Source organism: Coenobita brevimanus, chromosome 65 (assembly GCF_032717465.1).
Source record: "Coenobita brevimanus isolate Jiangsu-jjx chromosome 65, ASM3271746v2, whole genome shotgun sequence".
In the NCBI taxonomy this organism is placed as follows: domain Eukaryota; kingdom Metazoa; phylum Arthropoda; class Malacostraca; order Decapoda; family Coenobitidae; genus Coenobita; species Coenobita brevimanus.
The window spans coordinates 35618426-35762604 of record NC_137018.1 but is presented as its reverse complement, the minus strand read 5'-3'; the positions used below and the strand labels follow the sequence as shown (position 1 = coordinate 35762604).

Genomic DNA, 144179 nt, shown 5'->3' with positions numbered 1-144179 from the left:
ATATATATATATATGCAATTAAATCACTAACATGTGATCCATAGATATGCTGATATAACATACTGAAGATGTGAATACACGAAAGTGCTCGATATATATATATATATATATATATATATATATATATATATATATATATATATATATATATATATAGTACAACAAAATTAGTAGTATTTTACAAGTATCAACAGGAATGTCTACAACCTAGGGTTTCATAATCTTTGTACTACATGTCAACCTGTTGTCCAGTACTGAAAGAAATGACAGCATGGTACTCTGCGATAAAATATTTTTTGTATAATATATTGTTAAAAAGAAATAAAAAACATTCAATGTATAAATATCTCAAGGATCGTAAAAATCCTGGGTTTTACCGGGGTTTTTGAAATAAAACCCGGGCGGGTTGGGTTGATTTTTTTTTTTTTTGGCCAACCCTGGTTTAAGTTGGAACACAGCACTAGAGTTGTCCTGATCATGTAACTGTTCATGGTGACGGTATTAAACCTTCAGGCTCCTATGCTCACTCTACGCTGAATAAAATAGTTTGTTGTTAGCTGGAATCGAGTACCGTACAAGAACTAACGCGACTAGCTAGGGATAACGAAAATTGGACAGGACAGTTCGGCAGGCTCTGAGTTGGTACTTGAGTTCAGTTTAATATTTTAGGGCAGCATCAGCTAACTATTTCAGTTAATCCTTACATACTATAGTCTATCTCTACATCTATAGCCCACAGCACAAATATGAATCGTGATGAAAAGAAAATATTTTGATTAAGAACTGGAGAAATGTTGAACAGCCATGCTGTTTATTGCCGGACATTTGGGAACTCCTGGTTTGAAAAGAATCAAACAGAGACAAGACACTCATAGTCATTTTGTGAATCTGATCATATCACAGAATAATCTTCAGATATACTGTATATAAAAATTCTCAACCGAAGAATCTTTGTGAATATGTACCATTCCCCAGGGAAAAATCGCCTAGTATCGAGTGAGACAGAAAAGATTGCTGAAGTTGCCCGGCAGGCTCCAGTCTGGACCGCTTCTCTCCTGGGTACGACCAGGAGAGAAGTGGGCCACCTAGGTACAAGACTCTCCTGATTACAGCGAATGACTCGACTAATTCCATCACTAGCAGGAGCCGGTAAAAACAAAAGAAATAAGAACGTTAATGGTACGTACTAAACGAACACCACAGCTACACCATTCAAAGCATTACCAAATTTTTAGTCAACCCTTTTTTCTCAAGCCCACTGTGGTTCAAAAACACTGAACATCTCTGACAATATTTACTGTTTTTAGTTTTTTGACGAATGTTACAGTTCCTATTTGCACTGCTTGTTGGCGCAGTTTGTGTAGTGTTTTCCCTCCCTCCCCCCCCTCTCTCTCTCTCTCACACACACACACACACATCATCCTTCCCTTCACCTCTTTTATTTATAAATTCCTCTCAAACCCCCTCTTTCCATTCTTCTTTTTCTTTTTCTTTACATCTACTTCTCTTTCTTCTTTCTGTTTTACACATTCTGTCTGCTGACCACATTTATGAGTTATTCCTCTGATCGCGTGTGTTCTCCCTTTAATGAATAAAACTATCCAGGATCAAACAAAATACAGTATATGAGTTGGATGATCATGAAAACAGGTTAAGCAATAGATTTCGACACTTTGAAACGGGACGATGAATGGGTGGGGGGGAGGAGAGGAGGTTATCACCTACGGTAATGGTGGACCTTTACCCGGTGGGAAGGAAGGAGGGATGGAGAAGGTCACCTACGGTAATGGTGGCCCTTTACCCGGTGGGAAGGGAGGAGGGATGGAGAAGGAGGTCAATGGAACGAGCCTTTACAGGAAAATTATTTGAAATTTAACTAATTTGAGGACCTGGGCAGTATATAACGGATTTTAAAATACGGGGTGACCCAGCGTGAATGCAACCCATAACACGAGGAAGACGTAGGGGCATCACTCGTGGGAAGCAATGGTTCCAGCAGGATGGGGCTACCCCACGCACTTCAAACCAAACGTTGATGTGGCCGCGGCAACGATTTGGCCGGATGCTCAAAACTGGTCATATCTCAGTCCCGCCGTCGGTGGTCGCTCTAGTCCCGTCATAAGTTATTCCCGCCTTATGACTGACCACCTCCACCAATGTTCAAACGAGAAGCGGTCAGTCGTAGGGCAGGTTTAAGTGCTAGTCCCATCATGCGGCAGAGGGCAGGCAGTTCGCCACCTGATCTGATAGCAACCAATGAGAATCAATGTAACAAAAAAAGGCAGCCAATGAGATTAAAGGAGGTTGTTTCTAAACAGACAACACGTGCATGCTGATAACAACAAATATCACTGTCAGAGATATTCGCCACATTTTTTTTTTTTTTTTTTGAAAGATTCCCTACACATATAGTGCAGGCCGGGCCATACATTAGCCCGGTCAGTGGTGTATGGGCTGATTAAAAAACAGTAAGTGGGGAGGACAGGACCTGGGGAATGCCCAGCACACACGTCCTGTCTCCTGACTTTGTGGTGTGTGTGTATTCGCCACACGCCTCTCTGTCTACTAATACTAGCCTACTGCACACTGGAAGGTGAACCTAAAGCCAAGAGACCTCGGCGCCCAAACTTCACTGATGCAAAGCTGCTGGCTGTGGCAACAAGTGTTGCAGAGAAGCAAGACATTATATTGGGAAAATATTCATTTGACAGTGCCGCAACATAAGTCAGGATGAAGATGGCAGCTTGGCAGTATGTTACTGATCCTGTCAATGCTGTCAGTAGAATTCAACGTAATGTTTCAGACGTAAAAACAAAATTCAAGCATTCAGTTTAGTCAATAAACTGGAATTTTTTTTCCTTAAGACCTGTTTTGCAATGTTCTTCTTTTCTAATTTATAATCTTTGACAGATCTTATACTTTTTAATAACCATTAGGCCTATCTAACAATGTTTTAGTCCCAATCTAACCTAATCTACCTAAATTAACTAACCTAACCTAAACCCCAAACCTGCTTGGAGGTTGTCAAGCCAAGGCATCATGATTACGGTGATAAGTTGTTTTTAGGTCAGTGGGGTGCAGTTGAGTAATGTTAGGTTAGGCTTCTGATTAGACTAGGGTAGGTTAGGTTAGGTTTTAAGCTAAGTGCAAAGTGGTGGTGGGTTTTTGTTAATATCTCAAAGACTATTATTTTGCCATGGATTAGTTAGAATAATTTGACGCAGACATCAAATTCATTACCATAAGGCAGGTGGACTTGTAACCATTTACCCTATCCTTACCTAAAGACCCTAACCTACCACTTCACAGACCATACTGGTCATAATAAAATTGTGAGCTAATGAAAGGTCCCTAAAGGAAAAAAAGAAAGTAAATTAACAGTTTAGGACACATCTGGAATTCAAAAATCATACTCTAGAGAATGGAGGTTAAAATGTGAAATTCCAGTAGTCCTAAACTGTAATATACAGGAAAAAATACCAATTCTGCCCACATCTAACTTAGAACGAGGGTTTGTAGAAGCAAAAAAGCTCACATGCCATACCTAATGAAAATATATGAGTAGCCTACATTTTACAGCAAATATGTGGCATCATAGGGAGGCTTTCACAGTCTTATGAGATAAAATTATGTTGCACATCTACAATTCATAAGAGGCCTCAATAGCTAGTCACTTAAAACTCGATAACCAAGCTCAAATCATGCATGAGAGAGTTCCCTGTGATCCTTGCCGTAATAAAATACCGCTATATGCTTGTATGTATTGCCAACACTTGCCTTAACTAATGTTTTGAGGGGCAGATAACGCTGATGAGAGGCTCAAAGCTTCCTTACGACCGTGCGAATGGGCTTTAGGACTGCTCGGTACCAGTCGTAAATTTTGATGGAGTTGCGACCAGAGATAGTCCCGCTGACGTCACAACATGGCGCCCAAACTGTTTTGAACATCGCAGACGGCAGCCATTGTGAACATAGCTGATGACTTAGTCCCGCGCTGGCGAGCAACGACCGGGACTAAAGTTTTGAGCATCCGCACCCAGTGCCAAAGAAACACTTACCAACCAGGAACAATATTAGTGACTCCACAAATACAGAAAACCCGGACTTCCTATAATTAATAATACTCTGCCTCAAGAGCTGTTCACTGTGATCCGAGCAGTATCCTGCACGATACTGATAACCCATATCTAGACGTAAGAGTTGTAATTGTCCGGTGTATCTATCAGTGACATCTACTCGTTCCCCTGTCCAACTTAGTAACATACGTGTAAGGTTGTTGCCTTGGGTTTTTGTGTCCTACCTCTCTCCTATTTGTCTACGCTCCGGTCTAGAGAGCCCCGCTACACACTATAAGGCGTTTACGGGACGGGAAGCCGGACCCTAAAACACCTAGCATTACAGTTAGTTGATGGTTCGTTGTCATAACAATAGGCATCTTATCGCGAGATTACAAGTTTGGCTAGCAAACGATTTGCAAGTGTTAAAGCTTGGAGCCGAGTTGTTTGTATAGTTTTTATTATGATGACGTGATAAACTCTCTCACCACAAGCAGACTAATGAGGCAGAGACAAGAGACAATACATGAAATTTTATAAAAGTTCAAATCTAGTTTCTCCATTTTTATCTTTAACTTACCGTAATTCATACCAAATAGTAGCAGGTCTCTCACTGAGTGATTCCTTTGCATACAAAAGTTTTCTCCACTGTTCTTGCAGATTGTCTAGATTCTCACTTTTTCAGTGTTGGGAAGTGCACTGTTAATTTAGCAGTGGATTTTATACTTGTCTGACTTGAAAGTGTTTCTTTAGGCTCCTAGATTCGCAGCACTGACGGCAGAGTACTAAATTCATCAAGAGTAAACCTTTTTTATTTGCACACACTGCCACCAAGCAACTTAAACAGTCACTGCGACTTCTTCTTCTTCTTCTGTTAGGTGTTGTGTTACAAGAAAGCCTTCACACCTGCCACCAAGGCTGAGTTCACTTAGATTTTTGCGCAGTTTTCGATCTCATGGATCAGTGGTATCTAGACACAGAGAACGAATATTATCTTTTATGAACATGCCATTGATACCCCGATATTCATCTGCGATAGCAGATTAGAGTACTGAGCCTAAAATGCTGTAACTGAAATGCAACATTCATTTTTGTCTACTGCCTACATAGTTCAAAAAGAGTAACGTGGTTTGTTCCTCGTGTCCTCATAGCCTTCTTAATAGTGGCTGCTCCGTCCACTTTAGTACTGTTGTTCTTACTTCTTGAAAAAAAGAAAAAAATCCAAGGCATTCCACTACTCTAAAAACTTAGATAATAGGCCTACCATTCCCTTGACAGTCAACGAGTTGGAAAGTTGCAGCATCTTGTCCTTGGGTGAACTAATTTACTACCTCGTGAATTATCTGAAACTGGTGTTGCCGTTTAGTGCTCCCATGAAAAAAGAAAAAAAAATCGTTTATGTATGATTCAAGCCATGATAGATCAGCGCTGGCCCAGCCAATACCTCATACCAATTTATCTGGCGAGGCATGTATGGCAACACTGTTCCTGCCGAAATTCTGATTGGCTGGAGGCGTTTGTTCGATTTCGTTGTTGCTAAAACTGATACTCTTTTTATTATCAGATGTAATACTGAGTTTGTCGACAATACTATCGTCAAAAGCAATAAGAAATCCGTCATATACTTATCAACAATGAAGTTTTCGTAGGAAGGTAGAGATATTGAGTCAACAAAGCATTTAAACAGTCCAAGTCAAGGTCAGCATTAGAACAATTCCTTTAAATGTCCAACAGAAAATTATGGAAACCTGCTTAATCTAAGCGTTGGTATAACACATTTAAATTTTAAGATCAGTCCGCATCCATAAATCGTGCCACAACTCTGAATAATTAAAAACTCTAATGAAAAGACGAGTTCTGCGGGGAGGGAGGTTTGAAAAAATCACGAGAAATCAAAGTAGGCTAAAGGAAAACTGTTGCATTATTTATCCTCTATTATCACAGTACAAACTGATCTTAAAATTTAAATGTGTTATATCAACGCTTAGAGTAAGCAGAGTTCCTTAATTTTCTGTTATATTATGGAGTGTCAGGGATTTAAAGGAATTGTTCGAATGCTGACCTTGACTTGGACTGTTATAATACTTTATAGACTCATATCTCTCTCTTCCTACAAAAACTTCATTGTTGTTCAGCATATAACGGATTTCTTATTGCTTTTGACGATTGTACAGTATTGTCGACAAGCTCAGTATCCATCTGATAATAGAGTATCAGTTTTAGCAACAACGAAATCGAACAAACACCTCCAGCCAATCAGAATCTCGGCAGGAACAGTGTTGCCATACATGCTTGGCCAGATTAATTGGTATGAGGTATAGTGCCAGTGAACGACAAACACACCCTAACACAAGCACGTGCAGGGCATCCTTCTTAAGATGAACCTGAAAACCGTCTCTACCGGCCCTTAGTAAAATGCATTATAATATCACTGAGGGCAACCCAACACCCCCACAAGAAGTCCACCGAGGAGCATACAATATACAGCGTGCCTGGACTCCGGGCGTCAAGGACATAAGTCAGCCCAGGCTGTGCGCCCCCATAACCCGGAGCTTGCCCACCGCCACCATAGTAGGAATACAAGACTACCTTCTGGGCGAGCTGACCACCAACAACCAGGGGGTGGAGCTGTTACTCCAGCTCCAGTCAGCACCCCTGAGATGGTCAGTAGCCGCTCAACCCTCCTACAGGAGACAGCCTGCAGCCGCTCTGGAGGTAAACAGGAGACAGCCAGTAGCCGCTCCCGCCTTTGTCAGGAGATGGCCAGAAGCTACTCTGAAGGTGCCCTTAACGAGACGGCCTGTAGCCGCTCCACCCTCCTACTGTAGTCTTTACCACACGCCTCTACAAGCAAATACAAAGTCGCTGCTTTATGATACAAAGTCTTTATGACATTTGGTAGCAGCGAACGTATACGAACCTCGTCTACGAATCAACATTAAATTCCTACAAAATATCAAGATTGAAAACAACCAACAACATCAGCTCCTGACAGTATTCTCTCCATCCTGCCCCCTCCGTCTCCCAGATCATTACGCTGATGCAGAGGTCAAGAGATCACTCGACGCCTTGCAAGTAGCTTAACGACAAACCAGCAAATCTGCGGACATCGTCTCCAAATTAAAAGCAAATTTCTACAAAAGCAACCGAGACTACAAGATTAGCTTCAGTTCTTCATTGAATCCTACAAAATACAGCCTACAGTGCAAATAGTCTACAAAGTCTACAGCCATCTACAATCAACTACAGCCATCTACAATCAACTACAATTAACAACTCTACGTCGTCTGTATAATCTTCTACACGCACCTACAAGAAGCGGCAGTCTTCATCCTACAACGAGTAAATCACAAGAAAAAAAGGACCAAGAATACATCAAGAAAGAAAACAAACAAACAAACAAACAAACAAACGGAGAGTGAGAGACGACTCACAACTCATAACCACCAGACCTCACCCTCCTCTCTCTGCTACATCCACCCAACCCCCAACGCTTACGCAGGTGTGAAGAGGTCAGGACGACGAAGCAAACACCAAGTCCATATTCACAACTCATCTTACTCACTCGTCTTCACTCAAGTTACTCATCGCTACTCATTCACTCACCACAGCTACCAGTGTGGAAAGTTGAGGTCATCATGCGTGCTTGCTGAACAGACGCCACGTCAGTCAACACACCACCTGCACCACCACTCACACCATTCCCACCACGGTATAATTAGTGAGTTACATAGTTACTTCATTTATACAATACACAGTGATAGACAATAAGCTTCTGCACAAACATATAAAACGTGCTGTATAGTTACTGCTTAAATACACATACTTACTTCAGTTATCTGCATAAATCACTAAATAATCACCAACAATAAATATTCTACACTGTATATATTCATTCATTTATTATAACATTTATTTACTGTCAACGAGTGTTACCATTTATACCTACATAAAATACGTGTTTCATATATACAACTATACATATTATATCTACAAAGTAATAAAGAAAATATACAATCACAGTTTCTCAGTGAGCAATTAAAAGAACTGTATTTAACATTTATTAATTAAAGCTACCTAGTGGAAACAGACAAATTAAGTTACAAGGTAAACTAGAGAAAAAAAAAAATGGCCAACACAAATGCCGTTAGCAAGAGTGAACATCTTCAACACAATCGTGAAGACAATGATTTCCACACAGTGCTGACACACATATTACTCACGATAGGTACAGGTGAACAACAAGTCAGTGTGTATAGTTAATACCGTATATAGTGTATATATATATATATTTTATATAAAATAACAAAATATGGGACTATATAATTTCATTTTCAGTAGTATCTGTGCAATATAAACTAAACTTTAAAAAAGTATCCCAAGGAAATTAGCCAGTAATTATGCAACCATGAACAAAATGGAAAAAAGCGTACACAAGCAAAGAGAAACAAACTATAGAAAATCAATACATAAAAAAAAAAAAAAAAAAAAAAAAAGAAAGAAAGAAAGAAAAGTAAGAACGAAAAAAGAGAAATAAAGTAAGATCACATAACAAACAAATGAAAATAAGTGTAAATGTTACTACATATGCCAAAATACCACATAAACTACAAACAAAAAAGCAAATTGTGTCTCCACAAACAAGTGGCATGACACATCATCACTATCATCGACCGCAGCATATGTTAGGACTGCAGTTATTACAATTATGTTACTCCATATTATAATTATGTAACAGTTGCATTAACAAGATGTAACTTTTATGTAACTTTAACTACAATTTTGTAACTACAAACGATATGTAACAATTATGTAACGACAAACGATTGCATTATGTTACACTAACTACAATTATGTACCTACAAACGATATTAACAATTATGTAACGACAAAACAGTTGCATTAACAAGATGTAACTTTTATGTAACTTTAACTACAATTTTGTAACTACAAACGATATGTAACAATTATGTAACGACAAACGATTGCATTGTTACACTAACTACAATTATGTACCTACAAACGATATGTAACAATTATGTAACGACAAACGATTGCTTTATGTTACACTTTGCCAATTATGTAACAGTTGCATTAACAAGATGTAACTTTTATGTAACTTTACCTACAATTATAAGGCCAAGACACTTATGTAAGAGTTGCATTAACAAAATGTAACTACAATTATAAGGCCAACACAATTATGCGTTAACACAATATAAGTCATACAATTATAACACAATTCTGTATTACCAGTATAATCATACAAGTTAGGTGAATCACTATTTACTATATTATATGTATACAATATTCATACAATTTACTTTTACAATATTATGTATTTCACTTCATTAGCTTATAAGTTCATTATAATGTGTATGTAGTATGTATTAATATGTTATGACTATTGAATGTCGATGGTACGCCATTTTCGCGCGACCGAGCAGTGTGGTAAAGACTACATATTGTATAGATAGATAGATAAATAGATAGATAGAGAGACAGATAGAAGCAGGAAGTCAAATGATGAGAAGGTGTTGTGTCTGCGAGAATCGAGCAGTGCTAACATGCTTACACACTCTTAACACTGAGGAAAGCTGACGACAGCGGCCAGTAAGGAGATGATGCAGTTAGCTGTCAGCAGTCCTCTCGTGAACAAAGATCCACGAGGAACACACGTGACACACCCCTGCTACACCAGAATTTAGGAAAGAGAGCTCAGACGGAGATTAGCCACCGAACAGGCTAGATAGAAGGAGACAAGCGACCCTAGAGAGAGGTCGAGACGGAGATTAGCCTTAGAACAGAAAGAGAGAGAGATAGCGAGACAGGGAGGTAGCTACCCGGGACTTATACTCTTATACCTGTTTAATATTTCCAAGACAAATAAAAATAGTCCCATACTATTCTTTACCTCTCCCGTCACTACATGACATCTGGTGGGGAAACTACTACAAGATATAAAAGCCGCTCGACCACAAGTCTAAAATATACTTCTCTACAAGTAACTACAAAGTCTTTATGACACTACAGGAGACGGCCTGCAGCCACTCCAGAGGTAACCAGGAGACAGCCGGTAGCCACCCTGAAGGTGCCCCTCGAAAGACGACCTGTAGCCACTCCACCCTCCTACAGGAGACGGCCTGCAGCCGCTCTGGATATAACCAGGAGACGGCCGGCAGCCGTTCCGAAGGTGCCCCTCAAGAGACAGCCTGTAGCCGCTCGACCCTCCTACAAAAGACGGCCTGCAGCTGCTTCGGAGGTAATCAGCAGATGGCCGGTAGCTGCTCCCACCTTCATCAGGAGCCGCTCTGACGGTGCCCCTGAGTCGGCCTGTAGCTGCTCCCTCCCCATACCATGGCCAGTAGCCGGTCCTAGGTGATGGCCAGTAGCCGTGCCCCTAGAAGGCCATGGCCAGTAGCCGCTCCTCCATCAGGTGCTGACTCTTGCCTACCAACCTATGACCCAGAGGGAGCCCCTAGCCTGGAGGAGTACTGGAGAGGCCCCGTGACTACCACTGGGCTCTTCTCCCTGCAGCCACATCCTGAGAGGACTCGCCTGACGGACCCCGACATAGGCCGATGCCGCAGCCCCATCCTGACGGCGTCCCTGATTGCTGGGGACCGCAGCCCTTGGGACCTCGAGACCGTCCCCAGGACGCCTGGACAGGACCTCCATACACCCAGACCCTGGAGATCTTCATCCTCCATCAGATGCCTGAGTGAGAAGTTCAGGTAGCTATTCGGCCCCAGCTTTGAGGGCCAGACTCCCGCCTGAAGCCTCGAAAACGTGGGACCCTTCGCCACCAGCAGCCCCAGACGAGAGAGGACGCCCCTACGCGTGATCCCGTGGCCCCTGAACAAAGAGGCCCATGGCGGAACCCAGCCCCGTCAGTAGTGAGGCTGAGTCACCTCCGCCGCCCTTGTATACCTGACCGCCATGACGCCCAGACCTGAAAGAAGCGACAGTGAATGCACAGTGCCTGTGACATTGTGAAGTAAAGGCAGAACAGTGAGTTAACAGTATAAAGGAAGTCAGTGAGAAAAGCATCAGCGACAATATAAAAGAGTGGTGGAATAAGCAAGGCAACAGTGAAACAGTGAACATGGCAAGGCAGTGAAACACGGGTCTATCACAGTGAACACGCTAAACGCCGCACCACACTAAGATCATACGCAGGCCCCAGTGTTAAAGTAATAATTACCCACAGTGAAATAGTGCCACCAATTCCACCAATATATAGAACCTAGACTTCCTGCAATAATAGTACATAACCCCTCTGCCGTAAGTGCTGTTCACCGTACCCGACCTTGTCCCATGTAGTACCCTGCGCGATACTAACACCCCATGTCTAGGCCTAATTAAATTATAATTTCCAGTATACCTGTATTTGTGACATCTACCTGTTCCGGTGTACAGTTTAGCAATACACACTTAAGGTTGTTGCCTTGAGTTTTTGTGTCCTGCCTCTCTTCTATTTGTCTAAGCTCTGGTCTAGAGAGAGAACCCAGCTACACACTAGGCGTTAGAGGGAAGGGAAGCCGACCCTAAAACACCTAGTATTACACTTAGCATGGATTTAAAAAAAAAAAAAAAACACTTGCGAAATCAGTTATGCCTCTCATCGTTATCTTTTTAGCTTCAAGGATCCTTTAATTGCCTCTTACAGTCCTTCAGAACTTGCATCTTCCACTTCCACTGAATCTAGGAGCGTATGTTACCTTCAATTTACTTTCATTATAAAATCTCACCATTAGCTCTACATCAGTGACAGAAGTATCCGTGCTTTCACCATTAATTAGTGAGAAGGTTACTTTCTTTACGGATTTTGGCAGTCATTTCACTCTCCTCGCAAGCAATTCCTTTTTTGATAACATAAAAGGGATTATTCCCCCTAAGCTAGACCTAGTTAGATCATGCAGCCCTGCTTGGGTTACAGGAAAGCGCTACCCCTCCCAGCAAAGGAACCAATCTGGGCGCTGCGCGAACTCTCGACCCCCCTTCTCAAGTCACATGCTCATCATTGAGCCACCCCGCTTCTCTAGTTAAATAAAAGGCTTTAAGTCATACCTTGTACAAAGCTGCTATCTGGGAAAACTTTCTTCATTAGTTCTATCAAGTGATCTGCTTGTGAAAAGGGTGTCGCATGTTCAGCCATAAAACTGGACGGTAAAAGTTTGTTCAAGCAACTTTGCCAGGGGGCTCCGGCTCGCTTTTTCTCTTGAGATGCTTGATGTTAACGATATTTTTCTTAGCCCTGACATTCTTTAAGTGCTTTGAAGAAGTTTTATGGTTTATGAGTGGAGATTTATTAGTTTTTCAGTTTGCAGTCACACACACTACAGACAGCTTCATACTTATCTGCGGGGTATTGTTTTATCCGCGTTTTCAGTTCGAGGTCACCCAAACACTCTGTGTTATGCCTGTTGGTACTATATTTTCGCCTTCTCTTGAGGGAAAGTACTAGGACCTGGGTCATTCATTATTGCCAGAAGGAGGAAAGTAGACAATATCCTCGAAAGTCAACAATAGTCTACATCCCACTGACCAGGTCAGGCAAGGAGTGGATATCCCGGCTCGCCTGGAGCCGCGCAGGCAGTGGTGTCAGTACTCACGAATCACTCCTGACGGAGTTGTTGTTGTTGTTGGAATATTTTCCCCACAGCTCCGGTGGGGAATGGGCAAACAAGGCAGCCCGTCAGGGGGTACGGCCTGTAGCTGTCCTTCGTCTACACGTCACCCCTTATACGGGACTTCGGTGATGGCCGGTAGCTGCACCTGTGGGCAGGCGACGGCCGGCAGCTGCACTTCATCTACGGTCCTGTCAGGGAGTCGGGCCCTGGTGACGGCCAGTTGCCACACCGACGGGAAAGGGATGGCCTGTAACCGCCCTCCTCCCGTTGCCCAAGGGACCTCGGCGATGGCCGGTAGCCGCACCAGGGAGGGGCGCCTTAAAATCCCATCACCCCCTTTGACTTCACAACCTGAGGGAGACCCCTGTTTGAGCCGCCCCTCTGGTGGCAGAGCAAGTCCCGCCCTCAGCTTCCCTGGTCGAGGCAGCCCCCAGGAGGAGCACCTTTCCATGCAGGACTGGTGGAGAGGACCCATCTTGACTCCGGGGTTACACTTCATCCAGCCCGTGCCAGAAGGAGACCAACACCTGCCGAACTCCTGCCGCCCGCAATGCCGCAGCCCCACACTGATGGTGAAGTAGCAGGAGTGAGACCACAGCCAACGGACCCTCCACACTGCCCCTAGCACCCCAGGGCGTGACCTCTCCAGTCCGGAGGAGGAGCGACGCCCTTCCCAGACCAGACGCCTGCAGGAGCACCTTCAGAGAATCTTCAGCCCCAGTCCCGAGGGCCAGACCCCAGTATCAAGCCCCTCCAGTGTGGGGCCCTTCACACCTGACCACAGCCCATCCCAGGGGACGATGTCCCCACAGATAGTCCCGTGGCCCCTCGACGAGAGGACACCTGAGGGGATGCAGCCGACACTGGGCATGCCACCTGTGAGCTGCTGGTCCCCCCCCCTTGGTTGGCCTGCTCCCCTGCACCATATCCCCATAGTGACTGTGATTTCTCTGCCCGCGAGTGAAAGTGAAAGTGACTGCACGAGTGTAAGGTGCAGTGACAGTGTCTGAGCAGCCGAACTCTAGTGAAAGTGATAAGAGACACGACCAGTGTATAACGTGGAACAGATATAGAAATACTATAAAGAACAAGCAGTCCTAGAACAAATTGAGTCACATCTTCCTGTTATGCTAGGCATTTTTAGGTCATCTTCCCACCCTAAGAATGCCAAGGGTATAGCTAGGTTCCCATTCTAGACCGGAGCTTAGACACAGTATGAGACGAACAGGGCGTAAAAACACAGGGCAACAACCTTACACGTATATTAGCAAATTCTCTGCTACAGAACGGGAAGACAATTCACACAATATACTATACAAAGTTAATACACAGGCCGGGAGGTATCATGCAGGATACAGGATAGACAATGGGCTCAGTCTGGGTAAATAGATAATACACAGTTTCACAGTCCTTTTATGTATAGCTCGTCTCACAGTGAGAGGGTGAAATGTGGGTTTTACTGTGCACGGGATAGTTCAAGAGTCCTTATTCTGACACTGACTCCGTTTCTGTGAATATAGAGTATATATATTGTCACTGGATTTTGCCTCTCTGTTTGCACAAGGTGAATATGCATTGTCACAAGAGTCTTTATCATTAGCACTGAAATTCACTGCACTGCACAGTCTCTGTCCTTGAATCTCACTTTCTGTCTGTGGGGACTATGTATCACAATCACTGGTTGGGGCAAGGGGAAGGGGGATGGCCTGGGGACTCAGTTGTCGGCCTGGCGTAGGTGGAGTCCCTTCAAGAGTCCCTTCATCCCGTGGCCACAGGACAACTTGCAGGGGCGTTGTCTTTCGCTGAGGGCCATGGTTGGGCGTGGTGAAGGGCCCCTAACTGTCTGAGCTGGGGACTGGGGTCTAGCCCTCAGGGCTAGGGTCAAACAGGTTCTGCAGGCGCTCCTGCAGGCGTCTGGTGGGGGAAGGGCGTCGCCTTCATCGTGGAGGGGAGGTCTCACCCTGGGATCCTGGGGGTGCCCTCGAGGATCCGTTGGCTGCGGTCTCCTTCCTGCTGTGCCACTGTCAGGGTGGGGCTGCGGTGTCACTCCCAGCAGGAGTCCATCAGGCCGGGGTCCTCCTCGGGGGCTGACTGGATGGAGAACAACCCTGGGGATAGCACCGGGCCTCTCCACCACTCCAAGTTGGAAATTCTGCTCCTGGAGGTTGCCTCAGTCCTGGTGGACAGAGATGCAACCTGCGCCCCCACTGGCAGGCAGGGCTGATTGCAGGTCGCCCTCATGTTGTGAAGTCACAGGGGGTGAGGGACTTTGGTGGTGTCCCTCCTTGGCATGGCTATTGGCCGTCGCTGAGGTCCCTTGGGCAACAGATGGAGGGTGGCTACAGGCCGTCCCTTTCCTGTTGGTGCAGCTACCGGCCAGCACTGGGGCCCGACTTCCTAACGGGACCGTAGACGAAGTGTGGCTACAGGCCGTCGCTTGCCTACGGGCGTGGCTACAGGCCCTGAAGTCCCGTATAGTAGGGCGACATGTAGGCAAGGAGCGGCTACAGGCCGTCTCCTGCCTACTGGCGCGGCTACAGGCCATCGCTGGTGCCATGCCCTCCGAGGCAACTGCAGAAAGAGAGGGGGCATACCATTCTTTCCCCACGTGTGGCTTCAGGCTGTCACGGGTTCTGCATGGTGGTTCAGTAGCACCTGGAGTAGTTACAGGCTGTCTACTTTTTTGGGGAACGGCTACAGGGCGTTACCTTTTTAGTGTGCAGCTACCGGCTATCACAAGGGCGCGGCTACAGACCGTCGCCTTATTATTGGAGCGGCTACAGGCCATCTCCCTATTATCAGAGCAGCTACAGGCTGTCTCTTATTTTGCGCAGCTACAGGCCGTCGCTGGGATGCTGCTTGGAGCTGTATTTTCAGCTCGACCTCGATCCTGGTGAGGGCTAGCTCGGCCGAAAGGTAGTGCACTCGGACTGGGGTGGTTGCGCCAGAATCACTCCGAGGAATAGCGGCACGCAGCCCAGTGGGACTTATGTCCTTATTGTATGGACGTTGCGCACGTGCCATATACCGCTCCGTAGTCTCCTCCTGGGGGTGTAGTGGTGCCCTCAGTTGCCACAGCCGGTATTTCACTTCCCTTAAGTGCAGTGTCTGTCTGTCCGTCGGTATCCTGCGAGATACCTGTAACTTATATACACCTGTCAATTCCAGTTTCTTGCCTTTGGATAGAGTCTACAGTAGCTTCCTGAATCCAGAATTTGGTAATATATGTTTAAGGTTGTTGCCCTGTGTTTTTATGCCCTGTTTCTCTCACACTTTGTCTAAGCTCCGGTCTAGAAAGGGAACCCAGCTATACCTTAGGTGTTATTAGGACGGGAAGCCGACCTAAAGACGCCTAGCATAACGTTTTACACACGAGAACAGAGCATACCTGGTATAGAGATATATGTGTATTACTGTGTGGGAATTGTCCTGTATAAGTTGACATATTACTGTGTGTTGGTCAAACTCTCTCCGAACTAGGTGGAGATATTTAGTGTAGAATATAGTCTTCTGTGCCATATTATTAATTTGTATCATTTAGACTTGGTCACGGATTGTAGTGTGTAATTAGTTATTGTTAATATATACGTGTGCCTTTGACCAGTCGTGTTTGGACTTCTATTCCTTGTCTGTGACTGACCCGGTCAAGAACAAAGAACCCCAGGCTGCACTGTACCTGAACCCGAGAAATCGGGGCTCAGACTACGCTGCATAACACCTCCACTGAGGACAATCATGTTCACAAATTAATAAAACTGATATCACAGCGCTACAGTATCTTTAGGGTATATCACATTAAGAAATTTACCACAGAGGGAGCTACTGGCACTAAAGTAAGAAAACAGCTGGCTAGGTTTCTTGTACAGTACTTACAAACCAGTAAGAATGTTTATCTATATGAATATGTGTAAGCAGTGCTGGTAATAACTAATAAATAATGACATTTTTTTTATTGTATATAATGTGCTTATATACTTTATGGTGGTGGAATACATTATTTTCGTATGTTCTCTTTCTGAAATACCGGCCGTGGCAACTCAGGTTGCCACCACATCCCTAGGAGGAGCCTACAGAAGGGTAGATGGTGCGCACGGCATGTCCGATCAATACAGACATAAGTTCACCTGGGCCGCGAGCCCCTGTTCCCCGCAGTGCGCCCGACGAGACCACCCATGTCAGAGTGCACTAACTTTCGGGCGAGCTAGCTCTCGCCAGGATCGGGGTGGAGCTGACCCTTCAGCTCCAGGTAGCACCCCAGCGACGGCCAGAAGCCGTGCAAACCAAGAGATGACCCATAGCCGCTCAACTAATAAGGAGACGGTCCATAGCTGCTCTGACCAAAGGGCCTATAGTCGTTCCCAGTGACGGCCAAAAGCCGCACACAAAAAAGGCCACAGCCTATAGCCGGGCCGCCAAAGAGGAGACAGTCCATAGCCGTTCCATCAGGTGCTGCCTACGCCCCCTGCAGAACCCGTGATGGCCCAAAGCCACACGAGGGGAGAGACAGGTATGCCCCTTCTCCTTCTGCAGTTGCCTCGGAGGGCATGGCACAGGTGACGGCCCGTAACCATGCCCATAGGCAGATGACCCATAGCCGCTCCTCGTCTGCACATCGCCTTCCATATGGGACTTTGGTGACGGCCTACTGCCATGCTGACGGGCAAGTGACAACCTATGGCCACGCTTCGTCTGCATTCCCATCAGAGTCGGGCCTCGGTGATGGCCCAAAGCCGTACCGACAGCGAAGGGACGGCCCATAGCCGCCCTCTGTCTGTTGCCCAAGGGAACCCAGCAACAGCCCATAGCCGTGCCGGGGAGGGACACCAAAGTTCCTCATCCCTTGTGACTCCACAGCGCGAGGGCGACCTGCGGTCAGCCCTGCCCACCAGCAGAAGAGCATGCCACCCCTCTGTTCACCCAGACTGAGGCAACCTCCAGGAGGAGGACTTCTGCCCCGGTGTTATCTCCGGGGCTCTACTCCACCCAATCGGCCCCCAAGGAGGACCTCCACCTGACAGACTCCAGTCGGGAATGACGACACAGCCCCAACCTGACGGTGACGCAACGGGAAGGAGACCGCAGCCAACGGGCCTCTGAGGGCACCCCCAGGGCGAGACCTCACCCCTCCCCAACGAACGCAATGTTTCCAGGATCTGTTTGGCCTGAGTCCTAAGGGCCAAACCCCAGTCCCCAGCCCCTACCGACAGTGAGGGGCCCTTTACCACGCCCAGCCCAAACCCTTGACGAGAGACGATGCCCCTGCGAGTGGTCCTGTGGCCGCGGGACGAAGGGACTCTTGAAGGGACTCTGCCTACCCCAGGCCGACGACTGTGAGTCCCCAGGCCTCCCGCCTTCCCCTTTGCCTGATCAGTGACATAACCTAACTGACTGTGATACAAGCCCCTTACAGACTGACAATGAGAGGCCAGGACTGCGAGGTATAAGTGAATAGAGGGATTCAGTGAAGTGAGGAAGAACACTTGAAACAATGCATATCTATTCTGTGCAAGGCGAGAGGCAAAAACTCAGTATCACTATTACAACTCTGTGTCAGTGTACATCCACCCTGTGTAAATCAAAAAACAGAAATCAGTGACATCATGCATATAACCATCATGAAACAGAAACCAGAGTCAGTGTCAGGGTAAATTCCCTGTTATGCTGCGTATTCTGAGTCCCAACTTCTTGGGCTCTGGTACGGTGCGACCTTGGGTTCTTTGTTCTCAACCGGGTCAGTCACAGGCAAGGAAGGAAAATGCAAACACAACTGGTCAAAGACACACTTATATATTAACAATAAACTACACACACAATCTGTGATCAAAACTACGTGACACAAAATAACGAGACAATCTCAGAACCTATTCAGCAAGTCTGAACAATACACAGTACTCTACCTTTTCTCATATAGGGCAATCCCCACACTGTGGTACACATTTGGCCCACATAATATGCCAGGTGTGCTCTGTCCTCAGGTGTATGACAAATACAGTCACATGTATCTCAGTATACCCAAATGCATGACATAGACGGCAGTATATATTCAGGTCCTTATATATATATACTCGCGTAACATGAACAGCCTCCTATGCCAGTATATGTATCCGCGTGACGCAGACGATACCCTATAAGCTACCCTTATGCTACGTGCGCGTGACATAAGATGGGAGCATATAACACTTATTGTCTATTCGCATGACAGGGGGGCCGGAAGGAGGGGAGGAGAATGCTATGGTGGCATAGATTTCCTTACGGGGCTGATTACTGGGAGTATACTGTACCTTATATACCTCCTTCGGCTTACATTGACATGGACATGTCCGAGAGGTAGGGGGAGCGAGAGGGGCGCGACACTGGTGCTGTCGGGGGGGGGGGGGGGGAAGCGAGACTGCTGTGTATAACACTGGGGGGGGGGGTAGTTCACACTTGAGGGCAACCCCGGGCCTGGCGCCACACACTCCGCACGTGAGTTTCTATGTGGGGAGTTCACTGTTCAACACAAGGGGGGGGGGGAGAGGGGAACACTGGGAGCACTGGGGAAGAAGGGGGGGGCTGGTACATTGAGTCACTAGGGAACAAACAACCTCAGAGTCTTTTACTCATGGGGTAGGCGGAGAGAGGCGCTCAGGTATGCCGGGCAGGAGGCCCTCATGCCAGGAACCGCAGGTGGCGTCTGGGAGTGGGGGGCGGGCCGTTCGGAGTGTAGTCCAGGGGTAGGTCACCTGTGAGGTCACCACGGGTCCTGCAGGAGTTGGTGGGTGGCATGGTGGGTGGCCCTCTTTCTATGGAGGTCCTGGGCGAGGCAGGGCCCTCTGGGATAGGGCCGAATAGGGCCAGGAGGGGCACAGCACGGCGCTGGCCCTTAGTCATAGTCGGGGTCCTGGGGGCACACCCGGGGAGGCCCGAGTCGAGCGTTGACTGTGGAGAGGGCGGCGCCCTGGCTGGACTGTGGTCTCGTCCGGCAGGGGCGGCCGTCAGGAGGGGACTGTGGCCACCTGTGCCGGGGGAGGTCCGACGGCTGCAACAGGCAACAGGTGTCCCGCTGGCTCCAAGAGCTGTGACCATGCCTGTGGGAGAAGGCCATCAGGGGTGGATTGCAGCCTCTCACTCCGGGGGTGGCCGGCAGCACCTGAGGGCTGTTAAGGAGGAGCTGCAGCGACAGGACACCTAGCCTTGGGGACGTCTTGCCCAGACTGTCTCTGGCGGGGTACCTGTGGGGGAGCAGGTCCCACCCTCTCAAGAAAAGAGGCAGCGAGAGGGACGCCTTGCTCTGCCACAGGAGGGGCAGGCTGAGCAAGAGGCAATACCCTTGGTAGGAGCTCCGGGACTCATGGAGGGGGAGCGACCAGAGGCCTTCTCCCCAGCTTGGGGGGCCTGATGAACCCTGCCAAAACTCCGGTCCGGGGCGCGAGAGGGAGGCCCGAGGGACACTGCTTCAGCCAGGCAGCTCCGTTGGGCACTGTCCGAGCTCCTACTTGGGACAGGGGCAGAGGAGGAGTCTGAGGGGACTCTTCCAGGTGCTGCAGAACCTGGCAACAGCAGGAAGAAGAGGCCCATTGGGCTCTCTTGGTGAAAGCCGCAGCTCCGGTGGAGTCTGCTCTTCTGCCGTCGGGACTGGAGCGTCTGTCCCGGGGACGACGGGAGAGGGAGGCCTGGTGGGCACTCCTGGGTTAAGCCGCAGCTCCAGTGGAGTCTGTCCTCTGTTCGTCGTGGTTGAGGCAGCCTTTGGGGACGACTGGCGGCCTGTCCCGAGTGGTATCTCTGGCGGAGTCTACCCCTGGTCCCGCCTCCCTCCTGGGGGGTTCCAGTGAAAGTTGTCCGTAGGACATGCCGATGTGCCAGCTCCCGAAGGTGGGCGGCAGAGGATGGAGAACCGACTTCACCCACAGTAGACCCAGTGGACGCTACTGTGCTGCTGCTCCCCTGGGATGTAGCAAGTCTAGAGGCTCCTCCTGAGTCCTTTCCTTTTATGGAGGCCGATCCAGTGGATACGGCGTCCGAGGGCTTGCTTGGGACTTTTCGTATGCAAGTCCCAACTTGATTCTGGCGAGTGCTTCCTCCATCGAAGTGTAGTGCGCTCAGACTGCGTACTGCCTTGTGGTCTGGCTGTGAGGAAGAGGGGCGTCGAGTCACAGGGGAGATGTGTTGTTTATGCTTGGAAGGCTCAGCAGGTGAAAAAAGCCTCCCCGTCATCTTGTGGGTTGGGAGTCACCTCCCTGTACCCTCCTTCTAGGATGGTGGTGTCTGGCTCGCTCCGCCAAGCAGGTATTTCATTCCTCTGAACTAGTAAAACCTATATTTTGCCTTCCCACTGGAAACAAGCCTCTCGTGCAGGAACTGTAAAAGTTGTGTATTGTCCCCACCTCCTGACCCAGACTCACTCCTGTCTACCTAGTATCCTGTGCGATACTCCAAACCCACTTACCAGTCTGTGTATTAGTTTTGATTAGCATATTGTGTAAACTGTATTCCTGTTCCATAGCAAAGAATATGTCAATACACGTGTAAGGTTGTTGCCCTGTGTTTTTATGCCCTGTTTCTCTCATACCGTGTCTAAGCTCCAGTCTAGAAAAGGAACCCAGCTACACTCTAAGCGTTCTTCGGATGGGAAGCCGACCCTACTGCATATGTTTTTGTATTATGATAAATATGTATACATCGAAGCAACCGCGAAACAGACAGCATGCTAAGAGCATTACCATGGTGGAGGCGACGAGAAAGGGAAATATTCCCCCAAGCTAGACCATATTAGATCATATAACCCTGCTAGGCGACAAGAGGGCACTACCCCTCCTGGCATGGCAGTTACCGTGCGTGGCTCGAACTCACAACCCCCAGGTCCTGAGTTCAACACTCAACCACTGTGCCACCCTGCCCCCAAGAGGTGACAAGAGCAGGAATTTCAATATGGCGGCCAAAGTCACACGCTCCCCGCGGAGATGGCCCCTCTATATTATAGCTCAGTGGCACATCCACATAGTTGCTGTTTCCTGAAGGTTTAGTGAAATTCGTCCACAATTTTTCGAGATATCTTGGGCACACACACACCTTCCAGAGTATGAACACTGTGGAGGCATTACTAAAAAATGCAATAAACTCATGGAAAAAGAGGAATTTTAAAAAGTATGGATAAAACAGTGTCTAACTCAAGAGGAACTGGGAATACTAAATGAGAAGAGGGAGGAGACAAAAACAAAGAACAAGGGAAGATCAGAAGAGAACTTTTTTTTTACAAAGTAATTGGACTGCAGGTAAGAAAGTGGTATATAACCAACAGGGAACAGAAAGAAGGAAGGCAGTAGACTTAAGTCATGGCAAGTATGTAAACAAGATGGTTAGGTTGATGTACTCAAATGTTGATGGAATGGTGTCTAAATTATTAGAGATAGAAGACTATATCAAAGAAAAGGAACAACACATTATCTGCCTAACTGAAACAAAATTAACCCCAAATATAATATCAAAGGATACCCTAAAATTAGAGAAATACAATATATGGAGAAGAGACAGAAATTTAAGAAAAGGATGAGGAACTATAATCTGCAAGTCAAAGAAATAAAACTAGATATACCCCCACAAGTAGAACTGATTGCATTGGAAATTAAAACATATGAAGGAAACTTAATTGTGGCAAATTTATACATGCCATCTATAACAAACACCTTGGAAAGTGCAAATATGAAGACCTGGCAGAAAGTACAATTCAGAGTTTAAGAACATTATTACATAGAATGGAAGAGAAATCTGAAAGAATTGTATTACTGGAGACTTCAGTTCAAACATAAAGTGGAATACTCCAGATGTAAAAAGCCATGAAAGTAGTTGGGATCAAAAGCTCCTAGATCTTGTGCAGTTCTTCCTAACACGGCATGTACAGGAAAACAGCAGAAAAAAAAGACTTGATGATCCATCCGTACTAGATCTTATATTTACCAAGCAAGAAAATGAAATTGACAATATAATATATCACCCTCCCATTCGGCAAAAGCAACCATGTAGTATTTAATTGTGCCTTCTGGATTGCATATGATGCTACCAGCAATGAGAGTTACAAAATGAGTCTAAATTACAAAAAGGGCAATTATCATGACCTGAAGAAGTGCTTCTTGGAAACAGATTGGGAAAAAGAATTTAGAGGACAAGATTTAAATATTATGTATAGAAAATTCTGTGATCTTTGTGAAACAAGAGTCCAAAATTACATCCCACAGCACAGAGCAACAGAAATGAAAACAAAGAAATGGTTTAATACAGAGTGTAAAAAAGCAAAAGAAACAAAGAGATTTGCTGTGGAATAAATACAGAGGACACAATAGTGAGAGGGCATATAACAACTATAAACAGGCAAGAAATGATTATACAAAGATAAGGAGGGAGGCTCAGATACAGTTTGAGGAGGGCATTGTAAATAAAAGTAGTAATCAACCCAAGCTTTTTTACAGCTACATCCAAAGTAAAACCAAAGTTAAATATAAAATACAGTCCATTACGGATGAGGGGACCATCTATACAAATGAAAAAGATATTTGTGAAGTACTGTACTAAATAAAAACATTCAATCAGTTTTTACAAAAGAAAGAAATTTTGAGAGAGCTGATATGGATTATGCATGCCCACATGTATTACCAGATATTCAAATATCAGAAAAAGAAGTACAGGAAGAGTTACATAAATTGGACAAAGGAAAAGCAAATGGTCCTGACGGAATTTCATGTTAGGTGTTATATGAATGTGCAGAAGAGCTAAGCAGATCATTGTATTTAATATTTAAGGAATCCTTAGGTCAAGGTAAACTACCTGATATTTGGAAGAAAGCAAACATTGTTCCCCAATTCAAGAAAGGTAATAGACAGGATCCACTCAACTACCCACCAGTATCCCTGACCAGTGTTGTAAGATACTATTAAAGCTGGTAAGGGAAGTTTGGGTAAAACATCTAGAAGAACAAGGTATGATAACAAAGAGGCAGTTCGGTATTAGGAAGGGAAAATCATGTGTTACTAATCTTTTAAGCTAATATGACAGAGTTACAGAAACATTACAGAAAAGAGAAGGATAGGTGGACAGTATCTATTTAGATTTTAAGAAAGCATTTGACAGAGTACCACACCAAAGACTTTTATGGAAACTGAACCATCAAGGAGGCATCCAAGGCAATCTCTACTGTTGGATGCAGGATTTTCTCAGAAAAAGGGAAATGAGAACAAAATTAAGAGGAAATTACTCATCATGGAGGGAAGTGCCCAGCGGAGTGCCACAGGGCTCAGTGCTGGGACCAATTATGTTTTTAGTACAATATACATAAATGACATAGACGGAAACATTGGAAATGGAAGCTATCTAAATATGTTTGTGGTGATGCAAAAATTCAAAGGAAAATTTCTAACATAGATTCTTGCAAAGAGCTGCAAGAGGAACTGAACAAGCTTCATGAATGGAGCATTAAATGACGAATGGAATTTTAATGTGGATAAGTGTCATGTAATTAAATTTGGCAAAAGTGAGAAAAGACCAGATTGGGATTACAAGTTAGGAAGATCAACCCTACACATATCAGAGAAGGAGAAGGACCTAGGAGTAATTACCAATAACAGACTATCTCCAGATGATCACATCAGTGAGATGGTACGAAACATATACACATTACTTGCTAATATGAGCATTCACATATATAAATGAAGATATGCTGAGGAAGATAATAACATCATTCATCAGACCGACCCATGAGTATGCATCAGTAGTCTGGAATCCTTATCTCAAAAAACACATAGATAAGATTGAAAAAGTACAAAGGGCCACTACAAGATGGGTACCAAGTATAAGGGATCTAAGGTTTAAGGGATCTAAGCTATGGAGTAAGACTGGAATGATTGAATCTACCAACGCTGCAGGAGAGAAGGAGAAGGGGAGACATGATTATGCTATACAAGTGCATCTCAGGGAAAGAGAAAATAGAAATAAATGATTATATATCATTTGGTGAAGCATCAGCAAGAGAACTAAAAAACTGCAAAAAAAGAGGTAATAAAGATGTAAGGAAATTCAGTTTCCCAAATAGGGCAACTGATCAGTGGAATGCACTACCGAATGAAGTAGTGTGTGCCAAAACTATCCATAAATTCAAGGATATGTATCATAAAAATAGTTTAATATACGGGACGGTACAAGCTTGACTCATTCCTGTAAATATACAATTAGGTAAGAACACACACACACACACACACAGACCAGACCAAAGTAGTAACACTGAAGAGAATATAACACAGGCAAATGAAATGGTGAGAAATTACAAAGATGAGGTACACATTACGTATGCTGAAAAGGTGAGAGTAAAGAATTATTTAGATACAAAGGCAGAAGTTGAAAGTGTAAGAAAGGAAGTGAAAGAAATTTAAAAAAAAATAATAATAAATAACCCAAAACTAGTCAGGGAAGCTGTAGAGATTAACAAATCTATAGTAATAAGTGGCATACATGAAGAAGAATTAAAAAACAGAATCTTAAGGAACAAAAAGGAGACGGAAAATATAATGAATATACTGCAGCAAGTATCAGAGGATGTTACATTCGAGAATACATTTCCTTCAATTTGTTAACATACTTTTTACTGAGATCCAGCTACTTTTACATGATTTTATTCAGCTTTGGAGAGAATGTTCAAACAGGAAGGGTTATAAACAGCCTTCATTAAACCCTTCAACTACAGGATGCTCTTTCTAGGGTGAATAAAATCATCTGGAGGTTGCAGGAACAAACTAAAATCATGTCACCTGCTTCAAGTGTAAACATTTGGCTTTTGTATCTACCTATCTGATCTACTATGTTTAATCCCTCCTGTTTGATAATTTTATGGACAGTATGTAACACTTACTACAGGTAAACCATACATAACAGAGTTAAAGGGAAAAGAAAATTATACAGATATTCCATTCACTGTAATATTCCCTGAGGCTGTGTTGGAATAAGTGGAACAACAAAATGTTATGAACAGTGAACTGTACACAGTATTAGACACTGAAATATGAAGGCAGACATGCATGAAAAAATGCACAGGATATAAATTTTTCCTTTTCCCCTATACAATATTTTAATGCTGAAATCTCATTATGGCATACTGGCATCTGTCTCTCTTCACTTCTGAGTGTGTAATATGCATAGTACTGTGAATTTTGTAGGTGGTAGGTGGGGGTGCTCATCATCCACTCAATGTAGTGCTCCTTTGGGTGTTTGCCTTTTCCTCTCTTCCTTCCTTCCTCTTCTGTCTTTCCTTCATTCTTTCCCCTTCCTTCTGCTTATTGGTGACACTACACTGACTGACAAGCCAAATGGTTTCCTGTACACCAGGAAGCCATTAACTACGCTGGGTGGTAACCAGATTATGATGCCTGGTGGTTCAGTGGGTAATTAAGGTGCTCCAATCGGATTAAGCCTGTGTAGTTTTATATCCAAAGGGTGGCTAGGGTTTACTGCTCATGTAATGCCACTCAGGGATAAGTGAGGCTGGTCACTCCCACCTTACATGTCAGGACCAATTTGCCCAGCTCCAGGCTCCTGTGCTCCTCGTGGGGCAATGTAGGATATATTATAGAAGGATTTGGTCATCATAACAAGCAAACACATTAACTCAGATGTACATATGAAAGACAGAGAACACTTGTATATACTGAATACCAGTGTCAAGAATTTGCATTCTCAACATGCCTAATAAACTGTGTTTCACAAGATATTACACATTCAAAACAGGGTGGCTGTAATGTCTGAACTATGGCATACTTGTTTTTTGTGTGTCTAACCTATCCCACTGATGTACAGTAAGCATAACACAGGAAACAATTTATAGGCCTCGTTGATCACACCAACACTGAACTAAATATACCGTACACTAACAAGAAAGTGCCACTTGATCATGCCATCTCTCTAAAACTTTCTTTAATGTTCACAAAACAATAAAAAAATTGTAATGACAAGAAAATAAGACTGATGGAATTCAAAAAGTCAGGAAGTTACATTTACAAAGAAACCAGTCAATACAAAACAGGCAGTCCTCAAAGAATAGGATATGTACAGGCAATTAAAATGCTACTCTGTGAGATAGTTTTAAGTGAGATGTGCATCTGGTTCATGACTGAGGGAATTAAGAGCTCAAAAGACATTTCTGACTTCAGAGCAACTTCATAATGATTCACAAACAAGTTTAATTGAACAAATGACATTAATTCATCAGCAACTTAATAATGAAACAACTCTGAGTGAAACAACTTTAAACAAAGACTATCTGTGCTCTATCAGGCTCCAAACTCTCGCCTAAATCCTAGCCTGTGATGAAAATATCCACAATTGCTGCCCTTGGTCCCAACGTACTGTGCTGAATGAACACTATAGAACGTACATCAGTTAATATATCAGCAACAGAGTAAACAAATGATTTGCTACAAAACACGTTGATAAAAAATAAATGCTTTGATTTGACATGGTTTACAATACAAACTCTGAGGAGGGCAGCTCCATGTACAGGGTAAGTGTGCATGTAGGAGCTTCATATACAGGAAGAATGTTCATAGAGCAGTTCCATATGCAGAGCAAATGTTCATCATGCAGCTCCATGTACAGGAAAATGTTCATTGGGCAGCTCCATGTACACATTTGGGGGGTCTAGGGAGCAAAATATGGAGTAGTTTAAATATACGCGATTTCGCACCTAACACGGCACGGTAGGAACGAAACCCACGTGTTCCGTGCGAGTTTCCTGTATACGTGTATATATATATATATATATATATATACAGTAATCCCTGTACTTTCCAGACGCCCACTTTCCGGACACCCCACTTACCGGACATCGTGGGCCTGGACCTTCGGAACCCAAAAATGGCCAAAAAAGAAAAAAATCCCCCCAAAATCTGAATTTTTTCCCACCTGTACTTTGAAATTGTCGCATGGCACCAAACAGCTGTTACACCATGGACCCTTCACCCCTTCCATCCTCCCCCCTTCCCTGTCAGGGTTGCCACTTGGTATTTTTCATTACCAAATGTGGGCCAATTTAGTAATGAAAAATTCATTTGGTAATGAATCAGAATAATGCAATACCAAATGGATTTTTCACATGTGTGAGGATACACAGGATGGAGATGGTGGATTGTTTGCTCTCTCTGATTAATCTGCTAGCCTATATAGCATGAAAATAATCAACATGCTGTTAATCATAGGAACAGTGATTACATGAATTTCCACTTGTATATATAATTAGTGAAGAATAAATGCTAGCTTTACGAATCTGATAATGAAACGTTAAATTTAGTAATGAAAATTGAGGAGTTTGGTAATGTGGCCATTGCGATCCGGCAACTCTGTTACCCCATCATCAACAGTCACAGCCTAACTCCGATCGAGAGCAGAAGCTTATCGTAATGGAAGCCACATGTGCTCGTTTTTTGTGAATAAACAGTGAATAAACTGCAATACCTCGCCACTAGACCACACGGGAATTTACAGTGTTGTGCAGTGTTAAGAAATTAGAATTTAGAGTGCAAAGGATTAACCGTGGAGTGCACAATGGTGGTTGAAACTGGTGTGGTGCAATTAACAATGTGCAGTGTTAAACAATTATAACTCACAGTGCAAAGAATTACTGTAAGTGCAGCACAACACTGGATTACTGTATGTGCTTCAAGAGCATATTCACCACTGCCAAAGCCAGAGAAGGCAGCCACAGACGAGCTGTAGGTACCCTGGCTGAGGTACTGCCACTTCTAATTCCTTATTATTTGGTTCCTTTTCATTAATTTCATGCTTTATGTCCATTACTGGTGTGAATAGGGTCCTAAATAGGTTTAAATATGTGCTATGCATGTCCGGTAGGGAGTTATTTAGGTGGCTTTCAATGTTAGGCTGGGTTAGGGTCCTTAAGTACCAGTCCAGGAGCCAGGGACTTGTTGTTAAGTACCCAGAATGTTTAATATTGTATAAACTCACCTCTAAAACCTCATTCTCTGGTTCTTTTGCATTTATTTCAGTCTTTTATGTCCCTTATTGGTGTGATCTGGGTCTTGAACAGGGAGTTGTATAGGTGTTTTTCTGAGTCAGGGTAGGTTAGGGTCCATAAGTACAAGTCCAGGAGGCTGAGGCCCACTTTCCGGATGGGACCACTTTCCGGACATGCTTTTGGCTCTATTACATTGGAAAGTGGAGGGATTACTGTACACACACACACACACACATATATATATATATATATATATATATATATATATATATATATATATATATACATATATAAATATATATATATATATATATATATATATATATATATATAAATATTATATATATATATAAATATTATATATATATATATATATCTATATATATAGTGCAATCCCTGCTATCCATTATCCAGACAAACGGAATACTCAGAAAAACAGGAAAATTCAAGGGCTGGTAAAAATGTCAGTAAATTATAACTGTGCGCCAATTTGAATGGACCGCCAAACTGCCATTTTATTGTGTCACGTGAGGCTGGGTGAAGTCGGACAAAGCAAGGTGAAGGCATTTCCGGCTAATGTAAATCCCTAGTAAATCCTCTTAACCACCCTTCCTCTCCCTCTCTTTCCCCTGCTTGAATTCAGTCATCCTCCACACCCTCCACAAATCACCAGTCTTCTTTTACCACCAGACAGTAAACAAGCTTTCTTGCTGTTGTGTTGCTCTGATAGACGGTAATTTCTACACTCCAAAATGCCTAAAGTGCAAACTAAACGTAAGCATGTCGTGCTTACCTTGAAACAGAAGTTGGACATATGCAATAGACTTGAAAAAGGCGAACATTATAAAACACCGATGACTGAATATAATGTTGGAAATTCAATGATTTATGATATCAAGGCCCAAGCATCCAAGGTCAATGAATTTTTCATGAAAAGCGAGACAAGTCCATTGAAAAAGAGTCATACTCTTCATCATACGAGTGGTTTTGCTTAGAAAGATCTAAGGGAGCACCTATTTCTGGTCCTCGTATACAAGAAACAGTGAGAGTTTCACAGTAAAATGAATACAGAAGTCGAGTGTGATTTAAGTATTGGATGGTTAAATCGTGAAAACAGGCATGGAATTCGTAAACCAGACAGGTCGGGAGAGAGCAAATCCAAACAGCAAACGCTGGTGCGCTGTTCTTCCTATGGACTGACTCGCACCACATAAAATCATCTTAGAACGCATATGCACTGGCAGGAAAAAAAAAAAAAAAAAATGTTAATAGGAATGAAGGTTTACTTTGTTGGAAGAAAAAAAAAAAAAATAATAATAATATGCTTCCACTTCATATGTACATCATTTATTTTGTGCAAAACAGCTGATTGGTGGGTGAGGGGTGGAATGGTGGTGATTATTTGGGGCCGGGACTGTAAACAAAGCTCACGTGGGGGCACAGGTGTCGTGATAATTCTACAGTGCAGTCTTAACATAACATCAGTTCATCAATAAATATTCACGCTTTTATTTCTTTATTTTTCCACTTTTATGAGTACAGTACATACAACGAATAATTCGGTAGTTAATAAATGGTGCAAAACAGCTGACTGACAGGTGAAGGGTGGAATGATGGTGATCAGTCGGGTGGAATGGTGGCGAACAGTTGGGGCCGGGACCGTAAACAAAGCTCACGTGGGGGCACAGACGTCATAATCTACAGTGCAATCTTAACATCAGTTCACCTATAAATGTTAAAGATTTTATTTCTTTATTTTTCCATATTTATGAGTAGAGTACATACAACGAATTACAGTAATCCCTCTAATATCCGAACGCCCAATATCCGAACATCCCCACTAACCGGACATAATCCTCCTGGGATCCAATATTCCCAAAATGGGCCAAAAACTGCAAAAAATTCGAAAAAAATCTGACTTTTTTTCCCTCCCATAATTTGAAATTCCCGCCTGGCGCCAAACAGCTGTTACACCATGGTCCCTTCACCCCTTCCTTCCATCCCCCTCCCCCCTCCCCTGTCAGGTTGCCATTTGGTATTTTTCATTACCAAGTGTGGGCCAATTTGGTAATGAAAAATTCGTTTGGTAATGCATTAGAATAATGCATTACCAAATGGATTTTTCACATGTATGAGGATACACAGGATGGAGATGGTGGATTGTTTGCTCTCTCTGATTAATCTGCTACCCTACATAGTGTGAAAATAATCAACATGGTGTTAGTTATAAGGAGAGTGATTACATGTATTTCCACTTGTATATATAATTAGTGAAGAATATATGCTAGCTTTACGAATTTGGTAATGAAAAGTTATATTTGACAATGAAAGTTGAGGAGATTGGTAATGTGGCTGTTGCGATCTGGCAACTCTGTTACCCCACCAACATCAACAGTCACAGCTTAACTCCGATGGAGAGCAGATACTCATAACAGTGCAAGCCACAGGTGCTTGTTTTTTGTGAATAAACAGTGAATAAACTGCAATACCTTGCCACTAGAACACACAGGAATTTACAGTGTTGTGCAGTGTTAAGAAATTAGAATTTAGAGTGCAGAGGATTAACTGTGGACTGCAAACTGGCGGTTCAAACCAGTGCAAGACCAAGGGACTTGTAAGTACCCAGAATGTTTAATATTGTATAAACTCACCTCTAAAACCTCATTTTATGGTTCTTTTGCATTTATTTCAGTCTTTTATGTCCCTTATTGGTGTGATTTGGGTCTTAAATAGGTGCTATGCATGTCCAGAGGGAGATGTATAGGTGTTTTTCAGAGTTAGGGTCCGTAAGTACTAGTCCATAAGCTGGGGCCCAATATCCGGACAGGACCACTATCCGGACCTGCCTATGGCTCTATTGATCCGGATATTGGAGGGGTTACTGTATTCGGTAGTTAACACATGGACTTGTGCATTTTGCAGTACTGCTAGACATTCCATGCACATGCATTATGACCATGGTGTATGTTTACAAGGCAATTTTTCAGGTTGAATCTCTTAGTGTGGCCCCTGATTTGTGTGGTGAGTACCTGAATTATATTTACTGCTGTAATAATTACAGCCTTTGTACGGATTTCATCTGAATGTCCGAACTAAGGAAAACATCTGTAACCGGGAAGGTAAATTCCCCAAGCCTCCCGGTTAGCTGGGATTGTACTGTATATATATATATATATATATATATATATATATATATATATATATGGCGGCACGGTGGTAGTGAGCCTGACTCGAGACTGAAGAGTTGTGAGTTCATGCCATGCCCGGGCAGGCTGCCTTGTCGAAAGAGGTAGTGCTCTCCTGTTACCTGGCAGGTTGTAGTAGCCTTGGTTTAGTGGGTTAGACTGCCCTGACCGAAGAGTCGGAGGTTCGAGTCCACCCAAGTGTCATTGGTAGACATTAGGAAGGACATTTGGTCATGAAGTGCTACATGCTCCAAAACCAAAGTCCTCTACCCAGGGGCAATGCTTTAGCCCTTATAAAAAAAAGAAGGGACATGGCATAATCACTCTCATCTTAAATGTCACGACTAAGTTGCCTAGCCCCGGGCTCCTACGCTCCTCATGAGGCAACATAAGATTGGATGCTGGATGGATGAAAAAATATATATATATACATGGAGCCTCCGTGGTACAGTGGTAGAGTGTGCGTTTTCATACACGGGTGAACCAGGGCTCGTGCCCCGCCAGGGTAATAAACTTTGGGAGTGTTCACCCTGCCAAGTACTGCACTGGCGGACACAAGGGATGCTGTGGTTGAACCAGTGTTGCTTACTATAAAGAATGCTTGCACCCAGTCGGCTTGCACAGGCCAATTACACTTGATTCACAGACTACACACACATCCAAAGCCACTCCAACACTACAATTACACTTACAAGCACTTCTCACCCTACATACAATCTCTACCAGACAGCCTAAGCCACTTGGTAGAAATACATTGGCTGTATCGTCCCGACTTTGATGGGGATAGGCCGGTCCTGCAGTGGATACTCAAACAGCTGATGATATATATATATATATATAGTAAGTATATATATATATATATATATATATATATATATATATATATATATATATATATATATATATATATATATATATATATATATATATATAGAAAGTAAATATATATATATATATATATATATGTATAGTAGAACCCCAGAATTCGTACACCTATCTACTTGTACAACTTGGTTTTCGTACAGCTTTTTCACCCCAAAATCGCTCCAGTTTTCGTACAGTGACCTGTTATTCGCACTAAGAGATGCGGCGTCGTAGGTGCCACATGGTCGCCAGTCTGGCTTTGTCTTCCGCCAGCTGTGCATCAGTCATACAGGCTCTATTAAACTTTGTGATGAATTACGTATTTTTGATAGAAAATTGTACATAATCATGGGCCCTAAGTAGATCAGTGAGTCAGCTGGAACTAAAAGTAAAGCAGTGAGAACAACAATTGAGCTGAAAAAAGAACTCATTGCAAAGTTTCAAAGTGGAACCCGTGTCTCTGATCTTGCCATTCATTATACTGTAGTATGGCAAAATCTACCGTTTCATCCATACTAAAGAAAGGATTAATGTAAATTACATTGATACTTATATAAAAAAAGATACAGTTTTTGAACAATTCACAACTTGTACAGCCTCCAGGAACGAACTGTGTACAAATTCCAGGGTTCTACTGTACTGCATATATATATATATATATACACAGTGCTGGGCAGGTGCACAAACACTTGCGCAAAGCGCAATTGCGCACCCTTGCGCTCCGGTGATATCGTTCGCGCATTGCGCACCGCACGAAACCATGCACAATTTTGCGCTTGCGCACATGAAAAGGCAGGTGTGCAAGCGCAAACTTAGTTGTGCTTGCACAACTAAATTTGCGTGTGCGCACCTGCCTTGCGCATCTGCCCTGTGGATTGCGCACTGCGGAATCCAAGGGACACGTGGTGGGAGCTTCCCACATGGCTGGACAAGGGATGGGGGAGGCTGGGCCGGGTCGCGAGGGTGGGTTGGTGCTTGGTGGGGGGAGGCGGGAGGGACGGGGGTAGTAGCATTATGCTTCAACAGATAATGTATTTTTAATATTTTTAAATTATTATTATTAGTAAATGATAATAAATATACATTAATTGTTAAGATTAGCATACGCAATTCCTTACAAAAACCATTAAAACATATTATTTAAATAAAATATCCACAGCCTAATAATTTATTAGGCTGTGGATATTTGATTTAAATACTCTGTTTTCATGATTCTTTATTTTTTGTAACGAATTACATATGCTATTGTATATCTATATTGAATTATTAAATCAATTGTCTTGACAAGACAAGAGAGAGAGAGATAAAGAGCATTATTCTGAGAGAGAGAGAGAGAGAGAGAGAGAGAGAGAGTGAATAAATACCAAGAGAGAGAGATAAAGAGCATTATTCTGAGAGAGAGAGAGAGAGAGAGAGAGAGAGAGAGAGAGAGAGAATAAATGTGTTTCAAGATTTTTTATTTTTGTAACGAATTACATATGCTATTGTTTATCTATATTGAATTATTAAATAAATTGTCTTGACAAGACAAGAGAGAGAGAGAATAAATACGCGGGAATGGCAAAGGAGCGCCCCTTTGAGTGAGGAGATAAGGCATAAACTTCGTCCCTCTTCTCTCTCTTATTCTCCATTCCTTCCCTCCTCTCTCTCTTATTCTCCATTCCCTCCCTCCTCTGTCGGAGAGAGAGACAGAGAGTTGATGATACAGTAATCACGTGATCTTTGCCAATGCCTTGGTAAATAAAGGCTGTTTTTCCCAGACAATGACCTACTGTACCTCAGTCACTACGGGTGGTGGGCAGGTAGCTACTTTAGTACGTTATTTAATTATAGCAATATATATTTTACAGTAATTCCCACAAATATATGCAAATGATTTGCGCTGGCGCTTTGCGACATTGCACAAGCTATATATTAGATTGCGCACTTGTGCAAATTACAAATAATAGAAGTGGGGTTGGTGGAGGATTAGTGCCCCTCCCTGTAAAACAATTAACTCTAAGCCCTTGGCCACCCCGTTTGGGATACATGGCATCTGGCAATGAATGAATGAATGATGAATAATAAAAAATAAATGGAAGTAAGTAAGTATGCTGTTTTATTTAAATATCTCAATATTTTTCGGTAATTCCCAAAAATATATGCAAATCGTTTGCGCTTGTGGTTTGCAGCATTGCGCATGCTAAATATTTGTCAGATTGCACATTTGCGCTTGCGCAAGGTAGTGAACTGTGGATTGCGCTTTGCGTTTGCGCAAGGTCCTTCTTTGTTTGCGCTGCCCACCACTGTATATATATATATATATACATATACTGTATATATATATATATATATATATATATATATAATGTGGTTGGTGGGGGCGCTCACTATCCATTCAGTCAATGTAGCGCTTCTTTAGGTTCCTGCCATTTCCTCTCTTCCTACTTTTCATCCTTCCTCTTCCTTCTGTCTATGGGTGGCTCTCAACTGAGTGACAAGCCATATGGTTTCCTGTACACCAGAAAACCATTTACTATGCTGGGTGGTAACCATATAGCCGAATTTTGGCACATGGTAGTTTGATGGGCAATTATGGCACACCAATTAGATTGAGCTGGTGCAGGTTATAATCCAAGGGGATGGTTGGGGTTTACTGCTTATGTAATGCCACTCAGGGACACGTGATGCTGGTCACTCTCACTTTAAATGTCGTATATATATATATATATATATATATATATATATATATCCATCATCCAGTCCTACATTGCCCCATGAGGAGCGTAGGAGCCCGGGGCTTGACAGTTGGTCCCAACATTTAAGATGAGAGTGACCAGCCTCACTCATCCCTGAGTGGCATTATGTGAGCAATAAACCCCAACCACTCCTTGGATATAAATCTTCACTGGCTCAATCCGAATGGAGTGCCGTAATTACCTACTACACCACCAGGCGCCATAATTTGGTTATATGGTTACCACCCAGCATAGTAAATGGCTTCCTGGTGTACAGGAAACCATTTGGCTTGTCACTTAATGTTGAGTCACCCACAGGCAGAAGGAAGAGGAAACAATGAAGGACAGAAAGACAAAGGAGGAAGTGTAAAGTCACTGTAGGCAGAAGGACATGGAAAGAATGAAGTAAAGAAAGGCAAAAGAGGAAGGAAGGAATGGAGGGAGGAGAGGAAAGGGCAGACACCCGAGAGCAGCACTACATCCAGTGAGTGGATGGTGAGCGACCCCACCTAGCATATACACACACACACACATATGCAGTATACATATATATATATATATATATATATATATATACATACAATATTATGTATGAATCTATATATATATATATATATATATATATATACATACAATATTATGTATGAATCTATATCTATATATATAAAAAGAGTGAGAAGGTGCAATTGTATGATACCAATTTCTTCAGCCTTCTTAAATATGATAAAAATGACTAAATTCTTTTACAGTAATGCCCTACAATATATAATGACTCAATTCCCAGGACAATAAATAATGCCTTAAAACATTTCCTAAAGCAAGGCAGCAACTGCAAGTCAAAATCCACAAAAGGAATATGTCACAGTTCAGTAATGAAAATGGGGATCATTCCTTTGCAGATTACCATCAACAAAACTAAAGTCATGGTTCAGTATCACACTGGAGATTATTTACAGGTAGACTAATGGCAATGGTATACTGTTATAATATTGCAAACCACCTAGGATTATTACACAGAGTTAACACTTGTAAAGATATAAAAACTTTTCACATAATTTACAAGCAAAAGGAATGCTGTCATTGCTCTACAAAATGGTGGTGTTCTGTACCACGGCATGTTGTAACACTGGATAACACCAGTAATTTACAGCAGGTTACCATTGGCAAAAATGTTGTCTGGGTCGAAATATTGTTTGACGGCTCTGAGCACACCCAGGCTTGTTTCAGAGACAGTTTGGGACATCCACTGGCGACGTATCTTTCCCACCCCATGATGATGTGAGATGCTGCCACCACAACCCAGGATCTCATTGCGGGCATTGCTCTGGAAAGTGAGTTAAGTCATCAGCATCATTTGGTAATTTTATCTTGTCTCACTTCTGAGTGGCTGCTCTTGCAGACACCATACCAATCAGCTTACAAAGATTTACAAATACTTTACTGTGTTAATCAAAATCAAAATAATACTAGTGCTTCTGCTGCAGTATCTTACAATATTCCAAAACAGAAAACAATGATTCTGACAATTCCTCGAGTATTAAGTACAAGTACATACACTCTCTGCTTAGACAGTATGGTCATGTGGTGAGAAAATGTATGAATAGAGTGGTGACAAGGATATATCTAAGAGAGTCTGAAGGCGGAAAGAGGCATGGCAGGCCAAAATGAAGGCGGATAGATATGGTATGTATGTGAGTGTGTGTGTGAGAGCAAGGTATGGAGAATGATGAGTTTAAGGAGCTGACTGTATATCAAGTTGGTTAGAATAATTTTGTATGGAGCAGTGTATGACAAGGGTCTGCCAACCCTGTTCTTTCCCAGTGACATGATTATTGTTGGACTTACTTCAGCTAACAGATGGCATAAAGTAAGTGTGGATAAATATGTCTGTGGAGATGAGTCAGGATTCTGAGGGCTTGAATGGTGAATGAATGAATCAGAAAGTGGCCCTTTCATATGAGCAGACTTTTGCTGGTTTCTATTTTTCCTCCCTGGACCCTACCTCATCTCATTCAAAAGTTGTACAAGAGGTATGGGAGATAATGATGATGATGAATTAAGTACAATCATACATTTCTGAGACAGTATGCCTGCTACATCATAATATCTAACTACACACAAAACTTGGCTGTTTGGTGCATGCTCATGGTGGAGAACCCAACAATTTCATGACTAAATGTTTTGACAAACATGAACAAGGCTGTTTCACTTACCTCAATCTCTTCATAGACATGGACAGGGTCAGAGAGGCCACGGTAGTTAAAGGCAAAGTAAAAGTAAACACAGGCACCAGCATCGTATGTTTGTGTCACACGGCATGTCACAAAACGGTGCTTGATGTCACGCTCTGATGGCATGAGAAAATAGGATGGGATTAGGAGGTAAAATTACCAATACACTTTCATATAAAAACAATTAGATAAAACACAAATAAATATTCAGTATCCTTTCATTAGCAAACCTCAACACTCGCTGCAGCCATTAGCACATATAATATTCAGTATACAACACAATACACTACTGTACTGTACTGAGTACTAGATTTCATAAGGATTGCAGTTCCTTCATAGAAAATGAAATACCAAGTTTAACATGACAAGAGGTAATCTACACTAAATTAAAAGTACATAACCAATATCCTTTCCCAACACTTTCCACCCACTACTGGGCAATAATTAGCTGGCTTTGGCACTTAATTAACCTTCGACCCTATAAAACACCTACAGCTCTACTATGGCCAGCCCCAGTCTGGCAATTCCTTAAGCCTTTCAGTACAGTACAATGATGTACTGTATTAATAAGCCAATTCTTTTTACAAAGCCTTTATTTTTTTTTTTTTCTTTTATAAGGGGAAGATGTCCTGCAATGTAGGTCTTCATGGAGGCTATATTTACCAGTAATTCCTCCAACTCGCAAAATCCCTCCTTGAGGAAAAATTATCTGAAAGTAACAAAGATTAATCTAATACGTCACTGGATGCATGGAGTTAACAGAAAGTATTGTGTACTTTCAATTTTATCTGATCTGAAGAAGTGTGGCATATTTTTTACTTGATAAGATTTGGAGAGTAATCCAAGGTTCTGGCCACTCATCTCTTAATGCCATCAATCTGGATGATATTACTATTGTTCAGTACTGTACTTATTTTATTCCTGCTACATCCACACGAATTTATTAGACTAGAAGAGCCATTCAGTAGTGAAATACAGTAGACTCTTGCTTTACCATACTCTGCTAGACCAGACACTGTTTCTTACGTACACTTTGACAGCCGCCAGACAAACCACTGTACACAATGGATACCATCTAATAAACTTAAAAAATCACACACACCTACCGGACAAGTCTGGGCCCACTGGACACTTTTTTTTTTCTTTTATATTTTTTTTTTTATGTTTCTGTTTTTATTTTTAATTTAACGTATGCTATCCTTTACGTGGAGCATACCATGCAGGCTCACCTGATCATTTCCTCCATGCTGTATGAGTCAGAACACAGTTACCAACGCTTGGGGTGTTTTTTTCCACCCACCTGGGCTAGATTGGGGAGGAAAGTGAGGGATGTAGTGGTGCATCGGGCAATTTCTGAGCTATTTCCAGTAGGCTTGGGTGGGCTGGAGGCTGTGGACACACTGTACTGCACATTGTTGGCACCAGTCTTGCTGCGTGTTTCCTTGTGTTAACACCTCCGCCTCTGTTTCTCGTGTCTTTCGAGTATGAAGTGTTACCCCACAGTGAGTGAAAAATGGCTCCTTGTCAGGAATCGCCTTCCCTTCCTCCAATATGAATGCAAAGAGGAAGATTTTAAGCCTTGTGAAGGTGGAAGTGGTTGAAGCACACAAGAAAGGCACCAACAGGGGAAACCTCAGTCGCAAGTCTGGGATTAAAAGGTCAACCCTGCATGACATCCTGAAGGTCAAGGACAAAACAAAGGAAGTTTTGAAAAAAAAAATGGAAGGTGTGAGGAAGTCTAAGGATGTGCTCAGGAGCAGGAGTCTGCCCAACAAGAAATTAGACAAAGCAGTGTATAAGTGATACACACAGGAGTGAGATGAAGGTGCTCCTCTGCACGGCATGGATATCCAACATGCATCACAATGGCTTGCCATTCACCTATGAGTTAGAAATTTCAAATGTAGTGATGGCTTGCTGTGGAGGTTTAGGAGTTGCCATGGCACTGTTAAAAATGCCATAACTGGGAAGATGCTCTGTGCCAATGGCCACGCTGTGGAGCCGTTCATCTAGAATCTTTGGAAGCTGATGAAGGACAAGGGCCTGCACAAGATTCAAATTTACAATGCAGACAAGACTGGGCTCTTCTGGTGTGCACCTCCTCAAAATATCCTGACTTGGATAATATACTGGCAGCACTCTAGGGTACAAATCAATGAAGGAGCATCTCTCCACTCTGGCCTGTGTCAATGCTGATGGCTCTCACTGCCTACAGCCAGTCACAGTAGGTATGAGTAGGCATTCTACGTCATTCAAAGACATCATGGCCAGGCTCCCTGTGCAGTACCATGGGAACAAAGCTGCCTGGTTTACCAAGGATGTCATTTATGACTGGCTCCACCTCTGCTCTGACCCTTCTGTGAGGCAGCATCAAAAAAGGCATGGCATCAGTCTTGACAACATGAAGGCAGTGCTGCTGTTGGACAATGCATCAGCCCATCCATTCTTCACCACACTCTGCAGCAAGGATAACTGATTCATGGTTTTGTTTCTGCCCTCTGACACCACTGTCCTTATCCTGACTATGGCCCAAGAAGTTACTGAGAGTGCAAAGACAAGGCACTACAGAAATCTTTACCTGCACAATGCATCACTGTGACTGAGGAGGGGATGGACCAGGAGGGCTTTGAGGACACCAGAGGCAAGAACACCCTGCATAACTTCAGAAAGTACACCATTAAGGATGCCACTTTCAACTGGGCAGAAGCATGGAAGAAAGTGTTTCTTGCCACACTGAAGAATGAGTGGTGCAAATTCCTCAGAACACACACAGCTCCAATACCACTGCATGATTCTTATGGGTTTGAGTCACTGAGGATGGCAAAAATCTTGGCAGCTGTAGGGCAGAACTTTGCTGAGGAACAGCTGCAAGAGTGGCTGGTTGAGGATGCTGGAGTGCCTGGGTATCATCACCAGATGGAAAAGGAAATAGCTGCTGATCTGCAACAAGACAAGTCACTGGCCATGTAGAAAATGACGAGGAAGAGGAGGCAGAGGCACCCAGACAATCTCTGGCCGCAGGTATTGATGCTGCAGACAATTCTCACCATCAAATACAAAGTTGGTGGGCCTAAGGGCCTACTGACAACCACTATAAGGTCATGTACTCATGTGGCACATAAGGCTGGAGCTAATGCAGCTGCAACAGCCAGGGCAGATCCAGGCTAAGATCTCCCAGTTTTTCAAGCATATACCCTCTCCTGCTGCAAAGAGGATCCACACAAAGTCAGAGGCCTTCAAAGTGTCTGTAGCATCAACATCCTCAGTCAGCCTCCACATGGCTTCAAGATCTAGCAGTACAGCTTCCAGGACCCCGACCCTCAAGACTACCGCAGGTGACACCAAAGCCATCAGAAACCATCTCTAACAACAGTGACGATGAATGACAGTTAGCTCAGTCTACAACACCTGGGGATAATGGGAGTGGGAGCAGTCTCCATACCTCTATACAGGTACAGTATAAAACATATGAGTTTTCTACCCTTTCTTCCCTGGCCCTTCTCCTCATCATGACTGCTGAACTGTTTCACAAGGCAATAGAAATACTGTGCTAGTCATGAAGAAGTGCTATGAGAAGGGTGTGATCTTATGGGCCAGGCTAGTGTAAAATGGGTACAGTTTTCATGTTTAGTAATCTCTCAATTATCTGGTGTAATTCAGCCATCCTCCATGCTAGACACTGCAAAATGAAATCGGCTATCCATCTGGCACTGAGCTGGATATTGTCACTACCCTAAACTATCCATCTCGACCCTCTGTCTGAAAAGCTTTTCAGCATTATTACTTCCATCCATCCATCCATCATCCAATCCTACGTTGCCCCATGAGGAGCGTAGGAGACCGGGGCTAGGCAGATGGCCCTGACATTTAAGATGAAAGTGACCAACCTCACTCATCCCTGAGTGGCATTACGTGAGCAATAAACCCCAACCATCCCTTGGATATAAACCTTCACCGGCTCAATCCGACTGGAGCACAATAATTACCCACTAAACCACCAGGTGCCAAAATTTGGTTATATGGTTACCACCCAGCGTAGTAAATGGTTTCCTGGTGTACAGGAAACCATTTGGCTTGTCATTAAGTGTAGTGTCACCCACAGGCAGAAGGAAGAGGAAAGAATGAAGGAATGAAAGACTGAAGAGGGAGTGTAAAGTCACCCGTACGCAGAAGGATGAGGAAAGAATGAAGGAAAGATAGAAGAAGATGGAAGGAAAGAAGGATGGAGGAGAGGACAGGGCAGACACCCGAGAGCAGCACTACATTGAGTGAGTGGATGGTGAGCGCCCCCATCCTGAAATCCTATATAAAATACAACAGTACTGATACAGTGCATATAGTACAATAATACAGTACAGCACATAATACGCTATAATGATAATCATACTGTACTTACCAAGTGTTGGCATCAAATGGAGGGTATGGTAGTACACTACACAGTACAATGAACTCAATCCCATGTGGTCCAGTGGCGAATGACTCCCACAAAGATTACTCAAGCTTTGTCACAGCACTGGGGGGTAGCCGCTGCGTGCGTCACAAATACACAAGCACAGATATGTCCTCCCTATACGGCATTCACAGGAGAAAATGAGAGACCAACAGTAGGCTTGATGTGTCGGGTGGGCTTCTCCCACAACACACTGTAATTGGCTGGCATGTTGTGGGGGATGCCTGTGCACCGACTGGGTCCTTTGTCTGAGCACGATGATACACATCACCGCTGAAAATTGCACAGGACAGCCAATTGCTTCTCGTTTCTGAGCTGGATAAAGTTACCTCTCCATTTACACGAGTGTATATTACACGTTTTTGAAATAACACGATGTAAAAAATCATTTTGTTTACAATACGTTTTTCTTAAAATAACACGATTTATGAAAAAACGAAACTCACACCACGGGGCATTTCATTCTGCGGACACCAGAGGTCTCACATTGTCTTCCCATGCTGGAGGGTGAAGAACGTTGCCAAATATGCATTCACTGTTGTACCAGCTTTGTGTCAACATCTGTGCAGCCTCACCAGTGCTTTACACCATTTTTTCATACCCTAACTTACCTTTGTCTGAGTCATTATGGCCTCCAAGCACCCTTCCACCTCAGGAGATGATGGAAGTGAGGTGAAGGGAAGCAGGAAGTCTTTGAACCTGCTGCAGAAGACTGATGTGCTTCATTGCTATGATAGGGGTCAGAAGACTTATTGGAAACAGGAAAAGAACATATGGCAGAGCAAGAGCCAGTAACATCATCCCAAGAACCAGAATTCCAATGTTTGTTGACTGCAAAAGTGCTTGCTGATGCATTAAAAAATATAAGATCAGGACTTGCTCTGCTGGAGGAGAATGACTCCACTATGCAGAGAAGTTCCACAGTTTCCTGTACAGTGCTGGCAGAGCTGCAATGCTACAAGGAGATGTTGAGGGAAAACAAGAAAACCACTCAGACTACCATGCTAAACTTCTTTAAGAGGAGGAAGCCAGAGCCAGCCACTGGATGCAAGTCAGAATAGGAGATGGATTCAGACGAGTTTTGTGATGTGAGCTGCCTGTGCCTCTCCTCTCTATCTGTACAGTGTGTACATAATTCATGTGTAACTGAAGGCATGGAATTATAGAATATCTATCTATCTATCTATTGCCAGACACTAAAATCCCGTAAAGGGTGGCCATTTGACACTGAGTTAGTTGTTTTATAGGGAGGGGCACCAACCCTCCACCAACCCACTTGTTGACACGTAGGGAGCACGTATGTTTTGGTTATATGGTTACCACCCAGCGTTGTAAATGGTTTCTTGGCTTACAGGAAACCATTTGGCTTGTCACTCAATGTAAAGCCACCTGTAAAGGAAAGAAAAGGAATAAGAAGTGACAGGAAAGATAGGAGAAATAGGAAGAGAGGAGGGCAGGCACAGAAAAAGAATGATAAAAGCTAAGGAAGTAGGCAGCACTACATCAAGTGAGTGGATGATGGTCGCCACCACCTACCACAATTAGAATAACTGTATTTTATTTGCCAGACAGTACTCAAGAAAGTTCACAGAACTTAACTCCTAGACTTAACATGTATTCTTATGGAAAAATTATATTTAAATTACACGAAATTCAAATAACCTGACTTCTGGAACACAATACTTGCATAAATCGAGAGGTGCCTGTATATTTTGTCAGATACTGTTTTAATAGAGCAAAGCAAAAAGCCCCGGATATTGTGCTACACTGGATAACTGAGAAATAACTGCACCAGAATGCTATTTTACTCAGTTATTTTCAATTATGTGCTTGAAATCTTACTTCAGGGGAGGACCATCTGACTTACCGGATTATCAGCTTTGTCAGATCGAGCTTTCCCCTATCTCATCCAGTATAAAGGGTCTATTGTAAACAGAAGCAAACTCCATTCACTCCCTGGGCTGCTAGAAGTCTTCCATGAGATGACCATAAATCATCTAGTAAAACCAATATTGCAGCAAAAGAAATACTTTACAGATATTATATTCCATGCGATGGTTGGTGGAGGTGACCATCATCCACTCACTTGATGCAGTGCTGCTTACTTCTTCCTTCATCTTTATCTTTCTTTTTCTGAGTCTGCCCTCTTCTTTTCCTATTTCCCATCATCATCCACTTACTTGATGTAGTGCTGCCTACTTTTTCCTTTGGCTTTATCATTCTTTTTCTGTGTCTGCCCTCCTCTCCTCTTATTTCTTCCATCTTTCCTGTTACTTTTTATTACTCTTCTTTCCTTTTCAAGTGGCTTTACATTGAATGATATGCCTAATAGCTTCCTGTAAGCCAAGAAACCATTCACAATGCTAGGTAGTAACCACATAACCAACCCATACGTGTTCCCTATGTGACAAACAAGTGGGTTAGCAGAGGGTTACTGCCCCTCCCCATACAACAACTAACTCACAAGAGAAACGGCCACCTCTTACGACAGGGCTACTCAGTACTTTAGAAGCAGAGCCGAATTATGAAACTCAAATTGATACAAGGGCCATACATTTATTTTGGCTCCATTTTTTCCTCTATCAAAACACTTATACATACATTGAATCAAAAAATTCATACACTGTATACAGTAAAACCTCTAAAGTCGACCCTGCAGAAGGCAGAATTTCCATTAAGTCGAACTCCGACACAGATGTGACAGTGTTTATTCAAAGGTTTACATTCCAGTTTCTTATATTCCACATGCTACATTTTAATTTATTATATTCCAAGTGTTACATTTTAGTCTGAGTGTAACGTGAGGTAAATAAGAGCAGAACTTTACATAATTAAGTGATTGTTAAACCTCTCCACCTATGCAATTTTCCTATCCTAGCCAAGCCTATGAATGCACCGATTTTTTTTTTTTTTTTTTTTTAATGCTTCTTTAGATTAGTGTTAACAAAGAAGTAATCACATAAAATTTGCAACTACTGGGAGGGGGGGGGGTAATATATATACTGTATTTTTTCAATTATTTCCGATTAGTCGGAAAACTTGGTAAGTCGAACTACCCTAGAGCCCCATATAGTTAGACTTTTTACATTTTCCACTTAGCACTTACCCCTTAAACAGTACACCTGGGTCTGTGAGACCCAGCCACTTTTTGCCACTTACTGGTTCAGCAACTACTATATGCCAGGGACCCCAGTCCTTCACAATAGCTTCCTAAGTTTGGATGCCCATGCTAAAAGTGGCTGTGTGGTTTTCCAGGTCTCCTTCTGTTTTGGTGTATAACACACTAAAATCGTGGTCAGGTCTGTGAGACCCAGGTGTCCTTGATAAGGGGGGCTGAAATTTACTGTTGTGTGATGCAAATTTTTTCACCCTGTGAATTGCCCTCTCCACACCACGAAGACCCTTCATGCCACTAGCTTTGACAGCAGTGTGAGCAGCATTGTGTCGTTTCTTTTCTTATGGGGTCCATGTAAACAGAAGCGGTACGGTTTTTTTCAAAAATTTGCCAAAAATGCTTTAAATATGTTAATTTTAATTGTATATTCATTATTGCACAGTAAATTGGACCAAAAAGGTTGTAGATTGGTCAAAGATTCAGTAAATAAAACACAAGTATTTTTTTTTATTTTTTCTATTTGGTGGGTCTGTGAGACCCAGGTGTCCTAATGGTGTATAGGCGCAACTAGGTGTCCTGTTTCAGGGTTAAATAAAAAGAAAGATGCAAAATTTTTTGTTCTATGCTTATTTGTTTACAGTGAGACTCCTACTTACAAAGGATCGACTTGCAAAAAATCTGTAGATACCGGTATGAAAAAAATAATAATAATTTTCCTGGGAAAACAATAATAAAATGAAAAATAATTAAAAAACAAAAAGTAATATACCAATCCAACCCGCACATTAAGTACAAGTCTGCGGTCCGCAACAGATGGCAACAACGTACTCCCACCTTCCCCCTGCTTGGAAGCTCACAACATTGTTGTTATCAACACAAGTAACAGCAGCTGTGATTTTCGTCACTTAGACTTGATTATTTCACCCAACATGTCTCAGAAACAGAAAAGTAGTGAGAGTGGTGGTGGTAGCAGCAGAAAACAGCATGCAATTACAATGGAAACAAAAGCGGACATAATTAAGAGAGTGGAGAGAGGGGAGAAGCTGAGTGATGTGGCACACGTGTTTACACTGAATCCCTTGACTGTAGGAACAATTTTAAAGGACAAGGAACGTATTCTTGAACACGTAAAGTAAGCTGTACTAGTGCATTCAACAGTACAGTACAGTTGCGATTTAAGAAAAATGAAGCAACGCTCTTATAGCAAAACGAACATTTAATTTTTCCCAGTACTATATAATGACACTATTATCGCTTAATGATGTGAGACTCAAAATGGGTACATTTAGTATCCATTTTGTATATATGTAGTGAGACCTGGGCAGTGAAGGAGGAAGATATTCGCCAGCTCAGACGTACAGAAATGACAATGATTAGGTGGATGTGCAGTGCATCCCTGTGGCCAAGGCCTGGAGGGGATGGGTTTACGATGGAAGAGTTGAGAGGTAGGATGGGACTGGAGTGTATTGGTGTTGTGATGAGGAGAGGTAGATTGAGATGGTTTGGACATGTGGAGAGGATGGAGGATGATAATTGGGTGAGGAAGGTGACAAGTGTTAATATTGGGGGTGGGGTTATGAGAGGTAGACCAAGAAAGACATGGGACGAGGTCATTAAGTGTGACCTCAGGGTTATGGGACTGAACAGGGAGGCTGCTATGGATCATGCAGCGTGGACAGCTGCCATTAGGTGTCCAGGGCCGACGCAAGCAAGCATGTTGAAGCCTTTAAAAACGAAACGAAAACGAAACGTGGCTGCATTTGTTTATATATGTGTTGTGCTTTTGTCCCTCACCGCCATGGGTCTTTATAGTGTTGTCAGATGTGTGCGTTCTTGCCAGACTGGGCGACGTGTGTGTGTGGGGGGGGAAGGGGGGGTCAGTCATAGCAAAGAAGGATGGGGTAAGGTGTTGACACTGACAAGGAGGAAAGGTGATAATTGCTGTTCGGGGAAGGGAAGAGGATAAGTGGAGACAATCATGGGCTTTAATATGGAAGGAAGGAAGAAAGAAAGAATGAGAGAGAGAGAGAGACAGACAGACAGACAGACAGACAGAGAAGCAGGTATGGAGTAAAAAGGCGATGGGGTAGAAGGATGTAAATTTGTGTTAAAACTAATTATGGGATTAGGGTTGGGTTGGGCAGGTACGTGTGTTAAAGTGTTAGAGGGCTTCAGACAAAGAGATATAAGCGGGGGAGGTACAGGGTGGTTATTATAACTGGTGCAAATTGTGTGATGAGGGAACAGGAAAATTCAAGAGATTTTTCCTACAGCTAACATCAGTGCAGTAGTTGTGAACAGGTTTTGTGACTGCCATTGTGATTTGCTGAAAACTTGGGATCAGAAAAATTCGGCTCCTACACTATGCGATGGGTTTACATGTTGATGTTAATCTGGTGGTTAAGCCCATATAAATTAAGTGTTCATACAAATTATACTGCTTGGTTTTACTTCTTATTTAAAGCCACTAATAAATATGATGCTAATGCTCACAGTTCACTGTTTGTGGACATCTCCTGAAGAATTTCATATGTTTGGGTTAAAATATGTGGTCTCCAGAACCTAACCCCCTATTTTACATGTAAATATACGTCACCATTTAACACAAGGTTCCACATAACCTATCGGGTGTTATACACAGACTCCACTGTATACTTAAATATATCACAGTCTTTGAATTCATGCTTGTTTATATTAACCATACATGCATGAAGATAAGGGCTACTAAGACTGATAGAAGTTTAAGGGGAGGAATTCATCTTGGTGAATGATATACAGTGTCTGCAAGAGAAAAGATGGACTTAAGAAAGGCCATCAGGAACCAATTATTTTCGTAAGTTGGAGACGCCTGTATTTGCATTCTTCTGAGTCTGTCAAAAGGCCAATGAAAAACGACTCACGACCAGATTTGGCCCACGGGGCGCAAGATGAATATCCTTGCCTTACGGGATTATGGCATCTGGCTATAGATAGACAGATAGAGTACAAGGGTTAAACCTACTGAGACAAGGCCTCTAAGTCTTACCCTGACACTGAGAATGTATGCGATGTTTAACATTGTGGCAGAGTGTGGCCACACGGTCCCATGGTACAGATGTCTCAAATGATTCTGCAACAATGCCGTAGTCGAAACCCAGGTCCTGGGGACAGTGGTGATTACTTCATTCATATGATTTTGCACTTATTCATTTATTTATGCACTTACCACCTCTGATGGCCTGCCTCTCTGGGGAACCTTGAGAAGGGATGCTCAACAGAATTGTCTGCCAGCTACTTTATCTTCACATAACTCACTCTCTGTTATGCTTCTTCCCCATCCTTTTCTCTTACAAATGTACTGTTCCATTCTTTTCATTCATGAGATATACTGTCTTCCATCTATCCATCCATCATCCAATCCCACCTTGCTCCATGAGGAGCATAGGAGCCCAGGGCTAGGCAAGTTGGTCCTGACATTCACGATGAGAGAGACCAGCCTCACTCATCCCTGAGTGGCATTACGTGAGCAATAACCCCAACCACCTCTTGGATATAAACCTTCACTGGCTCAATCCAATTGGAACACCATATATACCCACTAAACCACCAGGCACCATAATTTGGTTATATGGTTACCACCCAGCATAGTAAATGGTTTTCCTGATGTACAGGAAACCATTCAGCTTGTCACTCAATGTAGAGTCACCCATAGGCAGAAGAAAGAGGAAAGAATGAAGGAAAGAAAGACAAGAGAGGGAGTGTAAAGTCATCCACAGACAGAAGGACGAGGAATGAATGAAGTAAAGAAAGACAGAAGAGACAGGAAAGAATGGACAGAGGAGAGGAAAAGGCACACACCTGAGAGCAACACTACATCGAGTTAGTGGATGGTGAGTGCCCCCACCTACCTTCTTCTTCCAAAATAACTCTCATTCTCACTTTTCGAGTTTCTTTGGCATTGTATCTGCATGACTTCTCTGAATGTGTTCATATCGTCTAGCAGCAGCAATGCTCTTCACTGTTATACCACCATGAGTATTTCTTCCTTAGTAATCGTAATCAAACATTCCCTCTATGTGTTTCACTGATCTCTGAATTCATTCTTTATCAATTAACTGATGCTGATTAATCTATTACCTTTTGTTCATAGCCATATATCTCTGATCTGTTTCTCAGTTTTTCCGTTTACATTTTTCCAATCTGAATTTTACTGCATTTATTTTCTTCCAGGCTCCTCTTAATTTTACCTTGCTTACTCTAATCATATGATCAGACAAACCTCTACGCAATCACTCCAAACTCATGTTACTAACATTCCCCGGAATCCTTCTTTTTTACAAGCAAATAATAAAGTAGATTTTATCAATCATCCTCTCCAGTCTCTCTATACTATGCATTTGTTTGAAATATGAATACTGCAGCTTGAACACAACTTTATTTCATGATAAAGGTTCTTCAGTCACTGCTCATTTTTTTCCTGACACATTAAAATGACCCATCATATCATTCACAGGATTGGTACTAATGCCTCCATCTAGATCCCCTACCACAACACTCTACAACTTGGCATATGTTCCATCAAAATACCCAGATGGTCCTCAAACCTTCATCCTCTCCTCCACGTCTGCTTTGGAAACATATTTTAGGATGTGAACTACCAAAAGAAAAAGGCAAAAACTGGTCTAAAAGATCACAATCTTAATATGTTCAAACAGAAGAAATACCATTTAAACAGTTCTTCCACCTACACTTAGCAGAGATATTTGTCCTTTTGCTGCTTATTTCTAACAGCTTCATGGAAGAATAAGATAATACTATGGCTCTAAATCCTTTCCATAACATCTTTTTAAAACTGGCAACATGTTTTAGCAGTAATCTCTTGCAAAATCTTAGCATTCATCATGGAGAGATGGTAATTTTAGTCCAAACTAAAATGGACTGAGTATAAGAGAATTCAACATTATCAACATGTGGGAGACAGCTGACCCTGATATAAGCGATGACAAAGGTGAGCATGTATCCTCGCTCTCCGTTGGCCTCCCCAGCAGGCACTCCACCAGCCTCCAGGGCAAGGGTGTTGATGCGCCGCTCCTGTGCAGCCACCTCCTGCTCAGACCCTACAAACCCAACAGATGACAATGTAGTTCATGGAAACATAAAACAGACATGAAATATAAAAATGGGAATGTATTTTCTATAAAAAACTGTGAAACAAAGATATTGATTACACAACTTTTTTACGGTTAAGTTCCTTATTTGCGTTGTATACTGCAGTAACTTTTCTGCCTTCTTTACTTCAGTACAAACAATCAGTGTTCATAAAAAATATGACACACACACACACACACACACACACACACACACACACACACACACACACACACACACTCTCTCTCTCTTTCTTTCTGGAAAAATAAGTGCCAAAGGAAATGGGAGAGAGAAATGGTAAAAGGATTGGTTCAATGAAAGGTGTATGGCAGCAAAGAGAGAAAGGGATGTGGCTTGGAACAAATGGAGAGGAGAGGCAACAGTAGAACAAAGGAAGAAAACAAAAGAACTAAAGATGAATATACAAGCATCTGCAGAGAGGAAGAAAGAAACTTTGATAGCGGTATAACTGACAAATGTAAGGAGGAACCTAAAGTGTTTTATGAGTTTTGTCAATGGCAAACTGAAACACAATGAAGGAACAAATAAGCTGAATGTAGAAGGAAAGGTCTATAAAATGCAGTAATGCAAGCTGAAATAATGAACAAAAGTTTCCCACTGGTTTTCACTAAGGAAAGTGATTTTGTGGATAAGGAGGGAGAGACTAGAAATGTAGTGTTACGGTAAGATATAAAAGTGGAAGCACTGAAGTGTATAAATTGCCAGTACTGCAAACTCAAGATGTAAGGAAAACCCCAGGGCTTAACGGGATCTCAAACTGGATTTTAAAGGAACGCACAGAACAACTGGCAGATAAGACTCACGGTTTAACTGTGTTCACTGGAAGAGGGGAAAGTGCCTCAGGAATGGAAGAGGGCCAATGTGGTACCAATTTATAAAGAAAGAAAAAAAGAAGAATCCCTGAATTACAGACCAGTGTCCTTGACCTGCATGGTTGCAAAACTGTGCAAGAGAATCTTGAAAGACAGATGGATAAAATATCTGGAGGAGATAAATATTTTGGCAGACAGTAGGTTTGGATTCAGAAATGGATGGTCATGTTTCTAATCTGTTGAGCTTCTACTCAAGGGCGACTGACCTACTACTGGAGAGAGATAGCTGGGTGGACTGAGTGTACTTATACCTGGAGAAAGCCTTTGACAAGGTACCTCATAAGTGACTAATGTGGAAATTGGAGCACATAGGAAGACTGAAGGGGAACCTCTTGGAGTGGATGAGAGACTTCATGAGACAAACAGATGAAGACAGTAATAAAGGACAAGATGTAAGGGTGGAGGGAAGTACCAAGTGGGGTCCCGCAGGGCTCAGTGATGACACCCGTAATGTTCCTGATTTACGTAAACGATATGGTGGATGGAATGAACAGTTAGGCAAGTCTGTTTGCAGACGATGCAAAGATCATGAGGAGAACAGAAGTTGAAGAGGATTGTAAAATGCTGCAGGACGATCTGGACAGGATTTATGAGTGCAGCCGGGTATGGGAAATGATATTCAATGCAAAAAAAAGGCAAAATATTGGAAATGGGTAAAAGTACAAAGAGGCCATCACTGAATTACCTGATGGGAAAGGAACCAATAAAAAAAGTGAGAGAACAGAATGACCTGGGAGTGTTGGTCTGGGATAATTTGCCACCTGAAAAACAATACTGTAACAAGATTTCAGACACAGACATACGCTCTTGACAAACATGAGTGTGGCATTTCAATACATGGATGAGGAGAAGACGAAAAAATTGATTGTGGCTATGATCTGCCCCAGGTTGGAATATGTGGCAGTAGTGTGGTCCCCACATTGAAAGATAAAAACAAGATCGAGGGAATACAAAGAGCAGCAATCAAGATGGTCCCCAGCCTGATAGATCTATCATACAAGGAAAGACTAGAAAAGCTGGGTCTGCCTTCCTTAGTAGAAAAGAGAGGGGGAACATGATTGCAGTGTTCAGGGCAATGATGAGAGTAGACAAAACTGACAAAGAAGATCTGTTTTTATGGGATGGGGGAGCAACATGAGGACATGGAAAGAAATTGAAAAAGACAAGTTGCTGAGGGATATCAAGAAATACAGTTTCCCATATAAATGTACTGACCTGTGGAACAGCCAACACAATAAGATTGTCCAGTCCAAAAACTTATATGAGTTTAAAGCAAAGTTTGACTGGCTGAGACAGAGAGATGAGACCCCATGAGCATAGCTCATTTCCTATATATCACAACTGGGTAAATAAATACCACACACACACACACACACACACACACACACACACATGCAGGACATTGTCAGCAGCGAAGCTCCATGCGGATCACGGGAAAATAACACTAAATCAGTGGCTAAATGGAAGCTTGCCTATTGTGAATATGCGAACTGAATGTGTGAGTGGTGGTCCCGTCTCAATAGCGTGAAAATAAACCTGAGGAGTCAGTCAAATACTGTATGAGTAAAACACAGTGACGGTTTTAAATTTTGTAAGACTGCACCATGTCAGTGGGTACTAGTCTATTTTTTCTATCCATATATCTATCTATCTATAGCCAGACGCCCTAATCCCGCAAAGGGTGGCCGCAGACAAAACACCTCCAAGTCGCTCTGTCACCCACCATTTGACTACCCTCCCCCGAACTCACCCCCCCCTCCCTCATATACCTCTCAACTCCATCCCTCCACCTCATCCTCGGTCTACCTCTCCCTCTCCAGTGAATTAGTTCGCAGGGCTCTCCAATGAAGACCAAAACAATGAAAGCATTAAACAGAACCAAATAAGGGTGGCAATTGTGGAGAAAATGACTGAGAAGAATGCCCAGGAATTAAAACAGGTATGAGCAATAATTAGCGAATGGTAAACCTCGATATAACGAACCCTTTCATAGCAAACTCTGGATATAACAACCCACCATTTTCAGAGCGAACTTCCGTCAGATATAGCGGCCGATGGTCGGTGTATGCCGCGGAAGTTAGCGAACCACAATTCCCAGAGCAAACTTCCGCTGGAAATAGCAACCTTTGGTCAGTGTATGAGGCGGAAGTTCACGACCCAATGATCCCTGAGTGAACTTCCGCCAAATATAGCAACCTTTGGTCAATGTATGCGGCGGAAGTTTGCATGCACCAGGCTCCCGTGACTCACCATTGAAGGAGCACCCTCGCGACGAGTCACGTAGGCTAGCTAGCCCATGCGCCTCAACCCTTTCTGTGCTGGGTCTTTCTCAGTCTGTGCATTGTACTCGCTCCGTCTGATTCTCTCCCGCCTTACCTCTCTCCTATGTGCGACCTCTCGTACCACGTGTGACCTACCAACACTTCCGACCAACGGCAAGAATGGCATCTAAATCAACGAGCCCTGCTTCCTCAGGAAAGGGGAAGAGAAAGATTCTCTCCCTGACTGAAAATTTTCAAAATATTAAGGAGTTTGAGGAAGGGGCTACACGAAGTCAACTGCTGAATAAGTATGGCCTTAAGAAAACAACAGTCCATGACCTCATCAAGGGGAAGGAGAAAGTGAAGGCGGCCATGAAAGCAATGGAGGCCGGCAAGAAGGGGAAGGAATTGTACCACAAGTGACAACTTCACACAAAAATCTCGACGAGGCAGTGTACAAGTGGTACACGCAGAAGAGGGCAGAGTTACAGTTCATGGCATTGATATTCAACATGCAGCACAGAGGCTTGCTGGTCACCCAGGCCATGACAATGTCAAGTTTAGCAATGGCTGGCTGTTGCGCTTTAGGCGGCATCATGGCATTGTAAATAAGGCCATAACAGGCAAGCTTCTCAGCGCCGACGTGATGCAGTGGACCCCTTCATAAACCACTTTTGCAAGGAGGAGGAGGAGGGCCTCCACTACTTCCAAATCTAAAACGCTGATGAAACTGGCCTTTTTTGGAAATCACTCCCCCCAAATATGCAGGCATCCAAGACAATCAGCAGCACTCTGGGGAGGAAGAGTGCGAAGGACCGCATATTGGTGGTGGCATGTGCAAACGCTGACGGGTCCCACCACCTGAAACCAGTCACTGTGGGCAAGAGTAGGAAGCCAAGGGCTCTGAAAGACATTTTGAAGAATCTTCCTACTAAGTACCACGGCAGTCCTTTTCCCTGGTTTACCCAAGAAATAATCATGACCTGGTTCCATCACAGTTTTAACCCCTCTGTTCAGTAGCACCAGGCCTTGTTTGGCATCAGTAAGGATGATGTCAAGGCTGTGCTCCTCCTAGACAATGCCCCAGCCCACCCTTCCACTGCAAAACTGTGTTCAAAGGATGGGAAAATAAGGGCAATATTTTCACCTCCCAACACTACTGCCCTACTTCAGCCCATGGACCACGGAATGATAGAATGTGCCAAAAGGCATTATCAGAATATTTACCTGGACCAGTGCTTAGTCATGACAGAGGATGGGATGAAGGAGGAGGAGTACGCAGACACCAGGGGGAAGAAGACCCTAGACAATTTTAAGAAGTATAATACCAAGGATGCAATTTTGAACTGGGCAGAGGCTTGGAGGAAAGTGCCAGACCATTCTCTGCAATGCGTGGTGTAATCCCCTGAAAACCCCCTAGATTCCAATCCAGAAGCCAGATTTCAAGAGATCTCTGCCACCAAAGGCAGCCGAAATGTTGGCTGCAGCTGGCCAAGGCTCCATGCCTACAGAAGAGGTGGAAGAGTGGCTGGATGAGGATGGTGGTCTGACTGGATACCACCACTAGACAAAGGAGGAAATAGTTCAGGAACTGACCACGCCTGAACCACCTGCGAGGAGGAAGAGGAGAGGCCATGTGGGCCATCACTCTCTGCTGCCATCAATGCCGCAGATACACTCTCGGCCGTCACAGAGGACATTAGTGGCTTTCTGGGGGAGAATTATGAACTCCTCAGACTTACTAGGCTGGACCTTATGAGGAAACCAGGCCAGGCAAGTCCAGCAGAAAATATGAGATTTCTCTAAGCCTGTCACCTCGCCTTCAGAAAAAAAGGAATGTGCTGTGTCAGAGACCTCGAGTGTGTCTGTTGCGTCGACGTCCCCTGTGAGCCTCCCCAGTTTGGCTTCTGGCACCAGCACATCTTCCTCCCTGACACAAGTGACACCAGAGCCACTAGAAATGTTTTTCACAGAATCTGATGATGAATGAGTGAATAAAGTGTCATGTAAAGTGTCTATATGGTGTATATAGTACTGAACTGAAGTATAAATATTCTGAAGTGTTCAGTTTGTATTATTAAGTCTAAAATTAAGTACAGTGCCCTACTGATACAGTAAAAAAAATTTCTGGTGTGTACAGTGTTTTGTGCTTTGGTGTACAAGTGTACTGTGTGGTGCCAGCATCTAACCTCTTCAGAAATCCCCCCCGTCTCCCTCCTATTCCTGTGGTGAATACAACATCACTTCTTGGCACTTCCTGGCATGGTAAGTATACTGTAACAGTACTACATTACATTACAGGCATTGTATTTACATGTACAACTTCATACAGGATGGTATTTACTGTACATGTACCGAAAAACTACATAAACCATTGAATTTTCCATGCGAAACTCCATAGAGTAGGTTGTGGTTGTACACGCAGGACCGAATGACTCCACAGATATAGCAACCTTGGGTCGGTAATCCCTCGGTTAATAATGACAAATGGATATAGCGAACTTTCGGATATAACGAGCTACCCCTCCCCCCACTTGGGTCGTTACATCTAAGGTTTACTGCACAAGAACGAACCTCAGAACAGCAGAGGGAGATAAAGGAGTTGAAAAATAAGTTAGAGAGCATCTGCTCACACAATGCTGACCAGGAGAGAAAGGTGTGTGAATTAAAAGCGAGTAATGAATCAGCCACGAGTGAATAAAACAGCTTAAACAGGAAAATAAGAGGCTGGAGGAGGAAATGGACAATACGAAATGTAAACATGACGAGCATGAATCTAAAACAAAGATGTACGAGGAACATACCAAGGAAATCCAAGAACACCACAAGGGGTGGATGAAAACTCAACAGGAAGATAAAACAAGTCTTAAGGAGATTTAAGAACAACAGAAAGGAAAATCAGAAAAAGGTGGAGAAAGAAGTGGTGGTAATAAAAAGTAATGACTCACTTGTCAGATATACAGCAGACAAGAAAAAAATGCATGATTGTCTCAGGTTTGAAAGGAAAACTGATGTCAGTTACATCTGAAAGAGAAAGGAAAGAAATGAGATGGGCGACGGAAATAGTGTCAATAGTTATGGACGGAAATAACAAAGCCCAAAAGGAGATCAAAGAAGTGTTTAGGCTGGGAAAATATGTGGAGGGAGGGGCAAGGCCACTAAAGGTAAAATTTCAATCTCAGGTAACGGTAAATGAAATAATCAACAAGACATGGAAATTAGCAGATAAGTAGGAATTCAAAGATATCTGGATAAGGAGATATGCAATAAGGAAGAGAGAGCTAAAATAAAGGAACTTGTTAAGGAAGCTAAGGAAAAAAACGACCAGAGAACGGAGGAAGAGAAGACAGTTCTATTGGAGAGTTAGGGATCAAAAATTGAGAAGGTGATACCGAAAGGGAGAGGGAGAGACAAGGACAGAATAAATAACACTGCAAAAAGACTGAAAGTGGCACATCCTAATATGTATATATATATATATATATATATATATACACACACACATATATACGAGGTGTGTTCAAAAAGTATCTGACCTTAATTTTTCGTGCGTAAACAAATGAAGCTAGGGAGGCGTGGTTTGGTGCACGTATGTAGGCGATCCTAATGCGCATGCATGAATTTTTTCCCACCAGCAGAAGCTGTCATTTGATGGCAGACCGCCGATAAATGAGGAAGTGTAAGTGAGTGCTGTCAGATTTTCTTTTTAGACAAAATGATGGAAAAACTTGAATAACGCTACTGCATCAAATTTTGTGTAAAGCTTGGCGATTCCCAAGTGGAAACAATTCGCAAGATTCAACAGGTCTTCGGAGACGAAGCAATGGGCAACGCACAGATAAAGGAGTGGTACAAATGCTTCAAAGATGGCCGCACATCAGTGGAGAGTGAAGCACGTTCTGGTAGGCCCTCAACATCCCGAAATGAGATCGTCATTGACCAATTGAGGACCCTGGTGATGCAGGATCGTCGAATCACGATCAGAGAACTTGCAGACGAGGTAGGCATCAGCATTGAATCTGTTCATTCCATTATGAAGGAGGAGTTGGGCTTCAGGAGAATCTCAGCGAAGTTCGTACCAAAGTTGCTAACAATTGAGCAGAAGCAACTCCGTTTGGAGATCGCACAGGACATGCTGGAGACTGTGAACAGCGATCCCAACTTCCTCAACACAGTGATCACTGGCGATGAGTCCTGGGTTTATGGGTAAGACCCAGAAACCAAGTTGCAGTCATCACAATGGAAGCATCCAACATCCCCGAGGCCAAAAAAAGCAAGGCAGGTCCGCAGCAATGTCAAAGTCATGCTGACCGTCTTCTTCGACTCCAGAGGCGTGGTTCATCATGAGTACGCACCACACAGCACAAGCATCACCAAGGAGTATTACCAAGAGGTTCTGTGTCGCCTTCGTGACGCTGTGCGACGCAAACAGCCGGACCTGTGGGCAGCAGGCAATTGGCAGCTCCATCAAGATAACGCACCCGCCTATTCTTCACATTTGATACAGAGTTTCCTGGCCAAACACAACACACCTGTGCTTCGTCAGGCTCCCTACTCTACCGACATGGCTCCGTGTGACATCTGGCTTTTCCCCAAGCTGAAAATGCCCCTCAAAGGGACCAGATTTCAGTCCAGAGAAGACATCATGCGGAATGCAACGGACCAGCTGTGTGCCATCCCAAAAGAGGCGTTCCACTGCTGCTTCCGACAGTGGCAGAACCGTTGGGAGAAGTGTGTGGCAGCCCAAGGGGACTACTTTGAAGGAGATTAGAGTAAGTTTGTTGTATCTGGATACAAGTATTTTTTATGAACAAAGGTCGGATACTTTTTTAACACACCTCGTATATACTGCATCTATATATATATATATATATATATATATATATATATATATATATATATATAAATATACACATATATATATATATATATACACATATATATATATATATATATATATATACATATACATATATATATATATATATATATATATATATACAGTGCTCGTCAGAAGTATCAAGCACCCTGCGTCCCTCCTATGAAACAAACCTTTCAACATTGAAAAAACATATAAATAATGCATTTTATTTACCTTTAGTGCTTCGTAGGGTATCCTTTAAGCTTCTTCACGGACCTGAGACATCTTGGAAGTGAAAGGGCGAGGCTCCTGAGGTGCTGGAGGGGTATTTTGCCCCAGGAGTCACAAATGGCGGCTTCCAGTTTAGGCAGAGAGCTCACGTCCTTCCCTTGGAGACTCTTCTTTACAAGGTACCAGAGGTTTTCAATCTGGTTGAGGTCTGGGCTATTTCCTGGCCAGTCTTTCATGAATGATACCTCGCAGTCACGAAGCCAATTGGTGACCGATCTGACCTTGTGAGCAGGTGCACCGTCCTGCTGAAACACTCGTGCACCTGTTAGCTTGAAGGAGTCTGGTAAATGATCACACAGAAGCTCCAGGTAAACATCCTGATTCACTCTAAGGTTCTTGGGAAGTACAACAAGCTTCCCCAAACCTTTCCCTGAGAAACAACCCCATACCATGAGTGAATCAGGATGTTTAACTGAGCTTTCTACATACCATGGGTCAAGTGGGTCACTACCTTTGCGTCCGTACACACGTGCTCCTCTGTTACAGGTGACACTAAATGTTGCCTCATCAGACCACAACACTGACAACCATTGCTCCTCACCCCAGTTAAGATATTTGTTAGCAAAGGCAAACCTACGAAGTCGCTGGTTTTTTGTGAGAAGAGGCTTCTTCACAGGCCTGTGACTTGTGTAACCAAGTTCATGGACCCTACAAGACACTGTTCTCACAGACACCTCACCAAACACTTCCGGGCTGCTCTCCTTTATTTTCCTTGCACTCACACGAGGATTATATTCCACTGCACGTTTTAAAACATTAACAGACCTTGGGGAAGTTTTCCTAGGCCTACCAGACCGCAGTTTCTTTGTGGGAACTTCGCCACTGTTTTCCACTCGAAACCACGCCCACCACCGACGCACTGTCGATCGAGCCACACCAACCAATTCACTAATTTCCTTTGTCTGGTGGCCTGCCTCCTTTAGAGCAACGATCTGGGATATGATTTCACTTGATAGTTCACGGGTAGGTGCCATAACAAAGTGGCAAAAGCGAAAACACTGCAGGACACTCAGTAAAAAAGGGCGCAAAAAGAGAGGGAGATGCGGCGGAGTTCCTCTCTCTCAGGCAGCCCATGGGCAACTGAGGTGGGAACCAACCAGCGCGTCGGAAGGCCTCAGGCTACCATGACGTCGTGCTAGCGCCGCAAACTTGTGGGTCAATTTTTACCACCAAAAAAGGGTGATTCTTTTTTGGCCATAAGTATTGTGCGCCCAGGGGTAGGCGCTCGATAATTTTGACGAGCACTGTATATATATATACCTAGGTTGCTTCCCCCAAGGAAAGGGAGGTAGCCGAAACAGGACGACACACTCCCAATTTACTCATCCACTCAAACACATTCATTCGCATCTTAGCCCCAAAGTGGAGAAGGGACAGATCCTCAACGCACCACACCGCACGAGGGTCAACTGCGCAGTGTAATCAGTGTCATCCGCAGCAGGGCCCAACAGCAGAGCTAGTTTACCCCTGCCACATCATAACAGACCCATCCCCTTACCTGCATCTAATCTGATCAGCTGATCAGACAAAATGCGGGAGAATATCCTCAGGGCTGCATCATTATTCATTCACAATTTCTCTCCATTCATTTCGATCGTGCACAGCCACTCCTCCTTGCTCACCAGACATCCCCCTCGCATCCAATGCTCTCTGCACATTGTACATCCATCCTATTCATGGCCTTCCTCTCAGCCTTACACCTCTCACATCAGATCTAGTTATCTTTTTCACCAATCGCTCATTATCCATTCTCTCCGTATGCCCAAATCATTGCAACACCCTCTGCTCATCTCCCAAACCACTCCAGTTCTCTTTCGTACTTCATCATTTCTCACTCAATCCATACGCGTCACTACACACATACTGTACTCCTCAGACATCTCATCTCCATTACATTCAAATTACACCCATATTCAATGTTTCAGCCCCATATAATGCAGTTGGTACCACAACACCCTCATACAGCCTTCTCTTTACATCCATTCTAAACCAACGACATCTAAACACTTTTTTCATTCCTCCCAGCACCTTTCCTACTTCATTCATTCTAAACTTCACTTCTGCATCTATTCTTCCATCCACAGCAACCAGTGACCCTAAATACTTAAAACACTCTACCTCCTCAAGCAACTCACCATTCAAAACTATATTCATCTTCCTACCATCTACCAACCACATACATTTCATCACTTTACTTTGATTCTCATTTACTTTCAATATCCTCCTTTCACACAACCTTCCAAACTCCTCTACCAACTGTCTCAATCTCTCCTCTGAATCAGCCACCAGTGCAGTATCATCTGCAAACAGCAGCTGCTTCAGATTCCACTCTCTACCATCAACATTCACCAGACTCAGACCTCCACCTAACACTCTTGCAATCACCTCCCTTAAAACACCATCCATATAAATATTAAACAACCAAGGCAACATCACACATCCCTGCCGCAGCCCCACCCTCATAGGAAACCAATCACTCACAGTATTTCCCACTCTTACATACGCTCAACTATTTACACAAAAACTTTTCACTCCTATTAGTAACCTACCATCAAGTCCATACAATCTTAAAACAGTCCACAAAGCCTCCCTATCAGTTCTATCATACGCTTTCTCTAAATCCATGAATGCCCAAAACACATCTTTACCTTTCGCTAAATACTTTTCACACACCTGTCTCACACCAAACACCTGATCCACGCATCCCCTCCTCCTCCTAAAGCCACACTGCTCATCACCAATCACTCCCTCTGTACCCTCTCTAACTCTCTTAATTAACACTCTACCAAAAACCTTCCCTACAACACTCAACAGACTTATACCCCTAAAGCTAGTACAATCATATTTTTCACCCTTACCTTTATACAATGGGACCACACAAGCACCTGCCCAGTCAACTGGCACCATACCATGCACAAAGCACACATTCAACAATCTTACTAACCAGTCGATAATAGTTGCTCCACCACCTTTCAGACATTCCACAGCACATCCATCCATACCTGCAGCTTTCCCTGTTTTCATCTCCTTTACTGCCTCCTGCACTTCCTCCTTCATGATCTTCTTTAAAGAATCATTCAACTCTCCCAACACATTTATTCCTTGCACCCTTCCATCCTCCACAATCTCAGCCTCCCTTTCCTCCTCTTCATTTAACAATCTTTCAAAATACTCCGCCCATCTCTTCCTTACTGCATCCATCTCAATTAACATCCTTCCATCCTCAGCTTCGTTCTTCCTTCCCAGACTCTCCCCTTCGCACCATTTTCACCTCCTTCCAAAACATTTTCTTATCCTGTTCAAATTTCTCAGTCAACCACCTACCCCACCTCTCATCTGCTGCCACTTTAGCATCACGCACAGCCCTTCTCGATCTATTCCTCTTTTCCTTATACCTCTCATATGACACCTCATCCTTCCTCTGCAGCCACACTTCATATGCACATCTCTTCTCAGCAACTGCCATGCTTACTTCTTTGCACCATCATTCACTTCCTTTTCTTACACCCACACCCACTCATCTCACACCACACACCTCTTCCACATGCCCCACCACAGCACTCTTAAAAAACTGCCATTCCTCCTCCACACTGCCATTTTCCTGATCTTTCACTGCATTCCACTCATCTTTCAATTTCTCCTGATACTCTATCATTTTCTCTATTTTATCCAACTCACTCACTTTCAAAACCTCCCTGCCACACCTAACTCTCCTAGCTCCAGGGTTGGCATCAAAGTGGGTAACCTGGTTTTACCCACCCGGGTTTTTTCAGTAAAACCCACTTGAAAAAAAAACAGTATTTTTCCCACTTTACTGTGTTTTTTAAAAATAATGTATTTAATAAATTCAGTTTTATTTGATTAAATGGTTATATTTTTGCACACAATATCAGAAGTAAATAATAGCTAATCAATCATATTCTATTTCACTGGTGAAAAAAACACATTGCCAAGTATTTACAGTATCTTGGAAGCATAAACTTAGTGATTAAAGAAAAGCTTATTACAATTCTCATCATCAACATGAAAAAAAATGGGAGAAATGGAGTTCCCCTGAGCTAAGCCCTGTATTGGACTATATAGCCCCCCTAGGGTTACAGGAGCGAGCTACCACTTCCGGCACAGCAGCCCGGGCGAGGCTCAAACTCGCAATCCCCCGATTACGAGTCCGGCGCGCTACCACTGTGCTACCGCGCCCCCCATCATCAACATGAGTAAAACATTCTTTTTGCAAATATGAATGTTGACGTTTGATTTTTTCAAAACTATTCATAATACTTCTATTTTTCTAATAGCTTTTATAACCAATATTCTTTTCATTTGAAATGATAATATTTTTGTGTCACAGTAAATTATGGATCTTGCCAAGTTACCCGACCAATATAACATTTTTTTTTTTTTTCCAAATATGAATGCAATCTTTTGCCTCAATGATAAAATAAAAATGACACTTCACTTCCAAATGTCTTATTGACATGAAATAATAATATTTCCTGAAAAATACTAACATTATCCCTTACTGCAATTTCAGAAAATCAAGCCAAAGTTTTCTTCATCTTAAGAATATTTTTACATTGCTTTCCTTCTCAGCAGATTCAGTTTTTATACGTTCACATGTAATGTGGTGAATACAAACTTTACAGCCAACACATCCTGTCTCTAATTTTGACAGTTTTAAAATTACGAGTAAAATTGTTTTTCACAGATATGGTTTTTGGTTTTATTAAGGAGTGGGGTAAGCTTGAAGTGGGGTAAACTTGTTATATAACAGCAATCATTACTGAAGTTAACTTATACATTATGTTGTCTCATACCATTACCAAATATCAATAATTCTATAGCAATATATTATAAACATTGTTTTGTGTTTAAAACAGATGTATTTTATGGGCTTAGATATTTGGTTACCAAAAGCTATTATTACTGTTAAGACAATGTGTGAAATCACTTATGCAACAGAATTTTCAATAATAAGTATTTAGAAGATTGAGAAATGGAAGTATATAATTACCAAAGAAAGGAGAGTAGCAAGGCAACTGACTCCTTCTCCTACTATTGTGTAGTGTGGACTGATCTTTGCCAACTCATGAGTTGTGCAGTGCTCTCAAACTTCTCATGTTGAAGCATGTTTTGTTGTGTAGCAGGCAGCCCAAGGAAAACGGCCAAACAGGTCAAAACATGATTGTGTTCATATCCCTCATTCAAATAACTGTGTGAAAAGATTTTATTGGGCTATTCATAATTATGTACAGCGGAAACATTATTTTAATTAAATTTAAGGTAAACTTTGAAAAAAGCCACTTTTGCCCGGGTTTTGGGGGGTATTTTGTGAAACAAACTGAAAAAACCCAGGTGGGTTAGGCTTTAAAAAAAAAAAGTGTTTTTTTTGCCAACTCTGCCTAGCTCTCACCCATCTCTTACCTACTCTTAACTTTCCCTCGACCAGGTAGTGGTCAGACATACCTCCACCCTCCCGTCTCAAAACTCTCACATCCAACAATCTTCCTACAGTAAAACCTCGATTTAACTGCATTCATTCTAACGGCAACCCCAAACTAACTGCACAAATCTCCCAAGGAATATTTGCAAAAAAATTTTTAAAATTCCCCCCAAATGGGTAAAAATTAGAAAGAAATTCTAATGTGGCGGGCATCGCGTGCATCTTGATTGTCTGTTTGCTGTTTCCCGCCAACTGGGTATGTTTATGCTCACCCAGTCTTCCTCCCGCCTAGCCTGAACCCAAAATGAAAAAATTTAACATGTAAGGTTAGATTTAAGAACTAGTGTTACAGACTTCATAACTTAGCGAACTTTATGTAGTGCCATCTGTTCTACTCCAACCCGCCAACTAACTTACCTGGATTACTGTACAGTAGAGTCGCGATTTAAGACCAAATGAAACAATGATCTTACAATAACATAAGCATTTAATTTCTCCCATAATTATATAATAGCATGGTAATACCACTCAATTGCGCAAGAGAGAAACTGTGGGAAATGGGTGTTTTGGTATTGGATTTCCAGATACAACTCGTGTGTTATGCTTTTGTTGGTCAGTGATTGGTTTCCTCGACCTGACCCGACCCACGTGACCCCCATACCATCAGCCACAGCCTGTTGGCTGCTGCCTAGTGCCTACCTCAGTGTTGTGTGAACGGTCGGTGTGATGAGACATTTATTTGCTTATTTCCTTGCTCCTCGTTTCCTCTCAGAACTGAGCATATGGTTCCAAACTAATTTTAGTTATGCCTAAGAACCCTGAAAGTGCTATGAACACAAGAAAAGCACTGATTCTAAATGAAAATGTAAAATTGTTGGACGAAGTGGTGTGTAGCGTTGCAGCTTAAATGCAAATGATCAGACAGATAAAATGAGTCGGGTTGTTTAAGATGTGGATAGTTTTCTATGTTGGAAAAAAAAAAAGTTAATGATGGAGCAGTAAAATTCATGTATTCGCCTTTAGTGCAATGAGTGTGAAAAAACGAAGAAAAAAAGGCTTTGTGCTCGATCTTTTTGTTATAAACTGACGATCTTTGGTCAGGTAAATTTAGATCTTACAATACGTGAAGACACTACGTGTTGACATAAACAGTTAGGCAAGATAATTATGTGAGTCCAGTTCTTGTGAATTATACTATCATACAAATTATACTGTTTGGCTGACTTGTTTATTTTTCTCGATATCTGCATTCATGTGTATCTGAGAAGTGAGATACGCAATCACTCCATGCTGATGTATAGTTTTTTTTTCCTTTATTGTTGATGACTAATGGCTTTCAAAAAGTTTCACACTGCATTTTTTTTTATATTAGTACTGAAAGTGATTCGTGATGAAATATGCGTGATGCTGGCCAGCCATTATTCACATGTTGTTTTTGTCAAGGTTATGCTTGATTTCTAATGAGGACTGTCAAGAGGCTTAGTGGCAATCCTTGGTGATTAAAATTTTTATGGGGAGTATTAGAAGGCAAAACTAATAGGTTAGGTTAGGTCAGAATGTAGTAGCTATGCACTGATGTGCCCAGTCTGTGAGGTCGTATGCAAACACACTGTCTTCGGTGTCTTATGGCAGACGTATTTCTAATAACCTATCTTTAAATATACTGTACTTTTAACAAAAAATATGAGGCTCCTAGAACCTAACCCCTTATTTTACATGTAAATATATGTCATGTTTTAGCGCGAAATCGATTTTGCACATGGTTCTGCATAACCTATAATGTGTTGTATGAAGACTCAACTGTACTGTACTTACCTGGATTACTGTACAGTGCTTTACTACAACACCACACCTACCTGCTTTCTTTTGTTCTAAATATAATTCTTTTTAATTGATTTTGTATGTCTGCACATGTTTATATGCTTAAAAAAGTGTTAAAATGTGTTAGCGTGAGATCTGGGGGCATTGATAGGTGTAAGCCCCAATCTAACGGAATTTCGTTTTTTTCGGCATGCTCAGGGCCCCCTAGGGTGCCGTTAAATCGAGGTTTTACTGTACTACATTGCTGGACACAACCACACTGTCCATCAATGCTCTATCAACAACCCTTCCACCCTCCTGTCTCATCCATGTATACTTATATCTTTCTTCTCAAACAAGGTATTTCCAATCACCATCTCTCGCTCAGCGCACATCCCTATCATTCATTCCCCATTTTCATTTCTTCCAGGCACACCATGCATACCAACTACACCTTCAACTGCTACATTTCCCACTCTAGCATTCAGATCTCCCATCATTACCACATTCACATTCGCTCCAAAACTCTGCAGACACTCATCAACATCATTCTAGAAAGACTCTCTCTCTTCTTCATCCCTCTCACTACCAGGCCCATATGCACTCACAAACACTCACAACTCACGTTCAACTTTCGCTTTCACCCACATCAGTCTCGATGACACCTCCTTCCATTCAATCACACACTGCTGTACTTCCAGACTCACTAACAATGCCACACCTTCTCTTGTCTTTCCTCTATCAACACCTGGCAATCTTCCATTCACACTTCCAAACTCAGACTCACCTTTCTCTTTCATTTTTGTGTCACTCAAAGCTAACACATCCAACTTTCCTCTCACAAACATTATCACAATCTCCTCCTGTTTAGCCTCAGTCATACTACATCCACGCACATTCATAGACCCAATCTTCAGGGTACGGGGATAACTCAATCCCACATCCCTTTCTCTGGCCTCTCTTTTTAGGAACTAAAAAACAGAGGAGGGGGGGGTCCCCTCACCCCGCCCCTTTTAGTCGCCTTTTACTACACACAGGGAATATGGTGGCAGTATTCTTCCTAATAAAACCTGGCCGCAGAGTAGTAGTACCACCCCACAGTGCGGCCAGATTGTGTCCCCTCTGCCACAGGGGGGTGACACAATTTTTTTATGGTTAATGAGCCAGACATTATGTGCTCTGTACAGACCAAGCCAAGAGAGAATACTGAAATCCAAATGGGAGATGGGAAGTACAAACTATGGAGAAATTATAAAGAAATAACAGGAGTGATGATAGCAGCGAAAAACAGCCTACATGTGGATAGTCTCGAACTGGGAGAAGGTATGGTTGAAGTGATATACATGATACTAGAAACAGGAGGGAAAGGCAAGAGAGACATCGCAGTAGCGTATGTCACCCACCTCAAGACATGGACATGGAATGAGGAGGAATCTCAAAAGATGTTGTCGGACATGGTCAGACAGCTACAGAGAGTGATTAAGAAAAGCAACAGCATAATCCTGATGGGTGACTTTAATTGTAAAGAGGTAAACTGGGAGGAGTGGGACTCAGGATGTAAAGTAATCCCTTTAATATCCAGATGCCTAATAACTGGACACCCCAATGTCTGGACATCTTGGGTTCGGGCCTTCGGAACCCCAAAATGGCCAAAAAACGTAAAAAGGCCAAAACAAATCCAACATTTTTTTCACCCGTAATTTGCACTTCGAGCATGGTGCCGACCAGCTGTGTTTTGCCGCGCACTTCTGCCGACGTTCGCCAGGGCGATGTTGTCTCCTCCCCATTTCCTGCTTAACCATCGTCGTGAGTGCACGCTCCTCACCATGGCCGCCCAGGTGCTCACTTTTGTGGTGGTGCCCTACCTCCTGTAGGCCCTGCTGTTCTTCTGCTGCCTCTTACTTGTGTGTGTGATGATGGCCCCGCTGCCTGAGAAGAGGGAGTGGTTCTGATTCTGGAGAAGAAGAGGGAGATATTGGAGAAGGTGGATGCGGGATGGTCGACTTCTCGCATCCTCTGTGAATTCAACCTGGCCCGCTCTACCTTGTCTGATATCAAGAAATCCCAGGACAAACTCACCCAGTACACGGCTGACTTCACATCGAAAACTAAATGCAACGTGGCGAGGAAAGTTCTGTACACTCCCAGGTTTGCAGAAATTGACCGCTCCATGCTGATTTGGTAACAACAACATGCTGCTGGTGTGCTGATGCACGGTACGGAAATGAAGGCTGCCGCCGAGAAGTTTGCCAGGCTACATGACACCCCAGATTTCAAGGCATCCGAGGATTGGCTCTTCGCTTTCAAGTTACGCAATGGACTTACCAACCATAAGGCCCATGGCGAAGCTCAAAATGCCAACTAGGAGGGAGCAGAGGAGTTTCGGCAGAAGGTGAAGGGCTTGATCGACAGGGAGGGCCTCACTCTCAGTCAAGTCTACAATGTTGATGAAACTGGTCAATTCTATTGTTTGCTGCCAACGAACACTCTGGCAGACAAGAAGGAGAAGAGTCTACCCTGCTGCAAGCTCTTGAAGCAATGGATATCTGCTTTGTGTTGTGCCAATGTTAATGGCATGCACCGGCTCAAGCCCATTATTGTTGGTTGTGCAAAGCAGCCTCAGTGCCTTCGTGGGGTGATGGATGTCCTTCCTGTCATGGGGTACCATTCTGTGACGGCTTGGTTCACAGCCAAGATCTTCAAAGACTGGTTTCACCAGCACTTCGTCAAGGAGGTCATCCATTACCAGACGAACACACTGGGAATCCCGCGTGACCAGGTAAAGGCCCTCCTCCTCGACAATGCAATGCATCTGCTCACCCGTGTGACATGGACTTGGTGGCTGAGAATGACGCATTAGGTGCTTGTTTTTGCCACCTAATACGACTGCTCTAATCCAAACAATGGACCAAGGAGTGATCGTGGCAATGAAGAGGCTGTACCGATGGAAGTTCCTGGACGAGGTGATGGTTGTTCTCGAGGACGAGGACGAGCGAGGAAAGGACGGGACACGCGAGGCCAGCAGACTTTGGAAAACCATCACCGCTACAACATCAAGTCTGCAATCTACAACTGGGGCCAGTGCATGGAAGGAAGTCTCTGTCAAGACTCTAGAAAATGGTTGGTCTCATCTGCTTCTCGGAACGGATGTGGAGCACGATTTCCTAGGTTTTGACGAGGATGACTTCCATGCACGTCTACGTGCGCGTGGCGACAATGATGATGTGGACGAAGTGCGTGAGTGGTTGGATGACGACGTGGGCGATCCTGGGTATCAGACCATGTCTGATATTGAGATCGCACCTTCAGTTGCAGGTGTCAGTACCCAGCTTGAAGATTCCAACGAGGACGGCAACGATGATGCGGACTCCTCTCAGCGCGACACTACTCGAGCCATCCCCAAGCTGAGCACACTCTGGGAACACGTAGAGTTAGTTCTCGACTACCTGGAACACCTGGACTGCGACAAGGAGATGGAACTCTTGGGACTTGTGGAGGAAGTGTGCGCTTTCAGGCAGCGCACCATTAATCGCCAAAATCGTCGTTCCTTGCGTCAATCAACCACTGACAGCTTTTTCAGACCCATGACCCCCACTGTGCCCAGCCCTGGCTCCACACCATTGCCTCCCCAAGACAGGCCCTCATCCTCCGAGCCACAGCCCAGCACATCAGGCATGGTGGAGTCACCACTGGACGTGAGTTTGCGCCTCTCTTCAGAGTCGTCTGCAGTGGGTAGTCCATCACCACGACCAAGCAACGCACCCCTAGGCCACCTGCTTCAGCTACTCTCAGACTCTGACAGTGATTAAACGACAAGAGCTCTCCACTAGACCACACAGGAATTTACAGTGTTGTGCAGTGAAGAAAACAGTGTGTATTGTTAAGAAATTATAATTGTGAGTGCAAAGACTAAAGTGCAGAGTGCAACACTGATTTTATTGACGTTCAATGGAGTGCAAATTAGACTAGAGTGTGTAATGTTAAGAAAATGGATTTATGAGTGCAAAGACTTAAGTGCAGAGTGCAACACTTATTTCATTAAGGTGCAATGGAGCGCAAGTAAGACTAGAGTGCGCAGTGTTAAGAGAATGGAATTCTGAGTGCAAATGACTAAGTTCATTGCAAGACTTCATGTACAGTGTACTGCAGGTGCTTCAGGTACTCCTTTTTACTGTCAGAGTCTGAGAGGAGGCGGGTTATTCATCGAGATGGCCAGGGACTTATTGTCAGTACTCAGAATGTTTCATATTGTACTGTATTTTCCATACTTACCTCTAAAACCTCATTTCACTCTTTTATGTCCCTTATTGGTGTGAATAGGGTCTTAGGTGCTATGCATGTGCAGTAGGGAGGTGTTTTTCTAAGTTAGGCTAGGTTAGGGTCCATAAGTACCAGTCCAGGAGCCAGGGACTTGTTGTAAGTACCCAGAATGTTTGATATTGAATAAACTCACTTCTAAAACCTCATTCTCTGGGTTTTTTGCATTTATTTCAGTCTTTTTATGTCCCTTATTGGTGTGATTTGGGTCTTAAACAGATGCTATGCATGTCCAGCGGGAGTTGTATAGGTATTTTTCTGAGTCAGGGTAGGTTAGGGTCCATAAGTACAAGTCCAGGAGGCTGGGGCCCACTTTCCGGACATGCTTTTGGCTCTATTACATCGGAAAGTGGAGGGATTACTGTACATATGTAAATAAAGACATGCTAAGAATGATAATAACTTCATACATCTGACTAACTCTGTAATATGTATCAGTAGTCTGGAATCCGCATCTCAAAAAACACATAGATAAGACTGAAAAGGTACAAAGGACAAGATGGGCACCAAGTTTAAGGGACCTAAGCTGTGAAGAAAGGCTTGAAAAATTAAACCTACCAACATAACAGGTAAGAAGGAAAAAAAGAGACATGATTATGTAATATAAATGCATCACAGGAAAAAGAGAAAATAAACGTAAATGAGTATATAACCTACAGGGAAGCAACATTAAGAGGATACTGCAGAAAACTGTACAAAAAAATCAATGATACAGACGTAAGGAAATGCAATCTCCCAAATAGAACACATGATCTGTGGAATGCACTACTGAATGAAATAGTGTGTGCCAAAACTATTCATAAATCTAAAGACATGTATGATAAAAACGGTTCAAAACATGAGATGGTACGAGCTTGACTCATTCCTGTAAAGATACAGTTAGGTAAGAACATGAACACACACACACACACACACACACACACACACACACACACGCACACACACACACAGTTTGGATTCAAAAGTGGAAGGTCATACGTTTCCAACTTGTTGAGCTTTTACTCAAAAGCAACTGACGTGGTACACGAGAGAGACAGCTGGGTGGATTGTGAGTATCTCGATTTGGAGAAAGCCTTTGACAAGGTAACCCACAAGCGACTAATGTGGAAATTGGAACACATAGGAGGACTGAAGGGAAACGTCCTGGAGTGGATGAGAGACTTCTTGAGAGACAGACAAATGAGGATAGTATTAAAGGACAAGATGTCTGGATGGAGGGAAGTAACAAGTGGAGTCCCACAGGGCTCGGTGTTAGAGACAGTAATGTTCCTGATTTACGTAAATGATATGGTAGATGGAATGAACAGTTATGCAAGTCTGTTTGCTGATGATGCAAAGAATTTGAGGAGAGAAGAAGTTGAGGAAGACAGTAAAATGGTGCAGGAAGACTTGAACAGGATCCAAGATTGGAGCCAGATGTGGGAAATGAAATTTAACGCAAAAAAATGTAAAATATTGGAAATGGGTAAGGGTACCAAGAGGCCATCACTGAATTACATGATGGGTAATGAACCAATCAAAAAAGTGAGAGAAGAGAAAGATTTGGGAGTGCTGGTACAGGATAGTTTGTCATCAGAAAAACATATTAACAAGATAGAGATACGTACAATCTCTTTACTAACATACGAGTGGCATTCCATTACATGGTTGAGGAAATGATGAAAAAATTGATAGTGGACATGATCTGCCCCAGGTTGGAATATGCAGCAGTAGTGTGGTCCCCACACAAGAAGAAAGATATAAATAAGATTGAGAAAATACAAAGTACAGCAACCAAGATGGCCCCCAGCCTGGCAGATCCGTCTTATGGAGAGTGGCTGGAAAAGCTGGACCTGCCTTCCCTAGAAGAAGGGAGAGAAAGGAGGGACATGACTGTAGTGTTCAGGGCCATGATGGGACTAGATAAAACTGATAAAAATGATCGGTTCCTATGGGATGGGATGGGACAAGAGGACACGGAATGAAACTGAAAAAGCCAAGTTGTATGAAGGATATCAAGAAATATAGCTTTCCATATAGATGCACAGACCTGTGGAACAGCCTGGACAAAGAGATCGTCCAGTCTAAACACGTAAACGAGTTCAAGGCAAAATTTGACAATGAGAAAAAGAGACGGGACCCCATGAGCGTAGCTCATTTCCTGTATATCATAACTAGGTAAATACACACACACACAACACACACACACACACACACACACACACACACACACACATACACACTCGTCAAAGCTATTAATGAGGAGGTTAAACAATAAGCTCAGGACAGTAAACCCACAATACATTAAACTTCATTAATCTGAACTTCAGTTAAATTAACCTCTGTGAGCCTACCAAATGACCTTCAAATACATAGAACAAAAGGTTGATTATTGAGGTGATTCTGCCACCAGACCAAACAAATGATAAAGGAGGTCAATCAATGGGCTCAGTACACAAAATCCTCGATAAGCTGAACTTCGCTAATCTGAACTGCAGCCATATCAACTTTTGTGAGCCTAACGAACTACCTTCAAATATATCGAACAAAAGGTTGATTACTTTTGTGAGCCTAACGAACTACCTTCAAATACATCGAACAAAAGGTTGATTAATTGAGGTGACGCAGCCACCAAACCAAACAAAAAGTAAATAAAAAGGTAATGTTTTATTATCATTATTTTCTGTTCAGTTGTTTACTCATCACCATCATCATCATCAGGACCTCCTTTCCCACCTTAGGGCAGGGTGAGGAGCAGCAATGTCCAGACAGCCCAAATTTGCCCAGTCCAATGGGCCATGCTTCCATTCACTCATCATTCAAGCCCCCAGAATCCTGGCCCTATTGGATATGCCAAAAACATTCACCACGCTCTGTAGCTTCATGTAATTGTATCCAATAGAGTCAATCTGGACGCTGCCATGTTAAAAAGAGATGCTAAAATCCCTGATCATGCACTTCTCCTTACAACATTCATCCATCCAGCTCGATCTCTTGTCAGTTCCCTAGCCTCAACGACTTCCAAACCTCTCTTACTCACACATTCATCCACCATATCTCTCCACCTTCTCCTTGGCCTACTTCGCCTCCTCCCTCCTTTGAATTTGCTCAGATATGCCTTTTTCACCACTCTATTGTTATCCATTCTCTCCACATGACCATACCATCTCAGTACACTCTTCGATTCTGGTGTCCACCGACTTCCTCACTCCGCATCTTTCACAAACCACATTATTTCGTATCCTATCCACCCTCTGTGCTCCATATACATTCCTCAGCAGTCCCATCTCCACTGCTCTTACTCTTGACTTTTCATTTTCATGCCACACCAAAGTCTCACATCCATATGTAAAAGTTGGCACTAACACTCCTTCATGTAAGCCTCATGCAGCTGCAACATTCAAGCCTCTGTTTCTTATCAAGGCCTTCATTGCAACAGCTACTTTTCTTCCTTGTGTAACTCTACTTTCAACTTCTTTTGCACATTTTCCTCTCTTTTCTATCACTGTACCCAAGTATTTGCACTCAATCACCAATTCCAGTCTCTCTCCATTCATTGTTACATAGCACTGGAAGTCACCTTCTCTCTCAATAACCATCACTTTACTCTCTTCTACATTTACTTTCAAGGCACGACAATCACAGACATCAGCAAAACTCTGCACTAGCTTACCAAGTTCTTGTCCGGTACTTGCAAGTACTGCATCATCAGCATACAACAAATTTGAGACATTCCATCCATCACCATTCATTAATGAAAATATTTAATATTTATCTATACAGTATCAAGGTACACAGTATAAACCCACACAAAACTGACATAAAACTGTGAACATCTATAAGTCTGTTGGGTATATATCGAGATTTGTTTTAAACAGAACTTTCAGTCTTTATGTTCCCCTAAAGAACATCAGCTATTTTGTCAGCTTTTCTCCCAGTTAGTCCAAAATACCATACTGATGGCAGACGGTTTACTGTCAACTGCAAATAACATTGGTTCACTGCACAAGGATAGCCCTGCAAGGGTGGTTGCTTGCTGCAGTTGAAGGGTTTACTCAGCCAGACCAGGGTTGATTAACAACAACAACTGTATCTCCATTATCTTGGAGTATAACATCCGTTTCAATAATACCAAGATAATGAAATATCCAAAGCATTAATGTACATACAAATACCCAATCATGCACATCATACCTTCAAAGAGGAGGGTTGCAACACACATTGTGTTCAGGTCAAATCCCCTGATGCGAGTGAGGTACATCTTCTTTATCCCATCACTCAGGAGGCCCATTAGCCCAGATGGAGGTTTCAGAGCATGACCTAATAATGGGAGACTTGAGTATAATGATACAGTAAATCCCTAAATATTCATTTGGACCAATTCTCTCCCAGTTACTCACATAATACAGTAAAGTATACCACAACTGTACTTGCATCATATTTCCTTACATCACCTACCAAATCTAAACTGCTGATTATCCATAAGCCTGATGGACGCTGGTTGACATCGGTGGAAGGCAACCTGTCTCATGCAGGCTAGGCCACTTGCAAAGTCCGGGAACACGACTGACCCATATCGTCTCACAGCAGGGATTGGACGCACTTTGAGTGTCACCTCTGTTACTACTCCCAGTGTTCCTGTATGTTGGTAATATTAACTACAATGTACCCACACTGGAAATATATTTTCAAGGGTATTTAACCCTTAAATTCAAGGAAGATTTAAAAAGAAATGCCTGGTTCCTCAAACTGTAATTGCAGAGCATCCTTTCCAATGCCAAGAGCAAAGTATGGTACTGAACAAAGAACGGGAGACTGGAATGAAACAAATCTCTTTTTTACAGGCCATACTACAGTAAATGCTCAAGGATCAACAACTAACCTTCCTACATTTTCATTAAGTGAGGTATACAGTAACATGTACTACAATTTCATTATTTTAAAAATTTACTACTACTTCTATAAACTAATTACTGGTATATTAAATTATGCACAGTAACCATAACTCTTCCGTACAACAAAATCTGAAATTCAAAGTTAATATTTAAAAACTACAGTACATTGCATTCAGCCTTTAACAACTCTGAATGAAGATTACAGTGTCCTGTTCTCATGATGGTGCTGGAGAGGGATACCTTTGCATGGTGGCAGCAGTATAACTGGGCAGCTCTTCTGCTCAGTTATACAAATGCCCCTTAACTCATTCCCTATCCTCTGAAAGATAAATGATGGGCTGCAGGAAAGAGGTAAAGTAACTTCAATCTGCAGTTTACCAGATTCAAATTCAGATGAACCACGGGCTACAACTACCCTTATTTATCATGCAACATTGTTTACATAGGCAATAACACATATATCTTCTTGTATTCAGAAAAAAGAAAGAAAAATCCCATTATTTTGTCAACCATTCAAGGAAAATATGCAATTATATGAAATTAAATACCTGTTACTAACACACCTGAAGATCCACTGTTTCTTGGTTGCCTTTACTGCTTCTGGTTGGTAATTCAGCTTTAGATAAGTTAAGAAAAGGGCTGACCAGAGATTCTTCTAACTCACCACCTTGTCTGATGATCTTTCATTTCATGTGAGTTTTTTTTTTCTTTCTTTTTTAATTCTTTTTCTGGTTTTGTGATTTACCACCATATTCTTCACTGTACAAGAAATATTTGTTTATTTTCCCCACGGCATGATGTCCCATGAACTGGACTATAGCATAAGATACAATTACCACCAATTCCTTAACACAAAACAATAAAGCTGTATAAAGAAACCCATACTGCTATCCATCAATCTACCTATAGTCAGCTGCCTTAATTCTGTAATGGGAGGCCACAAACAAATTATTTCCATGTCACCCTATTCTCTGGCATCTGATACCCCTACCTCCAACTCACACATCTCTGTCTCTCATATCTCTCTCCATTCCATTCCTCCATCTCATCCTCAGTCTCACCCTCCACCTCGCTCACATCCAATCTTCTATTTAGTCTCTCATTCTCCATCCTCTCCACAAGGCCAAACCATCTAAAAGTACTTTTCTTAAGGCTTTCAATCATATCACATCAACACCACTATGCTCCTTCCCTTCTCATTCGTCTGTCTGTTTCTCCATTTAACTCCACATGCTCCTCAAAAATAACTCATTTCCAATGTTTTCACTCTTCATTTGTGTCCTTCAAACAGGGTCCATACTTCACTTCCATACATTAGAGTGCTACCTACTTCTTCATTCATCTTTATCATTCACTTTCTGTCTTCCCTCCTCTCTTTTCCATCCTTCCTGTCACTTTTTATTACAGCAGACCCTCGCTATAATGGATTAATTGAGGGAAAGTCATGTTCTTTGAGCAGAAAGTTCGTTGTATCCATGGGTCCCCCTCAGGCTGGATTTCAGGCACAAGTTCAAATATAAATGAGTACAATAGCTTATTTTTGTACTAAAAATGAAAACTATACCCTTTTTACAGTAACCTGTTCCATAATTAACCCTTTTGTAACATACTTCACATCCTTGTCACAGCACTTCATGACTAGAACTGTACAGTATTACTAGTGTTTGTTATTAACTCTTAAAGACCTACGGCAGGCGATCGGACACAGTCATACTTTGTGCGTTGGCACCTATTGCAGACAATCGTAAAATGGCTACCAAAACCCTGCAAGTGGAAGCCCCGCCTCTTTGATGACGTAAATGGAACCTAGCCAATGGAAACTAAGAGATCGGGTGGTGGGAGGCACGATCCAGCCCTCTCCCCAGGTATGTGGAGGGACCCCCCCCCCCATGCCATCTTTCCAATTCCCTCTGCCCCACTGGATCCTGATTTCTGTGTCCCTTCCCATGCAAACTATCTCCCATACCCCCTCTAGACCATACTGGCTGTGTGTGGCAGGCATATTCCCTCTCTTTCCCCCTCTCTTGATGCCCTCCCACACTCCCTCCACCTCCCTATTCCCCTTGATTTTGTCCCATTCTCACTCATAGCAAGGGGTGACTTTTTTTCATGTTTGATGGTCGACTGTGCAGTAATCATTAGACACGAGTGAAATATGCATTTTCTGGTGTGTCAAATCAAGCTCTTCAAATCTATATGACCAAAGTTTAATTTGGTGCATTTTTTTTATCACTCTCTCTATGGGCGAGGGGTAACAATTTTAATTTTTGACGTTCTTTGATGGTTGTCAGTGTGGTAACCATTAGACATATGAGAGTGAAATATACATCTTCTGGTGTGCAAAATCAAGCTCTTGAAATCTACAAGACCAAAATTTACTTTGGTGAAAGCTGAAAAATCGGATCCTAAATGCGGTTCAGGGGCCAGACAGGGTGGGAGAACAGCAGTCGTTAGAGGTTAAAACTCAACAATCACTGTGGGAAGACAGTTACTTCAGAACACGTTGGAGTAAATGGGGTAGGAAATGCATACACTCAACCCACGGCTATCACGGGTTCCGCTTTAGCGTATCTCGCTATCACGCCTATATAAAAAACTACCCAAATACCTTTATCACGCACTAAATGCCTGCTATTGCGCACCGGAAATGTTCGAAAATTTCAAAAAGGCCGGGCTCCGGTGCTTCGCCCAGCCAACAAAAGCTTCATTCCATGATTGGTCGTGTGACGTCAGCGCCAGCCGAGCGCTGATTGGCCGCCCGACCGAGTCTCCTGCCCGCCAAACCATTCAAGCGCGCACCCTCAGACCATGAACAGTGACAGCAAGAACAATAACCATTTTAATGATATGACCATGGCCAACGTACCCCCTCCCTGTCCCCCTACCATCACCCAACATAATGCTAAGGCACCTGGCAGGGAAATAAAGAAAAGGAAGAACCTAAGTTATGCAGATAAACTGGAAATGTGAAACGTATAGACAATGATGAGACCAAGTGAAGTGTGGGGAAGAAATATAACATCAGTGAATCAACTGTGAGGGGTATTCATAAGAATCGTGATCACATCATAAAACATGCTCATTTTTGGACTATTATATGTTAATATGTGGTACAAAAAGAGTATCTTAGGGGTAAATATTGAGGTCATGGCACCAATTAGAATTATTTCCATAAGTCCTTCAATTCGACTATCACGGTTTCGGCTATAGCGCAGCCATAGCGGGACCAATGGGGAGTGATAGCCGAGGGTTGAGTGTAAACTGTACACTGTACCTGGACAGATGGATATACACTGTTTTACACTGCCACTCCTCTCGTAGCTGCACGTTGAGTTACCTGTCATTCATTGTCACTGTTGGCAAAATCTCCACAATGGTAATAATCCTCCTCTTTGCTTTTTCAGAAGAGGAGGTGCTGGGTAATTTCTTAATAAAAGCCATTTTTCACAAGAACACTGGGGAAAACACTTGGCAAAATCGAGAGACGTGAAACACTCTCGTGGTTGTCTGAACACAACAAATGACACAGCAAGGCTCAGGCCTATCAAGTGCAATACAGTGTGTACACAGACTCCGGTCACAGCAAGGCCTAACGAAAGTAGCCCCAAAATAGCCCAACTCATCACCTAATCAAGCCTAAAGATCTCCAATCCAGCCCAAGAGGGTGAGAAAAAGTGCCGCCAACCTTGGTAACTGAGTTCTGAGTCACTCCATGCACGGGGAGTGTTTAGTAAGGGTCGTGTGATGTGCTCCCATAAACGGACATTGCAAGTTTGGGCTGAAAAACTGTTTGGTGGACTCAGAGGCATCCGGATGGGGTGCATGATGTGTCCCATTTAACAAACATTGTACAGTATACAGCAGATGATGTGATTGCTTGGTGGCCTTTGTGGCGTTCATCAAATCCAACATCAGTTATACAGCGTGGGCTTACTGTACTCTTCTTTGCATTTCAGGTGGCTTTCCAGTGAGTGACAAGTCTAATGGTTTCCTGAAACCCAGAAACACATATATAACATTGGGTGATAACCATGAAACCAAATAACTGGGTGATGGGGAACCTATTATGGTGCCCCTGTCAACTGGGTGGTTAGACACAAATGCGGCATCCATCCGGCAACCAGACCTCCACGCTCTTTCCAGCCCACTGTTGCGAGACACTGTCTACCGCAAGGGAACACTGGTTCACTGAACAGGACAACCCTGCAAGGACAGCTGCTTGCCTAGAGCTGATAAGCTTGCTTGACCAGATAAACTGTGTAAAAAAAAAAGGGGGGGAAGGGGAGTCAAATACTGTCACTCAGTGCCTTATTTTCACTTCCATACCCACTTACTCATTCCTTATCCTTCCTTTCAAAAAACCAACAACCTTTCTTCCCTGCTGCACCCTTTGTTGCACTTCATCCTAAAAACTTCCACCCTTACTCAATACACTACTTAGGTACTTGAGAGCACTTACATATTTTCTTTCCTGACCATCCAGCCTCATTGTACACTGTGACCTCACTTCTCTTAAAGACCACAATTCTACTCCAAGCTACATAACCTGCAGATTCTGTTTACCTACACTCCCAAACTCAGTGGCAGTTCTAGCATGCATGGCACCCTGGGCAAACCCCCTTCAGTGCTCCCCATCCCTTCCCCCCCCCCTTAAAAAAAACATTCTGCACTAACTGCAAATTTTATTAAGACATTTGGAATGACACAAATAATATATCATTAACATTTACAACTAGAGAAAACTGCACTAATCCCATATCACACATACTTGTATACACAAATAGAATTACTTATAAAGAAGAGAACCTAATTATTACACTAGTGCACCTCAAACAAAAAGCACATGAGCCAAACTGCACAAATGCCATCTAAACCCTGAGGTTTCTTGCCTTCCTCGATGCAAAGTCATCTATTATATCCTGATGCCTTCATAAACAGCAATATTTATGAAGTGAAAATGAATTCAAAGCAGTAATTACTGCAGTGTATTTATATTTAAACAAATTAGGGGCTAACATACCAGTCATAAATATGCAACAATATGTTGTCAATGACCAAAGTAAACAGATTACACAAAGTAGGAGCACTCGGTAAGCGAATTCACCACTACTAAAGTATCCCTACACCATTCACCATCACCACCACTACTACTGTGCCTCCATTCCCACTCACCACCACCACCACTATTGTAACTCTACCACTACTATTGTATCTCCACCACCATTATCTCCACTCCCACTCACCATCACCACCTCTATTGTAATTCCACCACCATTATCTCCACTCCCACTCGCCATCACCACCTCTATTGTAATTCCACCACCATTATCTCCACTCCCACTCGCCATCACCACCTGTATTGTAATTCCACCACCATTATCTCCACTCCCACTCGCCATCACCACCTCTATTGTAATTCCACCACCATTATCTCCACTCCCACTCACCATCACCATCTGTATTGTAATTCCACCACCATTATCTCCACTCCCACTCGCCATCACCACCTCTATTGTAATTCCACCACTACTATTGTATCTCCACCACCACTCACCATCACCACCACTACTACTACTAATGTATCTCCAACACCACTCACCATCGTCACCACTACTGTTGTAACTTCACCACCACTAATGTATCTCCACCATCACCACCACTACATCTGTAGCTCAACCACCACTAACCACCACCATCACTACTACTGTTACTTCACCACCACTCACCACTACCATCACTACTACTGTAACTCTGCCACCACTACTGTATCTTCACTACTACTCACCATCAGCACCACTACTTACCATCACGACCACTGCTATCTCCACCATCACCACCACTACTACTCTAACCCACCACTACTAACCACCACCATCACTACTACTGTTACTTCACCACCACTCACCACCACCATCACTACTACTGTAACTCCGCCACCACTACTGTATCTCCACTACTACTCACCATCACCACCACTGCTTACCATCACCACCACTCCTACTGTATCTCCACCACTACTTACCATCACCACCACTACTACTGTATCTTTTCTTTTCGGAATCGATGGAACTTTAGTGCTGTTCCCCTGTCTGGTGTGCAACCATACACAGCTCACACCTTGGATGGCACCATACTTTAAGGGGAGACAGTTCATTTTTTTTGGTTGAAAATGAAATTATGCATCAATTTACATGAAATTTTACTGGATAATAGCTTTATTTGGCAAAACTAATCCCTGAGCTTTATTTGTAAATGATTAATTTAGTCACTGATATTTTTAAAATGATTATAATATTTATTCACTTAGGAGCAGTAGTCAGTGAAAGATAGGTTAAAAATATTAAGGTTTTACTGAATATTTTTTTCTTTTCTTCATGTATCGTCGTGAAACTTTCTACACACTTAAGTAGGTATCATAGCTATTATCCAGTAAAGTTTCATGTAGATTGATGCATAATTTCATTTTCATTCAAAAAAATGAACTGTCATCCCTTAACCCAGAAATCATGCATAATCAAAAGAACAGCTTTTATGAAGCAACACAATACAATCTATATATTGGTATACTCAATGACATCTGATGACAGCAAATATCACACGTGGACACAAGCAACGTCGTTTTTCCACTCCTGTTTTGTAAGTAACTTGGTAGACCCACCATAACACTATGCTGCTCAAGCGCTGTGTTTACATCTTACTCATCACCCGATGTCACTGTTCCAGTAAGAAAAAGTGAAGAGTTTCTTGCTCTTACATTGTAACAGTCTACACACTTTGGTCAATGGCAACATTTCGTAGCAAATCTCTGAAAGGTATGTTGCTCACTAATTTGTTTTAAAATCATCTATCTTTTGCCAGACACCTTAATCCTGTAAGGGGTGGCCACAAACAAATCGCCTCCATGTTGCACTGTCCCTCGCCATTTCACTGTCCTGGTCCCAGCTCACAACTCCCTCTCTATTATACTTCTCCACTCCATCCCCCTATTTCATCCTCGGCCTCTCCCTCCCTCTCCCCCCCTCCATCTCACTCACATACACTCTCCTCATCAGTCTCTCACTCTCCATCCTCTACACATGGCCAAACCACCTCAATGTGTTTCTCCTAACACTTCCTATCATATCCACATCCACAACACAAAGCTCCTTCACTTCTTCATTTGTCAGTCTGTCTCCATGTGACTCCACATGTTCCTCTCAAATAACTCATTTCCACTGCTCTCACTCTTGACTTTTGTTCCTTCAGCAAGGTCCAAGTTTCACTTCCATACGTTAAAGCTGGTATCACAATACTGTCATGTAGTAACTTTTTCACTTCCATGCTCACTTCCCTGTTTCTCATCACCGCTTTCAAGGAACCTGCAATCTTTCTTCCTTGTTGTACCCTTTCAAGCACTTCACCCTCTAACTTCCATCCTTACTCATCACACTACCCAAGTACTTAAATGCACCTGCATTTTCCATTTCCTCCTCATCCAACCTCACTGTACATTTACTTCACTTCTCTCAAAGACCATAACCTCACTCTTTCTTACATTCACCTTAAGACTGTTTCATACACACTCTCCCAAACTCATCTGCTAAGTCTTGAAGCTCCCCTTTGTCTTCACTTAACAACACAGTATCATTTGCAAACAACAATACAGGGAGTTTCCAAATACTGCCCTCTCTCATTAGGGCCACTCCAACATCCACTGCCCTACATTGTTTCTCTTTTATAACCCCACCCACATACATATTGAACAACCATGGAGACATAACACATCCCTGTTTCAATCCAACCTTCAAATAGAGAAAGTCACTCAGTTCACTATCTACACGCACTACAGCCTTAGCACCCTCATACATACTCTTCACGACCGTCAACAACTTCCCATCTACTCCATATATTCTTAACCCTTTGAGATTTTCGGCCCTCTGCCGATTGTGTCTGTGCCAGATTCAGCCTTGTACACATTGAGAGCACTGTCGCGCAGCAATATTTGTACTTAATCGGTCACTGTACACTAACTTATTATGGTAGACTAATGAATCTGGTACCATTTTAAAGCTGAATAGTTGCCCTTTATCACTGTATGGTTGAAAAAAACAAATACGATAGCTAAAAGGCCAATAGGACAAGTTGAAGTTAGCCGAAAAGGAAAAATCGCACACCCTTCCGTAAAGAAATATTTGTAAAAAATAAAGTATTAGAGTTACATGAAATTTGATAGTACCATGTCAATCTACAGTAAATTCCCTTTATATTGATTTATAGGTTATGGCAATTTATGTTACTTTTCACGGAGAAAAGCGAAAGCTCTCGCTGTTGCGCAGGCAAATATCCATGCTGGTAATACCGATATTATTCATGGTAAAAAGCTATTTATTATGCATATCTATCTGATGTACTCGTCACTGTGAAAACAGTAATCCCTCTAATATCCGAACACCCAATATCCGAACATCCCCACTAACCGGACATAATCGTCCCGGGATCCAATATTCCCAAAATGGTCCGAAAACCGCAAAAAAAAAAAAAAAAAAAAAATCCCGCCCGTAATTTGAACTTGGCGCGCAGGGCGCGGGACAGCTTTGTTGTGGAGTGTCATTCCTCCGATGTCCGCTAGAGCGCCCCTGCATCCTCTCCACTTTCTGCCTGTCTCTCGTCACAAGTGCACACTCGCCATCATGGCTGCCCACGTGCTCGCTTTTGTGGTGGTGCCTTACCTGCTGCAGGCACTCCTGCTGCTCTCGTGCCTCTCCTTCGTGTGCGTGATGATGGCCCCGCCACCTGAGAAGAGGAAGAGAGTGGTGTTGACTCTGGAGAAGAAACAGGAGATATTGGAGAACGCAGATGCGGGGTGGTCTTCTTCCCGCATCCTCTGTGAGTTTAACCTGGCCCGATCTACTTTGATATTAAGAGATCCCACGACAAACTCATGCAGTACACGGCTGACTACTCGTCGAGAAGCAAACGCAACGTGGAGAGGAAGGTGATGTTCACTCCCAAGTTTGCTGAAGTCGACCGCTCCACGTTGATTTGGTATCGACAGCAATGTGCTACTGGTGTGATGGTACGTGGTACGGAGCTGAAGGCTGCTGCTGAGAAGTTCGCCAGGCTTCACGACGCCCTAGACTTCAAGGCATCCGAGGGTTGGCTCTTCCCATTCAAGTTACGGCATGGCCTTACCAACCGTAAAGCTCATGGCGAAGCTTTGGACGCTAACGAGGATGGAGTTGACGAGTTTTGGCACAAGGTGAAGGGCTTGATCGACAGGGAGGGCCTTACTCTCGGTCAAGTCTACAACGCTGACAAAACTGGTTTATTCTATCGCTCTTTGCCAACGAACACTCTAGCCAAGGAGACGGAGAAGCATGTACCTGGCCACAAGCTCTCCAAGGAACGGATATCTGCTTTGTGTTGTGCCAATGCTAACGGCATGCACCGGCTTAAGCCCGTTTCTGTTGGCCGTGCAAAGCAGCCTCGGTGTCTTCGTGGCGTGATGGATGTCCTTCCTGTCGTCTGGTACCATTCTTTGAAGGCATGGTTTACAGCCCAGATCTTCAAAGACTGGTTCCACTGCCACTTCGTCAAGGAGGCCATACATTACCAGACGGAGACACTGGGAATCCCACGCGACCAGGTAAAGGCCCTCCTTCTCCTTGACAATGCACCTGCCCACCCGTCCGACAAGGACTTGGTGGCTGAGAATGGCCGGATTAGGTGCATGTTTCTGCCACCTAATACGAATGCTCTCATCCAACCAATGGACCAAGGAGTGATCGTGGCAACAAAGCGCCTATACCGACGGAAGTTCCTGGACAAGGTGATGGTTGTTCTCGAGGACGAGGACGAGCGCGGGGAGGGACGGGACATGCGAGGGCAGCGGACTTTGGAAAACCTTTGCTGCTACAACATCAAGTGTGCAATCTACAACTGGGCCAGTGCGTGGAAGGAAATCCCTGTCAAGACTCTAGAAAATGGTTGGTCTCGTCTGCTTCTTGGAACGGATGTGGAGTACAATTTCCTAGGTTTTGACGTGGATGACTTCCATGCACGTCTATGTACGCATGGCGACGATGTTGATGTGGACGATGTGCGTGAGTGGTTGGATGACAACGAGGGTGATCCTGGGTATCAGACCTTGTCTGATATCGAGATCGCATCTTCAGTTGCAGGTGTCAGTACCCAGCTTGAAGATTCCGACAAGGACGGCGACGATGATGCGGACTCCTCTCAGCATGACACAACTCCAGCCATCCCCAAGCTGAGCACACTCTGGGAACACCTAGATTTCGTTCTCGACTACCTCGAACACCCGGACTGCGACAGGGAGATGGGGCCCTTGGGACTTGTGGAGGAAGTGCGTGCTTTCAGGCAGCGCATCATCAATCGTCAGAATCATCGGTCCTTGCGTCAATCAACGATTGACAGTTTTTTCAGGCCCGTGACCCCCACTGTGCCCAGCCCTGGCTCCACTCCATTGCCTCCCCAAGACAGGCCCTTATGCTCCGAGCCACAGCCCAGCACATCAGCCACGGTGGAGTCACCGCTCGACGTGAGTTTGCGTCTGTCTTCAGAGTCGTCTGCAGAGGGTACGCCATCGCCACGACCCAGCGACGCACCCCTAGGTCACCTACCAGTGATATTCTCGGACTCTGACAGTGAACAGACACCAAGAACTTCTCCACTAGACCACACAGGAATTTACAGTGTTGTGCAGTGAAAAAAATAGTGCATTGTGTTAAGGATTTACAGTTGTGAGTGAAAAGACAATTTTTGAACTAAATTTAACATAAATAGACTTGTGTGTTTTTGCTTTTGAAAATGGTTATAAGAGTGGAAAAAGTTAAAGTGCAGAGAGCAACACTTATTAAGTTACAATGGAGCATAAGTTAGACAAGAGTGCGCACTGTGAAGAGAATGGACTTCTGAGTGCGAATGACTAAGTTCAGTGCAAGACTTCATGAACACTGTACTGAAAGTGCTTCAGGAAATCCTTCTTACTGTCAGTGTCCGACAGGAGGCGGTTATTCATCGAGATGGCCATGGACTTGCTGTAAGTAGGCAGAATGTATTTTCCATACTATACTTACCTCAAACACTTCATTTCACTCTTTTATGTCCCTTATTGGTGTGAAAATGCTGTGCCTTAGGTGCTATGCATGTGCAGTAGGAAGGTGTTTTTCTGAGTTAGGCTAGGTTAGGGTCCATAACTACCAGTCCAGGAGCCAGCGACTTGTAAGTATCCAGAATGTTGAATATTGTATGAACCTACCTCAAAAACCTCATTTTATGCTTCTTTTGCATTTATTTCAGTCTTTTATGTCCCTTATTGTGTGATTTGGGTCTTAAATAGGTGCTATACATGTCCAGAGGGAGTTGTATAGGTGTTTTTCTGAGTTAGGGTCCATAAGTACAAGTCCATAAGCTGGGGCCCAATATCCGGACCTGCCTATGGCTCTATTACGTCGGATATTGGAGGGATTACTGTAGTTGGAAAAGAATAAACAAAATGGTGTATGTGGAACAAGGACAGACAGGAGATGAAAAACAAGCAAAAAGAAAATATTGTTTCGTATGACTCGAATTCAAGTCATCAGAATCTCAACAGTTGGATTGATGACTCGGAATCGAGTCATCGGAATCTCAAAGGGTTAATACTTTCCACAATCCTTGTCTATCCATCCTGTCATATGCTTTCTCCAAATCCATGAAGGCCACATACAACTTCTTACCCTCCTCTAGAAACTTTTCCACTCAAGACCTAACAATGTATATCTGATTTATACAACCTCTTTCCTCCTAAAACCTCCCTGTTCTTCTCCAACTAATTCCTCTGTTATTTCCCTAACTCTGTCAGTAAGTAACCTGCCATATACTTTTCCTATTACACTAAGAAGACAATTGCCCCTATGATTACCACACACTTCTTTTTCCCCTTTTCCTCTGTAAAGGGGAATAATTATACCTGACTTCCACTCCTCTGGGACTCTACCTTCCTCCCATGCCAATCTGCACATCTGCCACATCCATTCTACTATTATCTCTCCCAATGCTTCAGCATTTCACCACACACTCAATCAATTCCTGGGGCTATCCCCATTATAATTTTCTTCATTGCTTCCACAACTTCCATCTTACTGATTTCTTCCTCTCTTCTCACATCCCTCCATCTCCCAGCCACTTACACTTGCATTACTTGCATTCTCTATGTTCAACAATTCCTTAAAGTGTTCTCTCCACCTGCTCACTTTTTCTCCCTGCTCCACTAGTAATCTACTATTTTTTATCTTTCACTCCCCAACTAACTTTTTTGGCACCCTGTCTAACTCTCTTTACCTCTTTCCAGAACATTTTCTTACATTCCCTCCACTTTAAAGTCAATTTCCTTCCAAGTTCCTCATCCACTCTCTTCTTACTCTCTCTTACTAATCTTTTCACCTCTCTCTTCCTCTCTACATATAACTTTCTCTTCTGTCTTTCAACTTCTTCCATGCCCATTTCTCATCCACTATATGCTTTCTTCTTTTCTGCCACAGCCTCTCTCACCTTTTCATTTCACCATGCTGTTCCCTGCATTCCCTTTCGTCTTCTCTTCACCCCACACACATCTCACATGCTGCACAGATTTCTTCTGAGAATATCTTGCACACACCTTCAACGTCCCCCATCTGCTCCAATCCATATTTACCCAATCGCTCCTCCACTTCCCTCTTATATTCTGCCTTTTTTCCATCCTCTTGTAACCTTTCCATCCTCCTTGTATGCACTACTTCCTTCTGTCCTTCCCTTCTTCTTGATTTTGACCATCACCAAGTGGTGGTCAGAAAGTCCACTCCCCCAATCTCTATACACTCTTGCATCCACTACACACCCTCTCATCCTGTCATCCACACACACATAATCAATCATTGCCTTCTGTTCATTCAGTTCACCACCCACCCTTCTCATCACTTGCCACATATGGCTGTATTTACAGCTTGGAATTCGTTTTCACTTCGATGGGTTTGCGACTTCGCCTCATGCCGCCCCCAGCAAGTTGCTGCCCTGGGCGGCTGCCCATGTCGCCCATATCTAAATCCGTCCCAGCCCAAACCCATTCAATACAGATATATGTATGTAATAAAGTACAGTTTATGACAAATGCAGGAAACTGCAAATACAGAAGGCCCTCATAATAATCAACAAATTGGAGGAAGCCTGATCTGATAAAGCCAACAGTCTGTCATATCTGATGGTCCACTTCTGAGGTAGGATTTCAAGCACATCTGGACATAAACGAATACAGTACAGATAGGTCATGTTATATGAGCATCGCTACACATGAAACTAATTATACATGAATAATCTGAACCCAAATTCAGTGATGCAAACATGAAAATCCTATGTTGGCACAAGTGGAAAAATCAAGAAGCTCACCATTTTCCATCATAGACTCAGCAGCACTGTGATACAAAGATGTGTGGAAGGCACTTGCAAGCTCCATGCACCTCCCCCACACCTCCCACCCTCTGCTTCCACTCCCCACCTCACTCACTTGCTCTCTTTTTCTTACACCAGCCAACATGGATGTCAGAAGTACCTAGTGTGTGCCCGTTACTGACAGCTTTTGTTCTCTAATGTTGTGTTATGAGCTCAAAAAGCTTACATAATGCCTCTCAAGTGCACTCCTACCTCTGCAAATGCAGTGAGTGCTAAGCGTGCTCGTGTGTCTATTACAATACTTTAGCCACACAAGTAGAAACTGTAAATTGTCTAGAGCCTCTATAATTGCCTCTGGAGGTGGAGATTCTCCTGACATCTCCGGGAAGCAAGACAGGGGAGGGAGATCTTTAGCCATCCCATAATGCGGCCACCACCATTTTCTCTCTTGTGCCTCAGTGAGAGAGAGCTGGAGCTCCCATTTCATCGGCCCTCAGGACTAGCTCCTGACCATCCCCCTTTGCTGAATTTTTTCAGTGTTTCAGTAACACAGAGAGTAGACCAGCATGCTTTTCAATACAAGTTTCTCTATCAACACCAAACCACATGCACATTACACAGTACACTTCCTTTTCAAAATTGAAAAAGAAAAATGGTGTCTAATCACCAAGCCTCGGAGTCCCCAGGGGGGGAACATAAATGCCCCCACCATCCACCCCTTTCCCGGTGACGACTCAGCGAGCTGCCTGGAACCACTGTCTGACTCGCTTCTTCTTCATTTCTGCAACATTCGCGGCCTTTCCTCTAACTCTCCCTCTGTTGAGCACAACCCCTCCTCTTCTAAACCTCACCTTCCCTTCTTAATTGAAACCCAGCTGTCTGCAGCAACTGACAGCAAACTGGTCTCTGTATCCTCCTGCTTTCTCTATACCCATTTCAAAACCAAAGGTGGCAGTTGTGTAAGTGTACACAACGACTTATCTTGCTCTCGTGTTCCTGAACTTGATTCTTCTGAATTCTCTACTCTCTGGCTTTAGCTTTCCTGTCATTCTCTGACTAAATATATCTGTGCTGTTTACTTATCCCCTAATTCTAATGACTATGGAAAATTCTTTGACTATCTTACATGTACGATGGAATACATCCCATCCATTTCTCCCTTCTCTGAAATCTCCATTCTTGGTGACTTCAATGTTCACCACCATCTTTGGCTCTCCTCTCCTTTCACTGATCCACCTGGTGAACAAGCCTACATCTTTTTTTTTTTTTTTTTAAATAACAGAACAGAGGAAGGAAAAACAAATGAATAAAAAAAAAAAAAAAATCCATGCACCAGATTACTGGTGTCCGCTGTTCATAAAATATCTGTAACAGTTAGACTTGAACAGCAGTAGGTTGAAGTCTGGAGGGAAACAACTCTAGGGAAGCGAGTTCCAGAGAGATGCAGTTCGGGGAATGAAAGAATTCTGATAGGCAGAAGTTCTGCAGTATGGCTGAGTGACATTCCAGTCATGAGCGCTGCCAGCCGCCCGTGTAGCACGAGGGAAGGCATGGAGAGGTGGCACCATGGACGCAACTTCGTCTGAGCATTTGCTGTAGAAATATCTGTAAAATAACGCAAGGGAGGCAACATTCCTTCTTACTTGTAGGGGAGGTAGTTTATTAGTAACAGCAGGGTTATTAATAATTCTAACAGCTTTGTTCTGAATTTTGTCTACTTGTTTTAATGCAACCTCTCCACATCCGCTCCACAAGGGTGAGCAGTATTCAAGCTGAGAGCACACAACTTATAAATTATAACTAGCTGCTCGTCAGTGAAGAAGTTACGGACTCTGTACAATAATCCAAGTTTCTCTGAGGTGGTTTTAGCAAATGATCTGACATGAGAGGTCCAGGTGAGGGCATTGTTAAGTGAGACGCCGAGAATTTCAATGCTTTTGGAAACAGGAATATTTGTAGCATTGAAGGTAATATACGATTCTGGCAATACCTGCCTATTAGTAAATTGTCTATATTTAGTTTTACTAGCATTAAATGAGACAAGGTTGTTTTGTCCCCATTCGCTGATCCTGGATAAGTCTTGATTTAAAGAGATGACAAATGGATGTCTGAGTGTGAATGAACTATGAAGTGTTGAGTCATCTGCATATGAATGGATGGGATTGTGGGTGATAGATAAGAGATCATTAATATGAACGAGGAACACGGTTGGTGCCAAAAATGATCCCTGCGGACTCGGCGTTAACTGATTGGAAAGTGGAATATATATCATCTACTTTTACTCTTATTTTTCTATTGCTGAGATATGAGGAAATCACAGGAACAAGAGAGTTTAGTCCATAGCAAGGAAGTCTGGACAACAGGGAATGGTGCCACACTCTGTCGAAAGCCTTAAGTCCCGTCCAGACGATCGAGCAATGCCCGCGGGCACAAGCGAGCAGTTTGCCTGTTGACGGGCTCACCGCTTGTGCCCGCGGGCAAATGCGTAAATTGCCCGTGGCAATTTACACATTTGCCCGCGAGCACAAGCGGTGAGCCCGTCAACAGGCAAACTGCTCGCTTGTGCCCGCGGGCATTGCTCGATCGTCTGGACGGGCCTTTAGAAATATCCAGGGCTACTGCATGAGTTTCACCATGTAGGTCAATTGATTGATGGATGGTATGAGTCAGGAGATTGAGTATGTCAATGGTGGATCTTTCTTGGCAAAAACCATATTGTCTATCACTAATTAAGTTGTTGGATTCAAGATGTTTGCCTATGTGTTTATTAATTACAGTTTCAAAAACCTTACCAAGAGAAGCTGTGACAGCTATTGGTCTGTAATCAGAGGGGTCAGAGGAGCTTCCTTTCTTTGGAACTGGGTGGATATTCGCTTCTTTCCATGAATTAGGGAAAGAAGAAGTATGTATGCATAGTCTGAATAATTGTGCAAGAACAGAGGCAAGTTCTGGGGAACACTTTTTCAAAACAATTGGCGAGATTCCGTCTGGGCCAGGAGCTTTGTTGGTAGGTAAATTGTCTAGGATGGATTTCACGTACCTTGTCTGTATCTTAAGTGGAACAATGTCGGGAGAGGCAAGTTCTGGTGCTGGGACATTCTGGCTGGCTTCCTCTAAGGTAGAATTTCTGGCAAATGTACTGGCAAAGATATCTGCTTTCCCACGCAGGTCATTTGTAATGTTGCCATCTGGAGATTTTAGTGGGGGAATGGATGATGACTTGTTAAAGTTATTATTGAAAGAATTGAGAGCTGACCAGAATATTCTATTAACACTAGGGTTGTTAAGTAGTTTTGATGCTTGGTTTTGAATAAAGTTTGATTTAGCAAGATTTATTACAGCTTTTGCATGGTTTCTTGCAATTTTAAACTGAGAGAGTAATTCAGATGCTTTTGATTTCAAGTAATAGTTATATGCTGATGACTTTTGGGCTGTTGCTCTGGCACAGTTGCTATCAAACCATTTTGGAGAGTTCGATCTTTTAGTGAACTGTTGACTTGGTATGAATAAATCCATATCAGCTAGTATTAAATCGCAAATGTGGGACTGAGTAGAATTGACATCACTAGAGAAGACTGCCATGGAATGTCAGCAAGATAACTTCTAAATTCATCCCAGTTTGCCCTTAACCCCTAAAGTACTAATCTCATTGATCGGGCTTTTTGCGCAATTTCTTAAAAGGACGAGCAACACTGATCGTATAACATCCACAAAAAATGGCGGCAGCTGGCTCCACCCCAACCATGACACAGATGACTTCTAACCAATCAGAACTAAATGTTGGAAACACTGGAGGGGGAAACCAGGCCCGTACTCAGGTGGTGGGGGATGTACCCCCCACCTCCCCCTCACCATGTCCCTCTACCCCACTACCTTGTTGCTACCCTACCTCCCACTGCTCTTACCACCACCACCACCACTCCCACACCCTCCTCATGCATCCCCCCCCCTCCCACATGGATCCCCCCATGACTGGGGGAGGGTATTTCCCCCTACTCTACCACCATGTCCCTGTACTCCACTGAGGCCCTTCCTTTGTGTCTTGTGGTGGTCTCCTCCCATCCCTCCAACCCCATACGCCCCTTCCTGGCCTTATCACCTCCCACCACCACCCCAACCCCCCACCCCAACCCCCTACCCTCACCCCTACCCCCTAGCACGCAGTATCTTTACCTCCCCAGCCTCGAATACTGCATATATTTACGCTTAATGGCGTGTGTTCTTCAATCATTACCTGTAATTTATTCGTGTCTTTGCAAACAGATACGTACATCACAACTATTTTAGCTGTCTTTATTCGAAACCCATTCAAAAAAGTAATTTTATTTTATGTCGACGCATGCAAACATGTTGGAGCCTTCAAAAACGAAAAGATACGAAACGAAAACTAGCTAGATTTGACAGCTCAGAGGGGAGGGGAGGGAGGAGAGATTAAGCGAGGGGAGGGAAGGGAAGAGAGGAAAGGGGAGGGGAGGGAAGGGATGGGGAGGGAGGGGACTGGAGGTATGGGGAGGGGAGGATAATTTTTACTATTCATTATATTTTTATTAGAGGGTTCATGACCATTTTCCCTAGTTAGATTTGACAGCTTGGCAGGGAGGGGAGGGGGGAGGGGAAGTTAGGCAAGGGGATGGGGGGAAAAAATGGGAGAAATGGAGTTCCCCCGAGCTAAGCCCTGTATTGGACTATATAGCCCCGCTAGGGTTACAGGAGTGAGCTACCACTCCCGGCACGGCAGCCCGGGCGAAGCTCAAACTCGCAATCCCCCGATTACGAGTCCGGCGCGCTACCACTGTGCTACCGCACCCCCCGGGATGGGAGGAAAGAGGAGGGGAGGGAAGGGAAGGGGAGGGAAGGGAAGAGGAGGGAAGAGATTGGAGGTATGGGGAGGGGAGAGGAGAGGAGGATAATTTTTACTATTTATCATATTTACTGGGGGGGTTTGTCACCATTTTATTTTTTCTAAGCACATTACAATGGTTTATAACATCAATACACACCAAAAAAAAATCGACTATGGTGATTTTTGAACGTATTTTTGTGAAAACAGGTGTGACGGGCGTATTTTCTTTCTCGCCGGGGCCATGACAGGTAACTATTATCAACTTTGACGGGCCATAGCTCAGTAACTATTGGGTCTAGGAGGGTGGGGTTTGCATTTTCAGGTGTGTAAATTGAAGCTCTATAAATTGGGCATAAAACTTTTAACCTTCGAGAAAGTCGAGAAATAGGCCTGTTTTTGCATCTGGGAAGCAGTCGAGGCTGAAGAATTGCGTACCCTAGGGGTTAATGACCTAGAGCAGCTTGTACAGCATCCTACCCGTATCCCTGACTGCCTTGAAGAGAGCTCCAACACACTTGATCTTTTCCTTACAACTAATCCTTCTGTTTACACTTAATCTTTCCTCTCCATTGGGCTCCTCCGATCACAACCTTATTACCTTAACCGGTCCTATTGCTCAGGTACAGCCTGTGGACCCACCAAAGAAACGTCAGTTGTGGCACTTTGGAGCTGCTGATTGGGAAGCCCTTAGGCAGTACTTCTTTGATTTTCCCTGGAATGATTATTTCCTTCCATGGCCAGGAGCCATCTGAGTGTGCCTTGCACATTACAGAGGTTATTCTCTTGGGCATGGAAGCATACAGCGGATTCTCGAATTTCGACAGTTTAGAATTCGACGAATCAAGTTTCGATACATTTTGGAGTGGTCTGCCTACCTTACTTTTTGATGCAAAGTCGTGTATTTCAATGTTCTCAGGGCCAGACTCCAAACAAAACAAGCAAAGATAATGTTTTTGATGCGAACCAAAACGTTAGAAGTGAAGGAAAATTGTTTAAAAAAGTATGAGTCTAACCTAATATCGTATGTGACATGTGCTCTCAGGGCCAGACTCCAACCAAAACACACAAAGATAATATTTTTGATGTGAACCAAAATGCTACAAGTGAAGGAAAATTATAAGAAAAAGCATGAGCCTAACCTAATATCGTATGTGACGTGTCAAGAGGAGAATCAAAAGCAACATCATTTATTCATATGTGAAGCACACGATGATAAGGTTCCATGACAATTCACCATTAAGTCAATTCGCCGTCAGATAATTCCCCGTCAAAACATGGACGATTTCATGTCAGGACAATTCGCACCCTGGACTATTCCCCGTCATTCTATAAATATACTTACAGTATTACTAATTAATCAATACTTTAATAACTCGAAGATATAACAAGAGAAATTAAAGGAAAAGAATCAATAATAGAAATACTAAAACAAAATGAATTACAGGTGGTAGCAAATACAGTAGGCAGAATACTGAAACAAAGTACAGTAATTATGAATATAAGGAGCAACACAGAAATGAACAATAGAGACTGAGAAAAAAAAAGTCATGTTGTTTTAGGACAAAAGCTCCCGGATGGAAGTAGGCACCACCAACAACAAGTCATGTGCAAGGTGATGTTCAGTTGTTGGCGGCCATCTTGCGACTGTCCTGCCAGCAGCCAGCCCTCTACAGCCAAGTGCCGCACTTTCAGCCTGTACCTTCCACGTGTGGACATGCATTTCACTGCAATTTAGTTGTATGTATTTTCTTTGTATTTTCGTTGCAACTTAACTGTTTCAAGATGGCAAGCAAGAGTGGTTCTTTGGGTGGCAGTGGTAATGGACAAGAGCTTCCTGACACCTCTAAATCCTCGCAGCCAAAGGAGAAATGGCAATACAGGAAAGGGCAGAAATACACCAAGTATACACTTGCTGACAATATGGCAATACAATGCACAACTACAGTTACTTAACCACAGTTATAGTTCATAAAGTTTACAGGGGGTGTGAGCAACAAATCAAAATTTTATGCAGTTAGGTTTGGAGGCCCTGGACCCAAACTAATTTTTCCCATAAGAGTTTCAGTTTAAATTTAAATTATTTGAATTTCACGGTGATTTTTAGGTACCCACGCCCATCGAAATTCGAGAACCCACTGTACATTACTTTCTCATATCCTATGATTAATGCAAGAAAGCCTTGGTTTAATTATGATTGTTCTAATGCTGTCCACAACAAGAAGAAGGTCTATAAAATGGTACCAGAGCCAACCCACCCCTGAACCACATCTTTTTTATGTTTCTGCCTGGAATCGTGATAAGTCTGTTCTTCACTCTGCTAAAAATAATTTAATCCATACTAAATGCTCTCAATTCTCCAACTTTAATTCTTCCTGCTCCTCCTGGCACCTTGCCAAAAACCTTTCTAATAACTTTGGATCATCATCCTTCCCTCCTCTTTTCCACTCTGATGACTTTGTAGCTGTTTCTTCTACTGATAAAGCAGATCTCTTTGCTTAGACTTTCTCCTCCAATTCCACCTTGGCCGATTCTGGTGCTGTTCCTCCCTCACTTCCCCCCCCTTGGACTTCCTCATGGCTGACATTAAAATTTCTTCAGCTAAAGTATTTTCTGCCATCACTGGCCTCAATACTAACAAGGCATATGGGCCTGATGGAGTCCCTCCTGTTGTCCTCAAGAACTGTGCTTCTGTGCTTACACCCTGCCCAGGTATACTCTTTCGCCTTTGTCTATCAACTTGTACCTTTCCTTCTTGCTGGAAGTTTGCTCTCATTCAACCAGTCCCAAAGAAGGGTGACCATTCCCAACCCTTTAACTATTGCCCAATTGCTGTAACATCCTGTGTCCCAAAAGTTTTTAAGTCTATTCTTAACAGAAAAATTTTAAAGCACCTTTCCTATCATAATCTTCTTTCTGATCGTCAGTATAGGTTCTGTCGGGGACGCTCCACTGGCGAACTTCTCACCAACCTTTCAGACTCCTGGTCACCCTCCTTTTGGGACTTTTGGGACTTTGGCGAAAGTTCTGCCTTTGCACTTGACATCTCAAAGGCTTTCAATCAAGTTTGGCATATATCTTCAATTTTCAAACTGCCCTCCTACAGTTTTTATCCTTCTATCTGTGCCTTCATCTATAGCTTCCTTTCTGGTCATTCTACAGCTGCTGCTGTAGACGGCCATCGTTCTTCTCCTAGATCTATCAATAGTGGTGTTCCTCAGGGCTCTGTCCTACCTCCAACTCTCTTTCTTTTATTCATCAATGACCTGAGCTGTACATCTAACCCTATCCACTCATACGCTGATGATGCACCCTTCACCTTTCCATTCAGTTCTCGCAATGTCCATATCAGCAGTTACTTCAACAAGCAAGGGTTGAGGCTATGGCACACCTAATGTCTGACTTGGCTCATATCTCTGACTGGGGTAAAAATAATCTTGTTTTTAATGCATCAAAAACTCAGTTCTTACACCTATCCATCCATCATCCAATCCTACGTTGCCCCATGAGGAGTGTAGAAGCCCAGGGCTAGGCAAGTTGGTCCTGACATTTAAAATGAGAGTGACCAGCCTCACTCATCCCTGAGTGGCATTACGTGAGTGATAAACCCCAACCACCCCTTGGATATATACCCCCACTGGCTCAATCTGACTGGAGCACCGCAGTTACCCACTAAACCACCAGGCACCATAATTTGGTTATATGGTTACCATCCAGCACAGTATGTGATTTCCTGGTGTATGGGAAACCAATCGGCTTGCCACTCAGTGTAGAGTCACCCACAGGCAAAAGGAACAGCAAAGAATGAAGGAAAGAAAGACAAAAGAGGGAGTGTAAAGTCACCCCTAGGCAGAAGGACGAGGAAAGAATGAAGTAAGACAGAAAAGGAAGAAACCCAACAAAATCTTCCACAGGAGTACCCACTAATGTTTAATAATATCCAGCTTAATCTAGTATCATCCTTAAACATAACTGGGGTTTCATTCTATCGGGATTTATCTTGGAAAGATCATATTACATCTCTTGTAAAATCTCCTTCCAAGAGATCAGGTGTGCTAAGCTGACTCCATACCTTCTTTACCTCAGCACAGTTGCTGACTTTATACACAGCTTTTATTTACCCCTGTGTAGAGTACAACTCTCATGTGCAGAAGGGCTCCCCACATACAGCTCTTCTCAATAGGGTGGAGTCAATGGCTTTTCATTTCATCAATTCTTTGCCTCTTACTGGTTCCTCTCAACCTCTGTCTCTTCACCACACTGTTGCATCTTCATCTCTTTTCTATTGCTACTTCAATGGTCACTGCTCCTCTGAACTGTCTGCATGCATCCCTCCACCCCTACAATGGGCACATAGCACCCATCTAGCAACAAACTCTCATCCCTTTTCTATCCAACTCTCTAATGCAAAAGTCAACAGCTACTCCCTGTCCCTCATTTATGCAACAGGCCAACTCTAGAACTGTCTCTCTCTGTCTGTGTTTCCTACTTCCTATGATCTCCAGTCTTCCAAACACAGTGTGTCCAGACATCTCAAAATGACGATTATTGAATATGGCTCTCTTATGTATTGTTTTTGTTTTTTTCTTGGAAAGAATGGTTTGCGGGCTCATGGCCTTTGGTTCCTTCTTCCTTGCATAAAAAAAAAAAACAGCACTTGTACTACTTTGCAATTAAGTTTAAATCTTAATTCATGCCATTTTCTCCTTCCAATTGCTTCCATAACCATAGGAATGAATTACAGTACTCCCCAACTTAATGAATGGGTTAGGTTCCTGGAAAACCATTCATTACATGAATTTTCGTTGCACGGGCCCATTATAACATGGGTTCAATGCGGTTTGGTTCCAGACTTCGGATTTTCCCCTCCCCCCCCAACCACTTGTATTCACCCTTTTGTTCATTATGCATGTTTATGTCTCTTATGACTCCACAACCCATATTCTACAACTATTGTACATACAGTACATCTACATTCTACAAATATATACGGTATGCAAGTGGAGAATAAAATATTTACAATGGAACCAGGTCATGGAGGCGAGCCATAAAGATTGTTTTTTCACTACGTTCGTGCCACCTTACTATATCCAGCTTAGTCTCGAGGGTGAGGCTCTTCCTGGAGACCTTGGCTGCTTGTTGGCTAGGGCTAGTTGCAGGTCATTTAGGCATGGTGAGCAAAAGTACTGCAGTAATGCACATGTGAGCTTGGGAGGGCTAGAGCTGTTTTGTTTTGAATACAAGTACAAGTGTTGCGTCGTTAAAGGGGCTGCCGTCAACAGCTGCTAGTCACTATGCACAACTGGCTTCTCTGAGGGATGGTACGGTTGATCATCGGTAAAATAATAAAAATTCGTTAAACCGAGTCTAGGCATTCGTTGTGCAAACGAAGGGTAGTAAAACATAATTTTCGTTAAACTGAATTTTCGTCGTCTGAGTGTTCATTGTGTGAAGGTTGCCTGTATTACTGGGCATATGGTAGTATTACAGGTGTGTATGAGGTGTCTGTAATCTTTATTATTCCATAAAATTGCCTGAACCTGGGTTGGTCGGGGGGTCAGTTAACCTAACCTTAGTTTTCCCAGAAGTTATATACAGTACTCTGTTAACCCTTGCCTGCCAGGTGTTGGTATGGAATGACACAAAAGAGGTGGAGAGAAGACACTGGGTGTCTGTACAAATCACAAATGCCATTTCACCACAGTCTGAACTGGCTGCCATTTGATCTTGTCATGAAAGGGTAGGGAGAGACTCTCGCCACATGATGCAAGCATACCTCAGTCTTCTCCGTGACTTAGCCAGGTGCTGAACAATGTTTTCTGAAACCTCCTCGTTCGATTCCATTCCCGCCTCGAATGGACCCCTTGCCTTATCCACCCCCGCCAAGGCCCTGCCCAAGGATACTAGGAAAGGACTCAGTGATAGTGCCTTAGGGTATGCCTTGGATGCCACTGCATCTACTTTATCTAGTAGTGGAGAAGTTATCATGCTGACAGTGAAACCAATGTTGGGGCTGCACGCATTTGCACGAACACATCCTGCTTCGAGTGGCAAAAGATATTACATCTTCTTCATGTCCTTACTCATCAATGTGATCACCTGAAAACCTGGGGATGCTTTCCTTCACAAGAAGAGTTGATGAGTAATATGGTCTTTAATCTCCTTCCCTAACTGCTATACTTTCCCAGATATGAAGGTTTGAAAAAGGGCTATTTTGGGAAATATTGCCCTGGCAAGAGGGCAGCTGTGCCAAAATAAGCCCAGTGTCTAAGGGTTAAACAAGTTTTAACTATCCAAGCAGTCCTCCCCTAACATAACCCACTCGTATTAACGGGACCCGCCTGTAACATATTCTAGTACTAAAAATGAAGACTATACCCATTTTACACTAGCCTGGCTCACAAGTTTGCCCTTTTTCAGCCTATAGCATATCCTTGTCATAGCATTTCTTCATGACAAGCACTGTACAGTATTAATACAGTCTGTTATTACAACTCAGCAGTCACAAGGGGAAGAGGGCAATTTCAGGCCAGGTTAGACTAAAATGGGCAGGAAACACATGTATGGGGTCCACTGCGTCCCACTTAACGGACATTGTTCATCATAGCTGATGGAGTTTCAGTTGCCTCTGTAGTGTCCATTATTTTCTGATATCCAGTCTATCGATGCCTGTTAAAGTGAGTGTCTACTGTACAGTGAACTCTTTATTATCCATCGCTGCATTATCCGGCATGTCATTAGCTGTCATAGGACATGACTGAATTTTCCCTAGGAAATGCCCAAATTAAAATCCACGCCATTTACTGTGTCGCTCAAACACATTTTCCTGCCAACTTTACAATACAGTGAGATTTTACCATGGTTATTACAGTATGTACAGGTTGTTTAATCTATCTTTGAAGAGTTATACAACGCAGGTACAGGATTTTATTGAGGGTTAGACCCCCCCCCTTTGGTGAGGTTTTGGGGGGAACTACTGTATTTCACTGTCTGTCTGTAAGTCATTACCTGAAACCCCTTTGGCCACTGTGAGATGGATAACTGAGAGTTTACTGTATACACCAAGCCCTACCAAACTCTGAAAAAATCACTTCAATAATTTCATCTATGCATGTTACTCAGTACTGTCAGCAAAATAGCAAAAAATAAAGGTTTATGCATCCTAACCACCAACCTTCCGAGCCCATAATAAACTGCTGTGTGTCTGGTCCTGCTGACAGCCTAGGACCTGCAGTGTAGCGGTCAACTGTGCCTCTGGGCGTCACAGCTCGCACTTGTACTACCAGATCTTCAATATTTCCATACACATTTTTCTTCATTCCGGAAGCTCGTGTTGCTACCCATCCTCCCAAGCTGGAACGATAAAAAGTAATGATGATAATACAGTAATCCCTCCAATATCCAACGTAACAGAGTCAAAGGCATGTCCGGATAGTGATCCTGTCTGGATACTGGGCCCCAGCCTCCTGGACATGTTCTTATGGACAAGCACCTGTGGCTTGCAATGCTATAAGCATCTGATCTCGATCGTGGTTTGGCTGTGACTGTTGATGATGGTGGGGTAACAGAGTTGCCAGATCGCAACGGCCACATTACCAATCTCCTCAACTTTCATTACCAAATTTAACTTTTCATTACCAAATTCGTAAAGCTAGCAATTATTCTTCACTAATTATATATACAAGTGGATATACATGTAATCACTCTCCTTATAATTAACACCATGTTGATTATTTTCATGCTATGTAGGGTAGCAGATTAATCAGAGAGAGCAAACAATCCACCATCTCCATCCTGTGTATCCTCATACATGTGAAAAATCCATTTGGTAATGCATTATTCTGATTCATTACCAAATGAATTTTTCATTACCAAATTGGCCCACACTTGGTAATAAAAAATACCAAATGGCAACCTGACAGGGGAGGGGGGAGGGGGAGGAAGGAAGGGATGAAGGGACCATGGTGTAACAGCTGTTTGGCGCCATGCGGCAATTTCAAATTACGGGAGGGAAAAAAGTCAGATTTTTTTCTAATATTTTGCAGTTTTTGGCCCATTTTGGGGAATATTGGATCCCGGGACAATTATGTCCGGTTAGTTAGGAACATAATCTAATCGGCTTTTCTTTCCAATATACTTTCACTGGTGCCTTAGCAGAATCCAACAGTCACCTGTACAGTACAGTAATGTACATCTCAGAACAATGAAAGTTGTACTTACCAGAGAGGAGAGGGGAGGGGAGGGGTGGCAATATAAAGTGTCAGAGAGCCACAGCAGCACTAGTCTAAAAGGCCAGCCAGGTTTTGGAGGGAAGCCCATTGTAAAGTTGCAATTTAATAATGTTTTAAAAGAGTCATAGAGTGCAATGTTGGCTCGTCTGTATATTGGCACCATAGAGACAGAGGAATATAATGTAAAGTGAGAGAACATCCACCTTCCTGCTCCCAGCCAATGAAAACTCTGCATTAGTGTTCTCCATTCCCTACCTTAGTCAGTCAAAACTCTTCTACTCCCTACCAATGCATCTCCCCATCAACACTCTGTGAGCAGCTAGGCTCACCAACCATCAACCCTTCCTTCCTCCCTCAACACTCCACCACATTCATAATTGAAGTACAGTACAACCCCATTCTTTCTGTATACAGTATTATTATTACTATTATTTTTTTATGGCTGGATGTTTGATGACATAACTGTCTCATCCAAGATAATAAGGTACTTTTAGCCAGAAGAAAGGGTCCTTCATGCCAGATAGTATCAAGATTTTATGGTTGCTGCTGGGCACCATTTTAATTCAGCCATTAGCTACACCGGATAATGTTGTATGGCAGGTGGTGCCATGACAGATAATTGGAATGTACTGTACCTCCTAATTTACTGAGTCAAACATCTTCTTGAGATCCACATATGCTGCAAGAATACCCTGTCAACACTCAGGGCAGCATTCTACAAGAACTCAAAGAGTTAAGATACGGTCAACTGTAGACTACTTGGGCATGGAGCTGGATTGCTCAGGCCTCTGAAACTTAAGCAAATGGTCCATGATATGTATCAGGAGAATGTGATCAAAGACCTTGCCTAGCACACTAAGCACTGTAATAGAATGGTAGTTACTACAGTCATCCTGGTCACCTTTCCTTTTCCAGACAGAGTTGATCAAACTCCTCATCCAGTCGAGAGGAATAACAGCAGTCCACCACACAGCTTCAATAACTGCATGTAATGCCCTTATCACAGCTTCACTTCCAACTATGATCAAACAAACACCAACTGCTTTACTAGGATACTTTTGCACCATTCCACAGCCTTTCTGATTCCCACTAGAGAAGGCACGGTATCATCAGTTAGTGGAAAAGTAGTCAATTGCTGTACAACAGTCAAGGGAAGCTCTACACTGGGAGGTTCAGCCATATAGAGCTGCTTAAAGTATTCAGCTCAATGAGCCCTATACTCACTCATCCCCAACATGAGCCATCCATCTGTTGTCCAAACAGAGTTAACCTGACAGGTGGGTCTGGCCTGGAGCTTAGTCAGGGCTCAGTAAGTAGGTTGAAGTTCATTTGCATAAAAGCGGTCTTCAACCTCCTCAGTGATTTCTCTGACACCTCTCCTTGTCCCTTCTCAGCAAGACTTGTGCCCTTGAGACAGAAGTCTGTGCTGCTCCTGATACCCAGCAAGTCTGGCAGGAAGACTCTCCTCAATGGTGGCCAGCCTCCCTGGCGAGACAAAACCCATCCTTGATCTCAGGTGCTCCCCAGAGCATTCATCAGCTACTGCTAGGGTGGCACACTTAAAGGTATCCCACTGTTCAACAGGGTCCTCAACTGTACTAACCACCTCAAACCTACATGAGAGTGTCACTTCATACTCATATGCACACTCCTCATCCCTGAGTTTCTCACGATGGAGTTGTTTTGGGTATCATCTTGAGGATCTCTCAGTTTTGATTTGTAGCCTTACAGTAGCAACAGCAAGTCTGTGATCAGTAGCAAAGAACTCTGCACTCCTGAAAACTATACAGTTCTGAAGGATCTTCCTGTATGTACTAACAAGCATGTTATCAATTTCCTTTGCAACCCATACAGAATAATACGACAAGCTCGGGCCGACAGCGGTAGCAGTGGACTCATCACCCTGGTACACAAATCCATCAACTTTTCAGACACCAGTGCACACACAAAGTCACTTCTCCCCCCACATGACACCACAACAAAAGTACAATAAATTAAAATACGCACTGGTAACAAATCACATATAACAATCGCTGATGCATACATTACCCCCCCCCCCAATACCACATAATTACTCTCCACAAATTGTGGCGACCATCATCCACTCACTTGATGTAGTGCTGCCTACTTCTTCCTTAGCCTTTATCATTCTTTTTCTATGCCTGCCCTCCTCTCTTCCTATTTCTCCCATCTTTCCTGTCACTTTATTACTTTTCTTTGCTTTACATGTGGCTTTACATTGAGTGACAAGCCAAATGGTTTTCTGTAAGCCAAGAACCATTTACAACGTTGGGTGGTAACCATATAACCAAACCATACGTGCTCCCTAAGTGTCGACAAGTGGGTTGGTGGAGGGTTAGTGCCCCTCCCTGTAAAACAAATAACTAAAAGTCAAATGGCCACCCCTTGCGGGATTATGGCGTCTGGCAGTAGATAGTAGATAGATGGAAATACACCACATCACTAACATACCCAACATCATCCTGGGTGGTGATTTCAACGCCAAGGCGTCGGCCTGGCATGTCAACAACCCTGACACAGACAGAGGGCTGGTACTACAATCCCAAACAGATCATCTTTTCATACTGAATAATCTCCATCAACATATCTATATCCCAACCCAAGCCCTCTTCCTACCATCATCCCCAGACATCACCTTTTGCTCCCCAAATCTCACCCCTAGAACATCCTGGAGAGTGTTCAAAACCCTTGGATCTGATCACCTCCCAATCATCATCACTACCACAACCAGAATCACCCCAGCTGGCCACAGACACATACACACTAATTATGAGAGCTAATTGGGAGGCCTTCACAACTGAAACAGAACAACATTTTGAAATATTAAACAGTACATCCATCACAAACATCAACACTGCTGTGCACACTTTCAATACAATTATACAAAATGCAAACAAAAGACACATCCCTAGAGACAACAGAAAGAGACACAACCCCAACTTCACACCAGAAATTCAAGGCCTCATCAGTCAACAGGACACACTACAAAACTCCCAAACACTCCATACACAAGACACCGTACAACAAAGACAAGAACTCAACACTCAATTAAACAATAAAATATCAGAACAGCAAACACTAAACTGGAATAAGTATCTCCAAACACCTGACCACAAAACAAACACCAGCAAACTCTACAAACACTAAACAGCATCACACTTTCCAACAGCAACAATACACAATCACATGCTGCCATCACAACAACAGACACCATACCTTCAAACAAACAACAGGCAAACATTCTCATGAATCACTTTTCACATGTCAGCCATCTAAACCCCCATCGCAATGACAGACGTATCATCCGATGTACAAGACAATTCCCCACAGACCCAGACTTCGCACCTTTCACTTACAACCAGACGAAGCACATCATTAGCAACCTCAAGCACCTATCTGCCTCTGGACCAGACAACATAAGCAACACACACTTTAAACACCTTGGACCACAATGCATACAAGCACTCACCAATATATCAAACCACAGCTACTCACACAACATAATACCCAACATCTGGAAACATGACATTATCATCACTATCCCCAAACCCAACAAAGACCCCATGTTACCTTCATCACACCGCCCCATCACACTCCTCTGCACCCTCCCCAAAGTCACTGAATGACGTACTACAACTAGTTACACCTCACACCCCCCCTAGCCCCATTACAACATGGTTTTAGGCCACCACACTCCACAAACACTCTTCTTACAGACCTTACACAGAGTTTTTGATGGCATGAATTCAGCTAGGCAACCACACAGAACACTTCTAGTCACACTAGACATAAGCAAAGCTTTTGATGCCATCCCCTACCACAACCTCACAAACAAAATATTCAACACAAACGTGCACAATAACACAAAAAGATGGCTGGCAAACTACTTAGCAGGCAGATGTGCATATGCAACATTTGCCGGTCAGTCTTTGAACATCACAAACTTCACAAATGGCGTCCCACAAGGATCTATTTTGTCCCCTACACTCTTTAACCTATACATGCATGACATACCCACACCCCACACACCACAGATACACATAGCTTCCTATGCAGATGACATAACACTTACAAGTACACACCAAAATGCAAACACAGCTGCACACATCCTCCAACCTTACCTCAACACACTACATGAATGGTTCACCACAAACAGGCTCAAAATAGCCCCAGCCAAATCTACAGTGACCTTTCTCACAAACTGGATGGCAGAACACAGTCACATTCCACACCTCACCATAAAAAACACTCCCCGACCACACACACACACACACAAAATCCTTGGTGTAACATACAATACATCAATGTCATTTAAACAACACATCACAAACATTAAAAATAAAATAACACCAAGACTCAATGCCTTAAGGTCACATGCCCATACAACATTTGGACACAATAAAGAAACCCCCACCACAGTATACAAACAATATAAAGGTACATTCAGTGATGAATTATGCAAGCCCTGCATGGGCTCCTAACCTCACTAAAACACACTACAACACTCTACAGACCATACAGAACAAGGCCCTAAAAATAATCACAGGCTGCACAGCTACTACACCCACAGACCACCTATATCAAGAAACCACAGTCCTCAAAGTCAAGGATCATCTAGACATGACAGGCACCCAAATTCTCGCTGCAGCCTCCACAAACCCACAACATCCACTACACTACATGGCAGCACATCCACATACACCATGGAACATCAAAACAACACCCAGTACACAATATCATACATAAATAATGTCATTTCTCCCCCCTCGCCTGCCTCAGACCAGTTTCCAGAAGCATATCCAGGCTCAAATCACTCGCCGCTCCATTCAGTCACTTAGACAATACACAGTTGCATGCACGGCCTCCTGATATCCACCCTTCAGAATTCTATCTCCCTCGTGAGAACAGGGTCCACCTGGCCAGGCTGAGATGGGGGCATCATCCAGCCCTCTTAAGTTACCAACAGAGGCTGGATAACTCCGTTGCTGATGCTTGTCCAAGATGTAACACAGCACCCCATACTATTAAGCACATTACTGAAGACTGCATTGTACACAATCACCTATGCCAACAACACAACGTATACTCCTTGAGAGCTCTGTGGGAAAGCCCGGTCTCGGCCGTGGCCTTCCTTAGGGACTCGGGGCTGTTCGGCACAGGGATTGGCTGAATTATGCCAGATAATTGAGAGTTTACTGTATTTCAAACAAGAATAAGAATAAGATGAACTTATGCTGCTCTCATATGCCTGGTATCTTGCAAGGCAGACAAAAATATCCATCCATCACCTAATCCAGTGCTGCCCCATAAGGAGTAAACAAAGTGAAAAATTGCCATCTATTATCATCGTAATCCCAACCCTGCTTCCCACCTAAGAAATCAGATGAATCAGGATACAGAAGCTTCTTCTCCATCCTTTATCTTTTACTGCTCCATCAAGAGTATAGGAGCATGGGGCTATAATGCCTAGTCCAGGCATACAGCGAGACAGTTACTAATCACTTCCTCCTGAATGTCTTTATGTAAGTAATAAACCCTTACCACCAATCAATTTGAAACCTTGAGGGTCACATCCAGTTAGAGTGCTTTAACCCACTAGACCACCAGCAATTTAAAAAAAAATATTATCATCATTATCCAAATACCATTTCCAACTAAGAGATTGGCTGATGTAAGATCCAGGATTAAGGGGGAAAATGACCAACCTGGAGAATTCATATGAATCTGGCTCATGTCCCGCAGTGTAACCTCGGGCCTGTAGTTGCCTCTCTAGGTCTTGCCCAATGATGCCTGCTTCTATCCTCGCTGTCAGGTTCTTCTCGTCCACCCATAGGATACGACACTGACGTTTGAGATAAAAACAAGTGCACACGATATAACAACGACAGCAGAGGTAAAAATAAGAAAAGTACAAGACATAACACTGATACCAAAAGTAAAATTATAGTACATGCATACAATGTGACACTGACAGTAATGATGTGACAACAATGGTAAAAATAAGTACACAGAACATGACACTGACAGCAATAGTACCATACTTCCCACAATGCACTGTGCACTTTTTTCCAAAAAAAATTTCCTTCAAAAATCACCCTGCACATTATACCAGAAGGTCATGGCTTGAGGTATTATTATGGGTTGACATGACTGATACCCACAAAACACTGTTCACCAAAATGGCAATAATATCAATGAAATAGCAGAGTCATGTTCACCAAAATGGCAATAATATCAATGAAATAGCAGAGTCATGGTCACCAAAAGTCAGAAGCAAATCACTTGACTGCCTTACCATTAATTAATACTTCAATAATGCAGACTTAAATGAGTGAATTATTATTAGTGTTTGTTATTGTGGCAGAAGCTCTCTCATGTAACTTCAGAAATGGACTCCCATGGAAGATGTGTGCTGATGACTTGGTGCTAACTGCAGTGAATGAAAGGGATACAAAAGGAAGTTTTGGAAGTGAAGAGATGGTAGGGCATCACGGGCATGAGAGTCTGAGAGTAAATGCAGACAGAACAGAAAAGATGGTGGTACTGCCAAAACAGAGGGAGTGTGGCCATGTGTAGTTTGCCACAAGAGTGTGGGAAGTACTGTAACTCCATCTTGTGCAATGTTTGTGACAAGTGGATGCACAGGAGATGTAGTTGTATTAGAGGTAGACTGCAAAATAATGCTGACTTTGTGTGTGATGTGTCAGGGAAAGTATGTGGAGACTGTCAAGCATATAAGGACTGATCTTGCTGGTCAGTCTCGAGTGCATGGAGGAGTTCTGACATTTGGGGGACATGTTGCGTGCTGGATGTGGCGAGGGTATGGGATGGGTGGAGGTTCAGGGAGCTGTTAACTCTCCTAACATTGAGAGGGCTCTCCCTTCATGCTAAGGATCTTTGAATGTGACATGTGTTAGGATTGTAATGCTGTCTGGTAGAGAGAGCTGGGCAGTAAGGGATGAGGATATTCAAAGGCTCACACATACAGTAATGCCAGCAATTAGAAGAATATGTAGTGCATCCTTGAATGCGAGGCCTGGAGGGACTAGGAATGCAGCTGAACAGCTGAGGAAGAATGGGACTTTACTTGAAAGTTTTGGTGCTGTGATGAGGCCTGGAGGGGTTAGGAGTGCGGCTGAAGAGTTGAGGAAGAATGTGACTTTACTTGAATGTTTTGGTGCTGTGATGAGGGGTTGAATGATATGGTTTAGGCATGTTGAGAGGATGGAGGATGACAACTGGGTGTAGAAGGTAAGAAGTGTGAATGTTAGGGGTAGGGCTGCAAGAGGCAGACCTAAAAAAGACCCAGGACAAGGTCACAGGATAAGGGACTGAATAGGGAGGCTGCCAGAGATCGAGCAGCATGGAGAGCTCCCATTAGGTGAACAAGGTTGACACATACAAGTATGCTGAAGCCTTTATAAGTGATATGAATGAATGAACAAAGTAAGCAGTAAACTAAGCATTCTGTGCATTAAATATATGCACACATGGTGCATGGAGCAATTGCACCATGCCAAGCATATCAGTAGATTGTAAACAAAACTCAGCTGATCGCCTGCTAGTGAATGCAAGGCGGTGGTGAAAGATTTGTATATTCGTGTATTTCCAATTCAAATAATTTAATGCAAAATTATTTTTCTTCCCAACTAATTGGTGGATGTTGAATATATATATACTGTAATTAGTAAACTGTGTACATTTATTTCCCTAAATATCTCTTGCCAAATCATGGGTGTGCATTATGCACCAGTGGGCATATATGACAGGAAATACAGTACATCAATATCACCCTCTGCATGACCTGCTCACTGCTCCATCCTGAAAACCCACTAACAAGGAATGACTTTGAATGAATCGCCTCCAGGGTACTTTGTCCTCACATACCTCTTACTCTCCATTTTTCCACTCTGACCTAATTTTCTCTCCTCATTTACAGCTTAACTAACCAATTAATTTGCTTACTTATGTACATACAGTAACCTCTCAACTAACACGAGTTTAAAAAACGCGTTTTCGTTTTAACACGAGCAAATATTTAAGGAGATATGTTTGACTAACAAGGGTTTCTCGATTTAACGCGACTTTACACGTACGTGATGGTTTCAAATTAGCCGCGTGCGCCTTGGACAGTCCCGAGCTGATAGACTGTGTGTGGCAGTTTATGCATAAATACAATTTTTTATTTGTCTGTTGCTTAAACTGGTTTTATTCAAACTATAATATTTGAAAATGAAGTTTGGCCCCATTCTAAGCAATTTGGCTAATTTTTGGACAAAATTTGGCCAGGAAAGTGATGGCATACCTAAATTGTTACAACTTGATGCTGCAGAACAGAAAGAAGAAAACCACTCAGACCAAGATAGAGCAGTTCTTTATGAAGAAGACAGAAAACTTAAGGGAGTTATCTTCATCACCAGTAGCACGGGAGTCAGAGGAAGAGGAAGGACAGCAGAGCGAGGAGGGACAACAAATTTAGGGTGGGGAGCGGCAGGAGGTGGGGTAGCAGGGTGAGGAAGGACAGCAGCAGACGACGAGTGATGCATAGATGAAGTGAGGCAGTGTGTTGTTATTGTTTGTGACCTACTTACTGTAATGAAAATATTGCTTTAACTCTAGTGTTTTTATGACCTACTAATGCATTAATAATGTTGAGGAACTTTCTCAATGCCGTGAATGATGCAGAATTGAAGATAATTCACGTAAAGAATGAAAACAGTATATATTTGGGGAGAAGTAAACAAAGATTTGGCCCAACTAGGGCTCAAATGTTGTTTATTTCTCCCCAAATATACTGTTTTTGTTTTTTACATGGATTTTCCTTCAAATCAATATTGTTGCTTTTAAGTTTAAAGTAGCATAACTCCCCAAATGGGTAGACTTTCCCAGAGTCCAGGAACATAACCCCCAATATTACCAATGTTTCTTATGGGAAAATTATGTTTAAAAAACGCGTTTTTAACTAACGCGACCTCTCCAGGAACCTAACCCTCGCGTTATGTGAGAGGTTACTGTACTGGTATTTATTTATTTATCAGTTTTTAAATCCGCCTTAACTGCAGGAAAAGGGCTATGCCGTGGCACAGTACAATCACCTGGTATGAACTCCAACTCCAAAGACTTGAATTTTTGATGGACATCAAACCTTTGGTACTCCACTAACAGATCTACTGTGCAGGCATAATACCACCTGTTTGGGTATAGTACTACTTGCTCATTATGTTTCTCGGAAATATGCAGTGTCATATAATAAAGTGTACCAGCAACAGCAAGGGTGTTTTCATGGCATGTAAGTAGTCTTACTGAAAATTAATGAAATTATAGCTTATTTGATCTCATTTGAGACAAGCCTGAACGATTTGAAAGCTGGAAGCTGATTGGTTGTCCCAGTGCATTCATTATTAAAAACATACTTTTTTTATTATAAGAGTTACAATAACTGTCTGACGATAAGACTGCCTACATATTATATACAAATATTTTATCTGGGCAATATTATCATCAAATGGTTTTGTAACCCTTATAATAAAAATAATTTTAAAAGTATCATTAAAAAACAAATGCTCTTGGACAACCAAGCAGCTGCCAGCTTTCAAAAGCTTAAGATTCATCTCATCTCAGATGAGCTCAAATATGCTATAGTTACACACTGCAATGCCATCTAATGATATCTGAAATTCAACCATGCATACTAGATTGCTAACTCAGTTTTATAACTACCCAGCCACAATTCCCTTACAGTAGTATGTAACAGTTTACATCATGTTTCCTTAACCTCTTGTTCACGGAGTCTCTCCAATGCTAAATCAAACCATCTAGTAGCTGCAACAAATTATACAAGTGGTCGTACTGAACGAATTAACGGAGGCCATTTCTAATGTCCTTACTAAATGTATGGTAGTATCAAAAATAATTTACAAAACTCAGCCCAATACTTCCCCCTTAAAAAAAAAGAGGGGGGGGAGGGTATAAACCAATCTATGCTAGGCCAATATCATACCATTTGTGAGGTGTCAAGAGAGACAATGGGCCGGGACTCCTCCTCAGGACACAAGAGGGCTGCAGAAACACTCGTCCCACCGCCAAAGGGAATCAGAACCACCTGGTGTTTCCCTGCAGCCCCAACCACTACTTCAACTTCCCTGTGGTTTGCTGTGGGCAGGGAGGTGCAGAAAAATGGTGTACAGTATTTCCTCCATATATTATCTACTTACTAAGTTCTGCTCTAATGAGTTCTGACAGTGTACAACACACTGAAGTGGAATGAGTGGAAGGAAATATCTGTCGGAAATATACCAGAATGCAAAGACAAGTGGCTTTATACCAGTGGACTGGAAGAAGGCTGACTGTACTGCTGAACAAAAGGATAAAGGTGACCAACAGAGTGCAAAAATCATCATGGTAAAGATTCATAGTATTGCATAAAATGTATGTAAAATGACAGAAAAGGTATGAAAAATATCAAAATGTCTGGTGGTCGATGCACAGAATGGTATCAAGTATGAACCAATACATTACAACCTTGGATATTCGATATCCAGATAACGGAGAGTATCAAACATTAAAATTCACAGATTGGCAAAATTATCAATAGAAATACAATAGTGTGCACCACTTTGAATACCTGCTACCCTCACAGGATAGTCACGTGTTGTGTTACCTGTTGTGTTAGACTTGGCGAAGTCAGGTAAAGTGAGGTGAAGACATTTCCAGTCAAGGTTGTTTCCTAGCTCATCCCCTTCTCAGACCTCCTCTCCCCCCCTCTTCTAATCCAGTCATCGTCTACACCTCCACTTTCCAGCGACAAACCACCAATCCACTTACCACTAAGACAACAGACAAGCTCGCTCACAGTTTTGTTGTGATAGTTGGCAATTTGTATTGTCTGTGATGTCTAATGTGCAAACTAAACGTTAGCACGTTGTGCTCACCATGAAACAGAAGCTGGTCATAGGCAACAGATTTGAATAAATGAACATTATAAGGCACTGATGACATAATATGAAATTTCATGATTTATGATACAAAGTCCTTGGAATCCAAGCACAAGAAATTTTTAGGTGAAAAACAGTACAAGTAAACCCATTGAAAATGGCATACTCTGCATCATTCAAAATTGTGCGATACCAGTACAGATTTCTTCATGATGAAATGACTCACTTGCTAGTAGTGTCTTACCATACTTTGGTAAGTCCATTCTATTAAATATCATCCAATGGTTATTAATTAAAACATAAAAAAATAAAGAAATAAATCTGAACATTTATAGGTAAACTAAAGATATGGATAAAATGTTGTACTGTACAGCAAAATCAATATGGCGTGCTACTCAAAAGTTCCCAAAATTTGACTAAAGGGGAAAAAAAAAAAAATGTCAAAAGTCCTGATCACCACTGTCCCCTTCTGTCTCCTTAAACGTGCAGCCATCAATCCCAGCTCTTCTCCCACGATCGGAATGCATTTTCGAAGTCCCTGAGCATCAGCTTGTTCAGGAACTTCTGCAATTTCTCCTGAGTCTCCTCAATGGTATCATATCTTAGTCCTTTCAGCTGGATTTTCATTTTTGGAAAGTGGAAAAAATCACAGGGGGCTTTGGTGAACACGGGGTGGTGGATAACTGGCATTTTTTTAATGCCAAAAACTGCTGAGCAACATGGGCCATGTGCGCAGGTGCATTGTCGTGGTCAAGCACCCGTTTGTTCATGTGCAACTCTGGACGTTTTTGCCTCACATCCTCCCGGAATTGTCTCAAAATGTCACAGTAAAACTTTGCACTGACAGTCTGTCCTTGAGGAACAAAATTCCTTATGAACAATGCCCTCCATGACAAAGAAAGTGATGAACATTGACCTCTCATTGCTCTTGACCTGACGTGCCTTCTCTGATCAGGACGAAGCTGGGCTCTTCCACTGCTATGAATGTTGTTTGGTTTCTGGGCCGTACCTGCAAACCCAGCTTTCATCACCAGTAATGACACTTGAGAGGAAGTTAGGGTCATTTCTGGCCATTTCCTTGAGCTCTACACAGACCCCTACTCAATGCTGCTTTTGCTCATCAGTCAGGAGCCTCAAGACAAACGTGGCGGTTATTTGTCTCATGTCAAGGTTGTCAGACAAAGCACACTGGCAAGTTCCATAGGATAGGCTAATCGTGTCACAAACATCATGGACTATTCTCCTGCGATCTTCGACAAAAGTTGAATGAACTTCAGCCGCTTTGTCAGGAACTGAACTTGTGGATGGGTGACCAGAACGTGCACTGTCATCTGTTAAGGTTTGACCAATTGTATAACAAACCAGTCATAAGTTTGTGTAACCTCCAAAGCACTGTCACTAAACATTTAACATTTTATGAGTTTCTGCCGCGTTCTTCCAAAGTTTCACACAAAAATTGATGCACACACATTGCTCCTTCTTGTCCTCCATTTTGGGGATCACAAAATTTGCAAACTAACCCAAACACAACAATAAAAAAACATACACATGCAGCAAATGCAGCAACCCTGCCCAACACCACTTGATACACTAACAAATAACGGGTGCGTGCACTGCCACCTGGCATCCACACACCATTTGACAAGCAGTTTTCACCCTGCATTCTAAATTCGAGAACTTTTGGGTTGCACCTTGTATGACACATCAGCCGTGTATATGGCTACAGCCTGCCTATCCATTTCTTCGCCACCTGACCACCATCACTCCATTCCCCACTTGCCACTCAGCTGTTTGCCGGGGAGGAGGGGAGGCTTCACAAGTACAATGACTTCGTCCAAGAAAGCAAACTCTCATTCCTATCATCTGGACTCTCCTCTCTGCTAGTGCAAATGCATTCTAAGATGACTTTGTGTACCACATAAATATCTTAGAAAGCATTTGCACTGTCAGAGAAGAGAAAATTTAGTTGATAGGAATGAAGGCTTGCTTTGTTGGACAAAATCACTGTGCTTGCAATTCCGACATACTTATTTTATTTTCTGCAATACAACTGGGTGGGAAGTGTGGAGTGGAGTAACGGCCGTCAGATGGGGAAGAAACAGACAGAGGGGTTATGACTGCATACACAACTGACGAATGGGCATGGAAGTCATAATAATTCTATTGTACAGTACATTTCTTTACATATCATCAGTTCACCAATAAAGGTTAAAAATTTATCTCTTTAGTTTATACCATGTTTTTATGAGTAAAATAATGAGTAATAATTAACACAATGATCTTAACTTGTGCATTTTGCACTACTGGCAGACAATGCAATCATGCATGTTACATCTGTGGGTTGTGTTTAGGAGGAGGTAACATTGAAATGGAATATGTTAGTGTGGTCCTAGACATGTGTGGTGAGTACTACATACAATACAATGATATACCCTATGCATAAGAGTATGTCAGATATCCTGGAAAAATCAGTAACCAATAAGGTGAATTCACCAACATTCCCGGTTAACTGGGATTCAACTGAATTTGAAGTAATGCAATTGATTCAGAAAATACTTTATGTAAGAAACACCAAGATATCAATGACATTAATCATATTTTTTAAAGCAACGAAGAAAGACAGCAAGGATGGAAACCTGCAAAATAGTTATTCTTTCTAATAAAAATGGAATAAAAGACAGCCAAATTCAAGATCCAATCATTTTGAGATGCCTCAATACTGTAGCTACAATGCATTTAAGCAACTGGAAGTTATAGGTAAAGGGATAAAAAATGAATAAATGAAATTTTAAAAAAACTGGGGGAGATCTGGAAAAAGATAATAACAAGGTGACTAGGGAGGGCATAGCTAAGAAACTGCTAGATGCTAAAATGAATTTTTATGACTGAAAAGAAATATGTTTAAGGGTAGATAGATGTGTACAATACTGTTGTTCTCTAATATCAGATAGCGAAAAAAAATGTACTGTTTCAAAGCATGGGCCTATAAGGACAGGGTTCTGAAAGACTGCAACCTGAGTTGAGAAAAGGGTTGAGATGGTGATTAACCTGTGGACTGCACATTTACCTTTTTGTATACCACCCACACTGTGGTGCGCAAAAAATGAAGGAATTTTTTTTTTAGGTTTTTCCGGTTCTTTATTATAAACTTGAAGATAAACATCCATTGCATCATCTGGTGAAAAGAAAAAATCTCTCTCTCTCCGTCTTTGTGTAGGGCCATGCGTAAGTTTACGTAAGGATGTAGTTTTTTTTTTTTTTTTTTTTTTTTTTTTTTTTTTTTTTAAATACTATAAACTTGAAGATAAACATCCAGGGCATCATTTGGTGAAAAGAAAAAAATCTCTCTCTTTCCCTCTTTGTATAGAGCCATGCGTGAGTTTGAGTAAGGGTCGAGTTGTTTACGGTGATGCACAGCCAGCACAGCCTGAGCTGGGGCTTGCGATGCGATGCTACCCAGCCTGACCTGTGGCTTGCAATCCACGGGTTAATGGCCTATCAAAGCTGATGCATGCAGATGATGATGCTCACCAACAGCGAACATGAACTTAGCTGTCTGGGTCTGAGTTTTGCGAGTGTCTCTGAGCAGCGTACTTGGAAAACAAGTTTAGAACACGTTAAGTATTGGCTAGAAAAGAGGTGACTTGCAGTATGAAGTGCCTGTGAATGGAGGGCCTTGCTAAGTACTTTGGCACAGCAATGAATGAATTAGAGAGAGAGAGAGAGAGAGAGAGAGAGAGAGATGGGGGGGCAGAGGGTAAAAAAGAAACTGACAGCAGAATGGCTTTAGTTAAGTAGCTGGTGCTAAGATGGCCTTCCTATGAAACACAGGAATGAGTATATTGAGGCTACATAAGGATTAACCTGTACACTGTGACTTATGTTCCATAACAGCAAAAGGGAACTGTGGCTGACATATCAGGATGCATGCCCTACCTCCAACCCCCCACCCTCCCCAAGTGAACCCCATCCCTTTCCACTGACCCCACCATTCTCCTCACACACCCACTCCCACTCTATCTTCTTCCAACTCACTTGGCCACACCACCATATCTGGAATGCGAGGAAACATCCCTTCTCGCAGTGTGAATATTTCAGCTAATGTGTGTCCATGGGCGCGAAACAGGCGGTCTTCTCCTTCTAAACTGAACTCGATACCTTGACTTTTCATTTCTTCCAGGAATTCTGCAACAAGAAGATATAAACTGTAAGTAAAATGCATTACATGTACTTGTGGAATGAACTCAATCTGCTACACAATATACAAATCTTGTTCTCTGTATTAATTTATAAAATGAACACCAATAATTACCAAGATAGAAAACTGAATGACAAAGTTAATACTGAAATGCAAGAGAGAGAGAGAGAGAGAGAGGAATTATTGTGAAGGCATTTGCTATTTATTCACCTAAAAGTGGGGTGATAATTTTGTCCACAACTACACAAAAAAAAAAGAGGATGAAAATAAAAGTGTAACATATCCTACTGGCAAAGCTACCTTGACTGAGGGTGGGTGTGGGGTATTCGTGGGGCTGAGGTGGTGGCTTTGGTGGGGTGCAGTCATCAAACTTTACTCCGAGTGTTTCCTTGACCCAACCGGCAAAATGAGGCAGCACCATGTTCCCGATCTTGTACCTACAGGATAAGGGTACATTTTCTTATAAATCTGGCATGCAATGTGAAGCTTATCTATTAAGAAATATACCTCCTAAAACACACACACACACACATACACAAGCAAAAGCTTTTTTTAAACGCTTCAGAGTTATGAATCAGAGGGGAACATAGCTCGAGGTACATGCTCCTTGGCAGCAACAGTCAAACTACAAGCCATACTTTCTTTTGTTCTTATCTATAATGTCACCAAATGCCATTATCATGATCCCAGGCTTATCTGAATGTGACCACGGTGGACTGCAGGCTGAAGGTTACTTCTGCAGTCCACCATCCACCTCTTTTTTTTCTTTCTTTCTTTTTTTATGTGAGGAAGAAGGAACCAAAGGCAACGAGCCCGCAAAACTGTTCCTTCCAAGAGAAAAACGAAATACAAGACAGAGTCAACGTCAAGATCCGATCATTTTGAGATGCCTGGACACACTGCGTTTGAAAGACTGGAGGTCATAGGAAGCAGGAAATACAGACAGAGGGAGACAGTTCCAGAGTTGACCTGTTGCATGAATGAAGGACTGAGAGTAATGGTTAACTCTTGCATTATAGATCTGGACAGAAATGGGATGAGAGTTTGCTGCTAGACGGGTGCTATGCGCCCATCATAGAGGTGGAGGAATGCATGCAGACAGTTCAGAGGAGCAGTGACCATTGAAATAGCGATAGAAAAGAGATAAAGATGCAACACTGTGGCGAACAGACAGAGGTTGAAGGGAGTCAGTAAGAGGAGGAGAGTCAATGAGGCGAAAAGCCATTGACTCCACCCTATTGAGAAGAGCTGTATGTGGTGAGCCTCCCCACATATGAGAGTTGTACTCCATGCAGGGGCGGATTAAACTCCTGTATAGAGTCAACAATTGTGCAGGGGTAAAGAAGGAACAGAGTCAGCTTAGCACACCCAATCTCTTGGAAGCAGATTTTACAAGAGATGTAATATGATCTTTCCAAGATAAGTCCCGAGTAAATGAAACCCCAAGCATGTTCAAGGATGATGCAGGATTAAGTCGAATATTATTAAACATTAATGGGTATACCTGTTGAAGATTTTGTCGGGTTGATAGGTGCAAAAACTGAGTCTTTGATGCATTAAAAACAACCAGATTATTTTTACCCCAGTCAGAGATACGAGCCAAGTTAGACATTAGGTGTGCCATAGCCTCATCTCTTGTTTGCTGAAGTAACTGCTGGGATGGACGTTGCGGGAATCGAATGGAAAGGTGAAGGGTGGAGTCATCAGCATATGAGTGGATAGGGTTAGATGTACAGCTTAGAAGGTCACTGATGAATAAAAGGAAGAGGGTTGGTCATAGGACAGAGCACTAAGGAACACCACTGTTAACAGATCTAGGAGAAGAACGATGGCCGTCTACAACAGCGGCTATAGAATGACCAGAATGGAAGTTAGAGATGAAGGCACAGATAGAAGGATAGAAACCGTAAGAGGGCAGTTTGGAAATTAAAGATTTATGCCAGACTCAATCGAAAACCTTTGAGATGTCAAGTGCAATGGCAAAGCTATCGCCAAAGTCCCGAAAGGAGAATGACCAGGATTCTGAAAGGTAGTTGAGATCGCCTGTGGAGCGTCCCTTTTGGGACTGGCTGAATGAGAGCAAACTTCCAGCAAGAGGGAAAGGTACTATTGCAGTCAGGAGTTCTTAGCCACCCTCGTCCCGCCAACCCGTGTATGTGGCAGCGTCGCATTCACGAGCACAGAAGTTGCCTTCGATGCATTTCTGTCAAAAAATATCCCTTTAGCTTTGGGCTTGTACTAATGGATAAAGCAAGAGTAATATTTACTTTGAAGGTTTTATTCTGATAACACGAATATATCATACTGATTATTTAATAACTTGTTTCTCGTATAGAGCCAAGCAAGTGACAAATATGTATATTTGGTTCCACTCCACGACTTCCTGTAGGTTTGAACCAGCGAACACACAGTGAACCAGTTCGAAACATTCATTTGTTAACAGGAGAGAGAGAGAGAGAGAGAGAGAGAAGTGGGTGCCTGTGGATTTTAAAGGAATGAGGTGGAGAAATGAGGTGCTCGACACAGTTAAACAGGGATTTTTTCTTTCGTTTCGGTTGGCTTTCTATGCCTAAATGACTAAATGAAGGTAAATTATGAAATATAACTGGATGACGAAGTGGCAATAGGGTCTGGCTAATGGTTGTTTGGTCGAAGGTGTGCAATGGTAAGCCTAATTCCAGACAATGGTCGCTTTTAAAAGTTGGACACTTTGGGTCCCAGTTACTTTAAATATTTCCATGTATGTTTACAATACGTGTATGACCCTATGAACCTATTTTCACCCCGTGAATATCTTTATCAATGGACATTTTCACCACTCGGACCACAATCCCTCATGGACCTATTTTCCTTACTGAATTTTTTTTTCTCAAAGACGCCACTTTTCTACGTAACCCATTTTCCAATGAACTAATTTTCCTCATTGATGTATTTTCTCCCCAGGACCAATTTTTCCGTCGACCTTGAATCTCTCCATGGATACAGGTTTCCTACATGGACAGATACTCATGGACATATTTTTCACAATGAACCTATTTTCCCCATAAACCTGTTATTCGACGTGGTTATATCACCCACTGATGCATGCAGTTGAAACAGACCTCTTAACCAACAGACATACTGCACTATGGACCTGTTGTAACCCACTGGATATATATACCTACTTCAGCATAATTCCTGAATAATATCCCCTATGGACCGATTTTCCGCACACTGATCTATTCCCAACTCGGACATTAACTCAGATCACCTAATCCCAGAGACTTGTTTTCCCACAATCCGTCCATCCACCTACACACCCACCCATCAAAGCACATACCCACAACCTGACTCAGTACAGTATGTCTCAAAAGCAGGACGACACAAACCCGTAGCTTGCCTTGTCCTACAGGTGGCCCCACCACCCACCTCACTTAAACAATGCACGAACCCCACTCCACCCCACTTAACCAGCCCAACAACCCTTTCCCTCCCTCTCACCCACCCACTCCACCTAATCCGCCTGTGAAACCACCAGCCTACACTAACCAATCCACCCACCCAGTCACCAATCTACCAACTCGCATACCATGCTCCACAAGTCAGATGACTCGCAATTCAACACACACACACACACAGACACAGAGACGGGGTGGACTTCCTTATACTAAAGATGAGTCTCACTGCTGAACTCAGTCTGTCGGTAGAAAACAGTATGGGGTACTCTTTGCAGGGGGTTTGACAGGCCATAGATAAGAGGCTTCATTCCGGCTACATACACATGATTTTATGCGATACGAGTAAATAACGTGCTCGAGCCAATCAGGGAATTTATGACGGAGTTTATTTATCCCAGGATAATGTCTCGTCAGATAAAATGAAAGATGTTCTTTTTTTCTGGGTAACACCAGTTGATTTTGTAAAAATATTTGTCAGGTCGCGTAACTTTTGTTAAATGCCTTATGTTTGCATTTTTTTTCCTCTGGTGATTGGCACCCGGAGATTTTTGGCAAACTCATGAGTATTTTTCTCATTAACTGGATATCTCTCTCTGGAGAGAGAGGCAAATTACTTGCTTAAGCACAGATTTTTGTTAAACTAACAACATTTATCTCCTAATTCATTATTCCAACGAAAGCAAACCTAAAAAAAAGACAAAAAAATAACTTTATCACAAAGCAAGTTCTAGTGACTGATGGAAGAAATATGCACACTGACCTGTTTTCAATGGATCACAGGAATCCAGGGTTTCTCATCCCTTGCATTTCCCTGCGCCAATCTGCCTCCACCTCATTATTCCAAAATTCACAGGTGCCCACCATACTTCCTCTCTCTCTCTCTCTCTCGGTAACAAATGAATGCTTCGAACTTGTTCACTTTTTGTGTTGGCTGATTCAAATCTACAGTACAATTGGCTGATTCAAATCTACAGTACAGGGAGTCGTGGAGTGAAATTAATGAAACATTTTTAAGTTACTTGCTTGGTATTGTATGAGAAAATATAGTTACTAAATAATAAATGTGATATGTTCGTGTTATCAGAATAAAACCTTCAAAGTAAATATTACTATTGCTTTATCCATTAGTACAAGCCCAAAGCTGAAGGGATATTTTTCGACAGAAATGCATCGAAGGCAACTTCTGTGCTCGTGAATGCAACGCTGCCACATACACGGGTTGGCAGGACGAGGGTGGCTAAGAACTCCTGGCCGCAATAGTACATGTTGACAGACAAAGGCGAAAGAGTTTGCCTGGGCAGGGTGTAAGCTCAGAAGAGCAGTTCTTGAGAACAACAGGAGGGACTCCATCAGGCCCATATGCCTTATTAGTATTGAGGCCTGTGATGGCAGAAAATACATCAGCTGAAGAAATTTTAATGTCAGCCATCAGGAAGTCAGAGGGGGGAAGTGATGGAGGAACAGCACCGGAATCATCTAAGGTGGAATTGAAGGAGAAAGTCTGAGCGAAGAGATCTGCTTTATCAGTAGAAGAAATAGCTACAAAGCCATCAGAGTAGAAGAGAGGAGGGAAGGATGATGAGGTAAAGTTGTTAGAAAGGTTTTTAGTAAAGGTGCCAGAAGGAGCCGGAAGAATTCAAGTTAGAGAGTTGAGAGCAATTAGTACGGATGAAATTATTTTTAGCAGAGCGAAGAACAGACTTAGCACAATTCCAGGCAGAAACATATAAAAGATGTGATTCAGGGGTGGGTTGGCTCTGGTACCTTTTATAGGCCTTCTCCTTGTTGCGGACAGCATTAGAACAAGCGTGATTAAACCAAGGCTTTCGTCCATTAGTCAAAGGATATGAGAAAGGAATGTATGCTTCCATGACCAAGAGAATAACCTCGGTAATGCGCAAGGCATGCTAAGATGGCTGCCAGCCACGGAAGCAATAATCATTCCAGGGAAAATCAAAGAAGTACTGCCTGAGGGCCTCCCAATCTGCAGCTCCAAAGTGCCACAGACAACGTTTCTTTGGAGGGTCCGCAGGCCGTACCGGAGCGATAGGACAGGTTAAGGTGATAAGGTTGTGATCGGAGGAGCCCAACGGAGAGAAAAGATTAACAGTGTAAGCAGAAGGATTAGTTGTAAGGAAGAGGTCAAGTATGTTGGAGCTCTCTCCAAGGCTGTCAGGGATATGAGTAGGGTGCTGTACAACCTGCTCTAGGCCATTAAGGATAGAAAAGGTGTAGGCTTGTTCACCAAGTGGATCAGTGCAAGGAGAGGAAAGCCAAAGGTGGTGGTGAACATTGAAATCTCCCTGAATAGAGATTTCAGAGAAAGGAGAAATGGATAGAATGTGTTCCATCGTAGAAGTAAGATAGTCAAAGAATTTCTGATAGTCAGTAGAGTTAGGAGATAAGTAAACAGCACAGATATATTTAGTTAGAGAATGAAAAGAAAGCTGAAGCCAGAGTGTAGAGAATTCAGAAGAATCGAGTTCAGGAACATGAGAGCAAGATAAGTTGTTGCGTTATATACACAACAGCCACCTTTGGCTTTGAAATGTGTATAAAGTAGGAGGATACAAAAAAGGGTCTGCTGTCAGTTGCCTCAGACAGCTGAGTCTCAGTTACAAAAAGAAGGTGAGGTTTAAAGAAAGAGAGGTGGTGCTCAACAGAGCGAAAGTTAGAGGAAAGGCCACAAATGTTGCAGAAGTGAAGGAGAAGAGGGTCAGACAGTGGTTCCAGGCATCTTGAGTCGTCACCGGGAGACGGGCAGAAGGTGGGGGCATTTATGGTCCTCCCCCCGGGGACTCCGAGGCTATGTTATTCGACGCCATTTTTTTTTTTTCTTTTTTCCAAATTTTGAAAAGGAAGTGTGGTGTGTACTGTGCACGTAGTTTGGTGTAGATAGTTAAGAGAAACTTGTATTGGAGAGCATGCTGGCCTACTCTCTGTGTTACTGAGACACTGAAAAAGTTCGGCAAAGGGGGATGGTCGCGACCTAGTCCCAAAGGCTGATGAAACGGGAGCTCCAGCTCTCCCTGTCATCAGCTTTCCATCCATCTTGGGAGTACTGCCCTGCTCGACTGGTGGGGGGGGGGAGTTGAGGGATGCTGTATAACTGGGCCACTACATGAAAGCATCTCTCTCCAGCACTAAAATTACCACTGAATTACAGAAACACTACCCATCAGCCCCAAACCGTTGGGAGTCAGTCGGAACTGTCAAGAAATTGGTAGCCGGGCAGCACAGGATGTCGGTCAGAACCGCACTTGTTTTCGCGCCACAGTTTGAAGTGGCCACCACTTTATCTTATCACTAAAAGCTAGGAAGGGACTCCCACCAGCCAAGCCAACCATACCTCAGGCGTCTCTGTGACTGCCAGGTGTAAGACAATCTCTTCTTAACCTTATTGTCTAATTCTGTTCCCGCCTCACGTGGACTTTTGCTTCATCCACCCCTGGCAAGCCTCTTTCCAAGGATACTAGAAAAAGACTCAGTGATAGGGCCATAGGGCATGCCTTGGACACCACTGTGTCTAGTATATCTAGTAATGGAGAAGTTATCACACTGAGAGCAAAGCCATGGTCGGGGCCGCGGGCAGACGCATGAAAACATCCTGTTCTTGCAGCAAAAATTAGTTCTCTCCCTTACGTCATTACTCACTGACACAATGACCTACAGACCTGGGGATACTTTCATTCCCAAAAAGAAGAGTTGATGAGTAAATTGGTCTTAAATTCGTTTCCCTAACTTCTATAGTTTTTGAGGTATGAAGGTTAGAGATAAAACTATTTTGCGAAATTTTTCCGTAAGGAGGTGACACGCAGCAAGATTTTAGCCCAGCATCCGGGGGTTAAGGGTATACTGCTAACTACTAAGCAGATTTACCAGGTCCCCTTAATTTACAGTAAAAATGATATGGATTAACTTGTAACATTTGGAACATATGGTATCCTTACTTATAATAAGGCCTACTTGTAACAAAGGGTATCCTTACTTATAATGAGGCCTACCTTCACTCTCAACAACATCTTTGTTCACAATTTTTATGCTTTCCCAACTATTTTTCATCCTTTATTTACTAAGCTTCTATCCTATAATTGTTCAAGTCTTCTCTGCCAGCACCATAAATATCCCACTGTCATATGCTCTCTTTTCTACTCTACCTACCTGCTTCCTGTTTACATGTTCATTTCTTTTCAGTTCACAGGTGGTGGGTGGTGGCGACCATCATCTGCTTACTTGATGTAGTGTTGCCTACTTCTTCCACCACCTTATCATTCTTTTTCTGTCTGCCCACCACTCTTACTATTTCTCCCATACCTGCTGTCACTTTTCCTTGCTCTTCTTTCCATTTCAGGTAGCTCTGCACTCAGTGACAAGCCTAACAACTTTCTGAAACCCAGGAAACCATTTACAACACTGGGTGGTAACCAAATAACTGAATATGGGTGACGCGAAGCCTACTATGCCCCTGTGAACTAGGCGGAGAAAGAGAGAGAGAGAAATACAGTGTCCATCCAGGAACCAAACCTCCAGACATTTCTCTAGGACTGTCCACTGCAAGGGAACATCAGTTTACTGAAAAGGATGGCCCTGCAGGGGCGGTTGCTTGCTTGCAGTTGATGGCTCGGTTCAGCCAGAGTTACCCAGCAGTAGCAACAACAACAACTTCAGTTTACAATGGACATTATCCCTGTGGGTGATGTCATATCTTCTCCTACATTTCATGCAAGCACCTACAACTCTACCAATGAGGATAAGATGCAAGAGAAGCAAAATGAACGTTTGGATTTGACTATGGTATTTCTCTTTATCCATGCCACAGTTATATTACTGTACAAGACATATGCAAAGCCACATTTACAAAAAAAAAAAAAAATATCAGTAGGCCGTCAATACATCAAACTAACAGAGGGGAAAGCTGATGTTTGTTAGGGGAACTTCAGCAACCCAAAGTCTGATTTATACTAATTCTTGTTTGGTGGATACCTGATGAAATAAATGTTCACACTTTTACTTCAATTTTGTGTGGGTTTATTATGTCTACCTTCAAGCTGCATATAAAAATATTAAATATTTTTAAATCAGCAATAAACAACAAAATAGAAAAGACAACAAAAAAAGCTTTTAATTTGTCTCTTGGTCTGATGGCCACATCACTTTGATAAACTGGCCTTTTGTTTGATATATCCGATGGTTGTTCAGCAGGCACACACAAGTCAGAAGAAACAAATCCAGGTTAACATGGTTCGATATAGTGAGGGTTTATTATATAAAGTACATGAACTGAAAAACTGTACAGACACTGAAGTCTGATGGCCTTACTCAAAACATACAACAGTCCAAATGATGGGGAGAGAGAGAGAGAGAGAGAAAATCCAAGAAAAAGAACATCAGAGAGAAAAAATCCAAGAAAAAGAACATCAGCAGCAGGAGAGTCATGAATCATACCTGGAGCCGGTGAAGGCAATATAGTAGTCCTTGTCTTTGTGAACCATAAACTTGGAGTCTTGGTAGCCCCATCCATTCCATTTTAGCAGCTCTTGTCTATGGAAACACAAGAAATAATTAGCTAACCCATTCATGACTGGGACAGTATAGTATTACTATATTCAATTCCAGAAAATTTTTGTCTGATTCATAAAAGCCTTAGTGTGAATACTAGTACCATTCACTCTGCCATGGTTGAGACAAGTTTAATATTTGAGTGTATTCCAGCTAATGCCAGGCAATTTTATTCACCTGAGAGAACATTACACACCAGTAAAAAATAACCCTCTTGTGGACAGGAAAAGTATTTTACTGTATCTAATGTCTGCAAACTTCAATCAGCTGATAGTGTCCTAAGAGCCAGAGTGTTAACATGGTGCTAATAAAGATGACTGTTGATTGATGAGAAACAATATTTGGTGTTCCTTTGAGTTATCTGAACATGAATTAACTTCACATACATGAAAAGACATTTACTGTGCCATATTCAAAGCACTAGCTTTGTGATACAGATGAATATTTCTGTCACAGAAACAGATTAACAGAACAACTAGTGTGTGACAATTTCAGCACATACCACTTACTGTGTACCTAGTGATTAAGTCAACTGTGCTATATTGGTACTGTCTGAAATTCACACTTTTAACCCCTGCTGCATTGATTCTTTGTAAGGTAAATTATCTTCCAGGAATCACTGCTTCATAACTAATGTAAATTGTACCTCACATGAGGCTTGCAGCATAGCCCATGCAGACCTTCCTTGTGCCTCATATGAGGTATGCAGCATGGAGGGGGTTAAAATATCACCAATGTTACAGCAGATGGGAAAGTGGCACCAAGAGATGAGCTATAGAGGAATGGAAGATACAACTTTGGGAAAGCAAACTTTAAAGGACTGAGAAAATTTTTCAAAGATACGGATTGGAGAGAATTATGGGAAACAACAGAGACTCAGAAGAAATGGGATAACTTTCTAGGACCTTTACAGCTTGGGTGTGGAAAAATATGTGCCAGGAGTAACTGGGAGAGAGAACTGGAAAATGGATTGGTTCAACAGAAGGTGTATGACAGCAAAAAGAGAAAAGGATGAGGCATGAAACAAATAAAGAGAGGTAACAGGAGAACAATGGAAGAATACAAAACTAGAAATGAACATACAAAAATCCATAGAGAGGAAGAGAGCAACTTTGAAAGAAGTATAACAGACGAGTTTCCGGTCAAAAAATTTTTAAAGATATTTGTATTGGTAAAAAATATGCAGAAAATTACTATGCCAACTATTTTTTTCATTAAAAAAAAAAAAAAAGTGGAGATACATGAAAAAATAATCAATAAAGTAGCTGAAAAATCACATGAATCTGAAATGGCCTCTGACTGGTCGTGACATCACTACTCACATTGAGGCAGCATAGTCCAAAGTAGTTGACTTTGTGTTTATGTCTTGCCTGTATACTGTACACTGTTCTAATTTCTGACTTCCAAGAATCCCCAATGACAAGAGGAATAATTGCTAGTGTTTTGTTCCAATGTGTAAGAGCACAGACAAAAGCACACCTGAGAAATTATTCCTCTGTGTATCAGCCAATAAGAATAAATGAAAGCAGTGGTGGCTGGCTGCTCGTCAGAAGTTGCCAGTGCTGGAAAGCAGTCTTGACTGTTGTGAAAATATACCAGTAATTTCTTCACCATATATTTTCATACACACCTAATTATCTGAAATCCGGTCAAAATATTGGGCTTAATTTAACTATCTATCTATTGCCAGATGCCTCAATCCCGTTCAGGGTGGCCACAAACAAATCGCCTCCACGTCGCCCTGTCCCCCGCCATTTCACTGCACCGTTCCCAACTCACACCCCCCTCTCTCATATACCTCTTCACCCCATCCCTCCATCTCATTCTCGGCCTCCCCCTCCCTCTTCCCCCCTCCACCTCAATCACATACACTCTCTTCATCAGTCTTTCACCTTCCATCCTCTCCACATGGCCAAACCACCTCTGTGTATTCCTCCTAACGCTTCCTATCACATCCACATCCACACCACAAAGCTCCTTTATATTCTGATTTGTCAGCCTGTCTCTCCATGTGACTCCACAGGCTCCTCTTAAATAACTCATTTCCACTGCTCTCACTCTTGCGTCCTTCCAACAACGTCCAAGCTTCACTTTCATACAGTACGTTAGAGTTGGTATCACAATACAGTACTGTCATGTAGTAACTATTTCACTTGCATGCTCACTTCTCTGTTTCTTATCACTGCTTTCAAAGAACCAGCAACCTTTCTTCCCTGCTGTACCCTTTCAAGCACTTCACCTCCAAACCTCCATCCTTACTCATCACACTACCCAAGTACTTAAATGTACTCACATTTTCCAATTCCTCACCATCCAACCTCGCTGTACATTCACCTCTCTCAAAGACCATCACTTTACTCTTCCCTACATTCACCTTTAGATTCCGTTTCTTACACACTCTCCCAAACTCATCCACCAAGCCTTGCAGCTCTCCTTCGTCTTCACTCAACAACACAGTATCATCTGCAAACAACAGTACAGGGAGTTTCCAAACACTATCCTCTCTCACCAGGGCCACTCCAACATCCACTACCCTACCTTGTACCTCTTTTATTACCCCCATCCATGTACAGACCGAACAACCATGGAGACATGACACATCCCTGTTTCAACCCAACCTTCAAAGAGAAAAATTCACTTAGTTCACCATCCACATGCACTGCAGCCTTAGCACCATCATACATACTCTTCACAGCATTCAACAACTTCCCATCTACTCCATATATTCTTAATACTTTCCACAATCCTTGTCTATCCACCCTGTCATATGCTTTCTCCAAATCCATGAAAGCCACATACAACTTCTTTCCCTTCTCTAGAAACTTTTCCACTAAAGATCTAAGAATAAATATCTGATCTACACAACCTCTTCCCTTCCTAAAGCCTCCCTGTTCTTCTCCAACTAATTCCTCTGTTCTTTCTCTAACTCTGTCAATAAGTATCCTACCATACACTTTTCCTATTATACTAAGAAGACAAATGCCCCTATGATTACCACACACTTCTTTTTCCCCTTTTCCTTTGTCTATCTATCTATCTATTGCCAGACACCATAATCCCGCAAAGGGTGGCCATTTGACACCGAGTTAGTTGTTTTACAGGGAGGGGCACCAACCCTCCACCAACCCACTTGTTGACACTTAGGGACAAGGGAATAATTATACCTGACTTCCAATCCTCCGGGACTCTACCTTCCTCCCAGGCCTATCTGCACATCTTCCACATCCATTCTACTACTATCTCTTCCCCATGCTTCAGCATTTCACCACACACTCCATCAATTCCTGGGGCTTTCCCCAATTTAACTTTCTTCAATGCTTCCACAACTTCTATCCTACTGATTGCTTCCTGTCTTCTCACCTCCCTTCTTCTCCCAGCCATTCCCCAGCCACTTATACTCGCAGACAGACTGATAATTGAGGCCCTGTAAAACAATTAACTCTGAGCCCTTGGCCACCCCATTTGGGATACATGGCATCTGGCAATGAATGAATGAAAAACAAGCATTGTGGTGTGGATGTACGGTAATAAAAAACATAAGGAGAAATATTACACTGCTGTGGTTTGGCTATGTGGAGAGAATGGAGAGTGAGAGACTAATGAGGACAGTGTATGTGAGTAAGGTGGAGGGGAGACCAAGGATGAAATGGAGAGGAGGTATGGTACCGGGTATATGAGAAAGGGGGGTGTGAGTTGGGAGGAGGGCATCGAAATGGCAGAGGACAGGGCGACAAAGAGGTGATTTGCCACCAATTACAGGATTAAGGCAACTGGCTACAGACAGAGTCATATGGAATGGACACGTCATTGAAGAAACGTTAACAAATGATGAGACATATAGAGAAACTTCAAAATATTTGAATTCCATTGGTGTCTTCTGCTAAATATTATCCAAAAAGAAGTTAGCAGGTGAGACCTATAAACCGTCAAAAGGAAATTCCTTAATTCGTGGTTATATAAAACTGCAAACTGACCCCCCACAGAAAAGTTAACAGTGATTGCATAACCCGCACTACAGCAAAGCTTCTTGGTACCGAGCGGCTAGACCCTCTGAATAAGGACGGCGCTGTAATTTCAAATAACATGGCGTAACGAGTATTATTAATTTCTAAGCTACCTTCACTGACTTCCACTTCCATATTCAAAATACCGTTTCCTGGGTAAGGTGGAGGTAGCAGGGGGCGGGGAAGTGGACTTTGGTGGGCCTGCTGTTGCCTCCCACCGAACACCCTCATTGCTGACACCCTCGACAACGCCTGCTTCTGTTGTTCCTCCAGTTTGTTCCTGTAGTCCCTGTGTGAAGCTGTCCCTGGCGTTGGGCGCGAGGTGCCTGCGGATGACAGAAAGGCGGTCCCGAGCAGACGATGCCATCGCGGGGAACTGTTACTGGAAAGAGATCTAGAGTTTTCGACAATATTGATGCATCCGCCACCCATCATTCATCAATATTAGTCTTCCATTTAAATGATAATAGTCTGGTATGAATTAGTGATGACTCTCTTAGATGATATTGTGTTGCCTTAGATTTATTCCAACGAGAAACTATGAGTGGCGAAATGGTGACTCACCCTCCTTTCCTGCGAGATGTGTGTTGGGATAATAATAACCACCGTGGTGGTTTGTATCAATCTCTTATCACCCTTTCTGTCAGTCTTAACTCAGATAATGGCCAGGAGTAAAAGGCATGTTACCTCGTGATACTGGTTGTGTATAACGTAAACATCACTTCATTATACAATAGCGGGATAATTACTCGGTATAGGATTATTACCCGTTATTGGAATCATTTTAGGTTATTTAGTCAGCTCCCTGACAGTGACTGCATGCACGTAGTTAATGGTGGTCTGCCGAGCTCCCGTGAAGTTATAGCAATGACATCAAAAGATCATTACTGTACTGCACTGACATCTCATAAGCGCTGTCAGATGACATGCCAGTAAATTTGAGAGGCGTGATCGGGGTGGAAAATAAGCTAAGTACCTCGGGGGAAAAAAATATAATGTACAGTACACAGGAAGTATGAGTGGCTTTAGAAAAAGAAACGTCCACTACATAACGTGTAGGGGATATGGTGGCTCCGTGGTAGAGCGCTTGACTCGAATTCGCAAGGTCGAGCGTTCGCACCCCGCTCGAATATCTGCTCTGCTCGGAAAGGTAGGGCTCTCCCGTCACCTAGCAGGGCTGTACTATCTATCAAGGTCTTATACCCTGGGAATTAAATCCCTTACATAATGGGTAAAGACGAATGATGGCGAGAGCAGTCTCTTGGCATAAACTTCCAAAAGTAAATTGGGAAATTTATAATTATCCTCTTCATATTATTCAATATTAATTCAAACTACAGCAGTTCAAGCCCAACGTACAGAATTGACAATGGTTAGGTGGATGTGTAGTGTGTCCTTGAATTCGGAGCCTGGGGGGCGTGGCTAGGTTTGCGATTGATCTGAGAGGAAGGATGGAGTGTACTGGTGTTGTGATGAACAGGGGTAGACTGAGATGGTTTGGGTATGTGGAGAGGACAGGAATGACCCGAGGAGTTTGTGATGGGGGGGGGTAACTTTAGTAGTTACCAGCTCGCCGCATGTTTGATCAACTCCCCCCTTATTTGACCAACTCCTCCCTTGCTTGACCAACTCGCCTCTTATTTGACCATCTCGAACATATTTGACCAACACATTAGATATAGCACTTCTATTCTTTCAAAAATAAAAAAATAGCCCTAGTATTATATATATATATATATATATATATATATATATATATATATATATATACAGTATATGAAATACCCGCGCGGCGGGGTGAACCCGACACAACCACCCCAGGAGGAGAGTATGAGGGGGTGATATCCATCCCACAAGGGGATGACGGAGAGGCTGGCTTACCTGGCTCACCATTCAGGCAAATGCGACATATCTCTCCCGTGACCCGGTGACCCTCTTCCCCGCAGCCAAACCACCCGGCAGTGTACAGGAAAAGTACACTACTCTCCAGCAGAGGGAAAGCTCGCCAGAATCGGGGTTGGACTTGCAGTGGCAAAGTCCCAAGCACACCCTCGGAAGCCGAGGCCCCCGGGATCAGCCTCCTATTTAACAGAGGACTCAGGAGGAGCCTCAAGGGTTGCTATCCCCTTACCTCGATGGAAGGAGGGCACGTGCTGTCGGAGCTGTGGCAGGAGCCGAGAGAGTTCACCCGACCTCTTCCTCCCACCATCCTTGGGACAAACCCTTCCCCGTCGGAAGGAGGGCATGCTCCGTTGGAGCTGTGGCAGTAGCCGAGAGAGTTTGTCCGACCTCCTCCTCCCACCATCGCAGGGACAGGAATCCTGACCCCAGCAGAAGGAGGGAATGCTCTGTCGGAGCTGTGGTGCAAGCCGAGAGAGTACGTCCGGCCCCTTCCTCCCGACGTCACTGGGGCAGGAGTCCCAGGCCCTACAGCTGGAGTGCAGGTTCTTCCGGATCAGTGGCTGTGGCCAGGAGAGAACGATGGGCACTATCTCTCAGCCACCCTCATTGGCGGTACTCGAGAGAGTCTCCCCTGACTCCTCCCGCACTCCTGCCTTCCCTAGAAGCACAGGCAGTGCCCAGCGGGGCTGCCTGACAGAGGGGACGTCTGCTGGACCTCCCCCGCGCACCCCAGACTGGAGCTTTGGAGGGGCCTCAAGGGCCCACCAAGCAGGAGGCTCGGCCCTCGGCCGCCCTCCCTCCGGTAGTCCCCAAGCTCCTACAGAGGGGAACACCTCTAGTTCTACCCACCATCCCTGTGGCAGAGCAAGGCGCCCCTCTCCCCACCTCTCTACCCAAGAGGGCGGGATTTGCTCCCCTACAGGCACCTCACCCGAGACCAGACTGGGCGAGACATCCCTAGGCCAGGTGTCTGGTCCTTGCAGCCTCTCCTTCTCCAGGTGATGCCGGGCTTTGCCAGGACGAGAGGCCGCAGTCCAGCCCTGACGGCCTCCTCCCACAGCCGAGACTGCAGTTCCTGGAGTCAGCAGACCTCCCCAGATGCTCGCTGTGGTGGCCGGGCTTCCCCCGATGCAGGTGGCTGCAGTTCCTCCCTGACGGCCGCCCCTGCCAGATGAGACGGCAGCCCAGCAAGGGCACCGCCCTCCTCCCAATCGACCCTAGGCCCGGGCCTCCCCAGGTCCTTCCCCAGGACCCTGACGACGACTAAGGGCCAGCACCGAGCAACGCATCTTCTGGCCCTTGTCGGCCCTAGCCCTGAGAGCCCTGCCTCCTGCCGGGCCGTTGCAGCTAAGGAGCCGCCCCACACACCCACCGCCCACTCCTCCAGGACTAGCGGCGACTGCACGGACCGCCCTCCCCTGTACTACTCGCCGGATGGCCCACCTTCAACGCCTGGCCGTCACCTGGAGCTCCCGGCGTAGGCCCTCCTGCCTCATGAGCTGTGTCTTCCCCTGCGCACGAATTGTGAGTACCAGACACTATGATTAAACACTTCCCCAGTGCTGTTGGACCCCTCCCCCAGTGAACTAACCCCTGTATCTCCTCCCCGTACCTGCGGTGTCTCTCCAGTGTTGTACAACCCTCTCCAGTGCTCTTCCCCCTTTTTCTCCTTCCCCCCCCGGCAGCCGCAGTGTTATCTCCCCCCCTCCAGTGTGTCATAGTGAACTCTACCTGTGATCTTGCGTGTGGAGTGTTCGACACCTCCCCCCCCCCCCCGGTCGGTTTCCCGACAGTGACAACCCTCGTCTCAGTGTCGCCCCCCCAGGACAATATACGTCAGTGTGACCCTTCCCCAGTGTGCTCTCCTTCGCTTCCCCAGACCCCCAGTCCCCGTCCCCCACGCGAAATAACCCACCCTAGACTCACTACTACCCCTCCCCCCTCCCCCCCATCAAGTTTGAGACATCATACACTCTCTTCTTGTGTGACGCGCACATAGCCTAAGATTAGCTAGGGCAGCGTCGATGTCAAGCATATATATTGTACTAGCTAGGGTCTCGTCTATGTCACGCGAAAACCTAGCCTTAAGGGCTTGAATATAATTTTATGTTGTCATCTATGTCACGCTCCTGTCGGAATGGGTATACTGTATTATACTGTCCGTATGTGTGGATTTGATGTACCTGACAAATTTTGTGTAGTATTGTCTGTGACACTGTGTGAACATAATCCTACTTCAGGAAGGTGTAGTTCCGTGTATAGGCCAGACTTGCTGAACTAGGTGGAAAGTGATTGTTGTAAACATTATTCTAAATCATTTTAAGTTTCTCAGTTTTCCTTATAGAACGGTGTGTGTTTGTCTTTTCATAATATAGAAGTGTGCCTTTTGACCAGTGGTGTTTGTGTTTTTCCTTCCTTGCTAGTACTGACCCGGTCGGGAACAAAGAACCCAAGGCTGTACCGTGTCTGTATCCGAGAAGTCGGGGCGCAGAACACGCTGCATAACAATATATATATATCTATATCTATCTATCTATCTATCTATCTATCTATATATATATATTATATATATATATACATATATATATATATATATATATATATACATATATATATATATACACACACACACACACACTGTAAATGCACCCTGATGATTTGACTGAATATTCATAGGACTTAACAATATACCCTACCCCATTTGTTGGACAAGCAGCCTTTTTTTTTTGACCAACTGTGGGAACATTTGACCAACTCTGAGCCGAGTAGGCTATTGGCGGCTGACTCCCCCCCCTCCCGCAGTGCCATCCATGCATGGACAAGAAAATAGACACAATGTAAATTATTTAGTAGTCTGATTAAACTAATTCACCCAATCACGACACTTGGAGTTATTCATGACCAGACCAGTAGCAGGAGTGCATGCAAATTTGCCCTGACGCCCCCCCCCCTCCTCCCGCCCTTGCCACCGTTCTTTGGGGGAAGGGGGTCCAGGTCAACGTACCTTGATTAATATGGTACTGTACTTGATTTGGGGTTGCTATTCTTCTGACAGGTTGTCCCATATATATATATATATATATATATATATATATATATATATATATATATATATATATATATACAACGAAAGAAAGAAAAACTTACGTAGAAAAATATTTTTTCCCCACGGAGAACTCTCCTTTTATGTTAAGAAAAAGTTTCTATCTATCTGACTATCTTTTGCCAGACGTCTTAATCCCGTAAGGGATGGCCACAAACAAATCTTCTCCATGTCGCCCCTTGGTCTCCCCCTCCCTCTCCCCCCTTCCATCTCACTCACACACACTCTCCTCGCCAGTCTCTCACTCTCCATCCTCTCCACATGGCCAAATCACCTCAGTTTGTTTCTCCTAACACTTCCTATCGCATCCACATGCACTCCACAACGCTCTTTTTCTTCCTCATTAATTTTGTCAATCATGTCTCTGCATGTGACCCCACATGCTCCTCCCAAATAACTCATTTCCACTGCTCTCGCTCTTGACTTCTGTCCCTCCAACAAGGTCCAAGCTTCACTTCTATACGTTAGAGCTGGTATCACAATACTGTCATGTAATAACTTTTTCATTTCCATGCTCACTTCCCTGTTTCTTATCACTGCTTTCAAGGAACTAGCAACTTTTCTTCCTTGTTGTACCCTTCCAAGCACTTCACCCTCTAACTTCCATCCTTACTCATCACACTACCCAAGTACTTAAACTCAATCACATTTTCATATCCTCCTCATCCAACCTCACTCTACATTCACTGACTTCACTTCTCTCGAGGACCATAACTTTACTCTTCCCTACATTTACTTTTAGATTCCGTTTCTTAAACACTCCCAAACTCATCCACCAAGCCTTGCAGCTCCCATTCGTCTTCACTTAAAAACACAGTATCATCTGCAAACAACAGTACGGTACAGGGAGTTTCCAAACACTGTCCTCTCTCACTAAGGCCGCTCCAACATCCACTACCCTATCTTGTATCTCTTTTATAATACCATCCATATACAGATTGAACAGTCATGGAGACATGACACATTCCTTTTTCAATCCAGCCTTCAAATAGAAAAATTCACTCAGTTCACTATCCACACGCACTGCAGCCTTAGCACCCTTATACATACTCTTCACGACCTTCAACAACTTCCTATCCACTCCATATATTCTTAATACTTATTGCAAAGTTTGTGCTCTTCATTTTTGACCAGCTCAGGAACAAACATTGAAGGGTGACCACCCCACATCCCTCCCGGTCGTGCCATCCCTGGGAGAGGGTGGAGGAAGACATTTGGGTGCAGAGAGTGAAAAGTGCGAACGTCGGAGATACGGCTGCGAGAAACAGACTGAAAAGGACCTGGGACGAGGTCATAGAGTGTGGCCTCAGGGATGAGGGACTGAACAGAGAGACTGCCAGAGACCAAGCAGCGTGGAGAGCCGCCGTTAGGTGACCAAGGCCAACGCATGCAAGTATGCTACAGCCTTTATTTAAGAAACGAAACGAAACTGAGGACACCTGTAATATGGCGTAAGGAGTTATTTTGTTATTTATTTTTTCTCACCATCCACTCACTCGATGTAGTGCTGCTCTCGGGTGTCTGCCCTTTCCTCTCCATCCTTCTTTCCTTCCATTCTCTTCTGTCTTTCTTTCATTCATTCTTTCCTTGTCCTTCGGCCTACGGGTGACTTTACACTCCCTTTTCTGTCTTTCTTTCCTTCATTCTTTCCTCTTCCTTCGGCCTGTGGGTGACTCTACACTGAGTGACAAGCCAAATGGTTTCCTGTACACCAGGATAGCATTAACTGCGCTGGGTGGTAACCATACAACCAGATTTTGGCGCCTGGTGGTTTAGTGGGTAATTATTGCGCTCCAATCGGATTGAGCCGGTGAAGGTTTATATCCAAGGGGTGGTTGGGATCGATTGCTCATGTAATGCCACTCGGGGATGAGTGAGGCTGGTCACTCTCATCTTAAATGTCGGGACCAACTGCCCAGCCCCGGGCTCCTACGCTCCTCATGGGGCAATGTAGGATTGGATGATGATGATAATGATGACTTTCCTTTGTTCTTCTTCTGTAAACACACACACACACACACACACACACACACACACACACACACACACACACACACACACACACACACACACACACACACACACACACACGCACACACTGTGAATTCAGTGGCGGATTTATATGGAGACCCCGATAAATACATGTGCAATTATTCAAATAAATAAATAAATAAATAAATAAATAATAGGGAATGCAACACCTGCGATTCATTTTATTTCTGCCGAGTCCAGACGATTTCATATTCAACTTGTACAATGCCTCCGGTTGAGAAGTGATCCCACTGTATCGTGTAGGGATAGCTAAAATAAACTATATGATACAGCATCGGATTCAGGGGGTTAGAATTGAGGATGTGAAGGTGCAGCCAAACCCCTAATTTACGAGCCAGTTTAAAACACTTGTCCTTGAGGAAAGGAAAGCTGTTAAACAGTATTCCACGATACTTAACACAGTAACGAGGACGAAAGGTTAAAAAACAGCTACCACCATCATCACAGCTACCACCAACACCACCTTTACCACCATCACCATAATCACAGCTATCACCACCACAGCTGCAACCACCACAGCTATCACCACCACAGCTACCGCCACCACCATCACAACTACCACCGCCATCACAGACAGCTATCATTACCACCACCATCACCACCACCACAACCACTACCACCACCACCACAGGTACCACAAGTTTCTGCTGAATTGTTCGTCTGTTCTTTCTCTCTCTCTCTCTCTCTCTCTCTCTCTCTCTCTCTCTCTCCTCTATCTAGCTATTTATCTGTCTACTTATCTATGTATCTCCAAAGATGTATGAAACTCCACGGAGATGCCCCGTTGCCTCTTCCACGTGCGCATATTGTACCTTCAGAAAACATCAATCGACATAAAATTGAAACTGGCCCGTCTGGGACCTATGTTCAACCCTCCTTTCTTGCATCACCAAAATCCTTTCTCCAGTCTTTGCTGCAACACACACACACACACACACACACACACACACACACACACACACACACACACACACACACACACACACACACACACACACACACACACACACACAGGGTTATAGTATATTAGATGAGATTTATGTGTTTTTCTTTTTATGCAAGGAAGAAGGAACTAAAGGCCAGGAGCCCGCAGACTCTTCTTTCCTAGAAAAAAAACAAAAAAAAAAAACAGAAACAATACAACAAAGAGCCCAATTCAAGATCCGATCATTTCGAGATGCCTGGACACACTGCGTTTGAAAGACTGGAGATCATAGAAAGCAGGAAATACAGACAGAGGGAGAAAGTTCCAGAGCTGACCTGTTGCATAAATGAAAGACTAGGAGTAACGGTTAACTCTTGCATTAGAGAGTTGGACAGAAAAGGGATAAGAGTTTGTTGCTAGACGAGTGCTACGCGCCCTTCGTAGAGCTGGAGGGATACAAGCAGACAGTTCAGAAGAACAGTAACCACTGAAGTAGCGATAGAAAAGAGATAAAGATGTAACAGTGGGGCGAGGAGACAAATTTTTAAGGGAGCCAGTAAGAGGAGGAGAATTAATGAGACTAAATGCCTTTTGCTCCACCCTATTGAACAAAGCTGTATGTGGGAGCCTCCCCACACATGAGAGTTGTACTCTACACAGAGGCGAATAAAACCCGTGTATAAAGTCAACAACTGTGTAGGGGTAAAGAAGGTACGGAGTCGGCTTAGCACACCTAATCTCTTGGAAGCAGGTTTTACATGAGATGTAATATGATATTTCTAAGATTAGTCCCGAGTGAATGAAACAAGCATGTTCAAGGATGATGCAAGATTGAGCTGGATATATTAAACATCAGTGGGTACTCCTGTGGAAGATTTAGTCGGGTTGATAGGTATAAGAACTGAGTTTTTGATGCATTAAAAACAACAAGATTATTTTTACCCCAGTCAGATATACGAGCCATGTCAGACACTGGGTGTGCTATTGCCTCATCCCTTGTTTGTTAAGTAACTGCTGAGATGGACGTTGCGGGAACCAGATGGAAAGGTGAAGGGTGGAGTCATCAGCTACTAGTGGATAGGGTTACAAGTACAGCTTAGAAGGTCACTGGTGAATAAAAGGAAGACAGTTGGTGATAGGGCAGAGCCCTAAGGAACACCACTGTTGATAGATCTAGAAGAACGATGGCCGTCTACAACAGCAGCTATAAAACGACCAGAAAAGAAGCTACTGATGAAGGCACAGATAGAAGGATAGAAACCGTACGAGGGCGGTTTGAAAATTAAAGATTTATGCCAGACTCGATCGAAAGCCTTTGAGATGTCAGGTGCAATGGCAAAGCTATCGCCAGTGTCCCGAAAGGAGGATGACCAGAAGTCTGAAAGGTAGGTGAGAAGATCGCCAGTGGAGCGTCCCTGACGGAACCCATACTGACGATCAGAAAGAAGTTGTGATAGGCAAGATGCTTTAAAAATTTTCTGTTAAGAATTGACTCGAAAATTTTTGACACACAGGATGTTAAAACAATTGGACGATAGTTAGAGGGTTGAGAATGGTCACCCTTGTTTGGTACTGACTGAATGAGAGCAAACCTCCAGCAGGAAGGAAAGGTACATGTTGATAGACAAAGGCGAAAGAGTTTGCCTGGGCAGGGTGTAAGCACAGAAGCACAGGGGGGCAGTAACGGAGGAACAGCACCGGAATCATCTAAGGTGGAATTGGAGGAGAAAGTCTGAGTGAAGAGATCTGCTTTATCAGTAGAATAAATAGCTACAGAGCCATCAGAGTAGGAAAGAGGAGGGAAGGATGATGAGGTAAAGCTGTTAGAAAGGTTTTTGGCAAGGGGCCAGAAGGAGCGGGAAGAATTCGAGTTGGAGAGTTGAGAGCATTTAGTACGGATGAAATTATTTTTAGAAGAGTGAAAACAGACTTAGCACGATTCTGGGCAGAAACATTAACAAGATGTGTTTCAGGGGTGGGTTGGCTCTGGTACCTTTTATAGGCCCTCCCATTGTTGTGGACAGCATTAGAACAAGCGTGATTAAACCAAGGCATTCTTGCATTAGTCAAAGGATATGAGAAAGGAATGTATGCTTCCATGCCCAAGAGAATAACCTCGGTAATGAGCAAGGCACGCTCAGATGGCTGCCGGCCGCGGAAGTAATAATCATTCCAGGGAAAATCAAAGAAGTTACTGCCTGAGGGTCTCCCAGTCCACAGTTCCAGTGCCACAACCGACGTTTCTTTTGAGGGTCCACAGGCCGTACCGGAGTGATAGGACAGGCTAAGGTAATAAGGTTGTGATCGGAGGAGCCCAATGGAGAGGAAAGATTAACAGTGTATGCGGAAGGATTTGTTGCAAGGAAGAGGTCAAGTATGTTGGAGCTATCCAAAGCGGTCAGGGATACTGGTAGGGTGCTGTACAAGCTGCTCTAGGTCATTAAGGATAGAAAAGATGAAGGCTTGTTCACCAGGTGGATCAGTGAAAGGAGAGGAGAGCCAAAGGTGGTGGTGAACATTTAAATTTCCTAGAATGGAGATTTCAGAGAAAGGAGAAATGGATAGAATGTGTTCCATCGTAGAAGTAAGATAGTTGAAGAATTTTTCATAGTCAATAGAATTAGAGGATATGTAAACAGTGCAGATATATTTAGTTAGAGAATGACAGAAAAGCCGAAGCTAGAGAGTAGAGAATTTAGAAGACTCAATGTGGAGGTTTTCTGGTACAGTAAGCTATTCTGCAGGTTGTAAATTAAAGAAATCACTTTAGAGTACCAAATGTTAATGAGATTTAGAAAATCCACCAGACTTATACTAGCCTTCACTTGGCTAAACAATTTCACTGTAGTAAAGTAACTGTGAAAATATCCATTGCATTAACGAATGTCTTCACCATCTGCTAATTGAAGACCATAGGTTATATGGGTAATTCCTACAAGATAAAAAGAACTAAACACCACTTGCCGGGTAGCATATTTCCGTTCTGTATGCTATTCGTCTCACCACGAGGAACCCTCAGCCAGGAACGGCGCTTGTCCCATCGTTTCTGAAATAACTATAAGTTTTTCTCGAAATTATGCACAATGTGTTTCCCAGACAAAATTGTTTGACCTGTTGCGGCTACTTGCTGCTACTTGGCTGAGGTGGCTGGCTGTGGTGTTGAGACGAATACCAGTTACAGAACGGAAGTATGTTGCAGGATCGTGTATTTTATTTTCATTACTTTTAGGCTGTGAAATGATTAAAGATTACACAGACAGAGAAACTGCTATTGCATCCAGGATGTCTGATCAAAGGCTAACATTCCAACACATCTGGGAGGGGTATAACCTCACTGAAAGTTCTGTTTTGAATTTTACGAAATGATTTGTTTAACTATGTAAGCACCTTGTACCCTGGACGAACATTCGTTAAAGCAGTTACAAAAAGATGAGGAATACTGTTACAGTCTGTTGCTGGGGTTTTCGTTTTAGCAGATTACTTTTCCTTAATTCGACATAGTACATGAAAGGGTCTCTAAACTGGTTTTCCAGTCCACAATAAGGGATGGTTTAGTGTCAATGAAATAAAAATGACAAAAAGAATTCCAGGGCACAGAAAGTATATACAAAATGGGCAAATTTATCCTTGAAAGGGTAAGACACAGAAATGAAAAAAAAAAAAAAATGCCAGCATGTCTCAAATGCTATGCATAACTCTTGTTAAGTGTTTGTCCTCCTCTCTTCCTACTTTTCCCTTTCCATTCTCTCATTTTTTATAAGTCTTCTATCATCTTAGGTGGCTCTACACTGAATGACAAGTCTAACGGTTTCCTGTAACCCAGGAAACCATTTAGAGCGCTGGGCGGTAATCATGTAACCAGATCACAGGGTAAAATGGAGTCTTACATGATGCCCCTGTTAACTAGGTGGAAATACAAATGCGCCATCCACCCAGGAACCAAACCTTCACACTTTTTCCAGCTCCTCGCTGTTGCAAAATTGCTGTCAGCGTCAAGGGAACATCGATTTACTGCTGGGAACGACCCTACATGTCATTTGTATGCCTGTGGTTGATGGGTGTTCTTATTCTATTCTGCCCACATCCCGACCACATTATTTAATTTCTAACTATTCAAATGAGAATTTTTTTAATATAGCTTTCATTAACCCTTTCAATACGAGAGGTTTTTCTATCTATCTATCTATTTATTGCCAGAAGCCTTAATTCCTTTTACGGGGTGGCCATAAACAAATCGCCTCCACGTCATCCTGTCCCCCGCCATTTCATCACCCTGCTCCCAGTTCACACTCCCCTCTCTCATATAGCTCTCCACTCCATCTCTCCATCTCATCCTTGGCCTCCCCCTCCCTCTCTCCCCCTCCACCTCACTCATATACACTCTCCTTCGTCAGTCTCTCACTCTTCATCCTCTCCACATGGCCTAACCACCTTAGTGTGTTTCTCCTCACTCTTCCTATCACATCCACATCCACACCACGAAGCTCCTTCACATGCTCATTTGTCAGTCTGTCTCTCCATGTGACTCCACAGGCTCCTCCCAAATAACTCATTTCTACTGCTCTCACTCTTGACTTGTGTCCTTCCAACAACGTCCATGCTTCACTTCCACACGTTAGAGTTGGTATCACAATACTGTCATGTAGTAGCTTTTTCATTTCCATGCTCACATCCCTGATTCTTATCACTGCCTTCACGGAAACAGCAACCTTTCTTTACAACCTTTCTTCCTTGATGTACCTTCTCAATCACTTCACCGTCCAAACTTCCATCCTCACTCATCACACTCCCCAAGTACTTAAACGTACTCATATTTCCCATTCCCTCCTCATCCAACCTCACTGTACATTCACTGACTTCACCTCTCTCGAAACCCTTAACTTTACTCTTCCCTACATTCACTTTTAGATTCTTTTTCTTACACACTCACCCAAACTCACAGTTGAAGTGACAAAAATAAGTAAAGACGTCGCCGTACAGAAATTAATCCCTTCAGTCTGATGATGTATTATTATCATCTTCCTGCTATCATCAGACGATATATTCAGCTTGGGGCAGACCGCTAGTACAGAGAAGGTTATTGAAGCATATGTCTTACTGCCAAAGTCTCTCGAAAATTGAATAAAATCATCAGGAGTTACCAAGAAAAATAACAGATAATACTTCATCGGAGTGAAGAGATTAAATATGCAGTTTTGATCCCATTTACGACAAACCAAACTAACTTATCAGTTTATCAGTCGTACGAGAGGTTCAAGTGTGACAGAAAGGGTGTACCCTCTCTCTCTCTCTCTCTCTCTCTCGACCGGTGCCCTTGGTGCTTCATTAGAATAGTAATAGTGGTGATAATAGCAGTAGTGATAGTATGCTCTTTTTTTTTTTTTTAATCGAGGCGAAGATTGAGTTGACAGATTGGTGATGATTGGCTGAATGCAACATGTCCGAATAACATCGTCGTATTTCAGATAATTACCAGTAATTATCAGTAATTACTGGTAATTATTTGAAATACAACGATATTATTCGGACATGTTGCATTCAGCTGATCATCATCAACCTGCCAAGTGCATCTTCGCCACGATTAGAAAACTGAGTGTAGTTGTTGTAGTCCCATGTTCATTTGAACTGTGAACCCCGCAGACGCAGGATGAAGCTGCCTGCCTCATGCAGTCTACCATCCACCTTTTAAGGGATAGGTAAGGAATTAAGGACGTTTACATAAACAGGCAGCGGAGTTTCCGAACTATGTCAGTGCCACCGTGCGAATGAGCTCCACTCCAACACCGAATCGGAATAAGATAAATTATAGGAAATCCTGAAACTAAAATACTTCCTAGAGACGGAGGCCGCTCGTTCGCTTGGATTAGAATTCTTGCCACGCTAGTGAGGTAAACCTTCATCTTTGAGCCATGACCAAACTGTGGTTAAAAGCTATCATCTTTTAAGAGCAAACTTGCATTCTGGGTCAAATCTTTGAAAATTTAGTCATCAGAGACTGACAGATAGATGCACATGTACGTAACCATAACATTACCCACCTGCTACGAATAGACAGACACACTGACAGACGCAACAAAACGTTACCCACCGATTATGTGATCAACTATATATATATATATATATATATATATATCACTTATATATATCATGTACCTAATCTTAACTACTAGCAAACACTCTGTGGCTGTTTGTAGTCAGAATTCAGGGGGAAAAAATAATTTCGTCTATCACTCGGTGTCAGTGGAGAGAGGTAAGCCCTGAAGTGAATAATATATGTGCTGGAAAAAAAAAAAATTAGAGAAAGTAGCATTCAAAGCCCAGGAGAGTATGGCCCTTAATGCCTTACTGGTTTGTGTCAGTGCCTCACACGTCTATGATTCCTGGGCGACCATGATTCCAATGCATCTGTAATTCCCAAATCCTTGATTCCAATCCATCTGTAATTCCCAGATTTGTAATTCCTAGGC

At 43.1% G+C, this 144179-nt stretch overlaps 1 protein-coding gene across 1 annotated transcript; it reads right to left on the bottom strand.

The window, feature by feature from the left end:
• Positions 1-36240: 36240 nt before the first annotated feature.
• Positions 36241-130097, bottom strand: Agps (alkyldihydroxyacetonephosphate synthase). Its single transcript, XM_080276617.1, has 13 exons — positions 129877-130097; positions 125613-125708; positions 117031-117167; positions 116568-116717; positions 111599-111750; positions 107304-107440; positions 100521-100699; positions 74663-74842; positions 74399-74524; positions 50201-50331; positions 48261-48375; positions 37653-37786; positions 36241-36763 (listed from the first exon to the last, which is right to left on the bottom strand). The coding sequence occupies exons 1-13, from the start codon at positions 130095-130097 to the stop codon at positions 36584-36586; spliced, it is 1938 nt and encodes a 645-aa protein (XP_080132743.1). The 3' UTR covers positions 36241-36583.
• Between the last annotated feature and the right edge of the window lie 14082 nt (positions 130098-144179).

What these genes read in the sequence shown, in the direction of transcription:
- Agps (XM_080276617.1), bottom strand. Translation starts at nt 130,097, where the DNA reads ATGGCATCGTCTGCTCGGGACCGCCTTTCTGTCATCCGCAGGCACCTC. An exon ending in TCCACCTTACCCAGGAAACG is followed by an intron (nt 125,709 to 129,876) that starts GTATTTTGAATA and finishes GTGTTTCCATAG; the next exon opens with ACAAGAGCTGCTAAAATGGA. An exon ending in TAATCAGCAGTTTAGATTTG is followed by an intron (nt 74,525 to 74,662) that starts GTAGGTGATGTA and finishes TCCCATTATTAG; the next exon opens with GTCATGCTCTGAAACCTCCA.